A 140,460-nucleotide genomic window follows, 5' to 3' on the forward strand; every position below is an offset into this window, starting at 1 on the left:
CCTGATGCCTTGGGGAAACATGCAGTTGGAACAGGTCGGTGTTTGCCTCCTCTCTGCCGGGTACTGGGGGCACAGGTGGAATCCAGCAGACAGGGCCTCTGTCTTCTTGGCTCACACCCTGTCTAATGCTGAGTCTAAAAAGTCATTCCATGACTTCTGCCCACCACGTCCTGGGAAGGTTGAGGAGGCCAGGAACTTGTGCTAGAGGCAGCACTGAGGCTCTAGCGGGGAAATGGGTGGGTGACACGATCAGGGCAGTGTCAGGAAACTCGGGTGGCCAGCGTGGAGGCTGGGCTGGAGTGGGGGTGAGCCGAGGCGGCGCTAAGGTTGTGCCCAGGCAAGAGGCGTGGGACCCGGGAGGTGGAGGCAGGGGCGGGGCACAAGGGGCAGGTGCATAGGGGACAGCGCGCTCTCGGGGTGACCGCACGCGAGGAGGCTGAACCCGTTCCAGCTTCCGACCCGGGTCACAGGGCTCAGGAGTCTGACTTGCCGGTGCGGGCGCTGGCCCACGTCCCCACCCCGGTCCTGCAGTCCCGGGGGATCATTCCGACAGCCCCAGTCAGAGGAGGTGTGTCTGGAGGGAACCTTCCCGGAGGCCGCCCGCCGTCTGGAGACTCCTGCAGCCAGTTGCGATATTGAGTTGCTTCTGTCCTTTGCAGCAAAAGAAAAACCTGGCATCGCCGCAGCCGGTCCAGCTACCTCCGCAGCCTCCCGGAGCATCGGCCCAGCCCACGCATGCGCGGCGCCCACAGACGCCAGGGACTACAACTCTCGCGGTGCCCCGCGCGCGCCTGCACCCCCGCTCCCACCGCGCCGCTCGCCTCCCGGAAGTGGGGCTCCGGGGGGGCGTCTCCGACCTTTGCGCTGGGGCGGGCCGGCAGGTTTGGGGGAGGCTGCGTGAGCTGGGAAGCCGATGCGGGCGAGCGGCGCTGGAGATGGCTTCGGCTGGAGGCGGCGACTGCGAGGGCGCCGCGCACGAGGCCGACCGTCCTCACCAGCGGCCCTTCTTGATCGGGGTGAGCGGCGGTACCGCGAGCGGCAAGGTAAGGGGCTGGGCGGCGCGGCGGGGCCTGAGTGTCACGCTGGCCCCCTGGGACTCCGGCCTCCGTCCAGAGACAGACCCCAGCCCCTGGCTGCCGAGGTGCCCCCTCCCGGGCGTGGGCTGCGGCCACGGCTGGCCAAGCTTAGGCCGGGGTGCAGGCGGGGAGCGGGGAGCGGGGCGCTGGACCTCGGGCCCCCCCCCCCCCCGCAAGCCTCCCGCTGGCCTGGCCTCTCGTGGCCAGTGCCCCGAGGCCTTCCCGCCAAGCGCAGCCCCACCCGTCGCTGGCTGGGCTGTCACTGGCCTGCCCGTTGGAGCGCGTGGGTCAGGGTGATCGTCTCCAGGCGGGGATCCTGTCTGTGTGTTCCCAGTCAACCGTGTGCGAGAAGATCATGGAGCTGCTGGGACAGAATGAAGTAGACCACCGGCAGCGGAAGTTGGTCATTCTGAGTCAAGACAGGTTCTATAAGGTCCTGACCACGGAACAGAAGGCCAAGGCCTTGAAGGGACAGTACAATTTCGACCATCCAGGTAGAGACCCTGAGGGTGGGGAGGGAGTGGGGAAGGAGGGCAGACCACGGAGACTGGGTCCAGGGCTGGACCTGGACAGCAGGAGACCTAAGTGGTTCCATGAAATCACGCAGATAACCCGCGGTGGAGCGTCCTTCCCGCGCTCTCTGGGCCCTGGGTGGCCCTGCCGGAGCTCCAGGCTCCCCTGGAGCCAGTCAGGGAGTCTGCCTTCAGAACCACTTCTCTGCCACAACTATGGTCACGGAGAACGCCATGCGTCTTCCCACGTTAAGGGTCCTCTGCACAGATCGCGTCCACTGTGGCCTTTCATTCCGCCACCTGCCCTGGGGCAGAGTCCTCGAGAGGCCAGCAGTGGAAGCAGTGGGTAAACAAGAACCAGAGGCCTTGAAGCTCTGTTTCCTGGTCTGGTCGGGGGCCGGGGGAACAGGTGGAGATGGGGTGGATGAGGAGGAACAGCCAGGCTGCCCCTCCCTGCTGCTACTAGAAGATTCCACCCAGTGGCTGGCTCCCATGTTCATTCCTTTCCAGGGGACACATGGGAAGAAGGTCTGAGAAGCGTCAGTCTGTGTTACTTCCCAGAAATGGAAAGAAGCAGACGCCTAGCCCACCTACCTCCCAGGGCTGGCCGATCCCTGGGTGGTGGCACTGCCCAAGGGCAGCGAGGACAGGTCCACCCTGTGGTTTGCAGAGGGCCCTGCGAATGTAAACTGTAGGGGGCAGCTCCCAGTCCAGCTGTTCCTTAGGGTCACTGGTCGCAGCAGCACCCAGCTGTGCTGACCCCAAGGCAGAGCGAGTCCCCTGCGGTCCCCAGCACCAGGACACAGGCTTGTCTTGCCTTTTGTTCCATCCCTGCAGATGCTTTTGATAACGATTTGATGCACAGGACTCTGAAAAACATTGTGGAGGGCAAAACAGTCGAGGTCCCAATCTATGATTTTGTGACCCACTCAAGGTGAGCGGGTGGTTCTTGGGAGGAGAGGGCTGTGCGCTGGGGGCTGGTGAGGACACCCCCCCGCCACCGCGATCTGTCCCCAGCACGGAGTCCACACCCGCGGGCTGAAGCTGACGGCAGGGCCCCTTCCTGGTCTCACCCTGCAGGTTAGCGGAGACCACGGTGGTCTACCCCGCAGATGTGGTCCTGTTCGAGGGCATCCTGGTCTTCTACAGCCAGGAGATCCGGGACATGTTCCACCTGCGACTCTTTGTGGACACTGACCCTGATGTCAGGCTGTCGCGAAGAGGTAAGGCGGACGCGGGCCTCTCTGCCCCTGGCCGGCCCGGCCACGGGTCCCGGGGGTCTGAAGGTCCCCACCCTGCTCCTGTCGCCACAGTTCTCCGGGACGTGCACCGTGGCCGGGAGCTGGAGCAGATCCTGACGCAGTACACCACCTTCGTCAAGCCAGCCTTCGAGGAGTTCTGCCTGCCGGTACCGCCTTCCGCTTGCTTGGGGACCTCCTTTTCTCCCTTTTCAGAAGGACCCCCGGTGCCCCGTTCTGTGAGAGCCAAGCCATGGATGGACGTGGTCTGCTGTATAAATGGAGAAGTTAGCTTCTTGTACCCACGTTCCCGAGGAGCCGTTCTCAGCTGTGAATGTGTCCTCTGTTCTCCGCATCACCCCTTCCCCACTGCCTCCTCCTCGCCGCCTGGCCCCTCCCCGCAGGCTTCACCCCTGGCACCGGCACCACCTCCCTCCTGGCCTGTCTGCATTTCTCCAGGGCGCTGCTTCTCCCCTGACCCACACTGTGCATTTCCTCCCCCCCCTTAGAACGGTGGCCTCCACAGGGGCAGGGATTTTTGTCTGTTGGCTGCCAAAGTGGTGTCTGGCACACAGTAGGTGCTCAGAAACTTCATCTGTGCCGTGTGTTTCTCTGGGCTGCCTTTGGCTGGCACTGGAAGGCTGGCCGGCCTATAGAGGAGGAATTCACTGCTTGTGGCCATCTGTCTTCCTCCATCTCACAGTCTTCACTGTCACTAGATAGGACTTGCGTAAGGATTTAAAGGGGAATTGAACAATATTTTGCTTCTTAAAGGGAAAAATGAAGCACAAAAGAATTAGAACCAGGATTCCTGCTTTAGATAAACAGGACGAAGGAGTTCTGTTTCTGCTATTTCAAGAAAACATTTTTTATTTTACACTCATGTTCTCTGAAGTTTCTGGAAAGTGATCAGAAAAGTAAATTGACTGTTTTGCAGTCTCTCTTATTTACAGAAAGACATTTGGCAAAGTAGGTCGTTTACGGTAAAAATCCAGACTCCAGATGTGACCGGGGGCCCCTGGGTGGAAGCAGGACCACTCTGGGCCGGACCCTCCATCTCTCCCTCCCCTTTACCTGTAGCCACACAGCGAGTTGACGAGCTAGCCGTGCACCCTGCGTCCCCGAAGGGAAGACCTTTCTCAGCTCTTTGCTGGGCTCCACCCCTCCTGCCCCCCACAGCCCACTGTCCACAGCCCCATGGGAGGCAGCCCTGGCCCTCTTGCGCTCACGTCTCCCGTGGGTCTCCATCGCCTGCAGACACAGCTGCCCCAGGACTTGGTCCCACCCGCCCCCGTGGCTAATCTGTGTGACAGGCCTCCTTGGCCCACATCCACACGCTGGCGACACTCAGCGGTCTGCAGGTCTGTCTCTGGGCCCAGACCGTTTCCTCCCTTGCCTCCCTCCGCTGCTTCGGATTCGGCGCCCTCAGCAGCATCTGGTTGGGGTCCCTCCTCGGTGGTGCCACAGGGTGCCCAACAGGGAGTGAGTTCCTCGGCGTGTGAGCAGATGCGGGGCGGGGAAGGAAGGGGAGCAGGTCCTCGTGTGCAGCCCTGCTGTCACAGGGTCAAGAACCCTGTGTGTAGTGGGAGGGTGCCCCACTTCACTCGGCCCAGAGAACCAGGTGGTCAGCACAGAGAACTGGCCCCTATAGCAGTGCTCATGAGAGACAAGCATCTCAGAGACGCTGGGAGACAAGTGCTGTTAGAGCTTGTCTCAGCTCACCTTCCCTCACTTCTGGGGTCACCGTCTCTCACCTGGTTGACAAATACCCTGAATCCCGGCCCCCCCCCCCCCCAATCTGCCATGACGGGCCCGGGCTTGCTTCCCTGCATCTAGCCCCAAGCAAGCTGAAACCATCTGGGGGACAGATCCTTACGAGACTTTCCTTTTCTTGCCTTGCAGACGAAGAAGTACGCTGATGTGATAATCCCTCGAGGGGTTGACAATATGGGTAAGGACCAGGCCTGCTGGCTGCCCCCACTCCTCCCAGGACCATGAAGCAGGCACTGCCCATCCTGTCGTGGTTACTGAGACACCCCCAGCGCGTGAGGCCTGTCTGTGTACATCTGTGGCACAGGTTTCAAATGTACTTGGAAAAACAGTTAACACGTTGTACACGTTAAACTGACAAAATGCATTATGTCAATTATATCTCCAGGAAGCTGGTGGGGAAAAAAATATATGTATGGAAAACTGACAGGGAGTCACTCATTAGCAGAAGGTATCTTAACCAGAGTTAGTTAACAGAAACCCTCGCCAACCGAGCCAGGGAGGTTTTATTGTGCTCAGGCCCCAGCGTGCACTTGTCTGTCTGCTGAGACTCAGCGCCACACAGATGCTTCAGGGAGGAAGGCTGTGTGCTTCACCAGTAACGCCAGGTTGGCGCTGGGCGGGCATCCCTCCCGGCGTGTCGCGATGGGGAGCGGGGCAGCTGACCCAGCTCTGTCTGTCTGTCTCTGCTGCAGTGGCGTGTCGCGATGGGGAGCGGGGCAGCTGACCCTGCTCTGTCTGTCTCTGCTGCAGTGGCGTGTCGCGATGGGGAGCGGGGCAGCTGACCCTGCTCTGTCTGTCTGTCTGTCTCTGCTGCAGTGGCGTGTCGCGATGGGGAGCGGGGCAGCTGACCCTGCTCTGTCTGTCTGTCTGTCTGTCTCTGCTGCAGTGGCGTGTCGCGATGGGGAGCGGGGCAGCTGACCCTGCTCTGTCTGTCTGTCTGTCTCTGCTGCAGTGGCGTGTCGCGATGGGGAGCGGGGCAGCTGACCCTGCTCTGTCTGTCTGTCTGTCTGTCTCTGCTGCAGTGGCGTGTCGCGATGGGGAGCGGGGCAGCTGACCCTGCTCTGTCTGTCTGTCTGTCTCTGCTGCAGTGGCGTGTCGCGATGGGGAGCGGGGCAGCTGACCCTGCTCTGTCTGTCTGTCTGTCTCTGCTGCAGTGGCCATCAGCCTTATTGTGCAGCACATCCAAGACATCCTCAGCGGCGACATCTGCAAGTGGCATCGCGGAGGGTCCAACGGGCGCAGCTACAAGAGGACGTTTCCTGAGCCGGGAGACCACCCCGCAGTGCTGACCTCTGGCAAACGGTCGCACCTGGAGTCCAGCAGCAGGCCCCACTGAGGAGTGGGGTGCTCCGCTCCCGCAGGTCCAGAGATGCCCCCCTGCCCCTAAACACGCAACCGTGGCCGGGGTGGTGCTGGAGTCCAGGCGTCCCTCGCTAATTCAGCAAACCTGGACGAGTTATTCAGACTGGGTCTGACAGGACGTCTGCAGGCAGCCCTGACCTTTCCACCCGCTTCTTCGCATCACAGAGGCTTAAAGGTCTCTCTAGTTACTGAGAAGCGCCACAGAACGTGTGGTGAGCGAGTCACATATTTGGGGAACGTTGAAGAAATAGCCCGGACACCGTGATTTTGACGGTGAACCCACAGCAAGAGAGACTAGTATTATCTGGTTCACACACGTGTAACTGAAAAGTGTGAAGACGTAACTCTTCCTTTTTATGTGTTATACAACCACATGTTTTCTGTTTTAGTCCGTCTCCTGACACCATGCTCGCTGTGACCTAGTAACCCAATATCATGACCCACCAGCAGGGTTGTGCTCCTGGTACACGAGGGGCCGCAGACAGGCTTCCTTCCGGCCTGTGCTCGGAAGGCAGAGCCAGGAGGGAGCCCTGGGGAGCAAGCTTTTCCTTAACCAGCACCAAGCACAGGCGAGGCCCCCGCTTGCCCAGCCCGAGTCCGCCTGCTTGGGGGTCTGCCTTCTGGCGGGCACAGCATCCTCACGCAGGCCTACTCAGGGCCCCTGAGCCCAGGCTGCTGTCTGGACAGGTCTTTCCTGGTGTCGCCCTCGGCCAGGTCAAGGGCACATCACCTCCAGTCAAGGCGTGTGTGGACCAGAGAGGCATGAGCAGATGCCGCGGCCCAAAGGTGGCCGGTCTCCTGTGCTCACAGTGTCCGCGCCTCACAAGCAGTCATGGTCTGGTCCTCGTTTGTCCTCCCTCCCACGTGGCTGTTTCTGTAAAAGCCACCAGCTGTTGAGTTCTAACTGTGGTTACACGGAGACATCAGTTGAGCTCAGCTGAGCACGGTGGCTGGTTTCTGACGACTGTGAAAGTTTTGTCAAACTTACTGTGCCCTTTCGGAGAGAGATCCAATAAATAATACCAAATATGAATGTCACTTTGTCCCTTTTTAATTACATTAAGAAAAGGCAAATTCAGGACGAGGAAATGTATGGATGACACAAACCCTGACGGTTAAGAGGCTAGTCGCTCACGCACCTCTCGGCAGGCTCTCCGGGCAGCGGTTAAAGAGTCAGCGAGGAGGAACGGCCAGCCTTGCACAACCTCCTCAGGCTGGCGTTGCAATAGCTCGTGTGCCCCTGAACCATGAGGGTGACTCCCCGCGGCCTCACGGGGTCAGCAGGTCAGCGGGCCAGTCAGCCAAAGCCCACCACCAGCCTCTGACAGCAAGACCGGGGCCTCATCCGGCTCGCCCCGAGCCGGCCCCTCCCTGCCTCCATCTAGGCCGACAGGAGCCCCACGCCGGCCGCTCCACACTCAGCTAGTTCACGGGGCTCCTAGGAGTCAGCAGACATGGAGGGCGTTGATCTTTACGGTCCGGGGGAAAACAGACTTTGCTCAAAACGAGGTGCTCGTCAGAGGACTGTTTCAACAGCGAAACCAGAAGAGAATCCCTGCCGAGCCTGAGTCTCCACCAAGCTCAGAGCTGCTCTGCGTTGTCAGAAGTAAACATGCTCATAAAAGACGGTTCCACTTTGTCCTGGCCCGGCCCTGCCGTCTGTCACTGTGTCCGCATGCTACTAGTACTTCCGGATCAGGATATCCCAGCTGTCTTTCCAGCGAAGGGCCTTGAGTTCGCTGGGTGAGAGTGACCTGTCCCCGTAGGTCAGCGGGCGCAGCGTGTTGGACACATGACAGGCAGAGGCAAACCATGCCACGACCAGCGCGCCAAATAGGCTCCTCTGGAGCTGGGACCTGCCGGCCCAGGAGAGCACGGGCGTGGGGAGGCCGGCCCCTCCCCACCACGATGTCCTCTGGGCATCCGTCGCCCACGTGGTCACCTACCCCGGCCTTTCCTTCCTCCGGCCACCCCCTGCCTGACCATCAGCCCTCACCACGTCCTGCCCGATGCGCTGAGCCCCACCCTCCTCACTCGCCCTGCTTCCAGAATTCCACAGCTTCTGCTCCATCTAAGGCTGGATGCCGGGGTATTGCCCCCGAACCCCCCGTGAGCACAGTGCAGCCCTCCTGACGTACTACGAGGCTCGTGGGGACCAGAGAGAGGGGGCTCCCCCTCTGCCCTGGCCTCCCGAGCTCGCTCCGGTTTACAAAGCTTCCTGGTTTATCTCTGCCATGCACCACGCAGTCCGGCCACGAGCCACCGGCTGCTCCGGGTCACGCCCCACGTTCCCCTCTCCTTCTCTTTGCTCCTGGCGCTCTCCAGGCCCAAAGGGCCTTCCCCATCTCCCGTGCACATCAGCCACCTTCCTCTCCCGGCAGCCTTCGTTAGCTTCATCCTCTGAACCCCTGCAGAGCCTTGCTTGTGATCCTAACCCCATCTGCATCACACTGGAATCGCCATTCAAGACGCCCCTGGACCCGTACCCCCAGGGGGGCGTGGCTGCCAAGGCCCCGTACCTGCACAGGTGGTCGCTGATGTGCTCCAAAACCACAGGAAGCAGCAGGATCTGGAAGGTGAGTGCGGGCAGGTAGTGGTAGAGGAACAGCGTCTTCTCCATCATGAAGAAGGGCACGTAGTTCACGGCCCAGCCCCCGGCGCACAGAGCCCCGGCCAGCGCCCAGCGCAGCCAGCAATCTGAGGGAAAAGGTCATCTCGAGCCGGCGCTGCTGACGGTCCAGCTGGGAAGCTCCCAGCGGTCCAGCAGGCTGGCCTCCTCATCCGCAAGGTACACCCGAGCTCCAGCTGATTTCTCTGTGTCCCCTCCCAGCCTTCCCACATTTCTGGAGGAAGGACAGACTGTGTCCTAAGAACCTCCTGTAACTTCCTGCTGGTACTACCGTCCCCTTCCTGAGAAATGCCAGCTTCCTGGGGGCCAGGCCCAGCTTATTCCCGACTGCCCGCTGGCCTTGGCTCACCCGGAGATTCCGAGCTGGGACTCACTACTCAGGGAGCAGTGGAGGGGCTGGACCCGTGCACCCGCCCAGGAGAGCCGGGAGTCGGTGGAGAGAATGACCAGCTCGGAGCTGAGCCCAGAGAAGGCGCCTCCCTGCCCCTGACGGCCTTCGGGGCCCGGCCCTGCCCTGGGTGTTTGCTCCTTTCCTGTTTCAGGATGGTCTGAATGGGGTCTCTGTCCTTGCAAACCACCACCCTTGACTAAGTGTCCGCTGGCGCCTCTGTCCCATCAGCCACTTCCAGGGTGTCAGGCAATTCCTGCCCGACACCTGCACGTCCCCGGAGAAGCCTTGAAGGCGATGCGGGGACTGGACTGCAACATTTTGTCTCTGGGGAAGAGACAGAAGTTCCCTCGAGGCAGAAACAAAGAGGTGGCCTCAAGGCCCTGCTTGCTGGTGCGGCCGGGCTGACACCCGAAGCACAAGGAGCTCCCGTCAGAACCAGAAGGACGGGGCGCGAGACACGTGTGGGCGGCTGCACGGACCCTCAGGGAGGTCGCAGACTCTTCTTCGGCGTCTGAACAGGTACCAGATGAAGAGCAGGGCATACACCAGGGTGGCGAGGCTGGCCGAGGCCCAGATCACGATGTTTCCGAGCAGGTGGATCTGTGCCTGCGGGCGCACAGAGAGACCCTGTCACCTCAGCCAACACGCCACAGCCCAGAGCAGACACGGGCACCCACCACACCCTCCGCCCTCGCTGCCGGGACGGACGTGCGAAGGTTCTCAGCTCCGTAAGCTGAAACTGAGAACCGGGAGTAGACGGGATTCTGTTCTGACGACAGAGCTGCTCCCAGGGGGCTGATGCAGAGCTGCAGGGCGCTAAGGACCCGCTCATCTCAGACCCCGCTTCTCAGCGAGCCGTGGCCCCCCGCTTCCGGGGGGGAGGAAAAGGGCGAGCATCTTGAGCACATACCCCCCCCCCCCCCCAGCGGGTAATTACTGGGCACCCGCCACGTGCTGCGTTTGCTCTCCCAGGTGAAGAGAGGCGATGTACAGGGAAACAGGGCACTGACCGGCCCAGACGCCATGTGCCACGCGGGAAATCAAGCAGGGCTGTTTTGAAAACCACGTCTGCCAGAGAAGGGGAGCCATGCGCTCCCAGCACAGCCACCAAGCCTGGTTTCCCTCGGCCTGTGGACAAGCTAGGACCCGACCCCTTGGCACCTCAGGGGAGCTCTGGCCTCGAGCTGCCACAGCACTAAAAACAAGTCCCAGGCTTTTGTTAGGGAAGCACAGGAAGGCTGGGACTTGGTCGGATGCAACAGCTGCTCTTAACATCACAGAACTCTCAGGCGCAAGACAGCTCTGCCGCACAGACGCTCTGCTTACGCTGGTCCTGGGGTGCAGCCAGTAGGCGATGTTGGTGTCTAGCATGACCCAGTCCAGCGGCGTGGAGCTGTATTTATGTTCGGAATCGTCGCTTCTCACTGTCAGCATCCGCCACTGCGGAAAGCAGAGGCCGCTGGGAGTCACACGGACAGCCAGCCGCCTTCATCGCTCAGGGATCTGCCAGGGGGCAGAGTAAACCGCTGTCCCTCTCACGTGGGCGTCCGACCTCAAGTTCCTCTAGATCATGCCACAGAGGCAGCGCAACGGGCTGATGAGCCCAGGAGGCGCCTACCCCTGGGCTCCAGTCGCCTCGTCTGTTTAAGGGATGGGACTGGGCACTAAGGGTACTTTCTCTGGTGGCCCGTCCTGCCCTGACCTGCGTGCAGTGTCACTCTGCTGCACAGTCCCCTTGGCTCCTGACTGTTCCTGCCGGCAAAGCCACAAGGCAGGACAGCCAGGAGGCAGGGGACCGACAGTGCCAGGCATGTACTTAGAGTGGACAGAGGGAGATGCTCCCTCCCTGCCGAGTCAGGTCCCAGTTTAAAGGCTGACACTGGGCAGGCGGGAGTTCTACAGACTGCAGTGCCTTCCCTGGCGAGGAGCCAGCACCCAGTGGGCAAGGTCGCCCACCCCCCCGCCCGCCTGTCACCTGCAGCTCCGAGAATCTGGCCATGAAGCTGAGGTTTCTGCTGACGTCCGTCTGCGTAGGGGAGTGGAGCTCCAGTTCCCTCTCCTTCTGCTCCTGGCCTGGCAGACACACCGGAACCCACAAGATACAAGCACAACCAGGTCAGGGAGCTCCCAGTGGCAGCTGCGGCTGCTTTTCAAACAACCCGCCAGGACCCAGTCAGAGCGCGCCACTCCACGCGGCTTCCCCACAGCACACGGCCCACCCACCCGCTCAGCATCCTTCGAGTCAGAAAGCTCGGCTCGCCCTGCCTTCCAGGGACACCCGCCCCCACCCCGCGTCCTATCACTGCTCCAGCTACAGGGGGAGGGCGAGGGTCTGCAGCGGACACGGCCCCTCCCACGCGGCCGGGGCTCACTCCTGCCATAGCGGTGTTCCTCCACGCTCCACACGGTGCTCCCGTGGTAGCCCCGGGACAGCTGCTCCCCGACCACCTCCAGCTGCCGAAAGCCCCAGTCCGGGAGGGGCGCCCCGCTCAGCTGGCGAAGAGAAGTGGGGAGGGTGTGAGGGAGGGCCCGGCTCAGCCTGGCCCCGGGGCACCCCACCCCGGTCACTTGGCCAGCAGCTGACGAGGGCGGCCGGCTCTCCTCTGGGGAGCGTCACAGTAGGGTTTGGTTCTGAGCAGTCACAGAGGGCCCTCACCACTCCCGCAACACGTCATTCTGTCCCACCTGGCAGGACCGTGGGAGGCGGCATCAACCGACCTTGAGGATGGCTGAGGTGTTCACATGCACAAACCGGACCTCTGACAAGATGGTCTTCCAGACGTCCGTGTCCGACTCCCTGTTCACGATGTCCTGTAAAAGCAGGTCTGGTCCGTCATTTCACTCTTTTTCCAATTTCCTTAAGTGCAAAACCGAAGACCAGTCACCACAGTGAGACTGACGTGGTCTGATACGAGGGGACAGTCCCCCAAGGGGAGCTGACGGCTGATCCCAGACGGTGCCATCAACCTTATTTCTGACGCCTGTGCAAGGTGCTGGAGGGGGGTGGTCGGGGGAAGGGGACACTGCCCTCCTCCAGAGACTGCACAGGGCAGCCTTTTCAGTGGGGACTTAAAGACGGATGCTCACCCTTGAGCTTCTGCAACGCCTGACGGTGCGCAAAGATGGCGCAAAGGAAGGTCAGAGACTGTCCCTGAAAAGATGCCCTTACAGGGCACTCCTGACGCTGGGTAATAGAAAACTAACGTCTGAAGAGCTTGGCGCTGCCATATTTAACTTACTGGAGCCTGGCGATGACCCCGGGAAGTCATGTAGCTACTGACAAGAAAGAACCCGAGGGGCTAAGTGAGGACAGGACGAGGAGGCCAGGCCGGGCCTCACCCTCCGGTCAGCTGTCCTCTCTGCCTGTTCCCAGAGCTTCAGTTCCTGGAAACAGGGGCGTGTGGGGCTCGAAGTGCCACCAGAGGGGCTGAGGAGCAGGAAAGGATCGGCAATGGGCCTTAGCATCAAGGGGAGTGGGCGGGGCCTCCAGGAGAATCCTGGTGGCGAGGGGCTGGTACGACTCACATCAGAGGAGCACTGCGGGAGGGGACAGAGGCAGCTGCACAGACATCCGCGTGCGGCTCAGAGCGCCAGTACAGAGACAGAGGCGGCCTCCCCGGCCCCTGGTTTCGTTTCGCAGAGGGCCAGCAGCGCCTGGCCTCACACCATCGAGAGCCCGGCGGGGGGCGGTGCTACAGGCGTGCAGCCCGTGGGGGCTGAAGGGGAGCCCGTGGGGGCTGAAGGGGAGCCCGGCTCCCCCGGAGGTTAGCCCAGTGTGGCCACCGCACCGCCACTGCGCTTCTCACGCGTGTCCCTGACTTCAGACGGTCCGACGGCCCAGTGACAGAACCTTCCTCCTGCCACTCTGCCCAGGGCACTGCCTGACCACAGGCCCAGGGCCTAGGAGGGCAGTGCCAGGAATCAACCCCCAGATGGCCCTGCCTGTCCCCAGGGAAACCCTTCTTAATCCCTGGTGAGGGTTGACAAAAGAGGCACTGGCTTGGAGGCCAAAGAGTGGGAGGGACCTTCTGCCAGCAGTGCCACGTGAGCCCCATACGGAGTGCCCACCCGTCCATCGTACCATAAGCTCCTTCTTCTGATAGAAGAAAACTACCCAGTTCCCCCTTTCCGTAGAACAGTCACTTGTCCTAAGGGGCAGCTTGGAATGGGCTGCTGCCAGCACGCACGGTCGCTGGGGTTAGACTCACCAGCCTCCAGAGGTTCTGGGCGGGCATGGAGACATTGTAGTCGATGTAGCAGGACACCTCCTGGGAGTGAGGGCTCAGGGGGGCCGCGACGTCGTGCCTGGAAAACCAAACAGCGCTGCCGAGGGGCTTCCCGAGCTCCTCTGAAAGGCGCTCACTGTGCTTTTACAGGAAAATAAACGCTTTTCAGGAAACAAAGCCAGCTCAGCCTTCAAGCACCACGGTTGCCACTCCAAGGATGCAGCACGTAGGAGCTGGGCGATAAATCAAACACGAGAGGGCAGAGATTCTGCAATCATGACATCTCTGGGGGAATCTGGCAGACGTCCATCCAAACCGTGGGGCCTGTCATCCCCCTTTCAGAGGACGGGCGGAGCCCGGGAGCTCACCCGGCCAGCCGGCAGCACCCTGAGGTCAGTTCTCGGAAATGGCTGGGGCGCCAAGACTACTATTGGAGGACAACACGCCCAGAAACCCCGGCTCTCCTCGCCCACGCACTAGGAAACCGCGCTTCACCAGACTCTGCGAGAGGTCCCGCAGAGGAGCTGGGGACCTTGAAGCGAGCAGGAAGTCAGTCACGAGCGCAGGCCCTGTGAGTGCCACGAATGACACCCAACCAGGGCAGGCACAGCACACAGCAACGCTTTTGCTGCGGGGACATCTCAGCTGATACCTGAATGAAGTGAGCGAGTGGGCCACGGGGTGACGTGTGTGTGGGGGGATCTGAGCTGAAGAACATTCCAGGCAGACAGAGCAAATGAAGGCCCCAGGGGGCCAGCAACTTTGTCCCAGCATCGCAGGACAAAGGGAACGGGGCCTGCGCGGGGCTGGGCGTGCAGAGAGAAGGAAGCAACCTTCGTGGATTTCCTGACACAGCGACTACAGGGGTGGGAGAAGAGGATGAGGACTGAGCAACTGGCTCCTTCCCCGGGAAGCAGAAGGGGAGGCAGAGAGCCCAGGCATCCAGCGGGGAGGCCGGGGCTGGGGCGCGAGTGTGGGGTCACTGAGACCCACGAGATGGCCCGAGAGGCCTGGTGGAAGGAGAGCAGAGGCGGCCCGGGCCCGTCCATATGCGGAGGCTGCCCAGAAGTCAAGCCAGGGAGGGTTCCTGACTCCATCCCCCAGCTGAGATCCTTCCTGAACTCACTTCTTCCCGCGGGTCCCCCATCTGCAAGGACGCCCACACTTCATTCCAGGCAGGACTCTCCTCGTCACCCCGGCCCCCCCTGCAGGACGGGTGAGAGGCTGCTGTCCCACTCAGGTCACTAAGGCTCTCCCCCTACCCTGCGACCACCACTAGGGGTCCCCTGCCCCCCGACATCGAGGGCAGAGCCAGGCCAGAGGCAGTGGCGCACAGCAGCGGTCACGCTTTGCTCTGAACAGAGGAGGGGACTCACGTGTTGAGGAGGCGGGTGGTCATGCCGTGCACCAGCTGCACGACGTCGCCGTGCCGCACGGGCCTCGGGGGGTTGTTCACCACCAGCTGGTGCCTGGAAGAAAGTGTAGCTGCGCTCACGGGGCGGCAGGGGCCCCAGTCCTCGCTCGCGCAACGCGGAATCGCACAGCCGCCCGGTCACCGTGTTCCTTGTATGAGATGAACGCGTGTGAAAACACAGCGCGTACGTTTTATTTAACTCTCTTCAGAGACCTCAGGTCACTTTCCAAGCTTCCTGGCGTGGCCCCACTAGTAGCCACCTTCCACTGACCGCAACTGCGCCATACCTGCTACGAATGCCCACACCTGCCCCGAAATCCTTCTAACAGACTGTGGCTCCACGTTCGCTTGGTGAAAGTGGCAAGGGCCTATCAGACCCTGCCCCACGGCTGGGAGCTGAGCATCTGGCGGAGCCAGACGGACGTGGCCACCACCCTCAAGTTACTGCACTGAGTGGGAACCAGGGAGCAAACATGTGGGCAGCCGGACAGCGGACACGCGGAAGCCAACGGGATGCTGACAGCGGGGAAGGTGGGGGAGCCTGGGAGGCGGCCAGGCAGCGCCCCAGAGGAGCTGACTTTCAGGTGCTGAGTAAAAGGCCCTGGTGGGACCCTTCCAGGCTGCGGGGACAGCGGTGCAGAGCCTGTGGCAGGAGCCTGCCTCCCTGCAGAAATGAGGGGCAGGGTGAGCGCTGCGAGGGGAGTGGGGCTGGAGCCGGAGGGCGCGGCCCTGCAGACCAGTTGGGGACTGGATCCGTTCTCAGGGCCATGGAGCTCGGAGCTCAGGGAGGGGTTTGAGCAGGAGCCTGACCTGACACCTGGGGGGCTGTGGGTATCGGGGAGGCAGGCGCGGAAACAGACCAATGGGGGAGACGGACACCCTGACGGCAGAACCAACAGGACGGGCTGGGACTGGAGGTGGGGATGACGGCAGGAAGGCGGGCGTCTGCAGGGCGGCGGGGAGTGGGGGCAGACCACGGGGTGGGGAGAGTCGGGACACCCCTGGCAACACCCGGAGGAGATGCTGGGCCCCTAAGTCCTGGACCGCGGGCTGCCCGGCACAGAGCCGGTCCCGAGGCTTCGCGGACGGAGCATGGACAGAGAGGAGGCCGGGACCAAGGCGAGGTGTCCCCGGACCTGTACTCACCTCCCGGGGTCCTTTACAATCCACCAGTTGTTGACATCCTTGAAGGGGTAGCAGGTCACCTGCTGCTGGTGGGAGCTGCCGCGGCCATTCTCGTATCTGCGAGAAGAGGGTACATCTGCGGGTGGGGCACCAAGGGGCCCGCGGCCTCCCCCTACCCCCCACCAAGGTCCCTACAGACACCACCCAGCGAGCTGTCCAGATCCACTCACGTCCCAGCGGGGCTGAAGACGTGAGCCCAGGCAGTGCCAGTCCCTCTAGTGGTTTTACACGCAGAAATAACTAGTCTCGTCGATAACCGGGACCTGAGAGCTCAGTTTCTTTTTTGTCTCGCAAACTTACTCACAGAAAGTGAGGGTTGGTAATAGCAAAAATGTGAAAAAACAAAACACGTTATAACCTTCGAATTAAAAACGTCACTTTCCTTACATCACGGGGTAGGTGCTCTGGTGGGAATGAAGCCAGCAGGGCACGGGTTGGCCAAAGGCGTTCTTCAGAGTGACCTGGGAACCGTAGGCCACCTCCAGGGGCTGGCCTTGTGTGATCCGCGCCAGTCCCCCCTGAGACAGGAGCAAAGGGGTGGCCGGTGAGAGGGAGAGAGAAAGCGAGAGCGTGACACCTCCGCCAGCCCCTATGACGGCCGGGGTGTATTCCGGGTGGGGGCAGTTATCACTGTATCTCACAATTTGCTACGGCTGCATGTGATATAATCCTGACATGTTACGCTGTATGACCGCCGACCGGAGGCTGCCCTGGGCCAGGCGCTCACCGAGCCCCTCCCCGCTCGTCCTTGTGGCCTGCAGGATCTCTGCTCTCCCACTACGGGTTGAACCCGGGCCCCAGCAGTGAAAGCGCAGAGTCCTAACCACTGGACTACCAGGGAATCCCCCCCATTAGTCCGTATTTACTTCTTACAGGCATCCCGTGATAAGAGCAATTATGTCCGTCTGACTCTGGGATTTGGGTGAGTGAAGAAGTTTCCCCAGACACACAGAGCTGGCTGTCAGCAGAGCCGGCCCTTAAGAGCAGGTCTGTCCGACTTCAGAGTCTGCCTTGCTGACACCACGACTGGAGCATTTTATTATTTTTGCAAAGTTACTTGAGTGAATGCCAGAGTCGCGTTTGTCCTGTGCAGCCTGGCACCTGCCCAGCAGGTCACACTGCAGAGAGCGGACCCCTCGTCCCCTCCTATACCTTCAGCATGTTCAGAATTCGTGTAGTAGTGAAGCGATGCCTCACTTCTCGTTCTGGTTTTTCCTCTAAGGCCCACTTGCGGTGTTTCTGAGTCTAGTGTGGCCTTCTTTCTAGGATGGCTGGGGTGTCCCTTTTACCTCCAAGCTGGCCTGGAAAGCACTGGACATGATTTGGTCGTGGGGCCCGGAGCGGCAGAGCACCAGCAGGTGGACATAGAAGAACAGCAGGTACACGAGGACGGGGATGACCAACAGGGCCACCGCTCGGGCGAGCAGGTGACAGAGCACACGGACCTGCCAGAGAGGGAGGGGACGTCACCCCTGCTTTGGGGAAGGCGGGCCCAGGTCTGTCCCCCTCCGAGGCCTGTCATCAGGCGCTCCCTGCCCCCCCGACCCCCCAGGGCCAGCCTCGCCCTGCCCAGGACGTCAGCACCTACGTTTGACAGCGTCTGGTCTCCTATCAGGTGCCAGGCGTGGACAGCGGCAACCCCAAGCACCAGTAAGTATGTGAACACACCCACATATTTGATGCTGAAGGGACACAACAGAGAGAAAGTTAAGACGAGACAAGCACGGAGGACATGGCTGCTGCCCCAGCCCCGTGGAGCAAACTCACCCGACTGCACAGGCGCAGGCCACACCCGTCAGTACCAACCAAAACCACCAGCTCGGAGAGAAGGGCCTGGAGCAAAGCACAGAAGCCGAGCTGGGAGATCAGAATGTCCCCCAAAAGCCAGAGAAGGTACCCTCCTCAGAGATCTCGGGGTCAGCTGGCTGCACCAAGCTCCGGGTACAAGGAAATGACTCCTCGTCTCCCCAGAGAGCAGCCAGTCCTGACAGAATTTTCCTTTTTGGCCAGAACATCTTTCCAGTTAGTTTGAGTTATAGAAAGATGAGGATTATTTGTAAAGTCAGCCAAGAGCCAGTCGAGGTGCCTGGGGCGGCTCCCGTGCGTGGAAAGGCAACAGACCTGCTCAGGTCGACCAACCCCCCCGGACTCCTCTTTCTTAGTAACTAGAAGAGCACGTCCCATTTTCCATACCCGTGTTTCTGGGAGTTGGAGAACTTCAGGTAAGACAGCACGGCCAACAGGTTGAAAAATATCAAGGCTGATTCCAAAAGCATCAGCCTCGACTGAGTGATCAGAGCGTTCTCTGTCGGGGAAATGACACGGGCGTCAGGTACTGGGCAGTGAGGGCAAATGTCCACAAGAAAGGGCCCTTGTCAAACGTCCCAGAGCGTGAGGGTGGCAAGTTCGGGCTCGGGGTGGCTGGAAGGGGACACGCCCCGGAACCACGAAGGCCACTTCTGAGGTGTGAATCAAGCCTCCCGAGACCTGGGGGACTCTGGGGAAGTCACCGCCCTCCCCGAGCCTTCGTTTTCCTCTTCTGAGAAAAGAAATACAGATTCTGCAGGCCGCCTGGACGTTCTAACACTCTGTGGGCACAGGGGCCCAGTTAGGGTCATCACTCAGCAGACATGAATTCCTTTTATTTTCATCTGACTTAATGTCATTTGTTCATAGACCTGGGCCAAGAGATCCCTTCTGAGGAATACCCACAAATTCCTGAGTCCATCTCCACTGGTCAAGGCCTGGGAGGTGGGAGTACGGGGTAGCTTCTCATTCAAGGACAGACTTGGTTGCAGGGGGAGGTGCTCATGGCAGGCGCGCGTAGGAGTATCGTTTGGGGCAGCCCCGCTACACACGACTGCACCTCCATGATGTCACAGTCTGCGCACACAGCTCCACAATCCCCCGGCCTGGGAGTGGGGTGACTCCCAGAGTCCAATCTGGACACACTGGATGTGCGTCCTTCCGTCCTGCGAGCAGACACTGCAGGGGGCACGTCTACTAAACCCTGAGCCCTCCGGGGCCGCACAGACATAAACAAGGGCTGGCGCTGGGATCTTCCCTGCGCCCCACCAGGCCTTACCGATCAGAATCAGAAGAGCGGCCCCCACGGCAGCACAGTGAGAGAAGCCGAGCTCCCACACGATCTGGTAGGCCATGGGCACCGACAGGGCCCCTGCAAGGGCCGGCAGCAGGCGCAGGGACCACACGGGCACGTTGGTGCTGTATTCTGGAAGAGCAACCACAGCGGGGCTGAGAGCACTGCGCACACACCACCTCCCTACACTGCAGTGTCTTTTCACACAGACTACCAGGCTCACAGACTACAACGCAAGTCTGCAAGGCTGGGGGCCCCATCAGGGATGGAGCGTGCAGGCCACGGGCAGGGGCCTTGAAAGAACCTCCGAGTGGCCAAGGGCCAGTTCTCAGTAAGTACGGGAGTGATGCCGAGGACTCTGAAATGAGTTAATCCTTATTTATAAGTTTACCCCATCTATTTCCAAAAACATTGTGGCAACACATAACATTTATATGTACAAAAGATAACGGCAATCAGATGCCACATACGGCGAGCATGCTATGCGTACCAAAAACCAGGGATGAAATACTTACTGTAACTAAACACTAAGGAATTTACCGGACTTTTTGAAAATCTTTCACTTGTACCCAAACATTTATCATACCTTGGATTCAGATGAATAAACCATAGTTGTTAATCCCTATGAAAGCTACGACCTCTCCAATCTAATATATGCAAGTTAATAAGGGAAACGAAAATATTTTACCTGCTCCAATTCTGTTCCACAAAAAGTTACCATCAAATCCTCCTAAATAACCTAGAACAGAAGATTAATCAGTAACTATCCTGTTCACTAAATATTTCTGAAGCACCAAACTGGGCAGTCAATAAGGGAACAATGATAAAGAAGACACCGCTTCTGCCCTGAAGAAATTTCACCTGTAAGTGTTAAAGGGCCACCTCTCTTACTAATGAATCCTACCTCCCAAGGCCAGCAGCATGTGGCCAAACGGTGGTCCACTGCCATCGAAAAAGAAGATCCGCTTCATGTAAAAAGAGATGTACTGCCCATAATATACTTCATCAAAACTGCAAGGCAAACCCATGTTATAGTCAACTGGAAACCTTAACCGTACACAAAAGGCATGAGGATAAATGCACACCTGTGTCTCCAAAGGACTTTGGAGGGTGACCAGCAAAGGTCAGACTTTTGCCCCAACTATGAAGACACCTGTGCAGCATCACACGTCCATAAGGACAGGAAGGGAAACGCCCCACGAAAGTTGGGCATTCAGGAGGCTTTCCTGACACAGGTTCTATTCCTCTCCCTACGTTTGGGTTTAGGGTGTACTGTGAGCCAGTCTCCAAAAGGCCTCCTGAACGCAAAGCTAGTCTGCCTGTCCACCAGCGTGCCTGCAGCTAAGAGTCGGAATCAGACCTGGTGACCCGAAAAAACAGGTGTGAACGGGAGGCACGCAGGCGCCAGCCGCAGCAAACCTCCTTCAATCAGGGACTTTCACCGACATTAAGCAACTGCTGGCAACTTGTCAGGTGTGATGATGACACTGCGGTCATATGATTCTTAAGAATCCTGATCTTTTAGAGATAGATACTGAATTGTCTACAAATGAAACACAGTGCTTATGATGTGCTTCAAAAAAATCCACTGCAGGGAAGGGGTTGGCTATGAGCTGGTAACTGTTGAAGCTGGGTGATGAATATACCAGTCTCTGTATGTTTGTATCTGTTTGACATTTGCCACAATAAAAAGTTAAGTGAAAAGGAACACATGTATTCGACAAAACACACTCTAGTATCAGTGAGGACTCACTTCCAAATTCCTCAATCTTCAGCCCTCCACTCTCCAGACTGTCAAAGGTCACCCAAGGCTACTGCACCCACTACTGACCTACGGGGCAAGACCAAACAGGTGGCCTCTGCAGGGGCTGTCCTGGGGACAAGCTGGTCTCTCCTCTAACTGCCAAAGACACCCATCACCAGGAAGCCCGGAATTTCACTCTCCCATTTACGCTGTTCAAAAAGGCACTTCCCGTCACCAAGGCACTGAACAAATTACAGTTCCTTCCGATGCACCCAAAATGGAGTTGCTTGGCTTACACCACGGCCCTTGGATAGGCAAGCTGCCATAGTCGGCTCAGCAACCCCACCGCGGTCAGAGCTACGACATTCAAGTTGATGTCAGCTGTCACCACCACAGGGCGCTGCAAAAATCCCAACATCTTGTAGAAAAGCGGGCCGGGGAGGATGCCCTGTAAAAGCAGAGAAGAGTTGTCATCAGAACACAGGTGGCCCCCTGAAGGCTCGAAAGACGCTGTGACAAGACCCTGCTTTCACGAGCGGTCAACCGAGGTGGGAATCTGAGGACTCAATATTCACTCACTCCACCGACACCTGCTGGGCACTTCCGGTCAATGAGACGGCCTCCTGGCCCCTCCCCACCTAGGCAGTGTGGCCAGCTTACAGCGCGGTGACCTCCACCCCCTGAGGCTCAGAGCCTCCACCTCTGCGCCAAGATCCTCCCTCCCCTCCCCTCCCCTCCCCTCCCGTCGCGGGCCAGCACCGTCCCCTGGGTGCCCCCTTTCTCACCCCGAGGGCACATCTGCACTGGGCAACCCCTTTTCCTCCCCCGAGGCTCCACTTTTCTTAAAGCTGCATCTGCCTTGGGTACCGCCTTTCCCGCATCAAAGCTGCATCTGGCCTTCGGCGGTCCCCTTCTATCCTCAAGGCTACATCTACCCTGGAGGCCCGCTTCTCTCCCTGCAGCTACATCTGCCCTGAGCGCCCCCTTCTCTCCAGAGACCCTGTCTGCCCTGGGAGGCCCCCACTCCTCTTCCCGGCACTCCCCTTTCTCTCCCGCAGGCCGCTATCTTTCCCGAAGGTTTCACCTGCGCCTCGGACGCCCCCTTCCCCCGGCACACCTGCCCCGGCCCCACCCCCGGGCCAGGCAAGACCTGCCGCCCCCCGCCACAGTTCCCCACAGACCGCGCACGCGCGTCCCGCACTGACTCTCCCGCTTCCGCCTGCGCTCTGGTCCACAGCGCCCCAAACGTACTCGCGTTTCTTCCAGTCCCCTCAGAGCCGCTCCCCGCGCCGGGCCACGCCTCGGACGCCTGAGGGCCGCGGGCTGGGGCGCGGACCGCTGGGGACGAGGCCGCTCGGCACTCTTCGCCGCCCACTAGCCCGCTCGACGCTCGATTCGCCGCGCCTGCGGGGCCCGCCGGGGGTGAAGCGCGCGTGCGCACTGGGCGAGAGCGGCGCGCTTGCGCACTGGGCGAGCCCAGACCCGGGCTCGAAAGGTGTGCAGCGGACCAACTGCAGCCTGTGATTCACGGCTGGGCAACCCAGGGTTCCTGGGCACACTAGACACACGTCTGCCTTTTTAAGACGACACAGTGGGACCGTATGGGCATTTTGCTCAGTGTGGCGCGGACGCGCGCGCAGGTGGAGGCGGGCAGGGTCCACCCCTTGCCCCGGCGGTGCCCCCCACCCTCCGGCCCGCGCGGCCCAGCCGAGCCTGCTCTGCAGCGGGACATGGCCCCAGGTCAAGGGAGTGACCCGGACCGTTAACGGGCACGAAGGCAACTCTGCTGCCCCGCCCCGCCCCTTCTTCCTCCCCTCGTCTATATGGGCGTTAATACTCCTGGACAGAAGGGTACTGCAGGTTTAATAACTGGAATTATGGTTCTTTCCTGTTTTCCCATGTCCGTCACCCAGCATTAGCGCAGTGCAGGTGACTCTGACTTACCCGGGTTGTGGGGAGAGAGGGAGCGCGGGCTCACCTGCGCCTGCGGCCGGAGGGCGTCCTGGGCCCGGGCTCTCAGCCTGTGGTCTTTGATACGAAAGCAGGGGCCGTCTGGTCTCGAGGATCCAGAGCTTCCATCCTGCGGGCCCTCGGGCTCCTTCGCGGTCAGGCCCCTGGAGGTCTGTGGACCGCCGGTCCCCAGGAGCAGGGAATCCAGGGGGTGGGTGCGGCCCTGAGAGCTGCAGGCCACGCCCTACCCGGGTCCCCTGCTTCCACAGTGGAGAGGCTCAGAAGGAATCAGCCGGCGGGGTTTCCTTTTGGAAAGGGTTAAATTTACTCGGGCATAATTTCTAAGTTTCCTACATTCTTACCTGGGACCAGGCACCGGGCTGGATGCTGCCCATGACCTCTGTGCATCCACACTACCCCACGACGTAGCTACTGTTTACAACCCACGTTTTACAATTATGGAAATTGTGACTCTGAATGAAGTGTCCTTCCCAAGGTCACACAGCACACAGTGGATTGCAGAACCGAGAACTACCACTTGAACCCAAATCCAAGCTCTCCATCCTTCACTGCCCACGCCTGGCTTGCTCTTCTTTCCAAGCCAAGCCCAAGTGCAGCAAAAGAAAAGGGACATGAGAAGTGGCAACAAAACACGACAAATCAAATGCTTAACCTCTGACCCACCCACTTCTCATGGGGAGTTGGAGCGCGTGGGGTGAGGAAGGGCAGGGGGCAGGTAGTGCTAACGCCCACCCACTGGGACGATGCACCTTAACCTCGGGTTTCACCCCCTCCTCGCCCTCACATTGCAGTAGGGCACTTCAGCCCAGTCACTCTTATCTTCCACGTAAAAGGAAAACTCTTCCATCTCTAAGTCTCCAGTCAAATGACAGAGTCGAGGGACACACAACCTGACAAAGCATGTTCAGTTTCGGTGGGTTTTTTTTTTTTTACTTTTTTTTTTTATTTAAATACGGAGAATTCTTTCGTATGGAAAGAGCTAGTACAATCACATATTTGAAAGGAGAAACCATAGGTACTGAACCGGAGGGAAGGGTGAAGGGCGAGTGTGCCACCATGGCCTGCTGAGTCCACGGTTCCATTTCCCATCCAAGGTAAAAGCTCCCCCAAACAACGCAGAAACAAGCTGCACGTTACATCTTTAGCCATCGTCTGCCCTTGCAAATATCTGGTCTACGTGAAAAGACACAGAGAGGAAAGGCCAAAATAAGAACAAAAGGAAACAAAACACAACCCTCTCAGGAACAACAACAAAAAAACCCCAAACCCTTATTACTATGCAAGGCATGAGGTCAAAAGCTTGGGAGTACAGTAACCCCTTTATACAATGGAAGAAAGTCATCCACGGAGAGCCTTAACAGAAAGTTCCACTCCGAGGCTTTGTAGCATGCTGAAGACGGGGCCCCGGGGACACTGTACCATCTTGGAGACCACCTAACTGGGATGGAGAAATGGTGAACAGCAGGTTGTAATATCACTAGTCAGATATGCGCTGGTGGTCCCGGTGGAGGGCACGGCTGGGGGACAGAGTGTCTGACCCCAACACTGAGCCATTCCTGTCCGGGTGATCTGCTCGTCTTAGGTCCAGTTCACTTTTCCAACAGGAAGAGCCGGCCTTCTGGAAGTCTGCATTTCCCAGTCATCACAGAACAGTACAAAGTACAAACAAGTACCCTAGTGTCCTTGGTTGCCGAAGGCCATTTCCAACAGACCTTCTAACCCAGGCTAGCTCTGCAGGAAGGGAAATGGGACAAATGCAGATTTGAGAGGCAACATGCAGCTACTTGGTGGAGGGGAACCACACGGCAGGGAGCCCCGGGGCTTCAGCAGTTGGCCACACACTGCCTCGGCAGGCCAGTTCTGGGCGTGGCCGTGCCCTCGTGTGCACCCTTGGCCTCCTCGGCCCTTGACCATCAGTCACCAACCTCATCAACCATCCAGAAAGCAGGTCCAGAAGACAGGAGGGCGAGGGCAGAGCCAGAGAGAACTGATGCCCGTTATTTAATGACAAGATGCCCCAATATCCCCTGGCAGTGGCTGGAATGACCGTGGCTTTGGAAATGGACCAACCAGTTTTTCTGAATGTTCAACAGTCGTACTTTAGTTTTCCCCCTGAAGGAACCCAGAGCCAAAAGCGTATGAATCCCATGTTTGAAAACAACGATGATGATTAAAAAGGGGAAGCAAAGAGAACCAGACCAAATACACATGCCAAAGAAGTCTTCAGTGGGTGGACAAGGCCACAAGGACACATGAACCCATACTCTCGGATTTTACCCCACTGAGTAATTGACGTTGGACATACTGCAGGATCACTGGCTGCTGAGCAACGGGCTGCACCATCAGTGGGCCAGGGCAAAGCAGCCAGCATGGGAAGGGAGGGTAATTTTAGCAGGCAGAGGCTCAGCGAGAAGACTCTGACACCCCACCCCCACCCCCACCCCCAGCAGCAGAAAAGGTTAAGTGCTAGTCTCCACCTGTTCCCGCCAACGGCCCAAGGCATTCTGCCAGAGGCCTTGGCATGGACACGCACTCTGAGGATGGGGATTTGAAGGCAAAATATGACCCTAAGTCCTATTACCTTGAGCTTGGCTCTAAAACCACATGAAAAGAGGAGAAAGTTTGCACCTTAAGACATCTCTGCACTGAAAACTGCATTTCATCAGACCAAGGAAGGGACGGGGTGTTGGTTGGGCCCAAGGCCTGCCCTCTGCCTCAAGAGTTCAATTTAAAATCTGTATCTCAGCGGGGAAGAGGCTGCAGCTTGGGCACACGAAGGTGGTAAACGCACTGAACTTCACATGCAATTTCCTGGCCTTTCCTGCACAGAATAATTCAGACATTATATATAAATAGAGCAGTGAAACATTTACTTTTTTTCACCTAGACCTACAACATCAATACATATAAATAAATTCTAGTGTTTTCTGTTTTTATTGGGGGGTGGGGGTGGGGAAATACAGGGGTGGGGAAATACAGGGGTAGAGAAAAGGGCTGTAGAACAGGTGACCCTTTCGTTTTTATTTTTTCTCAAACAGGAAGTACCGTCCCTCCGATGGCAGGTTCACCTGAAGCATACAGCTTGAGAGTTTGGAACAGCATCCAGGACTGTCCTGTTCAATTTCAAAATGAGAAGGCCGTTTCTCCTTTTGACAAACAATGTGCACTGGAATTAGGTGCGAGGGTCTGGCCGTGTTTCTAGGTGTGAGTGTGTGGCCTCTGCAGGGGCGGCTGGAGCAGAGAGCTCAGTCAGGGCGGCTGGGTGCGGGGACGGCAGCCAGGCACTCGTGGGGGAAGGGAGACAAGAGCAGGTGAGCCAGTGGGCAGCCCTTCAAGAAGGGCCTTCCGAGTAAAGAGTCAGGGGATGAAGGAGAGAAAAAAAAAAAAGCTAGTGAGAAGTAAGGCCTGAGGGTGGAGGCAAGGAGGGGAGTGCTGAACACGATCCATCAAGCAGCGAAGCATCCTTCAAGAAAACCGGCCTCCCCGGATGATGCCGGAGGAGCCCCGCACCCTCTGCCAGGAGGCCGTTGCTCCCCCACTTCCTTAAAGCGGTGAAGAGCAACAAGTGACTTCAGCGGTTCCTAAGGCGCTTCTTTCCCCGTGTTCCACACTGGACAGAGCTTAGAGCCACTGCCCGAGTGACTGCCACACACCTGTGGCGACACTGCGGGTGGACTCTGTGGGGCACGCCCCCGATCGCCTACTGCCCATTCTCCGAGGCAGGTCTTCTCTGGACCCGCCAGCAACGGCAGGTAGATGGCGGGTTAGTTACTCCCAAGAGCGTGAGCAAAACTTCAAATTTCCCCTCGCCTTTCCTTGGAATGACAGAATTTGGGATGATTTCCTTCTAATTCTTATCTTAAAAACAAAAGCCTAGCATAAAATGCCTCACACAGACTCTGACAAAGGCAGCTCTGCAGACTTACGAGGCTACCCAGGCTGTTCTGGGAGTCACCGTCAGCCCTGCAACCCATCCTCCCCTTGGACACTGCTCTGTCCTTGAAGAGACCCACTGCCCAGCTCAGGCCTCTCTGTCCCCTCAGCCTGGGTCTGCTGCTGGGAGCGGAGAAAAGGAAGCCCTCCCAGCAGCCTCCCAGAGCTCACGCCTCTGTCGCAGACCCAACCAAACCCCCGTCCACGCGCTCACGGCCACGCAGAGGAAGTGTACGGTCTCTAGTGACAACCGTCCACGCGTCCGTCACCACAGAGGAAGTGCGTGGCTTCCAGTGACGAGCTGTGAGAGGTGGAGGGACAGGAGGACCCAGAGACACGGAGGCAGCTCAGGAAGGACAGGACGAGGGAAGCTCGGAGGGAAGGGAGCGCGTGGGAAAACATCAGGCCCCGCGGGTGCTGGAGTCCCAGAAGCAGACACTGACGGGGCTGGTGCTGTCAGTTCGCACCGTCCAGGCCAAACTGGAAAATGCCAGGGCCTTCTATCTCCATGATTCACCTCAGGTGCCCAGCGGTCAGTGTCCCCACCAGTTTTGAAGAGTTCAAGACAGAAATTCTGTGTAATTCTGATGCTAAAAACGGCGTCAACTTCACCGGGTCGGGCCGCCCATTAAGTCGCTGTGGTCACCAGGCCAGCGGCTTCCCGACTAAAACGCCATCCCACCTCCCCTCCCTCCCACCACCGCTTCCCAAGCTCAGGAGCGGTGTCTTAAGTCACCACTTCTTTTTGCAAGTAACCTCAAAGGTGAACCAACCGAGACACAGAGAGCAGGAGAGGAGAGGGCACGTTCCTACACATCACCTCTTAAGGTATCACAGCAGTGATGTATCAAACGAACAGGAGAGAGGTTAAAAGGAAACTACCGCAACAGAAGAGGGGTCAGGGAGAGGACGGCAAAGAACATACAAAAGTCCAGCTCTTACAGACGAAGCTTGTGCTTCTGTTTTCCTTTCTCTTTTGTAAAAACCTTTAGCTGCTTTTTAGAACGAAAAGCCTCAACTAAAACGGCCCTGCTGCCAGACCACTGTGCCCGGGGACGGAAAGCGGGGAGGGAAGGAAGCTCGGTGGAGGGCGCCGTGGCCGCCAGAAGCAGGATGAGGGGGGGAGGGCGGCGTTAATCTGCACGGCACGACGGCTCGGTCACTCCACGGTCGTGGCGCAAAGGAGGCGGGAATGGAGTCATTTGCTTTTTTGTTTTTTTCGTGTTAAAGCCAAGCAGGTCAATGCCACAGATCCACGGGTGCAAGCTGGTTGGACAACGGAGCTTTCAGGAGTGGAGGAGAGCAGGGAGATCTCGCAGTCCGGGCCAGGTCAGTGGACGGTGGATCCACCTGGGAGACTCCCCAGCGTCCGGTGGCAGCGAGGTGGAGGGGCGGCAGTCCTTCCGGGCAGGCCAGGCCCAGCATCTTCAGGCCTTGCTCTCCTCCACCTTTACCGCCCGGGGCTTGATCGCTCCAGTTCGCTTCAGCTGGGAAGCGGCTGAGGGGGCCTCCTGCAGCTTCACGGCTCCCAGGCTGGGCTTTTCATCCACTCGTTGTTTTGCCTTTGGACAGACGGATGGGGACAAAGAAAGTTACCCTTACGCAGACACACCTGCCAGGATCCGCGGTCCCACCACCCGCTTCCTGCTCCTGAGTCAGAGGAAAGCCACCCTAAGAAGCCCATCCTTCGGTCGAAGGACCAAACTCAGAAGTGACTGGCCTGGGAAGGACGCTGGCATGAGGCTGCTCTGGTCCCTCCCATGGGCGCTGAGCGCAGTGATTCGGAGCCGCGGGAGGACCTCTGCAGGCGGCACACCCAAGGCCGCTTGGAGGGACCTTTTTCAAATCAGTGCACCCCACGCCCCTCAGAGCTCCCGACTGTGCTGAGGGGGCGCAGGGCCTCTCGCCCAACTTGGTCTCCCAGATCTTCCACCCTCCCCGACTCCCACAGTGTGGAAACCTTTCCCCAAGCCCCTAGTTTGACCTCCAGAGTCGCGGTCAGGGTCCCGTCACTCTGCAGCTCTGCACAGTGAGGTGTGTCGCAGAGTGAGCAGCCTGCCTTCGGCCCCTCATACAGTGGGGGGAGCTCTGAAGAAAGCTCTAGAAGCTCAGTCCAAGCAACTCAAAGAGCGACCCTCGGGGAACCAAATCAGGAGCCGTGAAATGAACAATCAAGCTTCCAGCTCCACCATCCAGGAGCGCTGTTTTACTAACACCCCGCCTGACGAGCCTGAGCTCTGGAGCCTGGTCACATTTGAGAGGAGTGAAGAGAACCACGCTGAAGGCCAAGACGCCGAGAGACCCGTCTCGTTATAAAACGGGGAAACGTCATTCCGTCTGGATCCCACCCGGCCAAGACGAGGACGAGACACAGCACTTACGAGGCCAGCACGCGCAGGCACACACGCCAGGCACGCACGCGCACGCACACCCCCGGCTTCTAGAGCTGACCCACGGGCCTAAGCGGGTCCCAGCGCCTTCACAGCCCAATGGCTGCGGAAGGAGAGTCCACCTTCCGGCACCACCTCCTCAGAGGAACCCGCACCCTCCCTTCTCTGTGGACAAGGAAGGACCCAGACGCCCGTCAAGAGGAGAAGTGCCTTCTCCAGGGGGACTCGGGCTCCCCGGCTCCCACGCCACGCTCTAAGCGCCAGGGCTCGTCTCTCTAAGAGGAGCACGCAAACGGCTGGACAGTCCCTCCTCTTTTGGCACTTGGAGACGGGCCTAAGCGTCCGGGGCTGGAGGGTCTGGAAAGCCATCTTCTACCTGTTGAACGTAGTGTCCCTGCACAGAGCCCATGTTAACTGCTGATCCAGAGGGCTTCCCACTGGGGCTAGCAGAGCTAGGCCTGAAAAAACCAAAGGAGGGGATGAGAACACACGCGTCACCACAGAAACGGAGTCAAGCCTCCAACAGAGGAAACAGACCCAGATAGCCAGAGCGCAGGGGGCGAGGGTGTCGCCACTGGGCCCTGGCACCTCCAACCCAGCTCATGGGGACACACCTGAGGGGCAGAGGCCAGGTCCCCACCACAGGCAGACACTGACCGGTCAAGACGACAGATGGACACCAACCGTCTCTCAGGTTTGGAGGGTCTAGACCAACACGATGCTCCAGACAAAAGGTCTATTAACCTGACACTGAGGGAATTCCCTGGCGGTCCAGTGGTTACGACTTGGTGCTTTTACTGCCGTGGACCCAGGTTCAATCTCTGGTAGGGAAACTAAGATCCCACAAGCCGTGGGGCACAGCAAAAAAAAAAAAAAAAAAAATTAAAAAAGAAACAAAAATGAACTTAAACTCCAACAGGAGTTTAGACTTCAAAAAGAAAAGGGAATTTCCTAGCGGTCCAGAGGTTAGGTCTTGGCACTTCCACTGCGGGGGCCGTGGGTTCGATCCCTGGTCGGGGAACTAAGATCCTGCAAGCCGCGCAGCGCAGCCAAAAAAACCCGAACGAACAAACAAACAAACCTGACACGTGAGTTATGCTGAGTATCTTTCCAGTCTTCTCTTGTGGGGTGGAGGGTAGGGGTGGTAAAGAGAGATACCAAAAGTAACAAAAATGTAGAACATCTTTCTAAATGTGTTCCACCGACCAGACAACTAGCTCCCAGGGATGTTAATCAGGCGCTACGTGGAAAAAAGATCCTGGGGTCAAAATCGTTAGGTAGTTACGTGTGCGAAGTTCTACAGGACTTTCCCCCGGGGGCCACAGGCTGCTCAAGCCCTATGCCGAGGTGCACCCCGACTCCCCAACAAGCCCTCTCGGGCATGCACGCCCCCCCCCCCCCCACCCAGGTATCTGACCAGGGAACGCCTTTCTGACAGGGCATGCCTCAGAAGCCCTGTTTCCAGAAAAGTTAGGCAACACTGCACTGTAAAAGTATCCCGATTTCCCCAACCCCACCGAGGCACCAAGAACACAAAGGCTACTAATTGAGGCTTATATTTTGTAAAGAGTCTCCAAAAAATAAAGCTGCTGCTGCTGCCATTCCTACAGTGAATGGACACAGGCGACTCTTGTTATGTGAGCGGCCCTTTCCGGATTTGCCTCTGAGGAAGGCTCTGCAACCAGAGGAGGCTAAAACCTGCCTGGGGCAGCAGGGGATCGACAGCCTCTCTCTATGCTTGAAGCTTCCTCTTTCCTTCCAAATCACACTCATGGTTTGGCGCTGCTGTCCGTGTATATTTTTCTTACAGGTCTGTTATTTTGGCCTATGTGAAAAATATGGTTGGAAAGCAAAACAAAAGTCAAGTCAAGCCGAGAGAGTGAAAGTAAGAACAGGAAAGATAACGGCACGGGGGAAAATTCACAAAAAGCCCTCTCTCGGGAAATGCAGCTGGAGTACGGACTGACGTGACCATGGAGCAGGACTCGGCCTCAACACTCTGAGCACGATGGGGCGGGGCGGGGCAGGGCGGGCGGCCGTGTGGGCAACCTTGCCCTCAGCCACGCCGGCAGCCTCGCGCAGGGCACTGCGGGTCACGCACACCTGTTTTACTCGTGTGCAGACAGGAGGAATCTCCCACACGTAACAAGAGTCGACTGTGCCAACCCTCGGGCCAAGCGCCGTGTGCTGCCTCCCCGGCCGCACGCTTCTCCGCGGGTGAGAGAGCCATCAGAAGCAGACGCTCCCTGACTTTCTAACACGCTAAGTCCTGCTGACCCTTGAGCATCCCAGGTTTGAGCTGCATGGGTCCACTTACACGTGGATTGTTTTCAGTAAGCACGTACTACACGATCTGCAGTTGGTTGAATCCTCGGATGCGGAACTGCGGACACGAAGGGCTAAACGTAAAGTTATACTTGAATTTTCAACTGCATGGAGGGTCAGCGCCCCTAACCCCTGTGTTGTTCAAGGGTCAACTGTAACTCAACATCGTGACTGATACAAAGCCCCCCTCTGAATCCAGCCAAGGGACCCGGGACAGTTACTGGAGGCGGAGACAGATCCCGAGAAGGCAAAGAAGGTACAGCTCTCGCCCTACGAGCCCAGCAGCAGCAAGCCCTGGTGGAGTCACAAGGCCATTCAAGGGACATGTGGCCCCAGGAGAGGACCCCCCCCCCCCCACCTCCAGGGTATCTGCCCTCTCTGCCAGTGAATCTTTAAAAAAACATCTGGTGAGAAAGCTGTTAGTAGCCAGGGTCTGTCCTGACGCTATTATAACATGAGCCTTTCCTTTCCCTGCCTTTCCAGAAAGTTCTCCCATACCAGAACATTTTATGATGATGATTAAAAGCAAAGCCATGCCCCAGAGTTCCTGAGTCTCCTGTGTCCCAGCACTGGAACTTCACGGTGACACACAGGCTGACAAAGGCGACCCAGCCTCAGTGCCCTCGCGCTGCTCTCCCTGGGCCCGCGATTCCACAGCGAGGGCTCAGCTGTGAGCATCCGACCCCCAGGACGTCTCTTTACCTGTAGGTCTGCGGTGATGGCATGGAGCCTCCTGAAGAAACATTCTGTTTACTGTCGGCAAAGTGGAAGCCCTTCATCTCCATCTGAGAGGACTAAAGACACCGGGAAGTGATGGGCTGTCAGTGGAACGCCCTGGAGACAGCTGTCCCCGCCACCAACCACCCTGGGCAGAGCCAGTGGGGGCCACGAGGGCTTCAGGGCAGAGAGGCATCTCGTCAAGGAGCGTGCACGCCTGGCCTTCCAGTGCAGGCTGGAGGCAGGAGCGACGACGTGTGTTTGTTCCCTTGGCACAGGTGGGGAGGGCAGACTGTGCGCCACCCCTGAGCACTGGCCGCAGTGAACGGGCCCTCTCTGCCCCCGGGAGCTGGCAAGGACGTCGGCCCCCAAACCTCAGCCGCAGGCACCTTCCTCCCTGCCCTGCTCACCCAGGCCTCTTCACGTTGCTAGTAACACGTGACCAGGGCTTCCTGCCACGGGACTGAGAGGACTCGGCAACGAGTGGGCCACCGGCGGTCTGGAGAGGCCCGGAGCCTGCGTCCCAGACCGCCGGCACTCACCCCCGCAATAGTGGTTCCTGATTGGCCAGAAAGGGTCTCCGAGACGGGAGCCCCACCCACCCCACCCCAGGGCCACAGCAAGACGGAGTCATCCTCACCTCTCTGCTGGTGTTAAGGACCGAAGGCTGGGAGCCGGGTGGGAGCATTCTTCGGGGGGCCCCGACAGAGAGGCTCTGCCCCTGTGACAGCTGGATGGACTGCGGCAGGAGCAGGGGCTGCTGCCCAGAGCCGTACCGAGGCAGGGGCAGCTGGGAGCCAGGCAGCGGCATCGTCAGCTGCCGGACAACAGGGACAGTCAGGGGGAGGACGCCACAAACCACCACTTACACACGCATCCAAGAGCAACCGCGCATCACACTTCACGTTCTCATTGCAGATGAAAGGAAGCAAGGCCTTCCCACAGCAGGACAGATCCTGGATAGAACACAGCGGAGATCACCCTAGACTGCATACTCTCAGTGGTAGGAGGCAAGCCTTAGGTGGTGAGAAAAGAACTCGGACGGCTAGAAAATAAGCAGGACAGCTACGGGTGTCAAGTGCGGAAGGCGGGCGGCAAACCCTGTGTGCGTGTTGGGGGGCGGGGGGCGGGGAGAAAGGTCAGGAAGGTCTAGAAGCCTTCTCAGGAAGCAGTGTCCAAGCGAGTCCCAAAAGATGGGAGCTACACAGGAGGGGTATCCTTGTGCCCCTTTTTGCAGCACAAAAAGGCAAGACTACTTCATGCTCTGCCTCCGAAGGTGACAGAAAACAACTGGGGTCTGGGGTTTAGGGTTCCTGCAGTCTTGGAGCCTTCTGAAGCCTGTTCTCCTGAAGTCCAGAACGAGGTGCGAGAAGGGAAGGAGGTGGGCCAGGAGACCCTCGGGACGGGGCGGGCGGGCCAAGTGTGGTCTCTCGGTCACCTTCCTCTTCATCTCCCTGCTACTGAGTCCACAGTGGAGGGTCGGAAGGACCTATTGGAATGGCATCACTGAGACGTGGGGCAGCCGGACCTCAAGGCCCGGGCCCCTCTTTGCGCACAGCTGGGTGCGGGAAGAAGGTAGGGGTGGCTCAGCGTTTCTGGAGCGCTGGCTCGGGGCGCGGTGTGTGAGCCGACGTGAGTCTTAAAGAGGCGCCCTGGCTTCTGTGCTGAGAACAAACTGGCAGCCGAAAGCAGGAGCTGGGCCCGGGGGTGGGGGGTGGGGGGTGGGGTGGAGGGGAAGAGAAAGGGCCAGACTCTGAATACTTTTCAAAGGTAGGGCTGACGGGATGTGACGAATCAGCGGGGGCGTGGCAGAAGCAGGGATCCAGGGATGCCCCATGCCGGACCTGAGCAGAGATGACGGGCAGCCCACTGGGTCTGAGTTCAGGTCCAGGAGACAGAAATTCGGGAGAACCGGGAAGCGTTGGATTTGGGTCAGGCTTAGAGCCACAGGTCTAGAAAGAGGCCCGAGGATGGTGCCCAGAAGGCACAGCGAGTTACTGCCTGGGGAGGCAACGGGGAAACAGCAAAGGAGACCAGGAAGAGGCCTCAGGGAGGTGGAAGGAAAGCCAGGAACAGTGTCCTCGGAACCCGGACAGCGTGGTTCGGGGGAAGGAGTGACCACTGGGTCAAATGCTACTGATGGGTCAGTAGGAGGAGGGTGAAGAACCGTCAGGTTCAGTAACGTGGAATCTACTGGTGTCCCTAAAGAAGCGTTCTGTTTCTTAAAAAACGAGGAAAGGCCAGGCTGCCTGGGGATGTGGCGGAAGGGACCCTCACAGCCGGACGGCAGCACCTCTACGTGCTGATGGAGGGAAGAGGACGCTAGCTGGAGCAGCTCCCAGGCGGGTGGAGAGGATGGGCTGCCCGCTCTCACCCCAGGGCCCCTTGCAGGCTCGGAGACGTGGCGCTGGGAGCTTGCAGATGTTCTCTTTTCCTCGTTACGACTCATTTCTTTGGCGACACAGGATGCAAAATCACGGTGGGGGAGAAGGCATTGAGGAGGGTGGGGAGGTGCCCAAACGTTGGCTTTCCAGAGGGCGGCTGTATTTAACCTGAATCCAGTCTGACGGGGGTCGGTTTCCCTCCAGCCTCAGGAAGCGGGGCAGAGGCGGGCCAGGGTTTAACCCAGGTGAGCACAGGGAGGGAAGGGTGGGGCGGAGCTGAGTGCAAATGACAAGGAGCTGAGGACTCCCCTGGCGGCCCAGTGGTTAGGACTCCACGCTTCCACTGCGGGGGGCACGGGTTCGATCCCTGGTTGGGGAACTAAGATCCTGCGTGCCACGGCGCGGTCAAAAAACCAAAAAAGACTAGGAAGGTGTCTGCAGCTCTGCTGAAGGGGGCGGGGGGCAGGGATGGGGGAGGGAGAATTAAAAGGTGGCTGGACGTGGGTCACTAGAGGGAGGGAGGGAGAAAAGTCAGAGGTGGTGAGCAGGTAGGAACCCTTTGGCCCGAGACCACGGGAGAGGTACAGCGACCGGCAGTGACCAGTCCAGACTGGAGGCAAGCAGGCACTGGTGGTAAGGCCGTGGAACTGGGGGTTAGAGACCTGGGGGTGAGGGGTCACCTACAGAGACACCAAAACCCCTGAGAACTACAACGGGAGACGTGCTGGAGACTGAGCCACGGGCCAAAGGAGGGGAGTGACCCTCAGAACCGTCTAATGCACCCACGGGTCGGGGGGAGGAGGATGTGGGACCGGACACAGACTCAGCAGCGTGGTGCCCGTGGCACACGGGGGCCAGCGGGGGTACAGTCTACGGGGTGGGCTCCGAAGCCAGGGTGTGAGGGGCAGGCAGGGAGAGTGGCCTCGAAGCACGCGTGTGCACGCAGAGGAGACACGCAGCCACCCCCACGGCCACAGCAGGAGGGCGGAGAGGCTGCAGGAGAAGCGGCGCCCTCGCTCTCGGGGAAAGCCCAGTCTCGGGACTGCTCACAGGAGGCGGAGCAGCTGGCCCTGGTCTGGCAGCCCAAGGACTGGTGGCAGTGGCTACAAGCAGCATGTAAGTCAGTGGGCATCATGAGGCAGATACAAGGGGAAACGATCGTGAAGAAAAGAGACCTAGGGCTTCCCTGGTGGCGCAGTGCTTAAGAATCCGCCTGCCAGTGCAGGGGACACGGGTTCAAGCCCTGGTCTGGGAAGATCCCACATGCCGCGGAGCAACTAAGCCCGTGTGCCACGACTACTGAGCCTGTGCTCTAGAGCCCGCGTGCCCCAACTACTGAAGCCCGTGTGCCTAGAGCCTGTGCTCCGCAGCAAGAGAAGCCACCACAATGAGAAGCCCGCGCACCGCAACCAAGAGTAGCCCCCGCTCGCCACAACTAGAGAAAGCCCACGCGCGGCAATTAGGACCCAACACAACCAAAAATAAATAAATTAAATTAAGAAAAAAAGAAAAGAGACCTAGTGCTCTGAGGTGGGAGTGAGTGAATTCCTGACCTGCGGGAGCTGGGAGTCCAACATCTGGGAGGCGCCGAGCCCGGCGGCCGGGCCGAGCTGGCCCTCGTAGACCAGGGCTTGGTTTCCACTCATGGGCTGGTAGGGCGAGCCGGACTGGGGCTTCACCATCTCTAAGGGCTGCATGCCTGGGAACGCCGAGTAGGGGGGCTTCAAGGCTGTGCCTCCGGAGAGGATCATGGTGCTGGGCGGTGACAGGCTGGGGTGCATGTACACCTGAGATCTGCAAAAGCCAGAGAGACGGTCGGGGCAGGCGCACGACCGCACCAGCTGATCTCACGTGTGGGCACGCCTCGGAATCCCCGCAGGGCTCGTCGCTCCAACACAGGCTGTCGGCTCACCCCCAGGGATTCTGACTCAGAAGGTCTGGGATGGGCCCTGAGAACTTGCACTTAAACAAACTCCTAGACAGTGCTGCTGGTCTCGGGCCCACGGTTTGAGCATCACTGGATTAAACAGACAGCACAGAACAGGAGACACTGAAAGAGTGGGCCAGAGGCGGCAAGGTGCTGCGAGGCGGGAGAGCAGGGAGGGGGCCGGAGGACACAGAGAGCAAGGGCAAGGCCGGGCCACACCCCGCCCACACCCGCCCCCGAGCGGGGCAGCGCAGAGCAGCAGCCGGCAAAGGGAAAAGGCCCACAGGCCGGGAAGGCGGAAAGCCCTGTTGCGAGCTGCCAGCCCCCCAAGTCCTGGCGTCTCACCTGAAGGGCTGTAAGGAGCTGAAGATCTCCTGAGACTGGGAGACGGGGAGCCCGCCCCTCAGCCCGAGCTGGGCTTGAGCTTGCAGAGACGTGTGAAGGGAAATCGGGATCTGCTGGGCAGCGGCAGCCTGTGGACGGCGGGCCAGGCCATCACCATGCTGCCCTCCAGGCTGACGCTCGCCCCCGCCTCCAACCCCCGCCCGCCCTTCTCCACGGGCAGCCAACACCGCCCACGATGCAAACTCATGTCCTGCCTGTGCTTCCTTCACTCTTGGGAGAAAGCAGAAAACTGGCAGCAATCCCAAACCAGGGCACATCCCTATACTGGATTCTGTACAGTGGTGGGAACACTGGCTACACGTATCAACAGAGGTGGGTTTCAGAAACTCAACAGTGGATGGAAAACGTGTGTGAAGAAGAAGAACACGTGCAGTATGATCCAGTTACGCGAAGAGCAAGGTCTTGCAAAACCAAACAACGTAATACTTAAGAATATGTTATGAACAGAGATCAGGACAGGCCAAGTCCTCTGTCCCAAAAACAGCACTTCATCCTGGTCTGTGCGGGCACACGGGTCGGTGGGGCTGCAGGACGAGCAGGAAGGCCCAGCACCAGCTTCAGGAGGAAGACTTCCAAAAAGCACCCCCTCGCGGCACAGAAAGTATGCCAATTCTGCATAAAAACAAACACCTGCTCGCTTCTACAACTACCTCTTTCTAACGCATCCATGCCTGGGAGTCTAGGCCTTTCTTCTCTTCATCAGAAGGATACCTGATCACCAAAGAGAATTCCGTTTCAGTGAATTCCCCAGCTAGGGCAGAGGAGCGCTTCGAGAAGGGAAAGCTAAGCAGAGTCTGGAGCACTCAGCTCCATCCTCCTCCTCGTCTCTCGTGTACTCATCCAGTAAATACTGACTGGCTGCCATACGTGCCGGGTACTGAGCGGTAACGCGAGGGGCACAAAAAGTGAGACACACCACGGACAAATAAATGAAGAAGGCAGGTAACTACGCCGTGCGCTGCACCCCTCCCCCACCCCCCCGCGGGGCCACCTGGCTCGCCGTCATCACCTGTTGGTAACTCTGCTGCTGAGGTATCGTCTGAGGAACCAGCCGGGGCTGACTTGCAAACACATGGCCATCCAGGTAGAGAGGTGGCAGGTGGTTGCCTGGAAACAGAATCCGAGGGGGTGAAACAGGATCAAGTCTCACTGTTCCAGAAGGTGCTGGGAATCAGTGGGAGGAGGGAGTGTGTGCACTGCTGACCCTGTGCTCCTGCGTGGCCCAGGGCCCAGGAAGAGGGGCTGGCTGCAGCCTGCCTTTCCCACCTCACCCATTTACCCACGGCCCCGCACACAGGGGCCAGGGGGTTCGTTATAAAGGAAGGCTGCCTGGGTCTCTCAGTCACCTTCCTCTTCATCTCCCTGCTATCGAGTCCACAGTGGAGGGTCAGAAGGATCTATTGGAATTACATCACTGAGACTTTGGCAGCCAGGCCCTCAAAACCCCCACAGGCTCCCTTGGGGCACCAACACAGTGATGAGGATGGTGACAGGATAAAACTGGGCTCAGCTGATACAAAGCACTTCCCAGACGCAAGCTCGTCTCACTGGCGTGGCGACCCCACCCACGGCTGCCATCACCCTGTGTGATGTCGCGGAGGAGGGGGCACAGCTCAGAGAGCTGCTCATGAGGCACGGTCGGACCCAAAGCCAAGTCTCTGATCAGAACCCTCGGCAGGAGGTGGAAGAGCCTCACCAAAGTCGCACGGTCCTGCTTCCCAGCCCAGGAGGCAGGTGACCTGAGCACGTGGGAAGCTACGACCACCAGCCTAGAACGCGCCCCCCTCTACACACTCCTTAAGTCAAGGTGGGGGTGGTACTCAGGGCTGAGAATCCAGCCTTTCTCTCGAGTGAATGGAGAAGGCTCCCTGAGCTGGCACGCGGGGGAGATACCTGGAAGAGACGCAGAAGGTGCGACCGAGGCCACGGGCATGGGGGGCATGGAGACCCCACCGAAGGAGCTGTAGCTGACCCCGCTGGAGGCTCCCCCGGAGGACGGGGGCTGCAGGCCCGAGCCAGTGCCTCCTGGAGAGCTCTGCTCCGGCAAACTGGGCGAGTTTTCCCAAGCCTTGCGCGCAGACTCCATCTTCAGAAGCAAGGAGGTGGGGGAGATGAAAATTACCGTCTGGGAGGCAGCGGATAGCACAAGTTAAGCCCGGGGAGGTGGGCGGGGCCGCCCGCTCCTGCCCCTTCACAAGCCAAGGCACCGGTGGCCCCGCCTTGCTCGGGGCCAGTGTTACCTTCAGAGTGAGGTCGGCGGTGGGGAAGGACATCTGGGAGAGGCCGATGGCCCTCTGGATGTGATGATCGCGCCGGAGGATGGGAATACTCTGTGCCAACCCAGCCTGAAGGGGAAGGAGACCACGGGACACTGACAGGCCCAGAGAAAGCGAGACGCCGTGTCCAAACACGCCTTCCGTTTTGGTCGTGTGCACTCGAGACCCCTCCAAACGGCTGCCTCCACCGACTCTCTCGAAAGAAGGCCGTGGAGAGCCACCCTCATCCCCGCACCCCGAGCCCTCCAGCAGGGCCGCCGTGTTTTGGCAACAGAAACACGGCTGGCTGCCAGTACGCAGGCACCACTACATGGCATGGAGATACCAGGTCCTGTCTCAGCCCCCTCCCCCAAAACTGTGAAAAAGAGGTCCTGGTAACACATGTTCGGAAATGCAACTGCTAGGCCCTCCTCCTGCAGTGCCCAGCGCCCACCAGCACGACACAGGGATTCTGAGAAACCTCAGAGTAAAGAAACCTGTTTAGTGCAGCATTCTCAAACATGTGCGACCACAGAACCTGAGAGGTTTTAAATCACAAAGTGCCAAATAAACCAGACCTTAGGAGTTACACTCTCCCATTTTAAGTTCACAAAACCAGAGCGTGGAACAACTTGCTCAAGGACTACACTGTAACTAACTAGCTAGAGACAGCATCAGGACTCAAACCACGTCCGCCCAACCCCAGAGCCATGGCTGGTTCGCCCCCTCTGGTTTCAGAACACCTCACGAGGCTCTTTTTGCCCAGGGCCTGCTGGCACGGGGACGACAGAGCTGGAGGTGGAAGCACAGACTTACGTTACTGGCCAACGCATCCTGAAGTTTGACAACTGGATTCCCCGCGGGACCAGAGGCAGAACCGGGCTGCAAGCTGAAATCAGAGTCCTGGAAAAAAAAGGGAACAAAGCCCACAGGCATCACTGTGGCTCACCTTCTGTCAGAGACCCACGTTAATGTGATCCACAGTCTCAGCAACTCAAAAACCCACTAAGCAGCATTCACCACATGAGCAGGATGGCCAGATGTTTCCCGAAGGCCCCGAGAAAGGAGGCCACCCCCTGCTCTCTGTCCGGCTCCCTGCTCGGCCTGAGAACCTGCCTGGTGTCAGCAGGGAGACGGAGAACGTAGCTCACAGCACCTCTTCACCTGCAAAGCCACCCACCACGCTCCCCTGGAGCACTGCCAGCGCCCATGTCCCCGCTCCTTCTAGGAGCCCACCCCAAGCTCCCCCCTTCCTCTCCAAGCACCAAAGATGCGGGGCGGGGGCACAGGTAGAAGAAAACAAATCAAAGCCTCACCTTTGGATTGACTCCAAATTCAATGGGGGGCACTGGCAGCACAGAGTCCACGTGAATCTCCACCCCATTGACAGGGGGGACCACAGCCCCTTGCAGCCGCTCAGCCCCCTCGGAGCCCTTTCTGTTTTTCAGAGACCGCTCATTGCCGATGGGGCCTGGTCTGTGCTCCTTGCTCTGTCCCGAGCCTTGTTCGGAATCCTTGATGGAAAAGCAGAGAAGCTGAGACGCACAGCCTGGAAATGACCCTGATCTCCAGCTTCCAAGGGACCAGGAGTTGGGGAAGAAGACAAAAGATACCACCAGCCCTTCCGCCCAGCCTGGCCCCTGAGAGCCAGACTCCCAGGTTACCTTCGGCTCCGACTGCTTCTGAGTCTGCTCCTTGTGGCCATCGGCCTTGGGCTCCAGGCCGGGCCCGCTCGCCTCTTCGGGTTTCAGAGTGCCGTACGGGGAGCTGCGCTGCGAGGAGGTCGCTGAGGACTCCCGAGACTCGGCGCTCAAGTCAACGCCACTGTCTCCCTGGCTGCTCTTAAAGCCCTGCTGTGCAGGACACAGGAGGGTCAGACAGAGCCCAGGCTGCTGGACACGTCTCCCAGCCCGAGCCCACGATCACAGGTACACGTGGGCCCTGGACGGAGACCACAAACCCGCTGCGCGTGTGACCACCGCCAGATGCCGAGGAGAGGCCCTCACGCCGCCTACCCAGGGTGGGTGCCGCTCCCTGGCCATCCCCGCTCCCTGGCCATCCCCGCTCTTCCTCCCTCCCACACAGGCCCCTCCCGCAGATCCGAAAGCAAGACTGCAGACCAGTGACGAGCCAGGCTCACTGCTCGGCCAGGGAGAGCACGGGCGGGCCTCTGGGACGGCAGCGGTTGCGAGCACACGCCTGGCGCCCGGCGGCCACTCACCTCGGCAGAGCCAGGCTCAGTGCCGGCAAAGGCAGTGGCGGCTTTGGCCCAGGAGTCGCCGGTCGAGGCCTGAATGGGGAGGGCTGCTAGGGAGGAAGACAGAGAGTCAGGACGTCGAAGAGGAACAACCAAGCCGGAAATACAAGCACAGGCGCAGCTCACACAAACCCAAGTCTCTGAGCCGCCCCCGCTCCCACTGCAACCGACCCATTAGTGAAAGAGGAGCTGGTCTGGTACCTTCGCCTGACTTCCCAACACCCTCAGGCGGATCTCCGTGAACGTGCTTCCTGTGATTTCACTGACAATGTGCCCTACTAAACACACCAGCAACTTTTCACTCACACCAGTTAGAATGCTCTATCACTACCTCTGCTGCGGTGAAGCTTTCTGCACATAAACCACTTATTTCTACACGTTAGCGCCTCTACAAGTCTCTGAAAAATTGAAGCTGATGTTACTCAACTTCTGTTAGCTCACAGACCACCCTGAGAACCCAACAAAAGCCATGGACCCTGGGTGTGCATACGAAATCTCACATGCTCTTTTTAAGATCCAGGGGCCCTCTGAAGTCACCCACAGACCCCTGGTCTGAGCAACCAATGAGATGCTGCAGAATCCTGGAGGGAGAGCGTGACTCCGGAGTTAGCCCACTCTGCTTGACCAACACGGCGGGTAAGTACTTTTGGACATTTATACCATGACAGCCACCACGCTCACAACCAAACTGACCGATCAAAATTTTATTAAAAGTTACCGTACTTTCAGTCAGAGTTGACTATTTCCCTATGTTATTTTACACTGTGCTAGAACCAAGCTTTTAACCAGGAACATGAAGATAGGCCATGAGGCAAAACTGAAAGAATCAGGTCCAGAACCTAGGCTCTTGGGTGTTTGTCACATGGCTCTGGGGTTGTCACTTCACTCTGGAAGCCTCAGCTGCTTGGAATAAAAGAGCTGGAAATGGATGATTTCTCCGAGCTCCCCCCTGCATACCCTGCAGGGCCCTGCCGAAAGCAGGCGTTCAAGAAGGATCTGCTCAATTAAAATGGCTTTGTATTTTAAAATGAAAAATTACCAGAAAAATAGCACTGGGTAAGAAATTTTTTCAGGGAAACAAATTTTCTAAAAGGTAAAGGCCACCCTAGTCTGGTTTCAAACCTAAGACAGCATTTGGGGAGGAGCTGACAGAAACTTCCTTCTGCTGAGGAAAGAGCACACAGCACAGACAGGAAAGCTTCTGGACTCCTGTTCTGAGCAGTCGTCTGCTGCTCTTCCTCAAGGGAGGCAGGAAGGATAACCGGTGTGGGCGGAGTCAAGCCAACTCCCCGAGTGACCTCAGCTGGGCGGGGCGGGGGCCATCCCTTCCCATCGCTGGATGCGGAATGCTCTCCTCTCCACCACGTCTCAGGTTCAGAGGCTGCAGCAGCATGTGGTGCTAGGATGGCCCCCGACGCCCTGACCCAGCAGACGAAGCCAGGAAACGGGTAATGCCCCGTCTGTGTTCACGGCCCCAAAGCAGGACGCTCCCTAACGAGAGGCCCCGAGCCTGTGATGCGGCCGTGGGCCGAGCGGCTGGGCCCAGACCCCGAGCTCTTACCCTGGCCGCTGCTCTCCCAGATCTCGGTGCCCAGGCTACTGCCAGGCACAGCTCCATCACCTTGCTCCAGGCACAGGTGGTTCTGCTTTTTCGCAAACCGAGGAGGAATACGAGAGGAAAGACTTCGGCCTTTGACAGGTACCTAAGGAGAAGAAAGGTGATGCGGTCCGGCCTCGACCTCAGACATGAAGGATAACGAGCTCTCCCCAGGAAGACTACCCCAGGCACCAGAACCACACCCCCGGAAACTGCTCCAGTGACGCTACAGCCAGCGGCGCTACAGCCAGACCTCAGCGTCAGCCAAGACTCAACCACGTGGGAACTGCAGTGCCGACCAAACCGCCCCCGGAAGTGACCGGTGGGCTATGACCTGGGACTGCGGGGCAAGTGAGCAGTGCTCGGCCCCGACTCCGTTTCGAGTATAGAGTCGCCAACCCTCGCGACTCCCAGGGTGATGAGTCTCGTCCCACTCAGGCCAGAGCACAGTGGAAGGAGGATGCACTTTGGGGCTGATGGAGGCCTGCGTCCTGCTCGGCCCTGTTTCGGCGGGTGTCACCCCGGACCAGTCCCCCTCTCGGACAGCAGGGATAACACCATCTGCCGCCGTGGAGCCACGGGGATAGCGGGCCCTGGGAGGCAGTGCGTGTTTAATAAACATGCCTTCTTCCTCTCCTGTCTTGGGCCTGATTCAGAAGCCCCGTCCGCCCCGGCCCCGCCCACGCCTCGCGCCCCGACCTGCACGGCTGGCTCCTTCCTTCTCCTCTCTTCCTCCAGCACACGGCGCTGCTTCTTGGTCAGGACTTCGATGAAGCCTTCCCCCACCACAGAGCCCACCTCACCCTCCTCTCCGGGGCTGGATCCGCAGTTTTCAACGCCGGCATCTGAACCAAGATTCACAAGAAAAGACAGTGAGTGGTTCCATTTACTGGGAGCCAAGAATAACCCAACCCTACAGACATCTGATATCTAAGGACCGGCTCAGCTCAGAGGCCAGGCTCTTAGCTGGCTTGGGCCTCAGCATATTCACCAGGGTCTAGGAAACCCAGCTATGATTTCTACACCCTTCTCATGGCCCCTCTAACACAGTGTTACCTCAAATCAAAGAGGCTACGGTTAAGAAAACAGTCTTCGGAGACAGACATACTTAAGTCCCGGCTCCGCTCCTAACCAGCTGTGTGACCTTGCACAAACCACTCAACTTCTCTGGGCCTCAGCTTCCCCATCTTTAAAACTGGGGCACTGCAGGGCTGTTATGGGGGTTCAGCAAGGTTGTGAGCGACATGAAGGCAGGAATCCTTTCTGTTTTGCTCTTAACCCAGTACGTGCCCAGAAGCTAAGATATTCAGTGAAAGGGCAAACCCGGCAACCCACAGAGGTGGCCACGGCTCCCCATTTGGCCCGGATTCTTCTTCCCCTGAAGATGTGAGGTGACACTCACTTCCATAGTTCAGGTCAAACGGTTTCATGGTCTCTCCCTGCTCGCCTGCCCTCTGGGCAGCCAGCTGGGCCTCCTTGTCTGCCTTCTCACAGGAGGCCTCAGGGATGTCAGAGGTGGCATGGGCTGCCCGCTCCAGCGTGTAGTGGCCGCTCCCACTGCTGCAGCCAAGACCTCCAGGCAAGGTGTCATCCGGGGACCTACAAAGGAAGGAGGATCTCGTTAGCTCAGAAGTGACCAGAGGCTGGGGAAGGAGCGAGAAGGAGAAACCGCACAGGCACGCACGGCACGCACACAGCACAGCGCCTGATCTTTGTCACTGCCTCTCAGCGTCCCCTCCGCGCAGCAGAAGCCGCTTGCTGGCGGCAGCGCACTCTGCAAGTCCGTGTGGAGGCTGCCCCAGCACCACTGCTACGGCAGAGCCCACGGGAAAACTGCTCTCTCCCCAGCCCCTTCCCAGGGCTGATACTTCTGTCCTTTCCCGCTGTGTGCCAAACCCAGTAGGGCTACAGAAAGGAGAGGGAGAAGGGGGAATGCTTAGAAAGGAGCTGCAGAACCTTCTGCTCCTCTCCTAAGACCGACCAGAGAGGAGCCCCGGCCTCGCCCTACCGCCAGCCCAGCTACTGGGGTAGAAATCAGAAGCAAAGCCAGGTCTTGGCATCTGGGGCCGAGAAAGCTAGTCTAGATGGACACCTAAAAGAACCCGCATTCTTCTGTGCTTCCTTCTTTGGGGGTATAGATTAATTACAGGCCAGGCTTCGGTGCCCTGAATTCTAAGGAGGCTGGGAGGTGGGAAGCAGTCTTCCTCAGCATGCTGGGGCGTGGCCTGTGCACGATGAGGAATGCAGGCTGCACAGCGTCTGCCCTTGCCCTGATTCCGGGCCAGGCTTGAGCACTGAGCCGACACCGAGCACCGATCACCGATCATCACCGCCCACCAAAGCCTCTAATTCTAAACGAGACGTGCTCACCAGGCCTCGGGCAGCTCACTCCCTTTGCTTACCGCCTGGCTCTCACCAGGCCGAGGTGGCAATCCCCAAAGCTGCGCTGCTTCTCTTCACTGTCGAGAAGCAAAGCCACTCAGGGAAGAGCGATCCCTGCGGGGGCCAGGAGGCCAGCACTGCCCCACGTGTTCCTGGAGGACGCCGCCTGGCAGCAGCCTGGAGCCAAGGAGTCTGGCGGACTGACCGGTACTCACGAGGCGCCGTGAACAGGGAGCGCCCCTCTGTGGCGGTGGCCCCTCGGCTGGACTCCGAGGAGACACACGGGGACTGAACTCGTGAGACAGGGACTGGGATGGGCACCACAACCACAGGGGGACCGGTGGGGCAGGGGCTCTAGGCTTAGTTCTGAAGCCACAGCAACAGCAGCACGCCACAAGAGAAGCAGACAGCAGTGCGAGAGCCAGTGATGGAGACGCTCACGGACAATGGCCTCGGCGGGCAGGCGCCCTCCTGGAGCACAACGAGGGGGAAGGAGTCGGGGCCCTGACACACGGCGGGACACGCATGCATGAAGTACCGCTGGGACAACCGGCTAACAGAACGACAGCAACAAAAAAGAACCCGGGACTCTGTTTCCGGTTTACCTTTTGGCTTTCAAAGGCGTCCCACTCTGATGGCTCTCATAACGGGGAGAAGTCTCACCGCCACCTGGCCTAACAGGCTTCTCCCCGAACCCTCCCGGCTCCAGCTTCCGGCTCTGTCTGTCAGCGAGGGGTCTCTGGCCGGAGAAGCTCCGCTTGGCCAGCTCCTTCTTCTCGCCCGTGCTCGCCCCGGGCAGGCCGTCGGCCTGGGGGTCGGGCTCGGGCCCGGGCCCGTCCCGCCTCTCCCGCCTCTCGCTGAAGTCGCTGCTCTCGGAGGCCGTCTCCCACTCCTCGTTGGCATGGTCCGAGGAGTTCTGGTAGGCGAGCTCGGGGGACCTGCGGCCCGTGGTGCCGCTCCTGTCCCCGGGACAGGGTCTGGGCCGGCCCGGCCACTGGCCCGCCGGCAGGGGCTGCTCATCCTCCGGCCCCCACAGGCCCAGGGCCTCCCGCTCCTGCCGAAGGCGCCGGAAGCGGGGGGGCTTGTCCTGGCGCGGGGGCCGTCTTCTCCTGAAGGGCCGGTTCTCGGCATTTTCGGAATCTGCCCCGTGGTCATCTTGGAAGAAGGCCCTCTTGTCCTCCACACGGCCATCCTCGAAGCCCCGGGTGCCCAAGGCGTCGGGGTGTCTGTAGGCGTCCGGGATGTAGTCTCTGTCTGAGGGCCGCCGGGCCCCGCACGTGTCGGGGGGGCCGGACTCCTGCCAGGAGGCGCCCAGACCCCGGCTCGGCCAGGGGGCCGCCTCCTTGGCCGCGAAGGTTCTCCGGCCATACGCGCAGTTGCTCAGCCGCGGGGGGAGGGCGCGCCCGAAGGCCCGCGGGCCTCGGTTCTTGGCCTCCGGCCCGCCGTGGTCCTCGGGGCACATCCTGCCGGACCTCCAGGACTCCCTGAAGTCACCCTTCCTCCCAGCGGCCTCCTCCCTCTCCGGGAGCGCGCTCTCGTCCCCGGTCTCGGCGCCCCGCTGCCGTCGCCGCTTGGGAAGCTCCTCGTACTCAGAGCCCTCGCTGTGGGTCTCACTGGCGATCCTCCGCCGGGGCTTGGCCCGGGGGAAGTCGTCTGCCAGCCCGAACTCTCGCGGTCCCCGGCCGCGGCCGCTCCTCTGGCTGCCGCCGTAGAGGCCCCGCGCCCCAAGGACGCCCCCGCCACAGAGGCCGCCGCCCGCGGGCCGCCCACGGAAAGTGAACTCTCGGAACCCGCGGCCACGGCCCCGGGCCTGCCCCCGGCCCCCAAAGGCCTGCTCCTCATCAATGAAGATCCAGTTATTCCTCCTGGTAGGGGGGGTGTGGCTGGCCGCCCGGGCCCCATCAGGCTGGCCGTCCTCCTCCGGCCGGCTGGCCTCGCGGCCCAAGGCAGCACGGGCCGAGCCCCGGTCCTCCGAGGCGGCCGGGGCCACGCTGGCCAGCGCGGGGGTGTTCTCTTGGGCCTGGTCCTCGGCCGCCTCGCAAACGGGCCCCGTCTCCCGAGCCAGGCGGGCGCTCCCCTCTCCCAGCTCCGGCTTCACCTTGTCGAGCTCCTTCTCCTTGTCTTCCACCTTGAGGGCCTTCAGGACGGGCTTCTTGATGGGGCCGGACCTCCGGGTCCTGCTGGTCTGCTCCGGGTGCTGGCTGCCGGCGCCCCGGGCTTCTGGTGTCCACCCGGGCTCCAGGGCCGGCTGTTTGCTGGGGCTCCCTTCCTTCTCCCAGGAGGAGACACTGAAGGACAGCTCCTCCTGGGGCGCCTCTTTCTCGACCCTGGTGTCTGGGTCGGCGGCCTTCGGCTGGCGGCTCACGTCCCAATCGCTATACTCTGGTTTTTTCTCAGCCGGGGCAAAGTCGGGCTCCAGTGTGGAACACCTGAGGTTTGGGGTGTGACTTCCAGGCGCGCCTGCTTCCTGAACATTTTCTTGGGGTGGAAACAAAATCTCCTGGCCTATTCTTTGAGAAGAGACACAGCTGTCAAAGTCTGCTGGGGCCTTCTTGTCAAAAGCACTCAAGTACTCCTCCCCTCTCTCCTCAAGGAGATCGCGCCGGGCACTTACGCCCCCTGACCTTCCAGGTGAGGCAGAGTAAGAGCTTTCATTCCTGAAAAGGAACCAGAAAAATCAGTCAATGTGATTGGAGCCTGGTTCCTGGGTTCCATGCTGAACACAGTTTAGTTTTAAAAAGAAAAAAATTTAAAAAAAAAAGAAAAAGAAAAAAACATAGGCACCAACATTCGCTCTATCTTTAAACAGGTCTCAGAGATGCTGGGCCATGGGCTGGTGGCGGCCCCTGGAGTCCAGAGAGTGAAGAAGTCAGTGGCCGGTGGACTCAGCGAGCAGCTGGGGATCCTCTGGTTCACACAAGCTGGAGCCGGGGCGTCCGCGGAGAGGCTGGGGCGCTGGGCCAGCACAGCCAGCTCGCCTTTACTTTCACAGGAAGGAGCCACGACACACGCACTCAACCCCACATGCCCTGTGAGGCCCCCACCCCTCGGCCCTGCCCAAGGTTCCACGGGATTTGCCTCTGACGCCAGGATTTCTCCCAGGCCCTCAGTTGCCATCAGTGCCTCTCACACAAAAGCATCCAGCCATCCTTAACTCACTCTCCTTCCCCAGGGGGCACCATCACCTGGGACAGGGCCTCCTCCCAGAGCCCTATCTCAGTGAGGACCTGGAGACCCCTCCTTTAGTTGCAGGTCAGCAGGACCAAGTTTCGCCTCACCTGACATGCATGTCCATGGCCAAAGTGTCACTGGATTTCGGGTGGGGGAGCGAGTAGCCCTTGCTCTGCAACGCCATGTAACCCTCGGGGCTCCACACAGGGGCTGCATCGATGGTGGTCACTTTCCTTTCTGGCAGTGGGGGCACACAGCTCTGATCCTCAGAGCGACAGCCAGTTCCACTGAGAGAATCCTGGGCCATCATGGGTTTCATCAATCCTGAAGAAGGCAAAGAACCAATCAGTCACCTCGTTTAGCAAGCCATGGGTCAACCACAGGCCCAAAGGAGACAGGCTGCCCCAACTCTCACATGGACCCCACCTGTTTAACATCACTGAGGTCCCATCTTTCTGATCACAGAACCTCTGAAGGTACACACACATGCTATCTGAAAGGCCTGTTCAAACACCTGTAAGGTCCAATGCTAGTTCCTGGATGAAGAGCCCCCGTGTTGAAGGCTATAAAAAACTGGCAAATGGGGCTTCCCTGGTGGCGCAGTGGTTGAGAGTCCGCCTGCCGATGCAGGGGACACGGGTTCGTGCCCTGGTCCAGGAAGATCCCACATGCCGCGGAGCGGCTGGGCCCGTGAGCCATGGCCGCTGAGCCTGCGCTCCGCAACGGGAGAGACCACGACACAGTGAGAGGCCCACGTACAGCAAAAAACAAACAAAAAAAACAAACAGGCAAATGGAAACTGGAACCATCAAACGGGAGAGCTCATGGGTGTCAGCGGAACACTAGGGGGGCCAGTCAGTCAGCAACGCAAGATGCCTGAAGGTCTTCTGCACAGACACAAGGAAGATGAGCTACGCTCCAGGGAGCCTACATGTGACAAGGAGCCAGCGTCTACCTGCTTCCAATTCCCTGCAAGAAGATTCAGAAAAGGATTGGGGCTTTAGCTCCTTTTACTTCTACCCCTAAGCTCGACAGTCACACTCCACATTTTGTACATGGAAGGGCAGTGGGGGATACACAAATGACACTAAACTGTTAGCTGGCCCGAGGAGACTGGGACATGCTGATGTCTCGGTCCTACCAGATATAAACCAGTCAGGGAAATGGCACCCCCGCCCTCCCCGGGCCCCTCTGTCCACGTCTACCAAACAAGGGGGCTGGGCTGCTGCAGACGACATTAAAGGTCTCTCACTGGGCCAGATTCTGTGGAGAAAAGAAGATCTGATTTTTCAAATACTTCACAAAGCTAATTATTGGCCCCCAGTGTTCTTCTGCCCATCTTTTGAGATAATCTGACCAGGAAAATGGTTCTGCGTTAGACCAACGGCTTTTGCCTTTCTTTTGGCTGTGGAGTGCTCTGTCCCAATGCTATCAACATATGACTCCAGCACAAAGTTAGGCTGAGTCAGGTGACGGTGGGGACCCTCTCTGGAATCCTAGAGTCACACACCATTTATTAAGCACTGATTACAAGGTGTGCGGAACTGCTCCACACTGTACATGGACCTATTTTTGACAATATGGCAGCTCATATTACCTGAAAAAACCTCCTGTCACAAAAATGCTGGACAAAACACATGAAACATTTCACTCACAGAGCTCTGTTCCCCCAAAACCAGGAAACCCCCAGGGAGCTGAAACCACAGCCACGGCCAAAGCCACAAGCTGGTGCTCCCTAGAGGGCAGCCAGGGACACATCCATCAGATTTAGTAACCTACGGGCATGCTCCTAAATGCCCCCCAGGACAGGAGACGGGGCTTTTCCGCACAAGGCAGAGAGCTGCAGCTGAGATGCTGCTTAAACAAACGCCCTCAAAGGGCTATGCCCTCAATTAAAAGGTGCATCAGAAAAATATATGCTCTTTAGTACAGGGAGATGACTGAATTTGTGTCTTGGCCTGGGCTAGGGTAGGGAAAACAGTCCTCCGTGAAGACTGTTTCATAGCCACATGCCAGCTTTCATGCAGTTCTGGGGGCAGGAGGGTGAAGTTCAGATTTATACCCCTAGAATGTTCCAGAAACTTCCTGAGTTAAAATAAAGGGTAGTTCTAGGCTGGCAGAAGAAAACATAAAACCACACTGGAGGGATATACCCTCAAACCAAGCTATACTAGATCCCCACGATAAATAAAGCTCTGCTGAAAATGAACTCACAATCCAAAATTACCAGAACACTGTGTGGAAAACAATCCACTATGAGTCCATCGTAAGCCCACGGGATTATATACCATCCTCAAGAACTTCAGGTAACAAATTAAAATGTGAAGCACTAGAAAATTATGTTTTAAATGATTACAAGCATAAAGGAAGGAATTAAAAACTTACGAAAAATATAAGACAAGAAAAAATGACAGATTTGAGGAAAAAATTCTGGTAGTAAAAATACAGAGTCACTGAAATTAAAAACTCACTGGACAGTAAAAAAAAAAAGAAGAGCAGATCAGACACAGTTGGAGAGAAAAGAGAATTGGAAAATAGTTGAAGGATTTTCCCAGAAGGCACCACAGAGGTTAGCTCTCTTATATATTTAAGAGACTTGGAAGGCAGAATGAGAAGGCACAAAATAATCTAAGTGGGCAACCTAGGAAGAAAGGATATAAAGAATGAGGAAAAAGCAACATTTGACATGATAATTAGAAGAGAATTTTCCAGAAGTGATGAAAGACATACATCCTCAGATTCGAGCACTGTGAGTTCTAAGCAGAATAAGGTTAAGGATAGATATAGATATAGACCTAGACACAGCATACTGAGAAGGAACTACAGGAGACCAAAGACAAAGAGAAGATCTTAAAAGCAGCCCGAAAGAAAAGAGTAGATTACCCAGACACGAATCAGACACATGAGCCAGAAAACAAGGAATACTATCTTCACAGTACTAAAAGAAAGTAACTGCCAACCTCGAGTTCTATACCCAGCTACACTATCATTCAAGAGAAAAGAGTGACATCAAGACTTTCTCAGGCGAACATTACCTACTGCCAAAACAACTTTCCTGAAGACCTGGACAGAATGTACTTCATGAAGAAATAAATGGAACCCAGAGGGAAGGATAAGCAGCAAAGAAACTAGTAAACATCCAGGCAAATCTGAACAAGAACAGGTCAAATAAAACAACAAATAATAGCTGATTTGGTGGGCATAAAAAAAAAGTGGAACTAAAATTCCAGGCAAAAATAACAAGACTGATGAGGAGGTAGTTAGAGCTCAGGTTCAGGGTAAAGATACTGATTAGCTTTTGCTAAGTCAAGGGTGCATGTTAGAATTTAATGCAACCATTCACACAGTAGAAATAGAATGTAGAAGGAAAACAAACAAAAAGAATAGGAAAACTTATCACCATTAAAAGAAAAAGCATAGAAAAGAGGGATAAACAGAAAGCATAAAATAGGAGAGTAGGAAATCTGAATATAATAATCCCAATAAATCTAAAGGGAACTGAAGTCACAGAGCTTCAAAGTGGGTAAAACCATACACATCTTACATGTACAAAGATATTCTCCTCCGAAAAGGGCTCAGAGAGGCCTGACGGTAAAAAGCTGGGGGAAAGATACCACATAAATACTAATCGAAAGAAAACTGGAATAAAATGATTACCAGGTAGAGTAGACATTAAAAGTAGAAAGCACAACTAATGATAACAAAGGTGCTATAAGAAGATAAAAGGAACAGATGAAGTACAGCTTCCAGACAGATAAAGCAAAAACTGACAGGTTTACAAGATTTGACAAAATCCACATCATGGTGGGAAATGTTCACACACCTCTTAGTAATGGATCAAGGGGATAAAACATTGTGATGATACAGACATTTGTACAGCACAATTAGCAAGCACAATGTAATGGACCACGTCCAATTGGAGAATACATTCTTCTCAAGCCCTTGAGTGAAATTCGACCTGCCACTTCTTTTAAAAATAAAGTTCTACTGGAAAGCAAACACACCCATTCACTCACTATTGTCTACAGCTGCTTTTGCTCTACAACAGCAAAACTGAGTAGCAGTTCAAAGCCTAAAATATTTATTATCTGGCATTAATAGAAAAAGTTTGTGACCGCTGGTCTATATCATACAGACCATGTTATCCGACCACGAGGCAGCCACATTAGAAATTAACACCATAAAGATGGTATTAAAACTTTACATTTGGAAATTTTACAACATGCCATAAAAAATCACTCAAAAAAAGATAAAATCAGACTAACATTTAGAACTGTACGATAATAAAAATGTATCTTAAAACTCATAGAGGCTCATAGCTCAGGTGAGACTTAAATACATGAGAAAAGTCAGAAACTAATGAGCTCATCAACGTAATCAGTTAGAAAAAGAACAAAATACTTTCAATGGAAATAACGAGGGGGAAAAGAAAGCAGAAGTTAATGAAATAAAAACCAAATAAAATACAGGAATTAAGAAATCCAAAAGATGCTTTTTAAAAGTAGCTTTAGGGGTTTCCCTGGTGGCGCAGCAGTTGAGAGTCCTCCTGCCGATGCAGGGGACGCGGGTTTGTGTCCCGGTCCGGGAAGATCCCACATGCCGCGGAGTGGCTGGGCCCGTGAGCCATGGCCGCTGAGCCTGCGCTCCGCAACAGGAGAGGCCACAACAGTGAGAGGGCTGCGTACCGCAAAAAATAAAATAAAAAATAAATTCAGTTTATTAAAAAAAAAAAACAAAAAAAAACGGCATTAGGACTTCCCTGGTGGCACAGTGGTTAAGAATCCGCCTGCCAATTCAGGGGACACGGGTTCGAGCCCTGGTCCGGGAAGATCCCACATGCCACGGAGCAACTAAGCCCATGAGCTACAACTACTGAGCCCACACACAACTACTGAAGCCCGTGTGCCACAACTACTGAGCCTGCACTCTAGAGCCCGCAAACCACAACTACTTGAAGCCTGCGCACCTAGAGCCCGCAACAAGAGAAGCCACGGCAGTGAGAAGCCTGCACACCACAACAAAGAGTACCCCTGCTCGCCGCCAACTAGAGAAAGCCCGCACGCAGCAACGAACACACTATGCAGCCAAAAATAAATAAATAAATTTTAAAAAAGGGCATTAGACAAACCTTGGGAAAGACTAATCAAGGAAAATAAGAGCGAAAACACAAAGAACAGTAAAGAATGGAAAGACGGACAAAACAACACGGCAGAGATATAAAAATTAAAGCAATTTACAATGCATAATCTTAAAGCCTCTTCCTGACGATTCTTTGTGTGAGGTACTACCTACCGTATCCTCATTTTGGGAAGTAAAACTCAAGACTGGATATGTGACTTGCAAAGAGGTCAGACTGGAATCCAGGTGGGTCTGTCTACCTCCCAAGGCAATACCCTTCAACACCACACTGTCCTGAGTTCCACAGGGATGGCCCACTGGACCACGGTGCTTACCCGAGGGATGTAGGGCTGAGGGATAGAAATCCACTGGGGTCCGAGTGGGTGGGATTCGTGGGTCCATGTAGGAAGGCATCATCATCCACCTGGGGTCGAAGCCCAGCATCTGAGGATGGTGCGGGTAGAAGGTGCGCTGCGGGTGGGGCGGCGGAGGGCACACCGGCTGCCAGGGCTGCATCCTGTACAGCTGCTCCTGACCAGGGAGAGACACCCAGTTGGGCAGGTGCTGCGGGGCAGAGAGGCAGTGCGTGTGCACGCACACACACTCTTCCAGCTTTCCGTCAGGTGGCAGAGACAACCCACGCAGAACAGAAGCCCGCAGAGGGGAGGCCCCAGGGGCATTACAGCATTCAGGCTCTGGCTCTCTCCCAGGACTGACGGACAGTCATGCCATCATCGCAACTGGGCCCTTAGGCTCCTCTGCAGGCTGGGCTTTCATTTAGATTAAACACTCTCCTGGAGCCGACATGTGACCGGCACAGCTCCCAGGGCATATCTCCCTGTCGGCACCACCACCAGACGACACTCCTCCACCTCCCCTCCTTCTGCCCCTTCAATCCACCCTCCTCACTCCGACGCCCGGACGACGTCAGGAACCTTCAAGGGTCCTCCACAGCTCTGCCTCTAACAGCCCGAGTCCGACAGGGCTGCACATGACCTACAGGGCCCTGCGGGTCCTGCCCCACCCGCCTCTCCAGCATCGCCTCCCACGACTGCCCCGGCCCTCCACTCCACACGCCTGCCCGCCCGCCCGCCCGCTTCCGGTCTTGGAAACACGCCGGGCCCTCTGTTCCCTCCGGCCCCAAACCCGCTCACCCCTACCCATCCTTCAGGTTTTGGCTTAAAGAGCACTGCCTCTGACAACCCGCCACAGTTCCTGAGGCCAGACCAGGTCCCCCGTCCTTGGCTCCCACAGCACTGGCGCTTCTCCTGGGTCACTGTTGTTGCTTGTTTCCCTCCCTAAACCAAGAGACTACATGCCCAGTTCACTGCAGTATCCTCACCTCTACCACCAGACTTGGTAGGAAGAAAATTCACTGCGCAAAAGGACACACGTAAAGCATCAATAGAGTATTAAAATCAAGAACCTGGACCCAGTGAGGATTCATCTCAGACCCTGCTCCACAGCACCAGTGACTCCAGGGCTGCCCTCACAACTGCATCCCGAACCAGGATTCTGGCAGCATGCAGGTGCAGAGTCAGACAAGGAGGACACACCCTTTCCTGCCAGCCGGCTGGCACAATCCCAGCCTGGGCTGGATTCCCTGGAAGGCTCGCCAGGGCTCAGGGCACTTTTTAGGAGCACTCGGAACTCAGTAAGCAGAACTCCGCTGGTCTCTGCCCACAGCTCCTCCTCCTGTCTAGACCCCAGCTCCCCAGGGAAGCTGACCAGACAGTCTGCTTTCCAGACTCCTTCAGGCTGCTCTGACACGTCAGACTTCTTTCTAACCTTAAGGACGGATTTACCTGTCACTGCCCCACAGAAGAGTTACCTAGAGCAACTGTTACTACTGTGTCTGGCTCAAGTTACTCCAGAGATCTCTCCAGTCAGCAGTAACTCTTCGCCAAGCCCGGGAGTAACTGCACGGTGCCTGCTCACAGCACCATGCTACAAGAGCACAGTGAATGTAACTTACTGCCTAGAGCACAGGACACGGTGAGCTTCTGGAATGCTTCCCAGGAGCCCAAGGAAAGTAGGGTCTGGGGGTGAACGTTTTAAAGGCAACTAAAAGAGATTCTGGGGAAAGGCGGAGACTTTGATCTGTGTCTCCAGGGCACCCACGCTCTGAAACTTTTTCGATTATTAACGATAATTTACTGCACACCTAGCTGCTGAACTAAGTAACGTCCACGCGTGATCTGTTTCCCACCAGAACGCATTGTTCATCAGTAATAAGCGTCACTGATTATGCCTGTAAGACAAACAACTGCCGGTGAGTGGTTCCGGCTCAGCAATATCACCAGGCCTGTAAGAGACTGCTGGAATTACAACCATTACCCATATGATCTTCCTCAGAGCAAAGAGTGATATTGATCACACCGGTAAACCAGTTTACAGGCATCACAGAACCCTCACCGCCATGCCGAGAGGCAGGGACTCATTCCTTCCGCTTTACACTGACCTGCCCAAAGCCACACACAGCTGAGTAAGCGGCACCAGCAGGACCAGAACCCAAAGCTGTCTTGATTCAAAACCTACAAACCTACATTCTTAACAGAACGCTAACACGCCTCTCTCGGAGGCTCTCCAAGCAGCTCGCAGGCCTTCCTTACTCCTTGAGAGGCACCCAGGGTGCGGCCGCTGTCAGTGTAGGGAGTGGCCACCGTGTGCAACTCTGGATGAAAACCACTCAGACACCACTAACCAGTCCTTACCGGCGTTAGACAACAGGGTCCATAAACTGCCACCAGGGGTTTTCATCCACAGGGTAAATTACCTGGAGGAACTGAAGGCGGGGCTGACGCCCGAGGCCCTCACTCCCCGCACCCCTGCTGCTGACTGGCGGATACGAGGGTGGGTTTCTATTGTCTGTTCTACTGGAAGGGGGCGTGGGGAAAGGAGAGGGGACAGCCACTCCACGGACAGGTCTGTTCACGACACCTACTGAGCACCTACTGAGCGACTCCTGTTTACCTGCTGCTGCTGGCGCTGGAACCTGGGCGGAAGCGACTTCTGGTACTTGAATTCCTGCGCGGGGGACCCAGGCTCCCTGGCCCGCTCGTCACTGCCACCGCTCTGAGCCACAGCTGGAGGAGCTGTAGGGGCTTCTTCCGAAAACGTGCTGGGGGCTTCCTGGGCAGAGAACTCGGGGGAGCCTACGGAGCAAATAAGCAGGGAAATGGCCGGGTGAGCTCACCAAAGCTCAGCCGAGCGATGTCTAGGGCAGACGCTTTTTCTTGTTGGCAGTCCTCAAACCCCGGCACTGTGCTATAAATGCTCCCCACGCACAAGCTCATGGACTCCCCCACATCCTCATCGCTCCAGAGGGGAGAAAACTAAGGGTCGAGAGATCAGAGGAACCGCCTGAGGTCACATAGTCAGCAGGAGAGCTGGGATGTGGTTCCGGGTGGGAGGGGCTCTGTTAAAACAGACCCCAGTAAATCAGAGCAATCGGGGCTCAACAAGAGCCCCACATCCACCCTCCAGCCAAGGCTGTGTGAGCCGGCCGGCCAGGCAGCCCCGCTGGCCCGTGTCCTCATCTGTTCAATGAGGGCAACAACTGCACCTACCCCACCGGGCCTCTGGAGAATTAATTCCCTGAGACGATCCACGTAATGCACTTAAAATAGCGCCTGACAAGAAGTAAATACTTACCACAGCCTCCCATATCACTATTCTCCCTGAAATTCCCTTCTTTCTCGCCCCATCCCAGCTTTGCATTCTTTTTTTGGTCCAGCTTTATTGAGATATAATTGACATTTTGTGCTCTTAAATCTACCGCAGGAGGCAAACAAAAGCCAGTGCAAAGCCTTGGGGACCCAGCGTCCCAGAGGAACACTGACAGGCAGGGCAGGTGCAGAGGGGCTCGGGGCACACCCCACACCCAGGCCCAAGCTCGCTCCCCGCCATCTACTTCCTGAACTCTCCACTGCCCCCGCTCAGTGAGTCCCTGACACTGGGCCCAGGCTTCACTCAGACTTCAGTGACAGGACATTTATTTACAGGAAGACAAGGGTCGATTTCTCTGAGTTCCTCGTCCAGAAGGGCTCTGATGGCCATCATATCACCAATAAGACCTCCCTCGGAGAAGCTCTCAGCGACTGAAACTAACATCAGGCCCCTCTCTACTTGAGAGTTGGTTTTAGTTGATTCAAGAAAGTCACAAAAAACACAGCTGATCCCATTCTTTAAAACTGCAGCAAGAGACACCCTCCACCACCTAACGCTATTCAACGTCTCTTGCGCAGCCACGTGACCCACTCCTTTTAGAATAATTGTCAGGGAAAATGTATGCTAACAAGTAGGCAGGCTTCTTTCAATGTCCCGAGAGAGATCCCGTGCTCCTACTGAAGTCCTCCAGCACCCGCGTCTTCAGTTGAGCCGGGTGGTAACACCGGCAATGACAAAACCGGCGGTGTTGCCGTTGAGTATGTGAGTGCTTTCTGCATCTAGAAATCGCCAAGTGCTTCGTGCACACGCTCCCCCGTGGCCCCTCAGCATGCGGGGAGGTACAAGCTCTCATCAACCCACTTCACAGACTCGGGAATGCACGCCAGAGAGGTGAGGCGCCTGGATAGCTGGTTTAAGCGGTAGAAATGGGATGTGAACCCAGGCACCTGGCCCAGGCCGAGACTCTTAACAACCGGGACTCCCACACATCAGCTGTGAGCCACGGTGGTGCTAAAAAGCCAGGGAGACGCAGACAACCAACCAGCGACACAGCGTAGGGTTTCCAGGTCATGGGACGGGGCCCTACAGCTCACCTCTGCGGACAGCTGGGCCATTCTCCTGTGGGGCACCTGGAGAGCGGGGCGCCTCCTTCCCCGCCGGCTCCTGGGCCCCGCCCGCCTTCTGAGCCCGCCTGCACTTCTGATCCAGCTGCTTGAGTTTGGCGGCACAGGCAGCCAACCTCTCCTCCCGGGCCCGGCGCTCCTCCTCTTCCCGGCGCTTTCGGGCCCGCTCCACGGCCTCGGACATCTCCGACTGGACGAACTTCTGCCTCGGGGGTGGCTTGTCCTCTTTGTCCTCAACAGACTGCTGCCGGAACACACTGCCCACGGAGGACTTCTGCCGAGAGGAGACGGTCCAGATGAAATGCACATCACAACCCGGGCACAGGCGCCCCCAGGATGGGATGGGCTCTCCTTCCCAGGACCCTCACGCACCTTAGGGAGGCAGCGCAGCCCCGCGGCAGGCGGACCTGGGTTTCAATCCTGCTCTACCCTTTACTATATTTGGAATGAGGCTTGGGTGAGCGCCAACATTCTACACCTTAGTTTCTCGTTTTGAATGATAATAAAGGAAGCCCTCGGGATTGTAAGGTACATCGAGTCGTTTGCAAAGCACTCAACGCCGTGACAGACACGCAGGAAACACTGAGAAAACGGACGCTCTCACCACCACGACCGAGCACACAAGATTAGGGCCTCGGGCTTCCCTGGCGCCGCAGCGGTTGAGAGTCCGCCTGCCGATGCAGGGGAAACGGGTTTGTGACCCGGTCCAGGAGGATCCCACATGCCGCGGAGCGGCTAGGCCCGTGAGCCATGGCCACTGAACCTGCGCGTCCGGAGCCTGTGCTCCGCAACGGGAGAGGCCACAACAGTGAGAGTCCCGTGTACCAAGAAAAAAAAAAAAAGATTAGGGCCCCCACAGCTAAATACCAAGAGCAGGAAAGCACACACTCATCATTTCTTAGCCACAAAACTGCTCTACTGCTTCTCCCACGGCAATACATACACCTCTGGATATGAAGAGCCACAAGAAATTGAAATTCACACTCAGACATAAGGTTTCAAAGTGATTCTTTACATATAAAAATAAATAAGCATCTCTAAAAACATCTCTTTTGGATATTTCATCCACTTTTGAATCTCTCGCTCATTGTCAGTTACTGGACAAACAACCAGGGTGCCACCAATGCAGCGTGAAAAACTACCAACACTGGGAAGATTTCTCACTGACTGGCAGGAAGTGAAGCTGCAGGCAGAACATGCAATAACAGATGGCGGGCGTGTTTAACGGGACCCCAGCCACTGGAATTCCAATGAGGTATGACTAGCAAAAAAAATATACAACTTCCTGTTTTGAGTGGTAGTTACACAGATGTATGTAATTGTCAAAAAGTAATCAACATAAAAAACAAGATCTATGCCTTTTTGTGTATGTTAATTACACCTCCATAAAAGCAATATGTCACACAGTGACTGTAGCCAAGGAGTTTTCTCCTAAAAAGTAACTTCTCATAATCCAGAGACAATTGCTACAATCACAAGATTATAAACTTCTAATTTAGAAGCACAAAGGTACTTTTTACCAAAGTGTGCACTCTTCTCCTTTGCCCTTGACCACTGCCATCTGTCCGTGCTCCATAAAGGCTGTGCCCTGTCTCACCCCACGGCTTATCTATCCCGTGACCTACCTTATCCCCTGGTGTTCAATACATCCTTGCAGATGATCCTTAAGGCCTATCCCTGACTATTATTCCCTCATAATTTCCCAGAAATGAAACAGCAGAATCAAAGGCTATAGACTTGAGGCACATCATCAAGACTACAGATGTGCCTTTCAGAGCTGCCCGAAGATGAGCTATCATTTTATAAACTAAATGTTCTGCAAAATATTTAAAGTGTGAAAATCTTTTCAGAAATTTGGATCCATAAAAGTTATAGAGATTTTATCTTTGTTGACTCTATTCAGATAATTCAGTGCTGTTATAAGCAGATAAAAGTGAAACCTTCTTTTGAACACTGAGCAACCCCAGTATGTGAATGAAATCTGGATTAACTGCAAGGTAATTTACAAGAGTCATATTGTGTCTATCTTCACTTGTGTCCCCTGTACCGAGCACTGTTACTTTATACCGAGATGCGGAACAGGAGCCCTTTAAATAGCAAAGTGCATCGAAAACGGCAATTTTGCCAAAGCGTATTTAAATTAACGCCTTCCCATCCCCAGCTCTGCCCTTCCCGCTCAATTTAGTCCGAAAGTCACACGAGGCGGCAGAACAAGGCAGGCACCTGGTGCCCGGGAGTCAGAGAGCTCAGGGCAGGTGGTCAGAGCCCAGGGCAGGTGACGAGAGTGTGCACATGGAGATGCGGCTGGTGTGGGAGCTGGGGCCCAACCAAGCAGGGTGAAGAAGAAACCCCTAGAAGAGATGGCCCAGCAGGGAAATTCAGGGCCACGTGGAGGCGGGGTGCACTGACATCTGAGTGGCTGAGGAGGGCACCTGTGCAAGGGAGAGAGGGTGGGGGCAGAAACAGGGAGCCTGACCAAACAGGTACAAATACTAGGGACAATGGCAAACAGCTAGAATGACCTCTGTGGAACTTGAGATATCCTTGTGATTCGTGTGTGTGTCACATGCCTACACTTCCTGACTCTGTCCACGGAGAAGGTCCAGGAGCTGTGGCACTCTAACAGCAGTAGTACTCCTGATGCCCACATATTAGTTTCTAAATATCATTAAAGGCTGACTCCAGGGCCAAGGTAGCATAAGGACAAAAGGAGCTTAAAAAAAAAAACTTGTTCTATCAGAAAGCAAGGAATTCCTCAAAAAAAGAATGGAGATGTAAAAAGCACACAGCTGCCAGCTTGAAGAAGCTCCCAAATCAAAGACAATCTGAACATCAAAAGAAACAATGAGAGCAACAGACTATAACCCACTGATATTAATTAATTAAAAATTTGATGAGAAACAGGATATTCGTAGTCTCAGAGTAATTCCCCACAAAATTGCCATCAATTACAAATCTGGAAGAGTGTGTGAAAGTTCCATGGTGTGAAACTTGGTAGCCACCACCTTAATCAAGAGATCAAAGTGAAGGTTGTCAGAGCGGGCAGAGTGGAATCACGGTCACCCAGTAGGATGCAATGAGAAGAGTCAGTGACAGTTTTGAGAGATTCTAGCCAAAAAAATGGAAACCTTGAACCCAATCATGAGGAAGCACCAGACAAACCCGATTTGAAGTGCATTCCACAAAACAGCTGGCTTGTCATCTTCCCAGGTATCAATGTCATTTTAGCAAAGGCTGAAAAGCTGCTTCAGACTGAAGGGAACTCAAGAGCAGGATACCTGAGGCAGCGTGTGACTCTGAACTGGATCCTTCTGTATGAAGAACATGAATGGGACAATGGGTAAAAGTGGGATGGAGTCTGAGGATTAGATGGCAGTGATGTATCAATGCTAATTTCCTGGATTTGACTGGTTACCTAGAGTGAATGTCATTTTTTGGTAGGAAATAGATACCAAAGTGTTCTGTGGTGACGGGCTGATCAGGCTGGCGACTTACTCTTCAAATGGTTCAGAAAAAATGTTCTTTGTATTACACCAACTTTTCTGTAAGTTTGTGACTGTTTTCAAAATTTTAAATCACAAAAAAAAAAAAAAAAAAAAAAAAAAAAGAATGTCCACCTAGGCTTTTTCAGAAGCCTGACCACTGAACTCAGTGAGACATAAACACACAGGATAGCCAACTAGATGACCTGCTGGAGTCTTGCCTTGGACCTCCGGTCAAATGAACTTGAAAGGGCGCATGCGTGTGTGTGTGTGTGTGTGTGTGTGTGTGTGTGTATCTCCGGTCAAATGAACTTGAAAGGGCGTGTGTGTGTGTATCTCCGGTCAAATGAACTTGAAAGGGCGTGTGTGTGTGTGTGTGTGTGTGTGTGTGTGTCTATCTCGGTCAACGAACTTGAAAGGGCTCGTGTGTATTTGTGTGTGTGTGTGCGCGCGCACGTGTGTGTGTGTGTCCCAGCTAATCACAGGCACAGAACCCCTGCAGTGCCCACGGTACCTGGTAGTCAGGGCCTGACACCCAGCTGTGAAGCTTCCTAGAAGGCGGCTGAGGTTCTGGCACCTTCCGGACGACACGGGTTCTGCCTCCTGTTTCGCCCCAGTCCTTTCCTTCCTCTTGGGTGCGCTTGGCGTCAGCACTGTCTGCAGAGCTCACTGACAATTGCCGCTGCCTCCTGGGGTCCCAACTGTTCCTGGGACAAACCACACAGAGCGTTAGTTCTCCCAGTCGGCCCAAGCATGGTCTGGCCTCACTGGTCAGTTGGCTGTCTACATACCAATTTCCTTCATGAGAGCAGACCTACCCCGCACCCCCTCTATAGGTGAGAGGATATGCCCAGAGCACCAAAATCAGCACCAATGTTTACCAAGTCAGCCTTACACACACAGCTCCTGGCAGGATGCCTCACACCCATTACTTTATTTACTCCAAAAAAAAAAAGTCTCTACTTCCCCCATGTTAAAGAGTTGGTAATTGAGTCTCCGACAGGTGGGGAGCTGTTTTCACAAGGAAGAGCTAAGAGATTTGAGCCTAGGACTCCCACTGAAGGCCCTTCCCTTTACGCCACAGCTCCCGCCCCGTGCTTTGCATAAAGGAGTTGCTTAATAAATGCTCCTCGCAACAGCAAAAGAAGGCTCACTGGCTGATTCATGATAAAGAGCAGGAGGAACAAAGCAAAGCACACACAGCGTGGAAAAGGAGGAGAGAGATGCCCAGCGGAGGCTACGGGAAGGCTCGAACCGAAGGGAGGCTTGTGCAGTGCTCACCTTCACATGCCCCAGTGTAAACAAAGGCCCTGGGGCAAAACACACATGTGCATCTACTCAGCACCTCTTCTTTAGTGGTGCCCACTAAACCCAGCAGGAGTGCAGAGGAAGGCAGGGAGTCAGACCTGGCTAATGTACATGTCTGCACAGGTGCGCACGCACGCACACACACGCACACAAGCACGCACGCACGCACGCACGGGAGGTGGAAGGGAGATGGAAGGGAGGTGGGGCGGGTGAGGATCGGGACACCACAGACTGGGCAACAACTGCTAGCGGCTCCGGACTGCAGTCAGAGGCAGGCGCCCACACGAAGCCTCCTGAGCCACCAGGAGAGATCAAGTCTGCAGAAGACAACTAAGGAACAGTGTGAGGGTGAGATGGAAGGAAGGACATGAGCTGGCCAGCCTCTCGATGGTGCAGCAAAGAAAGGATGTGGGTCCCAGTGGCCCCCAGAGACAATGAACAGGAAGGGATGGAACAGGAAAGTTTCGGGAACCCATCGTGGATGGGAAATAAAATGTCAAAGAAGACTGGGGAGCTTGTAGTAGGAGTCTCAACCAGCTCAGGGAACACACTGAGGTCGTGGCTGGTGGACTCAATTTGATGTGTCCTTGGTCGCAGCCAGTGGTGAACTGGGTCCAAAACCCAGGTCTAACTCTTTCAGATGAACATTCAATTCACATCAACTCCAAGAGACAAGAAGAGAGTGGCCTGCTGCTCCAATACATGTGCAAAACTTTGCTTGCCATTGATTTAAATTCTTGATCACGCCTCCTTCTGAGCTTAGTGTTCCAAAAACTGACCCACAGATATTTATTTCCGTTGAAATCAAGCAACATTAAAATAAATTACAGAAGCCTCAATTCATTAATTAATTGTGTATCATCTGAGAGAGTGGCAGATCATTACCAGCTCCCTGCGCAAGAGGAGCTCTGAAGCGAAAGATGAAATAACAAAGACTTGCAGACCCAACTACATAAACATTCAATTACTGACAATAAAAGAGACAAAGGGAAAAATATTAAAGCACTAATATCTAAGCAATATAAAACAGTAATCACATTTTAACGGAAAGCAGAGTAAGTCTAACAGATAAATATACAAAGGAAACAGGCAATTTCACGCAAAAAGAAGCATTCTTGCCAGTACTGGGGCGGGGGGGAGCAAATTAAAGCAACCATAGGTGCTCTTTTAAAAGTACTAGCCAATACTACTGGTATCATGCTAAAAACTAGAGGGACTAGATTACAATGAAGTATTTTCCAAAAGGTGCTGCGAGTAAAAATCAGTCCAATGGAATGATCCAAAAAAAAAAAAAAAAGATAGAAGAGATTAAAGTGGTCAAATAAGTTTAGGAAATATGGCATACCCGCCTCCCCCCAGATTCCCAGCACACGGCAGTATGCACACTCTAGGCTCTGGACAACCTTGGAACTATTTATTAATAAACAGTTAAGTGGAAAACAAAGTTTCCCAAATTTGCTTGGCCGGAGAAGCTTCCTGGGGCACTACACCCAAAGCAATCTATGGAACAAGCAGTCTATAAGACACCCTTGGGAAAATACTGGCACAGTGGTTAAATCACTAGGACTCAGCCAGCCAGGCACGCCTGGGTGCAAATCCTGGCTCCATCTCTGAACAGCTGTCCTCAAAAGCTATGGCCCTCTCATCTGCAAATGGAAAGAGTATTTGCCCTTGTGAGGTTGCTGGGGTAACCAGGAAATGCACTTGGCATGGTGACAGGCACACGGCAGCACCACGAGCACGGGTGCATTTACATCCCGCTAAGGTCACGCTCCTTGGGAGCGGAGCGATCAGCAGCACGGGGACACTTACCGCTTTGGCCTGCCGTCCTTCACAACTTCCTCCTCCTCATCATCATCGCTGAACTTCAACTTCTCCGAGTAGTCCACTTCTTCATGGAGGCCTGCAACAGGAGCACGGCCAGGGAAAGTGAGACAAAATGCGAGTCTCAGCAGTGCTGAGGTCGCCACTGGGGAGCTTCCTCCAGTCAGGAACTGCACCAACCCAGCTGGGTAAGGCACACCACCCAGCTGCCACCACCAGAACAAACACTGCGGATAAAAATGCAAGACAGGGCTTCCCTGGTGGCGCGGTGGTCGGGAATCTGCCTGCCAAGGCAGGGGACACGGTTTCGAGCCCTGGTCCGGGAAGATCCCACAGGCCACGGAGCAACTAAGCCCGTGCGCCATAACTACTGAGCCTGTGCTCTAGAGCCCGCGAGCCACAACTACTGAAGCCTGCGCGCCCGGAGCCCGTGCTCCGCAACAAGAGAAGCCACTGCAGTGAGAAGCCCGCGCACCGCAACAAAGAGCAGCCCCCGCTCGATGCAACTAGAGAAAGCCCGCGCGCAGTAACGAAGACCCGATGCAGCCAAAAATAAGTAAATAAATAATTTATTTAAAAAAAAAAAAAATGAAGGACAGTGCTGGCTCTGGTAACAGCAAAGTAGCCTGGTTAGACTAACACCCCCTGGTTAGACTTAAGACAACAGCTCTTAAATCTAGACAAAATACTCTGCAAGTGTATTAGGAGGTGAGGAGAGTGGGCAAAAGCAGGCAGAAACCAGCCAGGAGGCTACCCTAGCAATACAGACACCTGAACAGTGAGCTTCGTGGGTGGCCGTTTTGCCCCAGGGCCCTCCCCTACCCAAGTGGCTCAGGTGGCAGAAAGTCACCATCAACTTATGAGTGGGTACACAAAAATGCGGTAGAGCCATACAATGGAAGAGTACTTGGCCACTAAAGAAAGATGTTACAGGAGTTCAGACACACGCTGCAACACGATGATCCTTGAAAACATCATGCTAAGTGACAGAGCCAGGTGTGAAAAGCCACGTATTCTACTGTGTGATTCCATGGATATGAAACGTCTAGAACAAGCAAATCCACAGAGACAGAAAGTAGATCCACAGAGACAGAAGGTAGATGGGCGTTTGCCGAAGGGTGTGCGTGGAGGGCAGGTGGTAACTGGGAGTGACTCTGCTGATGGGTATATGGGTGTCTTCCGTGGGAGACAGAAATGCTCTGGAATCAGACAGGGAGGATGACTGCACAGACCTGTTAAAATACGAAAAATATCTTAACTTTAGACTTTATAAGGGTAAATTTTACGTAATATGATAATCTGTCAAGTGAATTATATCGTTAAAAAAAGGAGACGACGACAAAAAGCCCAATCCAATCAAAAGGCGAGTTAGATTTGATGATAAAGCAAGTGCAATTACATGCTGTTTCCCAGAGCATCACTTTATATACAAACACAAGTGGGTTAAAGGGAATGGATGGAAAATATACACCATGACAACAATAAATAATTTAAGTCAGAGCAATGATACTACTAACATAGGACAAAACAGACTCCAAGACGAGACGTGTTACGAGAGATAAAAAAGGATATTTGAAAATGATATAAAGGGACAATACGTCAGAATCATAATAAAAATGATAAATGTGCATAACAGCTTCAAAATAAATGAAGCAAAACTGACAGAATTAAAGGGAGAAATAGATAAATCCACAATTATAGTAGAGAGTTTAACACCTCACTTTCAGTAACTGGTAGAACTAGACAAAAATATAAGTATATAAGATCTGAACAACACTACCAACCACCTTGACTACACTGATATTTACAGAATGTGATATCCAACTTACAGAACACACATTCTTTTCCAATGCACTTGGAATATTCACCAAGATAGGCCATATATCTTGGTCATAAAACAAGTCTTAATAAGTTGGAAAGAACTGAAGTCATAAAGAATATGGTCTCTTGACTACAATGGAATTAAATGAGAACTCTAGAAAGCTCCAATTAAAACGATTGGTGAACTAGAAAACAATCAAACAATGGAGAAAACTAAAGCCAAAAGCCGTCTCTTTGTAAAGATTAAACTACTAAGCCTTTGGCAGAAGTGAACAAGAAAAAGAGAAAAAATACAAATTAGGTAATTATCAGGAATGAAAAAGGGTGATACCTGTGTCACTACAGACCCTACAGACATCAGAAAAAACAAAAAAGGAATATTATCAACAACTTTACACCACCAAGTTCAACTCAAAAGAAAGGAACAAATCCCTTGAAAATCACAACTTATGAAATACTGACACAGAAACATCGGAAATCTGAGCAGCCCTATAACTAATCAAAGAAGTTAAATTTATTATCACAAATGTCTTTAGAAAGAAAATTCCAGGGCCAATCGGTCTCACTGGCGAATTTTATCAAGCATTTATGAAAAAACTAATACCAATCTAACAGAAACTCTTTCAGAAAGTAGAGAAGGAAGGAACATTTTCCAACACATCTTATGAGCCCAGCAAAACCTGATACCAAAACCCAAGGGCGATATTAAAAGAAAATTACAGACCAATATCCGCCATGAACACAGGCACCAAGAATCCTAAGAAAATATCAGTAAATTGAATCTAGACGTAGGTGGAATTTATTCTAGGGATGCAAGGTTGGTTAGCATTAAAAAAATAAATCAGGGGGACTTCCCCGGTAGTCCAGTGGTTAAGAATCCACCTTCTAATACAGGGGACGCAGGTCTGATCCCTGGTTGGGGAACTGAGATCCCACGTGCCACGGGGCAACTAAGCCCGTGTGCCACGACTGAGCCTGTGCTCTACAGCCCGCAAGCCACAACTACTGAGCCCGCGTGCCACAACTACTGAAGCCCACGATCCTAGAGTCCATGCTCTGCAACAAGAGAAGCCACCACAATGAGAAGCCCGCCCACCACGATAAAGAGTAGCCCCCACTCGCCGCCACTAGAGAAAGCCTGCGCAGCCATAAATAAATAAATGTATCAAAAAAAATCAGCAAACTAGAAATAGAAAGGAGTCTCCACAATCTGATAAAGAACATCTCCAAGAACCTTACAACTATCATCATATTTAATGGTGAAACACTAAACACTTTCTCCCTAAGATCAGGAATACAGAACTTGAATACAGCGTTGTACTGGAAGTACTACACTACAACAAGGCAAGAAAAAGAAAAGGCATTTAATCTGTCCCTATTTATAGGCAACATGATGGTTTATGCAGAAAATTCTAAGAAATCAACAAGAGCTAGTAAAACTAATGAATGCATTCAGCAAACTGTCTGGTACAAGGTCCACACACAAAAATCAGCTCTATGTATGTCTATATAATAGCATCAAACACTAAAAACAAAACTTTTCTTTTTTTTTAAAACCAGTACCATTTACGATAGCGTCAAGAAACATAAAATACTCAGGAATAAACATAACAAAGATGTTCAAGACCTCTATACTGAAAACTATAAAACACTGTTGACAGACATGAAAGCCCTAATAGAGAAAGTTTCACCAAGTTACTGGACAAGAGATTCAAAATTAAGATTTCATTTATCCAGAAATAAATTCAACACAGTCTTAATCACAATGCCTGCAGGCTTTTAAAATACTGACCGGTTGATTCTAAATTTACATGAGAATGAAAAGAACTTAGAATAGTCAAATAATCTTTTTTTTTGCGATACGCGGGCCTCTCACTGTTGTGGCCTCTCCCATTGCGGAGCCCAGGCTCCGACGTGCAGGCTCAGTGGCCATGGCTCACGGGCCCAGCCACTCCGCGGCATGTGGGATCTTCCCGGACCGGGACACGAACCCGTGTCCCCTGCATCGGCAGGCGGACTCTCAACCACTGCGCCACCAGGGAAGCCCTCAAATAATCTTAAACATGAACAAAGCTGGAGAACTTACACCACTGAATTTAGAACTTACTATAAAGCTACAGCGTGCTATTGGCATAAGGATGAATAAACAGATCAACAACAGGGTCCAGAATAGACCCACACTTATATACGATCAACTGATTGTTGGCAAAGGTGTCAAAGCAACTCAATAGGGAAAGAAAAGTCTTATCACCAAACGGTTGCAGAAACAATCAGAACAACCCAATTTATTAAAATGAACCCCGACCCCATCCTACACCATATACAAATTAATACAACACGGATCACAGATCCAAAAATAAGTGTTAAAACTATAAAACATAAGGGAGTACCTTTGCCACCAAGGAGAGACAGATTTTTTTATAAAGGACACAAAAGTAAAAACCATAAATTTGTAAGTTAAACTTCATCAAAACTGAAAACTTCTGCTCATCAAAACGCAGTGCTAAAAAATGAACAGACAAGGCAGGCAGCCTGGAAAAGATATCTGTGAAATGTTAAGTCTCCAAGGACTTGTATCCGAACACACACCACACACAGACACACAAAGACACCAGTAGGCAAATCGACATGAAACGTGTTTATCATCATTAGTCATCAGCAAGATTAAAGTTAAAAGCACAACGAGATACCGCTACACACCCACTAGAATGGCTAAAAATAAAAAGACTCACGTCAAAGTGTTGTGAGGACGCAGAGCAACTAAATCTCAAAATCGAGGCTGGGAATGGCATCACCAACCACCATGGAAAAAGCTTGGGTGCTTCTTATAAAACTAACCACACACCTACCCTTTAATTCAACAATTCACACTCCTAGATATTTACCCAAGAGAAATGAACATATTATTCATAATGGAACTTTTTTTTTTTTTTGGTATGCAGGCCTCCTCACCGCTGTGGCCTCTCCCGTTGCGGAGCAACAGGCTCCGGTATGCGCAGGCTCAGTGGCCATGGCTCACGGGCCCAGCCGCTCCACGGCATGTGGGATCTTCCTGGACCAGGGCACGAACCCGTGTCCCGTGCATCGGCAGGCGGACTCCCGACCACTGCGCCACCAGGGAAGCCCCATAATGGAACTTTTGAATGGGTAAACAAATTATAGTATTTGAACAAATTATAGTATTTGATACAATGAAATATACCTCAGTAATTAAAAGCAACTATCGATATACATAACATGAATGAATCTCACAAACGTCACAGGAGAAGGAAAGCTGTAGGACTCCATTCGTTTGCAGTTAAGATTCATCGTAAGACAGGGAGGCCTTGGCGAGTTCTTGGACACAGGCCGGGAGGGAGACTGGCTAGGGAGGGCTGGGTGGTGAGGAAAGTGCTCTGTATCGTGACTCGGCTGTGCTACTCAAGCATATACATACATCTGTCAAAACTGTAAAATTAAATGTGTGCCTTTTCAATGCCGTTAAAGTTTACTTGAAAACAAACAATCCAAAAGAATTTTAAAAGAAAATAATTCAGGTTGGGGGGTGGGGTCGGAGTGAAGATGAGAATGCAGAATGTCGGCATTTGCTGAAATGCTGAAACTCGGTTGACAGGGAGCTACCTGGGGTTCATTACACTCGTTTGTTTTAACTTTTCCATTATACAAAGTCTTTTTTCCCCCTCTAAGAACAAGACCAAAGACAAAAGAAGACATGGCTCTGTCAGGAGCAACTGCTCGTCTGAGTGCCAACCAACAAGGATCTCTTCACCGGCACCGAGGCTGTTCCCTGCCCCATGTTTTCATTCCAACTTGCGAGGAAAACAGTGGACTTGGTGTCAGAGGACTTCCAACCTTGGTAAGCAGACACAGACCGCAGTCCTCCCCTCCTAAAACCCTCAGCTGTGAGCCCACCAGCAAACACCCCCACCCACCTGCCCAGCCGTCATCAGCATCGGTGTCCAGGTCGTTCAAGGCCCCCGCAGGTTTCTCCGCGTTGATGATGGTGGGCCTCGGCGCCCGTTCCACCAGCTGCCTCAGTGGACGGATCTGGGCGAGTCATTCCCAGCCTGTGTTCTTTTCTGATGAGAGAGAGAAGGGTAAAGATGCTGGACCTCGTGTCAAGTATACACACGGAAGCAAACCCAAATACTTTTCCAAACTAAATCCTACACTGCAAAGGTTCACGTGTGCCCTTAATATTAAAACCGTCTCCTTTTTAAAGAACACACAGTGAACAAATACATCCTCGAAAGAAGTTCTGCTTCATTCTGCAGTTTTATATGCTCAGGCTAATGTCTAGGGTAGCAGCAATAAACACATGCCAAATCTTCACCTGCCAGGAACCTGAAATCTCTTGTCCTGCCCCAGCCTTCTCACACACCCTGGGTCTTGAGCTGGTTTCTCTGAGGTCTCCGGAAAGACAAAGCACTTTCATATGTAAGCCCACTCTCTTTTCAATATCACCAAGCAGGCTTAATTTTCCACATCCGTGATTATAATGCAATAGCCTTCCCGTCTTGGTCATCATCTGGAACTGTCTAAAAAGGAACACGGGGGTTCAAGACGGAGCTGGGAAGGGGAAAAGATCCTCGTTCCACTGTACCCTGTTCTCTGATGACTGTGGCGAACACATCGAAACATAACATCAACGAACAGGGTTTTCTGGTAATGACCCAGATTCTAAGTTCCACTTGCATTAAAATTTGTTTTGGAAAATGGAAAATGGGAAAAAGAAACAGGAAAGTCTTGGGGCTTCCCAATTAATCCTACCAATCACCATCTCCCCCATTTCTTTCCTGCTGTCAGTATGCAAATCTGGGGACCTGTGTCTTGGGGAATATACCTGCCTCTCCTTCTTCTAAAGAGCTAAGGCTAAGATAACATCCACATCACCAGGGCAAGAAGCCAGAGCCCCTTAAGATTTGAAAAGGAGGAGAGAAAATGCAAAAGTAATGGAAGCCTCCAAAGTAGGGTATCAGGGCAAAGAAACTGGGAGGGAGAACCCAAGGTGGACATTCAACCACGTGAAGTAGGTTCTGCTGGACGTGAACAATCGGACCTCATGGGGAAAAAAATGCACACTCCGAAGACTTACAAAAGCAGGAAGCATGTCATGGTATGTAGGTGGGTGGTATACATTCCCCATGAACTGTGAAGCCCCTTTTCGGACAGGCTGAGCCGGGCGGAGAGAGGGGTCCTTAGAATCGCTGGTACATGACGAGGAGGGGGCTCCGTCTCCCGCACTCGAGTTCCTGCTGCCCAGCTCAGTTGGGGAGGCGCTCAGAGACGTGGCAGAAATTATGTTTCGCCCACCGCCCTCCCTCCAGCTTGTCACATCTGGAAATTGAAAGGGGGCAAAAGGGGAGAGGAAAGAGGAGGGGGAGGAGGGATTGTATGAGGTTCTGAAGGTCAAGGGACCCCCCTCACTCACCAAAAAATTTAAAAAAAATAAAAAAAACAAAAGTGAAGAGTCGAGTCGATTGGTCAAGTCTGTCAGGGAAGGTGGGGGGCAGACACCTGGCCAATGAATATGAACTTGCTGAGGGAGTCTGACTGTCAGAGAAACACAAAATAAGGTCCACTCAGAGAGAATGCAAGTGTCAACGAGACGTGGTCTTCATCGACTCTCAGAAACTACACAACCTCAGACCTGACACTCCAAAGAAACCAAGACAGCCCCAATGAAAGCAGCCTTGGGTCATTTCTTCCACAATCATGCGGACCCCAACAGGACCAGCACTGTGCCCAGCGCTGGACTGGACTTTAGAACCAGAGAGAGTTCCGGACGCGTGTTCAAGCTCCACTCACCAGTGGCACCTCTAGTCAGAGACTCCCCAGCTGTGAAGTAAAGCAGAGCTGCTCTCCCCTCTCCGAGAGGGGGCTGGAAGGGTCTGGGGCCCTACCCACCGGGCCTCGCCCCACCTGCTCTGGCAGCGGCCTGTGGGGCCCTCCCACAGGTCACAGATTGAAACCTGCCAACCCCCTCTGACCATCTTTTTAAGACGAGGCTTTCCACTGCCAATGTAGCAAAGCCTGGTGGAATTCAGAGGCCAACGAGGAATCAGATGAGCCAAAAAGACTCCTCTCTCCAGTCAACTTGTAGTTAGGAGTTGAAACAGGTCCCTGAGTACCTGACCCCTAAGAGAATGGAACCCAGGACCAGAGCCACAAAGGCACAGACTGCTCCCAGCTCTTCAGGTACCTCGTGCGTGATCTTGGCCAAGCCTGGTCACCCCTCAGGCCATCTGCTTCTTCATCTTCTCAAACGAGGAGATGGGAGTGATCCCAGAAGCTGCTTCTAGTTCTAAACGGTTATCATCCTATAGCAGCTCATCTTAATTAATCCCAGAAAGTTAAGGTTCCTGGCCTAAGGAATTTGATTATGTATTTGGAGCAGCCAAAATACCCCAGCATAGGCCGCTGAAAAGGCCGTATGTTTTATGAGAGCTGCACAGTGACTGTTTCATTTATAGGGTATCTGTTCTCACTGTGGGATACCTTGGGGATTAATGAAAACAAGCAGATAAAAGTCCCTCATATTTCAAAACCTGATCAACTCCCCGCCCCAAGGGCTACTTCAGAATCCGTGATTAGAACAGATGGAAAATCCCTTTCCTAAATAACACCTTGAATACTAACCACCCAAGACCATGAAGAAAAAAATAGTACCAGTAAGAATTGCTACACAATCCTGCTGACCCCTTGGCCAGACCCCAGATGAGGGGTCGCGGAGGCTAGTGCTGGGCCGGCTACTCAACCAGGGGAACGTGTTAAAAAAAAAAAAAAAAAACAGATTCTAATTTGGCTGGGGATGGGCGAGGGATGGAAATCAAGACTTTTTAACAAACGCCTGAAGTGATTCTGGCAGGATTCAGCCAAGCCTGGGAGCCACTGATTAGAAAACAAGCTCCTGAATCGGGAATCAAGTTAATTGACCCTTGGTCTGTCTGTCCTTGCCGTGACCACCCAGGTACAGCAGAACTAACATCTGATGACTGCTGGGAAGGCGGACAGGCCTGGCCTGACCCAAAGGACAAGAAAGAAGGAGTGACCTCCAGCCCAGCCCAGGGAATAAGTCCAGCAGACGCATGGATCAGGTACAGGATCAACGGTCGTGCTTTCCGGGCAGGGAACCTGGCTCCTCGAGAAACAGCATGCTTCTAAGAGGGCAGAAAGACAAGGGGAAATTCTGCTGTTCCCGTGGGTGCCCAGACAGGGGCTGCAGTTCACTTACTCTGAGGGCGGAGGCTTGGTCCTGGCCCATACGACAGATCTAAGACGCCCTTTTCTTTGCCAGCCTTGTCCTGCCCTCCAGCTGCTTTCAGCGTCGGAAATTCCTCGGGAGAGAAGGATAATAGTCGGCTTGAGGCCCTTAAACCTGTCAAGAGAGTTGGGAAGACGTATGGAGCAAGTGAGATGGGCATCAACACTTCTCTGCTTTAACAACGGCACACGCTGGCAGCCACGCTGCCCTGAAGGGAGCTCCTTCCTGGGGTGCTGTCTGCGCTGGCCTTCTGTGCCCGCAGAGTGGCACTAGGGTTCCCTGACAAAGGGAGGCTGCCCGCAGACCGCACCAGGTCCCTTGCCAGCCACCCTGCAGGAGCTGGTCACAAAGGGCAGGGGGTAAGGTATGGCAGCGGTTCCAGCCCAGATCCTTCCCTCCCACTCCTGGAAGAAGGCAGTAAGGTCCTTCCAGTGGCCCTGGGGGGCGGATAAGCACGGGCTTCGGTGAAATCAGCCCAGTGAAGCCAACTGCTTCTGGGCGGAGGTAATGCCCTGGCCCCCAACGCCTCCACCCTAGATTTACACCCTCACCCTAGATTTACGCCTCTTCGTTTGTCCACTCCAGTTTACTATTTTCTGCAGAGATCCTCAAGCCCTAGAAGACCAAACATTTCACGCTTGCAATCTGGGAACAACGCCTTTGTTCTCTCATTCGTTCCCCTACACTATGAACTCTGCAGAGAAGAAGCCTTTTCTTAACTTCGTTCTCATAACTCACAGCACTGAGCACCGCGAACCTGCAATCGTCTTTTCAATGAATAGATAATAAACGATGCATTTTAGGGTCTAGAGTGGGATTTGGTCCCTCTCCTGGAATACACAGCACATGTCCAGCACCACACAAACTTAATAACAGCAATATCACACAGTAAAATGTCCAACTGTGACACGCTTTGATCCCTAGACAATACAGCCAAATCTGTCCCTAGGTACCGCTGACCTGAGGACCTGCTCACTCAGGCAGACTTTGCCGGAAAGAGGCAGCAGGGATTAGTGCAGATGCACGAGGCGGCGATTCATCCACCATCCCACTTAGTAAAAAGGTCCAGGGTCAAATGAACGTGCCGGGGGGATAACTGGACACATTATTAACCAATGATTAACCTGAGAGATAATCGCCAAGTGTCGCAAAGGAGCACTACTGCTCACATAGTTGCTTCATTATGTTAAAAGGTCATTGGCAAGAATGAAATACGAAAGTCTTGCTTTTAAAATATGGTAGAGGGACTCCCCTGGCGGTCCAGTGGTTAGGACTCCACGCTTCCACTGTAGGGGGAGCGGGTTCCATCCCTGGTCGGGGAGCTAAGATCCTGCATGCCGTGCATCGCGGCCAAAAGAAAAGAAAAAACGTAGATAATCTGAAGTTAAAAACAACAACAACAACAACAGCAGCAAATGCCTAGTACTTTTTTTCTGCCTCAACAGTCATGAAGGTATTATTCTAATCATGAATTAAACTTACCCTCTACAGATAAAAAAGATAAAGTGAAGAACTCAAAATCTCAAACCAAAGTAGTAGTATTCCTAAGGTCTGAACACCCTGTAATGTTCACCCACCAATCCCTCCTACCATCTGTTCTCTGCCATGAGAAACTGAGGCAGTGAAATCAGGGGCTTCTTCTGAGGCCCCAGATGGAGCCGCCGGTGGCGCTCTGGCAGCAGAGCCCACGAGCCGTGTGCCTCTGGCCTCTGCCTGAACCACACAAGCAGGCCTCCTGGGCCTGATCCAAGTGAAACAGACCAAACGACCACCTTCTACATGGAGAGAGTCTGTCAACTCAGGAAGAACCCTTCTGAGTTCCAAAGAGTCATGAAGATGTTTGCGGGCCACACCCCCAAATCCCCACAGCCCTGGTGGCATCCCGGGCTTGTGACCCCGGCATAGGAGGGGAACCAGAAGCCGGGTTCCCGCCCCGGCCCCACCTGGTCGGCACGTGTCTATTCTCTCCTCTTGGGCTGCTGGGCTCTGCCGTCTCCCAGACGAGCTATCACATGTTTACAGAGTATTTTACTGTGTTTTAGGATTATTTTCTAAATCAAGTTTTCTTTTGATAGGTAATACAATCAAAAGGTTCAAAGGTAAAAAGCCTTAAAAGAGCGTAAACAGAAGCCTACCTCCTACCCTCGTGCCCCATCTGCCTACTTCAAACACCCTCACAAAACAGGTAGTCTTCTGTTTTGTTCCTTCTCTCCCTTCCTCTTATGTTTCCTTCCAGAGATTTTTTTTTAATGCGCATACAACATTTTTAGAAGCGTACTTTCCCTCTCCCCAGTTGTTTGCACAAATGGTAATATACTCTGCGTACTATTCCACACTTTTTTTCACTTAAGAATATGTCCTGGAGATCTTGCCAGATCGGTAGAAAACTGCTTTTTTTCCTTACAGCCAAGCAGTATTTCATTAAAGTACCATCCTTTGACGTACATTTCAAGGGACTGTGTCCAATCTTTTGCTATTACAACGTTGCAATGAATAATCTCGTGCATGTCATTTCACACAGCTGTAAGTATCATCTACAGGGTGATTTCCTCCAAGTGGAACCTCCAGGTCAAAGGGTATTCGTGCTGGTGTGTGACAGGCAGTGCCAATTTACACTAGTTTTTTTTAGTCTCTGTAAGTTCTTGTTAAATTAAAATGAATATTCCATTTACTTAAGGAAATTCCAGCCTTATGGAAATGAAGACTATAGAAAGCAAAGAACCACTGTTAACAGGCCAGTGAATCATCTCCGTCATGCCTCTGTGACGACCTTGCTTCCGGTCTGCAGTGCCTTGTTGCATCCCCGCCCCACCTGGCCCCGCTCACCCTCCAGGCTGGGGCAGCCAGCTGAGCTCCCCCTGCCCTTTCTCCTCTAGGCGAGCTGCGGCTCCAAAGCCCCCGGCACACCTTCGGGCTGAGGAAGGGGTGGGCCTTCAACCGCACAGCGACCGGAGGCCAGAGGGGCCCGTCCTTGGGGCATCGGAGTGGCAGGGGTGTGTGGGGAAGGTGGCACACGGAGCTGGTTTTCTACTCTAAGCCATAAAACGTAAAGTCTGGCCAGGCCTTGGCCGGCAGGGATACGCAGAAGACAGAGGGCAGTGCCGGGACAGGAGCCAAGGGTAAAAAAGGCAGCCCGTGCTGGTTTACAGAAAAAAAAACTGCGGTGTAGCCACTCACACCACCGTCCCTCTCCATCCAGCTCGGGGCGCCGCCCAGCGTGCTAGAAATACGCACGCCTACACTGGGAAACCAGGAGAGTTCATGTAGAAGAATCTGGGTTTTTGGCTCCTCTCAAGAACACCCGTGGACCCTGGGCCCACATTCTCAAAGGGCTCCAGATGCTGGAGGGGAGCCAGATTTCCCTCCGCCCCGGCGCCCCTCAGCCATGCCACTCGGGGGCCGCACTGCTCTGGGCCTGCCTTGGAGCCATTTCAGTCTGTTGCTCGGCATTCACTTAAAACTCGCGATGCTTTCCCCTTCCACTCACCCCACATCGTCCCTGTGCTGAACCATTGCAGCCGTCTGAGTCCCTGTGTCAGGCAGGACACCAATGGTAACAAATACCACGCAACCTCCGCACGCTCTGGTGTCACTGCCCAAAAGCAAGCAGTTCCCGAGGCTGCTGATGTACAAACCCAGGTACAAAGCCAGCGCCCCGTAGGCAACACCTCCTCCCCGGGGTCCGGGGACTCGCTCCAATAGCAGCTCAGCCGACAACGGAGCCCAGGGCCAGCGCCCGGTCTCCTCCGCACACCTTGGGAGGGCTGTCCTTAGCAATAATGTTCAGCGAAAGCAAAGAGCTGACGTGCTCTGCCGATTCAGCACTTCCGCCGCCGGGGCAAAGGCAGTAACTCGCTCAGGGAGGAGAGTCCACAAAGCTGCAAGCCGAAGACTGCCTGGACAGAACTGGAGCAGCCCAGAAAAGGCACACCTCCCTCCCACCCGCCCACCGCAACGCCACACACACACTTACCACCTTCGTGTCCTGCTGGCTTTCCATTCAGCTGTGCCCATGACTTTGGTCCACCTGGCGCTGAATTTGTATTCTGAAAGAAGGAAGACAATGAGAACAGGGTCTGCGGTCCACTCCCTGAGCGAGTCAGAACAAGGTGCCCTCGGATCCTCACCTTAGGTCCAGACCCTACACTGATGTACCCACCACCACCAGCGGGGTAAGGTCCAACCATGCGGGCTTTCCACGCAGCCTCCCACTCGGGCAACAGCCCAGGGTCAGGACCCACGGCCACATGACAGACGAGAGGCAGGCCGGAGGGCAAGCGGCCAGCTCAGGGTCCCACGGCAGAGCCAGCGGTGCGCTCGGAACATGCTGCCAGGCTGCCTCTCATGCCCACACAGAGCTACTCTGTCTTGCTCCAGGGACAAGACCAAACCCAATTCTAGTGTGTCTGAAAAACTGGGTGGCGCCGCTAACAGGACAGGCGCGCGGGAAAGCTCACATGCCTGATGAGTCGCTGGCCAGGCGGCGGCACCACTTTCCACAATTACTGCCGTGCCACGAGGCACCGCTCCCCAGGTGCGAGGCCTTCCGCCTCCACTCATGTGGGCCTGCCCGGCTCGGCTCACCTCTGCTGAAAGCTCACCGCACGCCAGGCATGGTGCTAGGCACACCTGGGTCACTTGGGTTAGACACCCAGCTAGTGAGGCAGGACCAGGACTTGTCCCCACCCTGCCCGCGCCCAAAGCCCCTTCAGGTCCCCAACCACTGAACTCGGCTGTCTTCCCAACAACGTGCTACTTAACAGCCGAGGGCGAAGATACACAGACCCAAGCTGACGCAGCATGACGTCCCATCACTTACTGGACTAGATCCCGGATGAACCGTTACCCCTTCCCATCCTCCCCCTGCCGCTGCCACCACACACACTCAGGGCAGACGGCTGTCTCTCTTGCCTTCGATGCAGAGCTGAGTAGGTGCAATAACGCATGTATTTATCACAGACTTGCCCTGAGTGCTTGACCTGAGTGGCCTGGAACGCCCAGGGTCCCCGTGCAGACCACACAAGGGAAATGCCAGCACCGTGACAGGGGCAGGGCAGCCCCTGCTGGGGTTCAACAGCCCCTGAGGGAAGAGCGAGGCTCCAGACCAGCAGGAAGCAGAGGGGCCCCAGGGCACTGCCTTCCCACAGCCTCCGGCTTGGGGTCTGCAGCCAAGCCTGAAGCCACAGGGACGGCCCCCGCCCTCACCCACCGAAGGCACTAAACCGGAAGAGAAGGCCTAGGGGCCACGAAGGGGTTACTAACACTGTGGCAAATCTCACCCCAAAGCTGGGAACCACCGGGGGTCTCCTCCCAACACCGTCCCCGCACGAGAGGAGAGCTGGTAAGCGCCAGGCGGAGGGCCCGCGTGCCAGCTCCAGGACAGGGCCCGACCCGACCGCAGTCCCCGCGGCACCCGTGCTCCACAGGTGCCCAAGCCGCACGCAGGCCCGGCCCAGGCCTGTTCGTCTCTAAGCTTGGAAGGTGAGTCTGACGCAGAGCCAGGGCTGTAGAAACAACCAGGGCTCCTTAATCGCACTCAGCTTCGAATCCTGGGAAACAGATACGAACTCCACACTACATGCTCTGACGGCTCAGCAGGTCCCAGTGGATTTAGGCCAATGAACATGCAGTCTCGCATGAATGTGGATTTCTTCTTGCTTCTCCTTTAATTTCAAAGCACAGTTCAGTGTTGGGTAGGGAGGGTGTCCCTCTGGTAAAGCCATAAGCTTTCCCCGCAGATGGGGATGGCACCTCGGTCCTTCTACTGCCCAGGCAGCAATGCAAACTGAGTCATTCTTTCAAGGGAGCCAGTGAATGCCTGGTATCTGTCTAGATTTTTTCCGGTCTTCTAAAAGATTCAGACACCTCGCCTAGATTTCCAGCTACCAGATACCGGCCTCTGTACCCACAGACAGACACCAGTGGGCCAAGTAGGATATGAGCTCTTGATTAAATCGTGACTCTGTTTAGAGGCGTATGAAGTGCAGCGACAAGTAAAGGATCACAGCTCGGTATTTCCCACAGCATGCTCTGAGAGACACTAGTCTCTAGAGACATTCGACGAAAAGGTTTCCAAAGACAAATACATTTCGGGACCGCTGTCCATGATGTCCTTTTCTTGGAGACTCACAGGACACATGAGCATACTGAAGACACCGAGAGAAAGTACGACATTAAGAAAACCAAGTGAAGGAGCTCGCTTCATTTTGTTTTCCAAACTCACCAGACCACTGAACCTTCTGTAGCCTAACATTTGCTGTCTCCTTATGACACCTGCTTCTGGGGAGACACTGCGGGGGGCCCGATCTAGCCTGTAGCTGCCCGAGTGACTCACCTCAAGCTAAGGCAACTGGAATCAAATTAGGCGTCTATATTCTATTCTGCATCTGGGGTCTTTCCCAAGAGTCACTCATCAGGTTTGCCTCTGGAATGAGCAGGTCACGCAGAGCCACGCTTCTCAGCGATAGCTCCCATTGGTCCCCAGCGCCAGGGAGCTCAGAGGCGCCGACGCCTAGGCAAGCATCGGGACCGGGTCCCCAGCACCTACCTCCTGACTGATCGACTGTGTCGGTTTCTGCAAATTGGAGACAGATTTCTGCAAACCCGGCTGCGGCAGCAACTCCGGCGGCTGAGAGGCCGTCGCACTGGAACTAGACAGAGGCGGGACACACACAGGAATTAGACAGGCACCGCCATGCCCACAAGGTCCCTCCACATTCCCGAGAGACACGGCTGCTCGCTGGCTGGGAGCAAGACCGCCTCTGGCCAATAAAAATACCTTCCCCGGCAGACTCCTAGGCTGGCCAAGGCAACGAGAAACTGGACCACGTGTGAGGTCTGCTCACCGACACCTGATAGGACAGGCCAGCCCTCTGCCTTTCCGCAGAGCCTTCTGTCTGTGAAGACTGAAAGCTCACGGCCAACAAAGAAGTGATGGAGGATCTGTCACGAGGGAGACTGCGTCGGGGCAGGGAATGGGCTCTGAGCTCCCGCCCCTCACTCCTGACCAAGAGCTCACAGCTCCTCAGGGGCTGATCTCTTTGAAGCATGAGCAGATTTTTTTTTTTAAACCTTCTCTTGGCTTATAAAAGAAATATATGCTCATGATAAAAATAAATAAATACATATAACACAGAATTTGTCACAATCTCATCCTCCAGAGAGAAACTCAAGCAGATTTTTCTACGTATATTAGCATAGCATTTTGTAACACAAGTAGGGTAACACCATACATACAGTCCAGCAACTCGTGTTTTACTCAATGCCCTTGACATCTTTTCGTGACAACACACATGGATCTACTGCTTTCTTTTAATGACACAGTACAGGTGGATGGGCCTCAATGTGCCAACCTCCAATTTTTCTTCTATTACAGATAAAACTGCAACGAGCATTTCTGTGTACACATCTTGGCACACTTGTGTGAACGCAGTTCAGGAGTCTAAGTTCTTAGAAGTGGGACAGCTGGATCAAAAGACGTTTTAAAGTTTAAAAGATACCGTGGAGCTACCCTCCAGCAAAGGTGCGTCTGTCGATCTATACCCCACAAGTCATATTCTGAGAGCAATAAGAAAGGGTTCTGAAGGAAGATTTCTGCCAACTTGCAGCCTTCCAGCCACTCGTTCTGTTCAACCTTCCACGCGACGAGCTTCAAGGAGGACAGCAATCCCCTGGCCAGAATCCACCCAATGCCGGTGGCTCAGCTGAAGCCAAATTCTACACACATCCAAGGCTTACGCAACCGAGTAACTCACCACCTGTGATTATTACACAATGAAGGCCACTGACCCTCCTCTCTCACATCACCTTCTACCTGAAATAGATGCTTCCAGGTGGTGTCACTTCTGTGGTCTCCAAACACTGAGTCCCAGCAGGTGTGGCCCCCCTACTCGGCCACCTCCCCGACAGCCTCGTGAGGATGTGGCCCAGGGGAGGCAGAGAAGCAGCGCCGGGGTCTGCTGCCCCCGCCAACACTCACTCTTCACCTCTGGCTGGCAAACATGCTTCAGCACACTGGCCTCGTTGAAGATGCCCGACGCTTTCAATGCCACTGGTGCATAAGACCGGATAAAAGGAGGCAGCAAGGCTTTGTCCTCTCTCTCTAGAACTTTCAGTAGCAGAGGCATTTCAACGCTTACGCTGAGCTGTTTGCAGCGTCTACACCTGAACAGAATGAGGACATCCGCCACGTACCGCCTCTGTGCCAGGCCCTGTGCTAAATACGTGACTTGGGCAAATCTCATCCATTTCCTGTAGCCACCCCCGGAACCAGGTGTTATTTGTACTTCACAGGAGGACGATGATGCTCAGAAGTCAAATAAACCAGGTCCCATAAACGGCCTGGCTGGAAATCACACACATCTGTCCAGTTCTAAAAGTCACACTATACCGTCAATCAGGATGATCCCTAAGCCAACGGTTAGGAAATGTCTTAAAATTTCAGTTATTACTGATCATGTGACCGAATTATTGGCTCACTCTCTACATACTGTCTGAAGTAACTACAGAAGTTTTACAAAAGCTATTGGCCACTTCCAATTAGAGAAAAGGACCCTGGTTGGCAGGCTGTGCTCTGGGCCACTTTTACTTTCTGGGTCCTGAGTATCAGTCAGCAGCCAGACCACAAGGGAGACACAGGGCAAGAGAGGGTATGAGGCTGGACTGCTCTGTTTTCACGGCCAACCCCAGCAGCAGGGCTCTGCCTGCCAGCCTCAGAGAGGCCCCGTCCTTCCCCAAACCCCTCCCAGCGCAAACCCCAGTCCTCTTCCCTGGACACCCTACCGCTGGCTGGAACGCAGCCGGGCCACAGGCCACGGGCCACGGAAGGAGGAACGAAGGCTCAGGCGGCACACTCGTACTGTCAGCGCCACCACACAACATCCCTCTAATGATCTCTGTGCCAGATCCCGGGCCTCCTAAGGCTCCCGTAAGTGCTGTGCCGGCAGAGGGTGGGCCTGCAGGGAGGCTGCGCGCTGACCCCGAGTGCCTGGACTGGGGTGGCTGTCCTCGTAACTGAGTCCTACAGAGCATGTGCAGGCACCTGTGCGGGGCCCTGCTGCCCCAACAGCTGGGACGGCTCCACCTTCTCCACCTGGGGCCCAGCACCCAGGGACCCCAACCAGGTGAAGCGCTCAGCTCTCCCCACAGTGGCTCCTCTGGGAAAGGTGAGCCCTTCTTAACAAGGCACAGGGGACACTGGTCACCAGGGAAAGGCAGCTCACAGAAACACTGTTGCATCGGCTCCCAGAGCCAGGAAAAAATGAAGGCAGGGAGCAAGAAACTGCTAAATAGCAGGAGTCGGGGGTGAAAGAAGCTTCCTTTGGAACCTGCCCAGTTCTCTAGAGCTGCCCCCTGCAGGAGGAGAGGGGGCCGGCCATGGACGCAGCTCCAGCTCCCGGCCCTCCGCCCGCCCCTCTGCTCTCACCTCTTTGGGTCTTGCTGATCCTGCTTGTTTGCCCATCCCGTCCCGTCCTTGGGTACTATAACGATGTTGGGGTCGTTTCCTTTGTTTTCAGACTTCAAGCTTGGCAGGTTTGCAGGCGGTGGCATACGCCGGGCTGTGGCAACTTTCCCAAGACTCTGTAAGCCATGTCTAGGAATAACTGCGTGGAGGGAGAGGTGGAAAGAGATGTTGCACAGAAAGTCATGGAAGGAAAGATGCCGGGTTCATTCAGCTGCTCTTCCAAACTCTAGAGGATAATGACAGAGGCAACCAAACAAAAAACAAGGGACAGACCCGCCACGCAAACACACGAAAAGTGCTTGGTGGTCACTTGTAGTCAGTCCTTTTACAAGCCCTTCACCGAGGACTTCAGAGACACAGGAGCTGCTGAAGTCTGTGCGGAGGCTTCCAGTTTGCTCGTGGGCAGAAGGCTCAGGGCGTTTAGGACACGGGGGAGGGGCCAGGCCTAGAAACCTCCATCCCACAGAATGACTAGCCCTGTGCAGAGGGGAGACTGCTCTGGCCTCGTTACAGCAGGACTGAAGGGACAGCCTCGCCTAGACCCAAGCCAAGCCTGAGCAGGGCCCCCAGCATTCATAAAATCCTCAAGGGGTGTGGACAGAATCAACAGGAACGTTCCCCGCCAGGCTCCGGAATATCAGAACCATAAAACCTAAAGGGGTAGCTAGTGCAAATTAAATTCCATTCTGCCCATCGGGCTCAAAATATCCATGGCTTCAATAAGATAAGACAGATGAGGAAATAATCCTAGTACAGCAGTCAGGATGTTCCAGGCTCTGCAATCATACATCAACCAGGAGCAGAGGGTGACGTGTTTCCCCTGAACTACAGGATGACCATCACGTGCCCAGAAGACGGGTCTGCGTGGACCATTCCTGTCTGACCAGACAGGGGACTCTAGGTTTTCCTGATCCTTGACCTGGAGCTTCTCGCTTAAGGGAAAGCATAAGGAACTGGCCTCCAACCCCCTCTTACCTGAGGATCTGATCGAGTCTACTGATTTTCCTTTATACTTATCAAACAGGCTGAGAGTCGAATACTTGCTTTTCCCATCCTTGCCCTTGGTTATTTGCCCCAAACGATCGGACATTGCGATGAAATGTCATCTAGTAAGGAAATTTTTCTCGGCACCGCTCCCGATCTGCCTTTGAAGTGGAGGGGAAAAAAAACAAAACGAGTGTTAATCCACCAGAACCTCTGATCCAGTGGACGGAATCCTTTAGGGATCACGGACCTCCTTGAAGATCTGAAGAACGCTTTGGACGGACTCTGTCCCTAGAAAGATGCCCTTAGCGCGCACGGGCAGCCTTGCTCACATTTAAAGAGCAACGCTAAGAACTCTCCCTGCCTGAAAAGCAGCTGACTCTATCACTCACCAACCACACTGAGATGTAAACTTCTACACACTGAGTCCGCTCCCTGAGTCAAGGACAGCTCCGCAAGGTGGAAAAACAAATGCTCGCCCCTTGTAGCACATCCACGTCACATCGAAAATAAGGTCGTCCTTATGAAAGGCTACTGTCCATTTCAAGGCTGAGCAAACCCAAACCAAAGGGAAGCACAGTCAGGAAATCACCCAGGAACAGCCGGGTGCAGGTACCTTTCAAACTAAAGGACCAGCACCCAGAGGGAAACACCTGCTCAGGCCACAAGAGCAGGGCTCTCTGAGGTGTAGACGGGGCAAACAGAGAACAGGCCTCCTGGTGCAGAGCCCCCGCAGCTTCACTGTCCACTCCTGCCTTCCACTCAGAGAACATCTTGAAAAACCGACCAAGGAAGAAGCTTCTCCCCTCTGCCACCTTCTAACTTTCTACAGGCTCCTCTAGGAGCACTTTCCTCATTCACTTCCTCGCTCATCCATTTCACTACTCAGTAAGGCCACGTGCCAGCTCCAGTGCCTTTTATTCCACCCTCACCCTTGGCCTCACTGGCTCTAAACTTGACCGTGGAAAACTAAAACTTGTACAAGTGACCATTACCTCCCATTAGAATTAATGTATGGAAAAGAAAGCTAAAGCATCAGTTTGGGCATGTCGGTAAAATGACAAGACGGAGGTAACTGTGAAAACATCCATGACTCATAACAGGCACTTGGTGTAGCTGCAGCAGGAAGGTCTGCCATTTCATCCTATTCTGAAGCCACGCCGGCCAGAAGAGCACATCCAGTGAGCTGGGTACATCCATCCTTCCATTCATTTCACATGAAACCTGATACTCAAGACCCGCTGGTCACTGTCTCAGGTACAGGAATAGATAAGCACGCAATCTGTATCCAGAAACACTCAGGCACCTCAATGGATGCCTAGGGGTGAGCACCGTGAGCTGCATAGGATGGGCAGGGGTCACCTACCAGGTGCAGCTACAGCCAGCCAAGGGAGAGGCTCACGTGCAGCACCCAATCCCCAGGAAGCGAACCACACTGCAGTGTCCAGGAGACAGGGCTCCATGAACAAACAAACCAGCAGAAACGCTCAGGTGCTCGCCAAGTTTACACGTCAGAGCACTCGATGCCAGCCACCCTCCCCAGTGCCGGCCTCACGTACCAGGAGCAAGGAACGGCGATGACAGGGAGGGAAACCAGCCCAAAGTGTCCAAATTCGAGTTCTGATGCCAAGGGTTCCAGGACACACCCCTTTATCTTTAAATCTCCCTCCCCGAAGTTGGATCCAGTGAGTTTCTGCCGAAGTCAGAACTAGTAATAACCTCCCCCGGCTGCTTCCCCCAGACTAGGCTGAGAGCCCCTCCTCCAGGAAAGGGACTGTATCGTGTTTGTGTCAGACCAGTAATGAATAGGCTTTCAAATGGAAAACAACCTGAAATTCTCCATTAAGACTAGATGAGATCTTAATTTTAGACACTTGTCATATCAAACCAACAGAAAAGATCACTGGGGTAGGAACATGAATCCCTCCCAATACACATGGGCACACACACATTCCACTGTGAACAAAAGCCCTTGAGACTGCCACCAAGGTGACGGCCACACGTGGCCCCATCCTGCACAGCTCAGTCTAAAACAGGGGTTGGCAAACACCAGTCAGGGTCCCAGCCAATGGCCTGTTTTGTAAGGCCCTCAAGCTAAAAATTTTTTTACATTTTTCACACTTGTTTTAAAGAAACAAAAAATATGCAACAGGACAAGTGGCCTGCAAACTTGCTGACTCTGGGTCTAAAAGGAAAAGGCTTAAATAAGCACTTTTGAAGGTCTCCAGGTGGGAAATGTATGGCGCAGCCTGAGAGGGCAGCCCTGAAGAGGCCCTACAGCTCCAGCGGGGGTCCAAGGAGGGGCCCCAGCAGAGGGATGGAGTCTTTTATTCATCCATAGGAGACCATTCCACGGGCTATAAATGGGATACTGAGGGACTCCTGGCACTCTTTACAAACTAGTGTGACCTGCTGAATAACAAAAACGTTGATGTCCTAATTCCCAGAACCCGTGAATATGTCCCCTTCTCAGGCAAAGGTGTGATGAAATTAAGGATATTGAGCTGGGGAGATTATCCTGGATTATCTGGGTGGGCTCAAGGTAATCACAAGGGTCCTTACAGGAGGGAGGCAGGAGGGTCAGACCCTAAGCGGTTGACAGCAGTAGCACAGGCTGGAGGGGTGCTCTTTAAAGTTGGAAGAGGGCCACGAGCAGAGGGATGCAGGCCGCCTCTTAGAAGCTGGAAAAGGCCAGGGAACGGATTCTCCCCCAGAGCGTCCCCTAGAAGGAGCACAGCCCAGCCGACACCTCGATTTCAGCCCAGCAAGATTCATTTCAGACTTCTGACCTCCACAACTCGGAGAGAACACATCTGTGCTGTTTTCAGCCACGAGATTTGTGGTAATTTGTCACAGCGACCACAGGAAACTATTACAATCGCTTATTCAACACGTTTTTACTAGGCAGGCACTGTCATGTGCCCAAGCCCTGAGCTGGGACTGGGATACAGCAGAGGATAAAATGGACACAAGCTCCACCCAAAGTCCAGCCTACAGAGATGACAGGACTCACCCACGGTCACACAGCCGATTAATAAGAAGCACGTTCCAGAATCTCTCACTTCAGCACAATGATGGAAAATGCTAACTTACAGCTACATCTCTGCTGTCTCTGACCACAACTTTCACCTGACCACTGAACCTACAAACACTTCTGAACAAAGCCAGTGATGCCTTCTTCCCAGCCACACATCTTGCAGGACTACAGATGCCGCATCATTCATTTAAATCCAGATAACTAGTTCTTTACTAAATTAAAAACCAAACCAACAAAGAGAAATAAAAATTATTCACCAGACATCCTGGGCCATCAAATTGCTACATTAAATCTTAACATGCTTGATTTTTTTTTAATTTATTTATTGTATTTATTTATTTTTGGCTGCGTTGGGTGTCTGCTGCTGCGTGCAGGCTTTCTCTAGCTGCAGCGAGCAGGGGCTACTCTTCGCTGCGGTGCGCGGGCTTCTCACTGCAGTGGCTTCTTTTGTTGCAGAACGCAGGCTCTAAGCACGTAGGCTTCAGTAGTTGTGGCACGTGGGCTCAGTAGTTGTGGCTCACGGGCTCCAGAGTGCAAGCTCAGTAGTTGTGGCACACGGTCTTAGTTGCTCTGCGGCATGTGGGATCTTCCCGGACCAGGGCTTGAACCCGTGTCCCCTGCACTGGCAGGCGGATTCTTAACCACTGAGCCACCAGGGAAGCCCAACATGCTTGATTTTAAAAAACCAAATGTCTTATAATTCTGAAACTTGACCAGAAAAAGTCTTGTTTCTATAGATACTACTAGAAAGTCTTCTTAAAATCTGTTAATCCGGGCTTCCCTTGTGGCGCAGTGGTTGAGAGTCCGCCTGCCGATGCAGGGGACACGGGTTCGTGCCCCGGTCCAGGAAGATCCCACATGCCGCAGAGCGGCTTGGCCCGTGAGCCATGGCCGCTGGGCCTGCACGTCCAGAGCCTGTGCTCCACAACGGGAGAGGCCACAGCAGGAGAGGCCCGCGTACTGCAAAAAAAAAAAAAAAAATCTGTTAATCCACAGGAATGTAAATTGGTGTAGCCACTATGGAAGACTGTATCGAGATTCCTCAAAAATTAAGAACAGAACTACCATATGAGCTGGCAATCCCACTTCTGGAAATTTATGCAAAGAATATGAAATACTAATTTGAAGAGCTACATGCACCCCTATGTTCATCGCAGTATTATTTACAATAGCCTAATGGATGAATGAAGAAGATGTGGTATATACACACAATGGAATACTATTCAGCCATAAAAAAAGATGAAACTTTGCCATTTGTGACATGGATGAACCTTGAGGGTATTATGCTAAGTGAAATAAGTCAGACATAGAAAGACAAATACTGTATGATTTCAACTCATATGTGGAATATAAAAAACCAAACCAACAAACAAAAAAAATAAATGAACAGACCAAAGCAAACAAAGACACAGAGAAAAGAGCAATGGTTAGCAGAAAGGAAGGGGTGGGGAGAGGGCGAAATGGGCAAAGGGGATCAACGTATGGTGACAGACAGAGACTAAATGGTGGTGAGCACGCACTGGGGCATACGGAAGTAGGAATATAAGGTTGCACACATGAAACATATAATGTTATAAACCAATGTTACCTCAATAAAAAATAAATCTTAAAAAAAAAGCCTGTCAGTCCAAACTTCTGCCAGTTCACTGATACAAACCGATCTTTCTCTGATTCTGTACTTCCTGGGCCCATGGGCAGAGGTTAGAGTAGACAAAGAGAGCTCTCAGTGGGTCTTCCTGGTGACACCACGCTTCTCCGAACTGACCAGTCCCCACACTCACCCTCAGGGAGCACTAGGATACCGGAGCCTGACTGTACCCCCGCTTCCCACATCCCAGAAAACAATAAAGAAAACCCTGGCTAAGGGGCACTAAGAGGTATTAGCTGGTCAACAACTGTTGCTTGAACTATGTCCTCTAAATAAATTCAGCCATTCAGCAAACACTTATTGAGCACCTACTATGTTTAGGGAATATGCTTTCTATTCCTTTTGACAAGAGCCCCTCCGTGAAGCCAAAACAGGGAACACACTGGACTAACGTCTGCAACTAAACCCATACGTGCACTTTTTGGAGGGACCCTTCTCCCAGTTTTTAACCAAGTTTTGCACCTGCTGGGCACACTACTGGCCTCTCTAGACCTCAGTTTCCCCACCTACAGAACTGAGGGGCCAAGACAAGATTTCACAAATGCCAGCGGGTTCTAAAATCAAACATGTCAATGTAAACAAAAAAAGATAAAAAAAAAAAAAAACCCATGTCAATGTTAATAACCCACAGCCATGGAATTACACGATTTATTGTCAAAGCAGCCATGTCTTACCACACATCGGGACTGGATTCTGTATTTCTATAGAAATCTGGGGTGCTAACAGGCAACGCTACTGAGCCACCATTGCTACGGAGACAACACCTGTGGGGAGGGGGTCTGATAGTTGTCCACTGCAACGCTCCACAGTCAGACTGCACAGATGAACATCCTTCAGCCCCAATTCTCTCTTAGAGCAGGGTGGGCAAATTACAGTCAGCCTAAAGAATGTGCAAGAGGCCACGCATGTTCCACAAAGCAACAACTATTTACTACCTGGCCCTTTACAAAGCAAGACACCAGCCTCAGGGCATGCAAGGGTTCATTTATTAAGCCAGATTTCACTGGATACAAATCCAAAATACAAATAAGAACACTCTGGTTTCCCCAAAGGTATTGCAGGTATGTATCTCCTCCAGCGAATCGGTGTCAAGTTTGGGGCCCAGCTCTGCCCCACACCCATCTGGCTAGTCTGCTTGCCCCTCGGTTTTCACAAACATCAGCAGTCTCTCTCTCTCTCTCTCTCTCTCTCTCTCTCTCTCTCTCTCTCTCTCTCTCTCTCTCTCACACACACACACACACACACACACACACACACACACACACACACACACGCTGCGCACGCGCTCCACTAGCCCGTCAGATAACAGAGAGACTTGCAGGCAAACATGTGGGTGTGACTCATGAAGCGGGGGAGGCGAGGGAACACACTTCTGGGTGGGTCAGAGGCGTGTCCGTCCCATCCTGTCTCGCGGTGCCTGGGTCCGGACGAGCCGGCTGAGACGCGGGCTCTGCAGGCAGCACAGACCAAGCCTGGAGCACAGCCACGGCTTCCACGCCACTTGCTCTTCCTTTTCTAGGCAACAGAATTCATTTCTGTATTTTTTTTTTCCCTAAACAAGATCTAATTTGGAAGCTCGGTATTACATGTAAAGCAGCTACAAGCCAAGGGAGCGCCGTCCCCAGTCCTGCCCCCGCTGCTGGAAGCCTGCCTTCCCACACAGCCACCTGAGGCCCCGCCTGGGCCCCGAGGCTGTGAAAATGGCTCGCCTAAAAGAAACAGGAAAGAAGGACCCAAAATCCGTGTGAAGACAGCTTTGGGGAACGAAGCAAAGGACATTTTAACACAATTGCAAGCCTGCCCGTTTTGGCAAGTCACTTAAAGAAGTGCTGAGAGGCCCAGCCTCTGCCGGAGCAATACAACCAGGAAGATTCACCAGCAAGGGCAACTTAGTCACCAGGCTCCGAGCCCCCAGACGGCAGGCCCAGCCGTCCAGCAGGTCACCAGACGCCTGCCCTCGGTCCGCCAGAGGGAGGACCTCCCGCCCTCCAGCTTATCAAAAGCCATTTCCGAGTAACAGGATTCATTTCACTCCCACTTGGGTACCGGCCAGCGGCAGACGCCCGCCCAGCCAGGGACTCCCGGGGGAAGCGCTCCAGCTCCGCGCTCAAGGCAGGCCGGCATCCTGCTGACACTCGCTGCCCTCCATCCTCTCGGGAAGACACTACTGTCATCAGCCTGCTTTACAGAGGACACTAAGTCCCTGCCCAGGGTCACAGGCTGGAGCCCGGGCAGGAACACCAGGCCACAGAGGGGCCCTGACGTCAGGCTGCTGAGGCTGTCTATGGGAGGGCGAGTGCACTGGTTCTGACACAGGGCAGCGCCAGCTCAAGGCTGCCTTCTGGGCGACTGCACAGATGACCGGACCGGACAAGCCGTTCAAAGATGAACCTTTTATACGTGCAGGTGCTGCCCACAGCCAGATTTACACCGGGGCAAACCCCGGCTTTTCACAGGTCTCCCTGAACCCGGTAACATTTGGTCACATCACCTGCTTTCCTAAGCAGTCCTCAATCCTCAGGACACGTGGAGCCATCACCACCGACAATGAAGGACCCAATGCGAGCTCCAGCCCGGACCCCACCTCTCAGAGCGGAGATGGTCAGTCACCGGGGAAGACCCACGAGCCATAGAAACAGCACGTTCAGACTAAGTGCCACCGGCTCAAGACACAAGCAGAAGCCCCCAACCCGGGTGGAGAAAAAGGAAAGCGTAATCCAACAGGAAGGGAAGCTGAGAGCAGCCCGGATAAACAGGTCAGGAAACAAGCACGTGGGTCAGTAAAGGACCTGGGCATCAGACAGTATGCATGTCCAGTCTCAGTCAGAACATAAAGAACCATCCCCCACAAAATCTGGGTACAAGATGAATAAACAATTCCATCCTTCTCCAACACGTCAATGTCTGCCAAAAAAAAAAAAAAAAAAAAACAAAAAAAAACAAACTTCAACAGTGGGGAGGCGCCACATCACCTAGTTCAAGTTATAAGATGTGTGCTGCCCGCTCTGTGTAGCAGACACGGGGCTACTAGCTGCTGGGGGTGCGGAAGCGACGAGACCCCAGCCCGCCCTCCAGAGCAGGCTCCAGACAGCAGCATCTCCATCACCGCCACTCAACCACCCAGCGCTGCTGCAACCACAGACAACATAAACAAAGCAGCAGAGCTGAGTTCCAATAAAACTTTATTTACAACAACAGGAGTGGGTGCTGGATTTGGGGCTGCAGTTGGCTGACTCCTAGTCTAAAGGGAGAATCAGATGTGGAAAAGAGTACATCACAGTAAAATGGATTCAACAAAAAGGGGTTCATGTATCCCCCTGGACTATGCCCCAGGACGAGGCAGAAGTGGGGGGTGGGGATGGGGACTCCCACCTGGGTTTGCAGGGAAGCTTCTGCACCCTCACTCAGCAACAGCATGACCAACTCCACACCTCCAGCTTCCAGGGGCTCCCTACAGGGCCCCAGTCAGAAAACCAGGGCGGCCCACCAGCAGCACAGGGCCCCACACCTCTCCAGCCCCTAGGAGGCAGGAGCTGGCCCACCTGCACAGCTGGAGCCTGGGCCCAGGCAACCCACCCGCAGGAGCCCAGGCAGGTGAGGTTTCTGCGGGGCAGGCCAGCACAAACCTCTCCAAGAACAAGCTGCGTGCAAATAAAGGCCTGAGGACCAACAAAGGGCTGGGGTTAAAGGAGACTCGAGCCACCACCCGAAGAGGTCCACACCTCTGAGGGAACAGCAACACCTTAGGAACCTACAGCAATTAAAAATAAGGACGAAGGCCTGAGCTGCAGGGACCAAAGCACTTCCCTGTCCCCAGCTCTCCTGCACACTTCAGGGGCTGCAAGCCCCACCCCTGCCTCCCTGAGCCTCAGAGTCAGCGCTCCCCGTCCTGCCCTAAACCCTTCCACCAGAGCCAAACCAGGTCACAAGCACCTGCTCAGACCTGCTCCAACCTCACCCCACTGCTCCGGGGTCAAATCCAAACCCTCTAGGCCAGGGGTCCCCAACCCCTGGGCCGTGGACTGGTACCAGACCGCACAGCAGGAGGCGAGCGAAGCTTCATCTGCCACTCCCCCAGTGCTGGCACTACTGCCTGAGCCATCGCCCCCCCACCCCACCCCCCAGACCCCGTCCATGGGAAAACTGTCTTCCGTGAAACCGGTCCCTGGTGCCAGAAAGGGTGGGGACCGCTGCTCTAAGCCAACACACGGCCCCAAACCACCACCCAGTCTCATCCTGCCCCATCCCCCGCCACTTTCATTTCTCCAAAACAGGGGTTTGCATCTTGCCTCCACGCTCGCCTGTTTCTCTGTTGACTTAACGGATATGAACATACTGTTACCCACCTCACAGGTCTGACATCAGGAATAAATGAAAGAACGAACACAACATGTGACCCAGTTCTCGCTCGCCCTTAGAAGGCTCTCGACCGCAGGCAGCTACTGCCCTGGCTCTGCCCGACCACCAGCCCTGCAACACTACTCCACCTTTCCAGACTCCTATGCCACCAGCGAAGCCTCCAGCTTCCCACCTACCTCTGGGCTCCTGGGGCTCCAGGGACCTGACCCCACTTTGCCGTCTCACAGCTTAAGGGCCCTGATGCAGAGAGCAGACCTTCAAAACCACAACTGAAAATTCACGGGTGTTTAGGATCTGCTTGCGGACGCCTTTAATGAATTCTCAGGAGACAGAGACGCACTCTAACGCTCAGAAGACCCTCGGGACCAACACTCCACTGTGACCCCAGTTTACACAGCGCTGAACTGCCCCAGTCTCAAGGGTTCCCACTGGGGGCGATAAGCGGCGATGTGCAACGCAAGCACACGCTGGCGTTAGGCCTGACCGCCTCATGGAGGTGGATGATCGCGGTCCTGCTCATTTGTTCACCCGTAACATTTTTACAACAAAAGGAACATACGCTTGATAGAGAAAAACTGCAAAGCCTTAAAAAAATAAAAAGTGGTCACCCATCGGCCAGCTCCCAGTCACACTGCTGGATGTCTCTTCACCAGCACAAGTCACTTAAATTCAGGGGCCACCATGCTGCAATGCTCGTTATCCTGCCTCCTGCTACTCTATTCTACTGTGGTTTTGTTTCCTATTTCAAGAGTTCAGCAATGAAGGTCATAAGACACTATATAAATTCTAAACAGATTTGCTCTTTGTTTAAAAACATTTTGAAAATGATTTTAAGGAAAGCTTAGGGAGTACCGCAGACAGGCCAAGCAGAAGCACATGCAGGATGCTGTCTCAGCCAGCGGGGACTTTGTTTACACCCAAAACCTTTCCCGTAGAGGAATGACGTCACCTGTAGCAGCTAGAATCTGGGCTCTAGAAGAGGGAGGACTACTTGGCAGGAAGTGCTTTTCTTTAGCCCAGGAGAAAGCATTCCTTCCACCTTCCCAAACCCCAGGTCCTCACAGATTCATTCACTGCTGAAAGAACACAGGGGGGTAGAGAGAGAGAGAGAGAGAGAGAGACTGATTCCATCATCCACCAAGTAACAGCCACTGCTGTCTACATGAACTCCCTGACACAAGCCCTCCCCACAAGGATGAATTCCCTCCTCCAGGCAGCAGCTCTCTCTCCACACACACTGCCAGGATGGAAAGAGCCTGTGAGTCCAAATGCCACAGTGGGGACAGAAGCTCTACTTTGGAAGGCTGTTGCGGGAACTGGAGATAACAGCCCCAAGGTGTGAAGAGAAGTCAGACAAGGGACCGCTCAAACAGGCCCTGTCACTCCCCCCCAACCCCGCTGCACTCTCTGCACCTTGAGGCTCCCTCCCTTCTCCAGAAAGCAGGGACTGAGAGCTCACTTTCTGCAAGGCGGTAGTGACCAATGGTCAGACATCCCCACCCCGCTTTCTGCAGGGCCTCACAGCGCTCCGCAGCCTCTACGGTAAATGGCGGCTCTGGACATTCTGACACAAGAAGACAGCCACCGCTGATCACGTGGCAGCCGAGCGGTATAACTGACAAACACACACACAATTATGCAAACACATACGTACATAAATGTGACTGTGCAGTACCTACACGTGCACACACACACCAGAAGTGACCCTAATTCAGTTGCACTTCATTCACAGAAACTATCTAACAGGGATGTTCTGTTTAAACATGGCAGAAGGACCACAGGCATTTATAGCTCACCTTTCCAAAACCCTCTACAATGACAACAAAGAGACCCCCAAAGACAGGGACGATTTTGGCAGAGAACAGACATAAGTAGTAATAGATTTAGGAGATTACAGATCCTAGGAACTGAGGACCCCAGAGAGCTGGGAAGGTCCTAAGAGTAGTGGGTGCCCTGTAAGACTGTGGGGGGGACGGGGGGGGCGGGTAAAGCTGGGAGCTCTTGCAGAGAGGCTGCATGTGCAAGAGCCTGCCTCCACATCGCCTCCCTGCCCGCCCCTCCCCCCCAGATAAGTTAAACAAGAGAAGTCTAGACTTGAGAACACCAGGGTCAAAGGGGGTGGGGGTGAGGAAAGGAGCTAAAAAAAGAAGCTAACTACAAACCTGAGGAGCAAACCAGAGGCGCCTGAGGCTCCCTCTGCTCTTGGCCTCCCAGAAGAGTTGGCAGACAAACCAATTACCTCCCTCCCTCCACACCCTTGGCAAAGAGGGAGTCTTCTCTCGAAAACCTACAGAGCGGACCTTGGGGCTGGAGAATAAAAGGGTGGCTTCTCACCCACCCACTCCACTCCCAAGAGCCCCCTCTGACCCACCCACCCAGTTTCCAATCAGCTGTGTCTGAGACCTCAAATAAAAGACAGAAACCAAATAAACTAAAGAACCTGGAGGGGGGCTTCCCTGGCGGCGCAGTGGTTAAGAATCTGCCTGCCAAGGCAGGGGACACGGGTTCGAGCCCTGGTCCGGGAAGATCCCACATGCCGTGGAGCAACTAAGCCCGTGAGCCACAACTACTGAGCACACGCGCCTAGAGCCCGTGCTCCGCAACAAGAGAAGCCACCTCAATGAGAAGCCCGCACACCGCAACGAAGAGTAGCCCCTGCTCACCACAACTAGAGAAAGCCCACGCGCAGCAGTGCAGCAACAAAGACCCAACGCAGCCAAAAATAAATAAATTAAAAAAAAAAAATTTAACTTCAACTTCAATAGAAGAAATGCAAGATATAGTCAAGGATCTCTCAGAAAACATAACAAGGAGATGAATCAGATTAATCCAGGAATCCAAATCTAACTAGGATTTCTAGAAACACAGAGGCAAAAGGAGGGAAATTATCAAATAAAAATTACAAGAGAAATTCCCAGAGCTGAAGTACCCAAGGCTGCAAGGGCCCGCTCAGTGCTCAGAGTAAGGCGTGTAAAAGGAACACAAGGTACAACACGAAACTTCAGTACACTAGGGATGAAGACAAGAACCCAAAAGCTGCTGAAAGCCGACCTTCCCTCCACCCCCAAAAAAAAGGTCCCAGGGAGGAACAAGGGGAACGGCAGTGAGTCCTCAAGAGCCACTGTGATTCTCATCAGCATCATCCCCGCCTCCCCCCGCCCCAGAAAACAATTTTCACTCGGAAATCCAACACCCAGCTGACCAAGTCAAGTGCAGGGATAGAAAAAGACTTCTTCAGATGCACACAAGGACTCAAAACATTTATCTACTTTCTTAGAAAGTTGCAGAGAAAGATACTCTAATGAACAAGAGAGAAAACCAAGACAGAGGTAAATGCTGCAGTAGCCATTCCTGCCTGCCTTTCTGGAAGCTAGTTCTCCGTTCTTCCTTTCCAGAGGAAGTGACCTAGTCCTCTCCCAGGCAGACAGCAGCTGGAAGGCTGACCCACACCCAGCTTGGGGGAGGGGCATGCCTGTCTAAGGGAGAAACCCACCCCCCTTGCCAGTGACCCACCCAGACAAATAAGATACCTGGTTCCTTAGGGACAACACCTCACACAGGACCAACCAATCTGGAACCTGCCCACCTCTAGAGTTCTACTTACCTGAACCAATAAATTTCCTTATTGTTGAAAGCAGCTTAAGACAGTTGTTGTTATTTGACGCTCACATTCCCCAGCTGATACACATACACATAGGATCAAAGAAACAAGAGATCCAACACAGAAGGACAAGACCAGAGTGACAACCACAGAAAGCCCAAGATGGCAGCTGCACTACAGCAAGAGAGGAACGGTCCTGATGAGAGCAGGACAGAGGGTTCCAAGGGGTAAACGGAACAGGTTATCTAATGTATCTGGGCAATTATAAAACAGTATTTCTTGCATTTTATGGAAGCATTTGTAAAAAGTAGAAGATAGAAGGTTTAAGAGAGTTCAATTTGTCAATCTTCTCTATTTTGGTAGTGCCTTCTGTATCCTATTTAAAGAATTTTGTCCTCTCCAAGATCGTACTCTCCTGTTTTCTTCTAGAAGCTCTGTTTTCTCTTTCATGTTTAGCTCTATAATCTACCTAAAACTGATTCTGGATACGATTTGAGGTAGAAAATTCTCTCCCCGCCCCCCATACAGAGAATCCAATTTTCCCAGCACCTTTTTTTTTGAAAAGGCCACCTTTTCCATCTGTCTAGTGGCACCTTTGTCATAAATTAAGTGACTACTTATGTGCGGTCTGTTTCAAGATCTCTGTTCTGTTCTATCAGTCTATTTGTCTATCCTTTTGCCAACACTGGGCTGCCTTGCTTACGGCAGCTTTTACAAAGTCCTGACATCTAGTCCTTTCAGCTTTGTTCTTCAAGGATGCTTTGATTATTCTTGGCCCTTTGCATTTTCATATACATTTCAGAATCCGTTTGTCAATTTCTAAACAACCGACGAGGAAAGAAAAGCCTGCTGGGATTTTGGTTGGAATTACATGGAATCTAGAGACCAGTGCAGGGAGAACTGACATCTTTACAACGCCAAGTGCAGGTGAGTGTGTGGAGGGAGGACACGGCTCCTGCACTGCTGGTGGGCGTGCCAATTGGTACCATCTCTGGAAAACAGGCAGCCATCCACTGAAGCTGAACATATGCCTCCCCTGTGACCTGGCAATTCCATTACTAGGTATGAACCCAACAGAACACATACACACACGCACCGAAAGACATGTGTGAGAATGTTAATGGCAGCAGTATTCAGGATAACTCAAAATGGTTGGTAACAAGCTAAAAGTCTATCACGGCTAGAAGGAATAAACATTATATTCACATAACAAAATACTATTTAACAATGAGAAGGAACAGACAGATGGTAACTAGGCTTATCGTGGCCATCATTTTGAAACGCACAGAAATAGTGAATCACTATACTGTGTACCAAGAACTAATACAGAGTTGTAGGTCAATTATACTCCAAAAACAAAGTAATTATGTAACTCAGTAACTAACTAACTCATAGAAAAAGAGATCAGATGTGTGGTTACCAGAGGTGGAGGGAGGGGGAAGGGGAATTGGATGAAGGTGGTCAAAAGGTACAAACTTCCAGTCATAAGATAAGTAAGTACCAGGGATGTGATGTGCAACATGGAAATATAATTAACACACTGTACATTATATGTGAAAGCTGTTAGAGAAGAAATCTGAAGAGTTCTCATCACTAGGAAAACATTTTTTTTCTACTCCTTTAATTTTGTATCCATATATTCAATAAAACGATGTCCACTAAACTTACTGTGGTAATCATTTCATAGTGTATGTAAGTCACATCATTATCCTGTACAGCTTATCAACTGTATCTCAATAAAACTGGAAAAAAAAATAAATGAGAAGGAATAAACGCCACACAACTACATGGGTGAAACTCACAAATATATATCATTGAATGAAAGAAGCCAGACACAAAAAAAGTAAGAAGCAGAACAAAGTCATGGGTCGGGAGACAATCCATAATGAAAATATAACTAGCACGAACCTATATTGGCAGAGCAATTTTAAAATGAAAAAAAAAAATTTTTTTAATGGAAAACACAGCAATCGCTACACGTTGATAGATCAAAGCCCACTCAAAACAGTAACAGAGACAGTAATAGATGATCTGATCAAGGTAGATCAGCAAACATGTTCAAAAAGTGACTACAAATGAGACTTTAAGGAAAACCCCAAATTCTGAAAAGCAAAAATCTCTGACCACAGTGCAACAGAATAAGATATAATGAAGGCAGAAGAAAAAATAACCCTATCAGTTGGAAAACTCAAACCTCCATCTTAAAAAACTTTTGACTCAAAGGGGAATTCAAAACCACAGCTGCAGAATATCTAGAAAATAGCACAGATGGAGAAAAGAACACTACACACCAAACTTTTGAAACAGAGACAAATTTGTTCTCAGAGGAAATTTAATCATCTAAAAACTTAAAATTCCTAACAGAAAAGAATGAAATTAAGCGTCTGATACGAGGAGTCATTAAAAAAGACACAACTGAACACGAAGGAAAGCAGAAATAATTCACAAGGAAAAAAGCCAAAAGTAATTTAATGAATACATCTGAATAAAGCTGAATTTTAAAACAGCAGTTCTCTGAAACAAGAAAAAAATAGATAAACCACAATGAGAAAGGTATTTGTACCCTCAATTTACAGACAAGACACCAAGGCTCAGTGAGGTTAAATGACTGGCCCAAGGTCACTATCTTCAAGTTAGGGCATAGCAAAGCCTGAACTTGAACCCAGGTCAGTCTGACATCTAGGCACTGGTCCAGAAGTGTTGGCACTCAGAGAAACACCTGCTACTGCGATTATGAGGTCCACGATAGCCACCAAGGGGCCCTGAGGCCCAGAATAAAATATCCACAGTAGGCCCAGGCTCTGTGTGTACCTCTGGGGCTGTGGTGAACGTGCAGGGCAAGTCTGGCCCGGGGTGCACTGCATCAGGTAGGAACTCTACTCTTAACACAGGGCCCGGTGGGCCCAGGGTGTGCGCGGGCTCCGGGCTCCTCACCCACAGGGGTCTGTCTTGAGTCTCCCTAAGCACAGCACTTGCCCGATGGTTCCAGTGACCAACGTCATCACTAGTGACCAACTTAAACTGCTACGGCTCCTTGCTTCATGAGCAGTGGGGTCAGTCCCTACCCACCTAGCTCACAGGCACACAGGCTTGAGCTGAAGCCTGAGAGGACTCCAGCTAGAAATCTATTTGCAGTCTGCAAAGAGCTACTGGACTATCTCACCTTTTGAATACGCAGTTAACTTATTAGCAAGTAGAAAAAAATTTTAAATAAAAAACTCAAAAAGGCAATTTCAATATACAGCCAGGGATGGACAGCTGGACAGATGTGCCACACATAGGCCTCCCTGCCCAGGGGTAAAATTTACCAAGGACATGGCAAATAAAAGAAACACATGACACACAGCTCTATTTCCGTTTTTCCTTCCTTTTCCACCTCCAAATAATGGTGAATTAGCAAGTGAGAAGCACTCTGCAAATGCCATCAGAATCTATGCTCTATGTGGGATCTTGGCTCCCCGACTAGGGATTGAGCCCATGCCTGCTGCGTTGGAAGCGCGGAGTCTTGACCGCTGGACTACCAGGGAAGTCCCAGGAATATAACTTTTAAAGGAGAAGTTGTAAACCCCTTGGTTATATGAACTGGAGATTTTTAGTAAGAAGTCATGTATTTTAAATGACTGGAAGGAAGGAAGGAAGGAAGGAAGGAAGGAAGGAAAGAAGGAAGAAAGAAAAAGGGACTTCCTTGGTGGTGCAGTGGATGGGACTCCACACTCCCAATGTAGGGGGCCCCGGGTTCGATCCCTGGTCGGGGAGCTAGATCCCACATGCATGCCGCAACTAAGAGTTTGCACGCCACAACTAAGGAGCACACCAGCTGCAACTAAGACCCGGCGCAACCAAATAAATAAATGAAAATAAAATAAAACAAATATTAAAAAAAAATCTATGCTCTATATTATAAAATCTGATTCAGGAGAGAACAGAAATTGGAGACAGGATTTGTATTGGATTGTTCCTTCTAACCAGATCAACAAAGCAGTTTCCGAGGACCACTGACACAGAAACAGACATGATTGAACTGGTTGGATTCCTGTGAACCATCAGGGTCCCAGCACCAGAAGCCAAGGCACTCGGGGTGGGTCTGAGTAAAACAAGGAGCCGGGAGGAAGCTCTTGCCAGGAAAAAGCCAATAATGCACCAGCCCCTGGGCCTGGTCCATAGGCATGTCTCTTTCTTTACATTTATGAGTTACCTCTGTAATTAGTTATCTCTGTAAGTAATAAGTGTTTCTAATACACATTCACTAGAACAAATTCAAATGATATTAAAATATGCAAAACTAGTCAATCCAACTCAAAAGGTAACCAATGTTAACTTGGTGGATATCTTCCACGCCTTTCTTCTCAGCCCACATATAACTATCAGCAATTTGTGCGTGGTCTTCAATTTTTATTCTACAAATGTGGGTTGCTGCTACATTATGCTGCAACTTGCTTTCTTTTATTAATACACTGTGGTCATCTTTTCAAGAAAATACATACCAATCTGAGACTCTTTAGTGCCTTCCTAGTATTTCACAGCATAGCTGTGCCACATTTTGTTTACCCACCTTCTACAGACAGACATGTAAATCATCTCCAACCGCGTGCTGTGACAGACAATGCTACAAGTCCCGGTACGTGTAACTTTACGCTTGGGCCAATACTCGTGTACCACCTGACATTTCTACGAAGCATATTTTTAGTTCGTGCCCAGAGAACTGAAGGGCAGACAGAAAGGTAAGGAAGGAGATGAGAACTGCGACCCTGCCCTGAGAAACCAGCAGTGCTCAGACCCCGACCTCTAATCAGGCACCCACCACAGGAGGCAGATGCCCTCCAGGAGCGAAAGCCCACAGGGGTGCAGGACCCAGTTCACTCAAAACAACAGACCCTGGTGCCTTCCAGGAGCCCTCCTCCACCTGCAGCCTCCCACCTTCAGCCTGCACGAGGCAGAAGAGGTGTCCCAAAGGAGACCTCTTATCAACAAACCATTCCGCCTGGACGGTAATGCCTCCCACTAATCGGAGTGAGGAAGTACTCCATCAGGCTGGAGGAATAGCGATTACAGCTGTGCAGAGGATCATGCCAACAACTGCCGGGGTGGCTGTCCTCACTGTCGGCCCCACTTAGATGGGGAAACGGAGGCTGAGGGGTGAAGTACCAGGCCGAGGTGTCGCCCTGTGCTCTTTCTCACTCTATCACGCCATCTCAGAGCTAAGCCACATGCAAGAGGTTGTCTGCTGACACAGAGATGGTTCTTCAACAACTAACCACCCCCCCCCCCCCGCCCCGCAAACCACCTTTTTTTTTTTTTTTTTTTTTTTGCGGTACGCGGGCCTCTCACTGTTGTGGCCTCTCCCGTTGCGGAGCACAGGCTCCGGACACGCAGGCCCAGCGGTCATGGCTCACGGTCCCAGCTGCTCCGCGGTATGTGGGATCTTCCCGGACCGGGGCACGAACCCGTGTCCCCTGCATCGGCAGGCGGACTCTCAACCACTGCGCCACCAGGGAAGCCCCCACCTTCTCTTTTAAGAAAATAAAACCAAATATTTATTTTCTTCAGAAAATATACTGAAGGTGGGGGAGCTAAAAGGGCTGGGTTGGTTTAAATGATCTCCAACAAGCCCAAAGGACTACAGCCCCAGAACCCATATGCTATTTATTCTCCAAGCCTCAGACTCGAGGAAACCCAGGATGGTGACAGTCCCTGGGCCACCAATCAGGCAAGAGCAGGTCTGAAGTTATGAGAAGGAAGAACCCAAAATTCAGGGCCAAGTGTTGCCCAGGGGCTTTCAGAGGGATGCCAGCCCATCATTTCAGTGAAAGAAAAGAGGAACATGTGCCTTCACCTAAGCACACCAACTTTACTCATTGGTTATTTACAATAAACGGGCATTACAAGACCTTCCCCATCCTGAGAGAACTCTGTTCTCACAGCCCCCAGTCCCGTCCCACTCCATCATCTCTCCCCAGTTCCTGAACTATCACAGACTCTGCTGCCCCTTTTCCTACCAAGTCCACATCACAGACCACACGGCCCACCCTGCCCCCATACCCCAAACTCCCACATCAAAAGCTCATCACATTGCCTTAAGATCTCTGGAGGGCAGCACTTGGGTAAAGCTGCTCTCTGCTGCCGCTAGTAGGACCAGCACAGCGTTAGGACTCATACAGGTGGACAAAGGATTACCACCGCCCTTACTTTTTTCCTTGAGAAGACAGGAAAGGACTGAAGCGACAATGCTGGGGAACCACATATGAAATGTCTTAAGTACACCTATAAACATTCGTATCTCCTGTTTTCCAGTGGTCACTTCAGGGATGAAACTCACACATTCAATTAAAACATTCCCGTTACTGGAAAACGAAACTTTTCAAGACAGCACTCATCATCTCTCAATCTGAAGGAGAGCGGCAAGAAGGAATGACTTTTTCTTTCTACTTTGTGTACTTCTGGCGTGTTTGGGTTTTTTGTAACAAGCCTGTACGTTACTGTTACATTGTTGTAAGATCTAGGTAAACTGAGCGATAAAGTAGCAACACATCATCCTGTTTCCGCGCTGACTAGGCGCCATCATCACAGCAACACTGAGAGGCAGGTTCCATACCCACCCGCAGATACAGAAACAGGCTCAAAGGGGTAAAGGAGGCCTGTTCAAGGTCCAGGAAGGTGTAAACAGCAGAAATGAACCCTCCTGTCTGCCTGATGCCATGAACTTTAACAAACCTCATCTTCATTCCTCTCAAGACATTTACCTAAAACTCTCCAAGAACAGAACCAACTCAGGGAAGGGCAGCAGCCAGTGATCAAATGCTCCTGCTGGGGGTATTTACCTTAGAGAGAGATGGACAGCAGAAAGAGCCCCGATGCCCCCACCCCAAGGGGAGGCCCTTGGTAAGGTGTCTGAGCTCCTGGAGGTGAGGGCAGGGGCTGTTTGACTCGGGTCTAAATCTTCAGCATGTAGCACAGGGCTTAGCACACAATTAGAAACGCCAGCATCTAGTAAACAAAAGAGACCCAAGTGTATAAGCCTGCCTACTCCAACCCCCCAGGCCCTCAGGCTGGTGCTGAATCCAGGAACCATTAATAGCTACTGTTTACTGAGAGCCTGCTCGCCTTGTGCCAGGCACCTCAGAAACACTTCAGCGTACGACCCACTGAATCCTCCCCCAATTCTAGGAGGCAGGCGTTACTATGGTACTTTGCAGAGAAAGAGAACAGAGACTCCAAAAGATTAAATAATCTTAATCACCCAGCTTGCAAGTGGAAGAACCTGGATCTGAAGGCAGCTGACCATCAAAGGCAAGGGCTACTCTCCCTCAGGAAAGGAGCAGAGGAGGGGGGCGAGGCATCCCCAACTCTCCCCGCGATTTCTCTCTAGGTTCCCGCTAACAATAACAGCCCGCAAGGGCCAGTGGGCACCTCCCCGGGGCACTCACCTCACCAGAGGCCCCAGCCTGATGAAATACCACCCAGGCGTTTCCAGGGGCTTCACTTCCACAGTCACTTCGCCCACTAGGTGTGATCTCCTAGAATAACCAGGCCGGGAAAGTCGGGGCCGGCGGCCAAGTGGCTGAGTTGAGAACTGAACACAACAGAGCACAGGCCTCCGGATAAATTCCACAGTAAGATGCATTAACAACAAGACTACCAAGGGCTGTAATGCGAGCCTCAGAAATCTCCAGAAGGGCTATGTGAGAACTCCAAACGGAGGAGGCCTCTGAATTCTCTCTGCCAGGCTCTCTGTGCCAAGTACCATCATTTTAGTCGATAAGGAAAATCAAACTAAGATCTGGCTACCTGTGCCCCTCCCCACAACCCCCCCGCCGGTTCCCCCACTGGCCTTACCTAATGAGATGCCCAGGGCCACTTCTGCACTGGGAGTCCACAGCAAACGCCATTTCTGATACACGTGTCCACACCAATCACAGCCTGAGATCCTACACCGACTACAGGAAGCCTGAAACAGTCACTGCTTTTGATTTGGGAAATGCGCATGCCCAAAATGACCCCCAAAAGCTGTCCATTTAGGAAAGCCCACAGTTCAGAAACACCCGCTCTCATATACTATTGTATATAAACTGGCACAAAGTTTTTTGAAAAAGAGCTTAACAGAATCCTTACCAAAACGCTATTCAACAGGGAAGAGTCCACACTACAGGAACACGCTCTCACATGCTATTATATACAAATTACATGTTTTTGAAGAGAAATTTGACTGAATGCTACCAAAATTGTGTAATATCCCAAAATTAGAAACAGCCCAACTGTCCACCAATAGGAAACGGGATAAATCAAGTAGTTGCTAAAATAAATGATGTGATACATCTAAAAAGGCCCTCGTGGAGCACACCAAGACATTAATTGAAAAGGGCAACCTGCTTCAAGAAGAATATATATATATATATATATATATATATATATATATATATATATATATGGATGGATGATATGCATAATTTTTTTTTCTATTAGGAATCACAAGAAACTTCAAATAATGGTTTCCTTTCAGAGAGACTGGAGGGGAACCCTTATGCATTTCAATACAGATTGAATTTTTCTAACTACTTTTTTAAAAAAGTCAACTGGGAATATCTGGGCCAAGGGATTAAGAACTATTTTTGTTTCCTTCTTCCATACACTTGCATATTTTTTAAAAACCTCCTAAGTATTATTTTTAAAGCATTAACAGTATGATAGATCTGTATATGTTAGTACAGAAAAATGCTCATGATAAGTTTAAAAATGAAGAAAGACTAGTATGATCCCATTTTTGCTCTTTAAAAAACCTGCCTACAGTGCTTCCCTGGTGGCGCAGTGGTTGAGAGTCCACCTGCCGATGCAGGGGACAGGGGTTCGTGCCCCGGTCCGGGAAGATCCCACATGCCGCGGGGCAGCTGGGCCCGTGAGCCATGGCCGCTGAGCCTGCGCGTCCGGAGCCTGTGCTCCGCAGCGGGAGAGGCTACAGCAGTGAGAGGCCCACGTACCGCAACAACAACAACAAAAACCTGCCTACAAAGGGCCATATTCACATGAAGGATAAACACACCAAACCATAAATAGTGGCTACCACCTGGGAAGACAGAAGGAAGAGCTTTCATTTTTCTATGTACCCTTGCTTTTTCCTTTCTTTTTTTTTCCAGTAAGTATACTTTTGTAATTAATTTTGTATCAGAAAGAATCCCACTTTATGCTTCAGGGCAACGTCCCACTCTCCCCAACTATTTCTGAACACTCAGCCCATTCAGTCCCATTGACAGGTCGGCCCTCCCATACTGGCCTGCATGTTCTGCGCGGCCTGGAACAGAGCAGTGCTCTAAGCTCTGAACTGGATGTAAACAACACCTGCCGAAAAAAGCTCTAAAGACACAAAGGAACTGTGGAAAGAGTGCAGGAGATGACCTCCTTTTTCCAGTTGGTCCTGCAGTGAGATTCACCCCCCATTCCACACGGAGATGAGCTCAAAGCACGCTGGGAGAATCAACTCAATGACTGGAGGTGAAGTCCTACCTGCCTCCTGGGTGGCCCCGGCCCCCGCCCCACCAGAGCACTCCCACCACGTCCACAGTCGAAGGGCCTGAGACTCTGGAAAGCAAGCTGACCCACCAGCGTTCTTCTGTGGCCCATGCATTTCTGATTTCAACTTAGAAACACATTTTTAATACTCCAGGGCTCGCTGACTATTTGCGAGAGGTGCTTGCTTCAAGTCTGCTACATTCTCCAGAAGGCCTTCCCTGACCACTGGAACCCAGGCTGAGCTGGGCTCGACTTCTCGGTGGGCTCCCACCAGACCCCCTTAAGTAGCCCCATCGCTCATCCTACACGTGCTGACGGAGTGCCCTCTGTGTGAGACACAGAGCACAGGGAGGGACAGAAGCAAAAGAATCTGCTTCGTGTGACACTCACTCACTCCACCGGGGCAGAGGGACAATCCAGTAAATTAAAAAAAATCTACTTCCAAGTTGTCGCCCATCGATAGATGAATGGATAAAGAAAATGTGGAGTATGTGTGTAACGAAATATTATTCAGCCTTAAAAAGGAATGGAATCCAGACACACGTCACAACAACACAGATAGATGAACTTGAAAAATTATGCTAGGTAAAAGAAGCCATTCACCAAAAGGACAAAGATTGGATGATTCCACTTATCTGAGGGACCCAGACTAATCGAACTCATAGAGACAGAAAGTGAAATGACTCTTGCCAGGGCCTAGGGGAGGGGGAATGGGGGGCAGGGGGGGAGGGGGGGGCGGGTGTTTAATAGGTGCAGAGTTTCAATCTACTGAGATGATAAAGTCCTGGAGATGGACAGCGGTTGCACAACACTGTGAATGTACACTTAAAAATGGTGAAAATGATAAATGTTATGTGTATTTTACCACAATAAAATAATTGTTTAAAAAAACCGTTAAGTTGTGAAAAGAGTTGTAAAGAAAAGCAAGAGGGGGGACTTCCCTGGTAGTCCAGTGGTTAAGACTCCACGCTCCCAATACAGGGGACCCAGGTTCGATCCCTGGTCAGGGAACTAGATCCCACACGCCACAAGTAAGAGTTCGCATGCAGCAACTAAAGATCCCGCATGCTCGCAACTAAAGATCCTGCATGCCCGCAACTAAGATCCCGCGTGCCGCAACTAAGACCCAATGCAGACAAATAAATAAATAAATATTTTAAAAAAGAAAAAAATAGAAAAGCAACAGGGTTAAGAAAGATGATGCAACAGGCGGGTGATGATGGAGTTGGGCTGAGGAGCTCCCGAAGGCCTCTGTAAGGAGGTGCTTGCCTCCCCGCACTGGACCATGAGCTCCTGAGGAACACAAGTGGGGCATCCACATCTGCGTCCCCAGAACAATAAACGTTTAAGTCAAGACACTCGTCCAGACTCATACCAGGAAATGGAGTAAGACCCCAAGCCCCACTCATCAAAAGGCTTGGCCAGGACTGAGACACCCAGAACTCAGTGGTCCACGAAGGAGGCTGCCTTGTGCCCAAGGCTGAAGATGGAGTGACCAAGGAGGAAACTGGTGCTGCCCCAGAGAGAGCCAAAGCAGGGTCCTGCATACCCTCCGACCGGGAAATTCCACTTGCGGGAAATAATCAGCAATGTGAACCCAAGGTTTACGTGCAAGGATGCTCCCTAAAGTTATGTTTATAATAACAAAAAAATGGGTAACAACCACCTAAATGTCTAATAAGAGAGAATTAAGCGAATCATGGCATATCCATATAACAGCAATTATTAAAAAATCATCTTTTCAGTAACTTAGAGAAACATACTATAACGTTAAGAGGAACTATGATCCGTCAATAGTGGATATAGTATATTTTTCTGATTTTGAAAAAAAACCCATAAAATCAAAGGAAAGAAATACACCAGTCTTAATGCAGGTATCTCTGGATGGTGAAGTTACAGGTGATTTTTGTTTTTATTTTTGTCTTTATACTTTTCAGAATTTTGCAAATTTTTTTTCAGTGAAAATGTTCCTTTTATGAATGGGGAAAAACGCACCGTGCCTGGCCGATGTTCAGCAGTGACTTCTAAAAGCAATACATACTGCTTCTGCACCACCACAAGGAGAAAAAGGCTGGTAGTTTTCTTGAAAGGAGGAAGAAAGGATACAGAGCAGAGCTACAAAACCAGCTGTAGAGGTGAGAGCCGAGAGAAGTCATCTGAAAAAGAATGCGAAGGACCAGGACAGCCAGCAACTTTAGACTGCACTTTGCCCACAGACACCTCCTGCTGCATGCACAAGCTTTACAAGCCAACCACGCTGCTGGCACCTTACAGAGCAACCCAGCCCTCAGCTCAGGCCACACGGAAAAAAATAAAACAAAAAAATCAACAAGTACAGTTAAGAACAAACTCGACCAAGACTTTTGGCTCAAGTCACGAGGGCAGGCCTCCCTCCCCGAGCAGACTCCGACGTGCCACCCACAGAGACTCGGTGATATCACCGACAGCACAGCCCAGGTCTTCCAAGCTCCCAGGGGAGGAGGCCGGTCCAAATGGCACTTTGTACACCCAAAAGCTTGTCATAAACAGTTTTATTTCACCAGAAGGCTTACCATCTCTCACCTCACTCCCATCTCCAGCACCACAGGCCACGCCTTTTTTTCTTTGAAATATAGTTGATTTAAAGTATGTTGTTAGTTTAAGGGGTACGGCAAAGTGATGTAGTTATACATATTTTTCTTTTTCAGATTATTTTCCATTATACACTATTAAAAGATATTGAATGTAGCTCCCTTTGATATACAGTAAATCCTCGCTGTTTATCTATTTTTTTAATTGAAGTATAGCTGCTTTACAGTATTGTGTTAGTTTTAGGTATACAGGAAAATGACTCAGTTATACATACATATATTTTTCAGATTACGCCTTTATTTATTTGTTCAAATGACAGACCCAAGGTTCCCAAGTCTGTACAAGCCCCAGAAAAGGATCTTCAGAAAGAAATCAAGTTATGATTGGAAAAGAAGATAGTCTAGTTTGCCCTGACTAAAATATGAGATTTCAGGACACAAACCCCGACAGATCTCTGCTGGAAATTTTATTCTTCAGAGGGAAACGCATCGCTTTAAAATCTAGTGTAGATGGGCCCTATTTAACACCTGCCCACCCATAACAAGATACGCACATTTGAAAGTAGAGAAGCCTCATTATCAAATTTAGAAATACGTGTACTGGCCCAACTGGCCTGTTCTGGTTTGAAACAGAAACAAACATAGAAATGAACAGTCCTAAACCAGCAGAATAATAAGACATACAACCAGCATACAGCCATTAGCAACATGAGTCAGTACTTTGTGCAAGGCAAAAAAAAAAAAAAAAAATCTTGAAAGCACAATAAAATAATCCTTCAGGAAAAAAAGAAGTTAAATTTAAAAGGGGGTGGGGGGATGGACCAACCAAAAGGCGTAACAAACATCCCGCCGGGCTCCAGGCAACCACACTGCGCAGGAACTGGTTCTGACTTGCCATTCCTGAAATTCCTCTCTCCCAAGGTCTTCCGGCTCTTCCTTCCTCAGGCTCTCCTTTTACCCGTTTGCACTAGAAGGAGCCCGGAGAGGACCCAAAATGTTGCAGGGCATGACAGGCCCCTCCACCATGCAAGCAGCATTAGGGAGCCAGTGGTAACTGAAGTTCACAGGTAATCAAAAAGGCTTGTGGGAGACGGAGCTAATTCATCACCTCCCCTAACCACCCAGCTAACCCAACAGTGCAGAGCCAGACTGAAATCACATATAAAGAATGGGCCAAGAGGCAGGAAGCAGGAAAAGGATGACCTGACCCGCTAGAATGTCGCAGTCACACAGCCAGGAGGAGGTTCTAAGGAGGTTTAAAAAACACAACACAACACAATACAACACAACCAAGATGTCTGTGGGAATGCCAAAATGAACCAAAACAAATTCCCCACTAAACTGCAAAACCACCGTATGTCCAAGCAGAGTTGTCTCCAAGGCCCTTTACAAACAAGCTACAGGTTTGGCCCAGAGGTAACCTGGGCCTCAGCCCTCACCCGTGACCAAGGCTGGGGTCAGTCTCCCTGAGTATTAGCCTCAGTCCTTCCTATGGTCTCCCATAAACAGCACACACCCCAGATTTGGCTGAGCAGCCTAGCTCTTCTAGGCCATTCTGGTGCTTCCAGGCAAAATCAAAACGTTAGCTGTGGACAGAATTTGAGGTGGTTCCACCAACCAAGGTAACAGGAGAAAAAGATCAGGAACTAGGAGAAAGAAACCAGAAAACTAGGTAACCGAAAACATATTTTCATCATCCTCTGGTGGACGGAAGTGCTTTGCTGCAAATAGTATGTGAGGCTCCCAAGGGACCCAACAGATACCCAAGGCAAGACTTAATTATTCCCATTTTACAGATGCAGGACCTGAGACTGAAACTTGTGTACGGTAACCCAATGAGGACCAGAATCCAGGCTCCACGAGACACACTTGCCCAAACAAGCAAATGATTTTCTGCCATTCCCAAAGGAAAACAGTTATCCTCAAGAGGCAGAGACTCCCTGGGCCTCTGCCTGTTGTCCTTAGCATCTAGTATCTTGTACTTTTCTGCTGTGCCTTAACCCGAGCTGCAGGAACAGACTCGGAAGAGGCAGGCACCTCGGATCCAAGGACAGAGACCTACCACCACACAGCCCGGGTCTATGTAGTCCTTGAGGGCTCCAAATACTGCTCTTTCCCATCCTTGTCTCCCCACAGAGGCCCAGCACGGAATAAGCAAGAACCCAGTTATGTTTTGTGCCCTGAAGTCTTCCCCTGGCCATGCCTTAGCCCAGCACCTGTGGCATCCACCTGACGGCTCAGCACAACGGGTGGCACCACAAGTGGCTAACTTCCACCCTAGGACTTGATGGCAGGCATACAAACAGCCTCAGGAGAAGCAACTATTAAGCACCAACTGTGTGGCAGGCCCTCTTCTAGGTCCTTCAACCATCTTCAGGTGGAGGATGCAATGTCCCTACGTATGCCGATGAAGGCTCTGAGAATTCCAGAGTTCTCCGACAGAAGCAGGATTTGCACCCCAAAGCCTGGGCCTCCCCACTCCCACCTTCCACCACAGCACTGCGCACGCTGGGCTAGATAGCTGCAATTGTATTCGGAGAAACCACGCTAAGACTTCAAACGGATGATTACAAAAACCAAAGTAGATTATAATATACAAAGCACTTAAAATGCATACAAAACCTTAAAGGGAAAAAAAAAATCTCAGGGGCAATTTAACAATCCCGTAAACCAAAGCCTTCTAAAGGTTTCTCCCGGGCAGCCATTTAGCAAATGACACACTCCGGAGGGCCTCCCCCAGCCCTTCTCCCACTTCCTTCAAGCGAACCATTCCCCTGAAAAACACCTCCTCGGCTTGCCTAAGGTGGGCTCGGACCTCCCACGATATTTAGAAAGAGGGAGAAAAGAAAAGGAAAAAAACGCCTTCCAATTTTATGTAGGCAAATACACTCTTCAGAGACCCGCGATTTCAACAGTGCTAGGTTTTACTTAGAAGGCAGAGGGAGGGGAGAAAAAGAAAGAAAAAGGAAAGGAGAAAAAAAAACCCATCTGGCAGGCCCTGAGCAGCGACATCCTGTTTATTATTAAACATTTTCAGCAACAGAGCATTAAGTGTTTTGAAAATAATCCTCTTCTTCCCGCACTCAAACCGCGGCCGTCTGGGCGGCTGTTAACCCCCTGTCCCTGGCACACAGGCCAGCCACCCCTGACCATCAACTTCGGGGACACCCGGGGGGACCCGAAAAGGCTAGGCGACTCCACCCCCGACCGCCGGCCCCGAGGGTCGCCGCGACCCCGGCTCTGCAACCCGGAGCCGCTCTCGCTAGGAAGCAAGATGGGGCCGGGCGGCAGGAAACCAGCCCCGACGCCCCCGACCGCCGAGGCATTCGCGGCCGCCGGAATGAGGGGCGGCTCCGGGGGCTCCGGGGACCCGTCCGCCCCGACGGCCCCTCCCCCGGAGGCCCCCAGCCGCGCTGCGCCCAGGCCCGGCCCCGGGGTGCGGGGGCTGCGGGCCCGGCGAGGGGAGCGGCCCGACCCCGCAGTCAGCCGAGCCCAAGCCGCGCGGCGCCGCCACAACAATGGCGAGCTGGCCGCCCGCCGCCCCCCGGCCGCCCCCGGCCCGGCCCCGCGGGCCAACGGCGGCGGCGCGGGGCGGGCCGAGGCCGGTGCTCGCGGACAAAGGTCGGCCGGGCCCGGGCGCCGCTGTCAGTCAGCCGCCGCCGAGACAAAGCCGGCCGGGCCGCGCCGCCTCCATCTTAGCGCCGCGCCCGCCGCCGCCGCCGCCGCCCCGGCCCCGCGCCGCCCCGCGCCCCAGGCCCACCTGGTCTGATTCCGCGGGCGCGACTGGGCCGGGCGATGGCGGTCGGGCGGCGGTCGGGCGCGGAGGCGGCGGGATGGCGGCGGATTGCGAGGCGGCGGCGCGGCTGCTAGCTCGCTCCCTCCCTCCCGGGCTCGCTCGTCGCTCGCTCGCTGGAGCCTCGGAGCCTATGTCTAGCCGCTCGTCTCCCTCTCGCGCTCAGCTCCCCGCCCCCCGCCTGCCACCGCCCCCGCGTCCTCCCGCCTCCTCCTGGTGCCGCCGCCGCCGCCCGCAGCCGCGCCTCGGCCAGCGCAGCGCCCCCTGCCGCGCCTCCCGGGATCCGCGACGCCCGCCCCGCCCCCAGGCCCGTGAGGAGGCTGGGGTCCCGGGAGGGGGAGGGGTATGAGAGATGGGGGACCTGGGAGGGGGAGGGGCTCGCGGGAGGGGCCCGGAGGAGGGGCTGGAGGGCCCAGGGGACGGAGCCGGGAGAAGGGGCCTGGGAAGAGGACCCGGAGTGGGGGCCCTAGAAGGGGCCCGCGGAGAGAAGGGGGAGGGATCCGTGGGATGGGGGGGGGGGCCGGGAAGGGGAGGAGGCCCAGTGAAGGGGGTTGGGGCGAGAGGCGGGGAGAGAGGTCCGGAAGAAGGGGGGCTAGGCTGGAGGGGGCCGGGCCGGGTGAGGCCCTGACGCAGGGAGGGTTGGGAAGGGAGGGGTGAGAGCCCGGATCTCCGCCCCCTCCCCTTGCAGAACCGCAGCGCCTGCTGCCAGACCGTGAGCCCGGATCTTGTTAAAATACGTATTTGATGTAAGCACGGAAAGGAAACTGAAGTAATAATACATTGTTACTTCAAAAGCAAGGTTGTTGCACAGTCTAGATACTTTATTCCATTTTCGTAAGATGAAACGTAATAAACCAATTCCCTTGAGTGTTTGTGTATTTGTGTGAATGCCAGACAAAAGGTCAGGGAGAATGCGCTCTGCTCTTGGTTACCTCTGCGGTGTGAGGTCGCGAGGGCTGAGGGGGATACTCACTTTTTAATTCTAGATGCTTTGGCAATTAGGAAAACAAACGATTTGAAAAAGCAAAGACAAAAAGAAACGTATCTGGAGCCTGGAATCCAAATCATTTCTGGCAATTGTCCATATACACCGTAAACACCAACGGTGAACGCCAGCCGCAGGGGAGTGGTTGGTCTCATTTAATCCGAACTCAGTGGCAGATATTATTGTTCCAGTTCACAGGTGAGGAATGGAGACTCTGAGAGGTTAAGTAACTTGCCTGAGGCCACACAGTCAGACCTGGGAGGAAAGTTAACCCATTTCAGCCTGAGTAGGACTACGGTTAAGGTTATGGTTAGCACTGAGCAAGGTGCCTGGCACACAGTAGGCGCTCAATAAATGTTTGAATGTAGTTGGGGACTTCCCTGGTGGATCAGTGGTTAAGAATCTACCTTCTAATGCAGGGGACGCGGATTCCATCCCTGGTCTGGGAGCTAAGAGCCCACATGCAGTGGGGCAACTAGAGAAGATCCCGCATGCCGCAACTAAGACCCTACGCAGCCCAATAAATAAATAAATATGAATAAATAATTTTTTAAATATTTGAATATTGTTGAATGGAGGAATGAGTGTCTGGCCCTTGACCTTGTTGGCTGGGAGGTAAGGGACTCTGGAACTCTTTAAGAACCAGGAGGTTACCTCTTTTTATTATCTGGTGAGAGAGAACCAAAAAAAAGATGAAAAGTTTGGAGGGCTTTGAGTGCTCTGAAAGACAGGTGAGGAAATATTACAGATGGCAAGCAGAGAGAAAGTCAAGTGGACAAGTGTTCTGCTCTGGTGGCAGATCGAGAAGGGGAGTGACGCCCTCTGGGGACAGCAAAGGCTGCTAAGTCCGTGGGATTTAAATGGCAGCGGGTGCTTCACTTGTACCACAGACCCCAGGTTTTGTCACGGATTCAGGAAATCATTCTCATTCTGCACTTCTCTGGGGTGACAACAGCCACGGTGATGGGTACTGTTTATTGAGCACTTTTCCCAGCTGGGCAGGCTGCTAGGCACTTTACAAGAGATAATTCAATGCTTGGGAGACAGTTATTATTGTTCCCACTTTAGGGTTAAGGAAATCAAGGTCACTAATGGCATGGGTGGTGGAGCAAGGATTTGAACCCAGCAGTGCTACTCTGACGTTTGAGCCTTTCCTGGGGAAAACAAGGCTAAGATGCTGGGGCAGGTAGGGGGGCTGTTGTCTGTGATCTGATGCCGTCACCCAGGGCTGGCACCTGGGATTTCTCTAGGACTGTGAAGGTGCCCGTCTAAGCTCTCCCAGAACTCAGGACCCAGAGAGGACAGAGATAGGAAAGAGGAGGAAGAGAGCAGAGCATGAAGGCTGGACCAAGGCTGGACCTTGGGGTCATTTAGCTCCAAGAGACTGCCTGCGATGTAGAGAGGGACATTCAAGGAGACGGTTTCATTTCATTAAAGTTATTAAAAAGTAAACAGCACTACCCAGGGTTGGAACACTGAAAGGAGGTATGGAATGAGTGCACCGAACAGGGCAAAGCTGGGGAGAGCTGGCATGAACCAATGGGCAAGAGTTTGTTCAGTTTAGGCTCTTTTTTTCTTCTGCTACTTTTACATATCAGGAAACTTGCAGCTCTGCCCGTGAGTGGAGAAATCTCTTTGGACCCCCAAACTGAGCCCAAGGGAGAATTTCATCTACCTCTCACAGCAAATTACAGATTTCTTGAATACATAATTTTATTTGTCCCAAAATGTGATCGCTGTTTTTTGTTACATTGAAATTTAATATTTTTGCATAATACTTATAAATATATTTCTTGGGACTTTCCTGTTTGTGGCACAGTGGTTAAGAATCCTCCTGCCAATGCAGGGGACAAGGGTTTGAGCCCTGGTCCAGGAAGATTCCCACATGCCGTGGAACAACTAAGCCCGTGCGCCACAACTACTGAGCCTGCGCTCTAGAGCCCGCGAGGTGCAACTACTGAGCCCGCGAGCCGCAACTACTGAAGCCCGTGCGCCTAGAGCCCGTGCTCCGCAACAAGAGAAGCCACCGCAATGAGAAGCCCACACACCGCAACGAGGAGTAGCCCCCGCTCGCCACAACTAGAGAAAGCCCGCGTGCAGCAACGAAGACCCAATGCAGCCAAAAATAAATTAATTTAAAAAAATACTTTTAAATATATTTCTTTATTCATGATTTTCTTTTTTAAAACCATGTTATGGCTAGATATGGATCTCCTTTGCATTAATTTCACGTGGAATATGGGAAGCCCTGTCATTGGTCAGATTCAGGTGTTATTTTTCCTTTCACTCCTTTGGAAATTTGCCTCCGTTTATGCTCCCTCCCTTCTCTCTCTCTTTCTTTCTCTTTCTCTGCTTTTTTCTTCTCTAGCCCCCACTGGACACTCCGACATTCCCTCGATCACAGCCCCAGTCTTGACGATGGTCGTCATTTTTATACATATCTGTGTCCCCTACAAGACTAGGAGCTCATCCAAATAGACTCACTGAATTATTCATTTTTTAATTCCCCAGCACCTGGACCACAATCTGTGACACTTCGTAGGTGCTTAATGAAAGATGATTGAATGAAACAAGAAAAAAAATGAAGGGAGAGAGAATCTTGAGACTCTCAGAGAAAGAATTTGGCCTCTGCTAGTGCTCTGTCCAGTCCTGGCCTCAAAAGAAAGCCAGAAAAGCTTTCCCTCATCAATCCACTGCCTGGAGAGTCTAAGATTTTGCTGGGTTTCTTTCATCCCTCCATCAAGAATACTCCCCTTTTATTGAGCACTTTCAGGTAAGGAAATGAAAACACAGATTCAGTGTTTTGCCTGAGTTCCCACAGGGAGCTGGTGACAGAGCTGAGTAGGAAGGAGAACGCACATTTGTTAAGGGTTTGTTGTGGCTGCACCCACTTTCTGTATATCCCAGGCTCTTCACCATGATTTTGTGAGTTAGGGTCTATCATCAACCCCATTTTACAGATCAATCGGTTGAGGCTACCGGATCTTCACCCACCACCGCCTGGCTGTCAGATGGATAGGAGAGCCTCTCTGGCCATCCAGACCTCAGAAAGCTCTGGCAAATCAGGGTCCAACTGAAGGGAAGGGAAGCGGAGGACCACTAGACACTGACCACAAATAGGGAGCCAGCCTTAAAAGCGCTGGTCCAGCCTAGAGCCTGGGGGCAGCCCCCGCAGCCTCTCTTGGGGGCCCCATCTAGCTTCAAGGCCAAGCCTCCCTTCAGCCACTCAGAGCCTGCATCTTGTCCACAGCATGGCCATGCACACCACCCACAGGCTCCAGAAAGCACAGAGGCCCAGCCAGCTCACCTCAGCTCACCTCCTCAGTGGGTGTCCAAGCTAAAGCCAGAATCAGGCACTGGGCCTATGCCTTTCCCCTGGACTTGCCCCCAGCATGGAACCGTGGTTTAAAAAAAGTGCAGGAGTTGGAGTCAGACGGACCTGAGTTAGATTCTGTCTCTATCCTCATTTACTGTGTGTCTTTAGACAAGTGCCTCTGATTTGTTGAGCCTCTGAAAATTGGGGAAGAGGTCTGTCGTGAGAAGTTGAATGAGATGACGTATATTGGCTGTTAGCACAAGCTGGCATCTAGTGGGCATTCAGCACATGTTGGTTCTTACTGTTATTCCTTTTTCATCTCAGACACATTGGAGCTTCCCTTGTCAGTGATCACTTGCTGTGTAACAAACAGCCCCAAAGCTTAGTGGCTTGAAACAACAAATTGTAATTTCTCACCACTTGGTGGTGTTTTGGAAGGGTCTTCTCTTCCACCTTGTATTGACAGGGGTCACTCATGCTGCTGCATTGTCTCTTCCACCATGAGGTGTCTCATGCTCCAGGATTCTCCTTGTGGCCTCTCTCTCCAGCAGAACAGTCTGGGTTTCCTTATAGCATAGCAACTGGCTTCCAAAGGAATGTACGTGGAAGCTGACAGGCCTCTTAGGAGTGCATTCTGTCAGTCAAAGTGAGTCACAGGGCTACCTCGGAACTCCCCCACCCCCACTGCCAATGGAGGGAGCAGCATATGTGTACAGAGAGGGGAAGACAGATGGCAGATTATTTGTAGATAATCCTTCTGGTTCTCAGGACCTTCTGTGCTTCCTCACCCCATGTCTTATCCAAACCTCCACTCATTCTGTCTAACAAAGACATTCCATCTGACTGCAAAAAATATTTACTGAGATCTAGTATGGCAAGACCAGTCACAGTGCTGAGAAATGGCAAGATGAGAAATAAATCATCTGGGACATCCCTAGTGGTCCAGTGGTTAAAAATCCGCCTTCCAATGCAGGGGATGCAGGTTTGATCTCTGGTCAGGGAACTAAAATCACACATGCCGCAGGGCAACTAAGCCCACGCACTCTAGAGCCCGCATGCCACAACTAGAGAGCCCACACGCTGCAACGAAGACCTCAGTGCCACAACTAAGACCCCATGCAGCCTAATTAATTAAAAATAAATAAATCATTCCTCTGTTCAAGAAACTCTCAAGTTAAGGGGTTTTCAAAAAAAAAAAACCCAACAATAATAAAAACTGATTCATCAAGCTCTCACTACCTCCAGGTGTTACCAAGTCCAAGCTCCTACTGCTTGTGGCAAGACAGGCCAATAAATCAAGACATGAATTGTTGGGCCAAGAAATAGCAACTTTATCAAGAAAGCCAGCAGACCGAGAAGATGGTGGACTCGTGTCCCAAAGAACCATCTTGCCTGACTTAGAATTCAGGCTTCTTTTATACCGAAAGGGGAAGGAGTAAAGTCAACATTTCCTGGTTCAAGTCAGCCTCCAGGAGGGTTGTGTTAATTTCTTCCTCCCTGCAGTCATTCACAGGTGGGCCTGGTCAGGATATTTCTTGTGAGCTAAACAAAGGTATTTTAGCTTAATGCTCATTACCTGGGAGGCAGGGTTCCCAGAGATGGGTCATGATGTATAATTTAAGCTTACAGGAAACATCCCTTTAGTGATCAACCTGTAATAGAAGACAAAGTTTCTTTCCTATTACATAGGCATGGGCCCGAGCTGGGTCTGAATCGTTGGAGCCTGGCTCTGAGCTGGTCTAGTGCATCCTCCCGGCCCAGAACTGCAGTAACTTGCAGTACAATCCAGGAATGTGAGGCCTACAATTTGTGCAGTGATCGAATGTGCCAGGATTCCTGGATGGGCCTGCTTTCATACTCTCTGCACCTGTTCTCCAAAAGGCAATTGTACTAATGACAGAGAGTGTGAGTCCCAATTACAGTTCAGAAAATGTAGTCACCTTAACTGGAGGGAAAAAAGAATCCTATTCGGGGGAGAAATCGGTTCCAGCTGGGGAGGCTGGGGGAGCCTTCTTGGGGCAGGTGCTTTTGACACCAGGCTTTGAAGGAAGACTGGAGTTTCATCAGAGGAGACTGGGGAAGGACATTCCAGATGGAGGGACCAGCTTGAACAAAGGCCTGGAGATGGGAGCATCTGGGCACTGGGAGGGGACCACGGGCTGGCTGCTGGCCATCAGAAAAGTGGCCACACCCCAGGGAATGTGCATTCCAGTAGGAATGGGAGCCTTGAGGTAAAAATACGACACTTGGATCTGAACAGGCAGCAGGGGGGCCCAGCACAGACCTTGGCACGCAGATCAAGGTGGACAGCATCTGGGTCTCAGCACCTGACACAGGTGGGCTTAAAAGCAAGGTCTCCTCTGAGGGGCTCATGCCAAAGGGAGTTCAGGACAGGGAATGCCGGCAATTTCTCTTCACATCACACCTGAGTCTTAGGAATGTGCCCTCCATTTTCCTCTAAGGAGAAAGACCCAGGAAAAGGAGAGAGCCAAGACTGGGGAATAAAAGAAGTGTGAGGATAAGACTTAAAACTTGGCAACTTCGGGCAAGTAAAAGAAATCACCAACTTACACAGCGGAAGATGTTGGGCACCTCATTCCATCCCTTCTGCTCAGCACTCGGTGTGATTGTTTTCCTGTATTATTTTATTTTGTATTGAAAATTTCAAATGTATATAAAAGTAGAAGGAATATTATTATGTCAGTGTATATCTCTAGAAAGGTAAAGATCTTTTAAATCAGGGGCTTTCCTGGTGGCGCAGTGGTTGAGAGTCCGCCTGTCGATGCAGGGGACGCGGGTTCGTGCCCCGGTCCGGGAAGATCCCACATGCTGCGGAGCAGCTGGGCCCGTGAGCCATGGCCGCTGAGCCTGCGCGTCCGGAGCCTGTGCTCCGCAACGGGAGAGGCCACAACAGTGAGAGGCCCGCGTACTGGAAAAAAAAAAAAAAAAAATTCACAAGACCATGATATCATAATCACACCTAAAACCCCCAGCATTTCTTTAACATTGTCAAATATCTCATGAGAGTTCAAAGTTACCTGATTATATTGTTTCATGAAAACAAAACTTGGCAACTTTGGCTGAGAAAATGCAGTGAAAAATTATTGAGGGATATGGCTTGGGAAGCAAAAGGAAAGAAAAAACTCACTAAGGAGGCTCCTAAATAAAGGATGGGATGGCGAGTACCAGAAAGGCATCCCACCTGCTCCCCTTCTGTACCAATGGCAGAGTTCCCAAATTGTGGACCTCCTTCCCAAGGAACCATGTCAGAATCTTCCTCAACATGGAGCCCCCCGGGAAGCCATACCAACTGAGGGATATGACACGTGATGGGGAGGTGAGGATAAAGGTAGCATAAAGGAAGGTCACTGGCAGGAGAGTTTAGGAATCAGGTCTTGCCCTCTGTGTCAGGATCCCAGAAATGTAGGTACTGGAGAAATAATAGATTTCAAAATATAACTTTCTATCATGAAAGGGAGAAGAAAACCCAAAATGGGAAAAAAATATTTGCAAACTATATATCTGAAAAGGGTCTAACATCCAGAATATCTAAAGAACACAACTCAATAACAAAAAGACAAACAACCCCATGAAAAAGTGGATAAAGGACTTGAATAGACATTTCTCCAAAGATAAGCAAATGGCCAATAAGCAGATGAAAAGATGCCCAACATCATTAGCCATCAGGGAAACGCAAGTCAAAACCACAGTGAGATACAACTTCACACGCACTAGGATGGCTATATGGAAAATCACAAGTGTTGGTGAGGATGGAGAGATACTGGAACCCTCATACATTGCTGGTGGGAATGTAAACTGGTGTGCCTGCTATGTGAAACAGTATGGTGGTTCCTCAAAAAGTTAAACATAGAATTATCACATGACCCAGCAATTCCACTCCTAGGTGTATACCTAAAGGAGTAGAAAACAGAGGTTGAAACAAAAACGTACACAGGAATGTTCATAGCGGCATTATTCACAATAGCCAAAAGATGGAAAGAACCCAAATGTCTGCCAACCGATGAGGGGATAAACAAAATGCGGTAGATTCATACTGAAATATTATTTAACCATTAAAAGGAAAGAAGTACTAGGACTTCCCTTGTGGCACAGTGGTTAAGAATCCACCTGCCAATGCAGGGGACACGGGTTCGAGCCCTGGTCCGGGAAGATCCCACATGCCGCAGAGCAACTAAGCCCATGAGCTACAACTACTGAGCCTGTGATCTACGGCCCACGAGTCGCAGCTACTGAGCCCGCGTGCCACAACTAATGAAGCCGTGCTCCTCGAGCCCATGCTCCGCAACAAGAGAAGCCACCTCAGTGACAAGCCTGCACACTGCAACGAAGAGTAGACCCCGCTCGCCGCAACTAGAGCAAGCCCGCGCGCAGCAACGAAGGCCCAACGCAGCCAAAGATAAATAAATAAATAAATTAATTAATTAAGAAAAAAACTTAAAAAAATAAAAAAATGGAAAGAAGTTCTGTTACATGCTATAACATGGGTGAACCCTGAAAACTTTATGCTAAGAGAAAGAAGCCACATACAAAAGGCCATATATTATATAATTCCATTTATACGAAATACCCCAAATAGGCAAAGCCATAGAGACAGGAAGCAGGTTAGTGTTTGCCAGGGGCTGGGGGGAGGGGGGATGGGGACTGACCGCTTAATGGCTGTGGGATTTCCTTCTGGGATGATGAAACAGCTCTGGAACTAGGGGTGATGGTTGTACAACATGGCAAGTGTACTACATGTCACGAAATTGCACACTTTAAAGTAGTTAAAATGGTCAATTTTATGTTATGTGTGTTTTACCACAATAAAAATAATCGAATTGAAATGGCATTTTTGCTGGTATCCTGGTCAGTTATGTTACCGTCATTTGTTCACGTGCGTTATCATTTAGATTTCCAACCTTCCTGGTGATATTTAGGTTTTAAGGGAGATACACATTTTCTGTTTTTTTTTGGCCGCGGAATTTTAGTTCCCCAACCAGGGACTGAACCCAGGCCCTCAGCAGTGAGAGCATGGCGTCCTAACCACTGGACCACCAGGGAGTTCCTTCTATTTCTAAAATGCTTACTTGTCTGGGTCCAAGGGGAAGTGGGGTTTGTGGAGCCAGCGACCCTTCATCCTGTGGCATCTGAGGAGGCTCCTGGGTCCCCATGTGGGTTTAGATGCCCCAATGATGACAAGGCTGCCAGGTTGAGGGGCAGTCTAGTGGATGGCAGATCTATTTTATACCTCAGTCCGAATAGCCATAGTTTGTCTTTCAGCTAAAAATGGTGGTCCCGGAGAAAAGCAGCTAGTTCAGCGGGCAACTGAGTCATACAAGTCCTTTACTTGGAGACAACCACTGTACCTTGGTACACCTCAGAAAAGTGCCTTTTGTGTACTTCCCATTTTGTTGGACAAGATACTAAAAAGGTATGTCCTCAAGGGTTAAGCTTTAATAAAATCATTTTTACTGCTTCATCAGGGACATTCTAAAGTAGAACCGGCCTTCCTTTTTTCCTGCAAGAGCATGGCAATGAAGAATGCAATGGCTGGGGCTTCCCTGGTGGTGCAGTGGTTGAGAGCCCGCCTGCTGATGCAGGGGACACGGGTTCGTGCCCCGGTCCGGGAAGATCCCACATGCCGCGGAGTGACTGGAGAGGCCACAACAGTGAGAGGCCCGCATACCGCAAAAAAAAACAACAAAGAATGCAATGGCTAATAGTACCATTTAGAGCCACTGCTTTGATTCATGCCAGCAGTTTTACCCACCAACTGTACAAGCGTCTACACAGTGAAAAAGGCAAATGATGTTTTAGTATTATTACGAAAATGGTTTTGACCCTTGCAGTTCCCTGAGAGGACTCCCCCAGGGGTCTGTAGACCACAATTTGGAAATTATCTCCCTAAGCATGTTTCTCTCCTGGTAATTTTTTTAAAAATATTTATTTATTTATTTGGCTGCGCCGGGTCTTAGCTGCCGCACTCGGGATCTTCAGTTGCAGCGTGTGGGACCTATTAGTTGCAGCATTCGGGATCTAGTTCCCTAAGGATCAAACCTGGGCCCCCTCCATGGGGAGCATGGAGTCTTAACCACTGAACCACCAGGGAAGTCCTTCTCCTGGTAATTTTAAAGCGGAACAGATAAATCTACCCAGAAGAAGCAGGCTCATGTAGAGTTACTTTTTGAGCACACGATTCTTACTAGGTGCTCAATAAACACTTTTTGAATCTTGAGTAGTGGCTGCCACCTACAGGGCTTACTACAGGCGAGGTGTTGTGCTAAACATTTTACAAACATTGTCTCATTGGGTCTAGCATCCCCATTTGACAGATGTGAAAAGCAAGGATCAGAGAGGGTAAGGAACTAGCCAACACAGCTGAAGATGACCAGATCAGGAGTCAAACCCAGTTTTGTCTGACTTCAAACCATTGTGCCATACTAAATCTGTCTGGCAGAAAAATCTTTGGTCAAGAGTTAGATTGAGAAGAAGAGAGGAAATTAATTAGAGGAAAATTTAAGAAAGTTTTGGAAATAAGTTTGAATAACTAGGCTGCCTACATAAATCTATTGGTTATTTCCTAGCCAACAAACTCAATGAAGACATATGTGTCCCATTCGCCTGGGCCAGTGGGTTGGCAGCTAATTGTAAGGCTGGTCTAAAGAGGGTATATTAAGAATGATGGGGTACTTCCCTGGTGGTCCAGTGGTAAAGAATCCGCCTTACAGTGCAGGGGACTTGGGTTCGATCCCTGGTCAGGGAACTAAGATCCCACTTGCCGCGGGGCAGCTAAGCCTGCGTGCCTCAACTAGAGAAGAGAAAACCCGAACGCCACAACTAGAGAGAAGCCCTCGCGCCGCAATGAAGAGCCCTCGCGCCGCAACGAAAAATCCCATGTGCCTCAAGGAAGATCCTGCGTGCCGCAACTAAGACCCAACGCAGCCCAAAATAAATTAAATAAATAAATCTTAAAAAAAAAAAAAAAAAAGAACGATGGGGAATTCCCTGGCGGCCCAGGGGTTAGGATTTGATGCTTTCACTGCCGTGGCCCGGGTTCAGTCCCTGGTTGGGGAACCAAGATCCCGCACAAGGGCTGGGTGTACAGGCCTTTTTCATGCCAGTGGAGGACAAGACACAAACAACAGCCAGAGGTAGAAAGACATGCCACTGGGGCCCAGGTGTGGAATCCAAAATGCAGCAAAAATAATGAGACAATTGGACTGCCCTGGGCTGGGTCCCCACAGGTCAGGGGCCACACCTGCCAAAGTTCTTCTAGAGCAGCTAGGCTGCTCTCGGGCGTTTCCCTGAGAAGCTAAGCTGGATCACTCCTGAGGTTATACCCATTCTTTTCACCAGTGAAACACCAGCTGCTAGTCTTCCCAGGTGTTCGTTAATGCCTCGGGCCGAACTCCTTGGCCTTCTGGAATATGATCTGACCCCTACTGACCTCTCCAGGCTCATCTCTCACCTCCTCACTTTCCAGAGTCATAGCCTGCAGAATTGGTACCAACAGTTCCCTCTTCCTGGAAGAAACTGTCCCCAGCCCCACACAACCTCCTTTGCTCGGGGGAATCCTACTCAAACCTCTGGACTCAGGTTGGACTTCACCTCTCTCTCTCTCTCTTTTTTTTTTTTTAATGTTCCCTGCTAATTATTTATCTATTTATTTATTTTTAAATTTATTTTGTTTCGGCTGTGCTACACAGCATGCAGGATCTTAGTTCCCTGACCAGGACTGAACCCGTGCCCCCTGCAGTAGAAGAGCAGAGTCCTAACCACCAGACCGCCAGGGAATTCCCATGGACACCACCTTCTTTAAGAGCCCTTTCCTGTTGATACCCACCTCCAAACACCATATCTCCATCGCTTGTTAGGCACCATTACCAGGGATGTCAAGGCTCACAAGAAAGATATGATGCTCACAGAGCTTATGGGCCAGTGTTTTACATTCAAAATCTGCTTGTTGTCTTACTTGCCCACTGGGCTGTAAGCTCCTCTGGAATGGGATGGCGTTTGCACGTTCACTGCTATATCCCTGAATCTCACACTGGCACAGAGTACGAAGGAGCTCAGTCAACATTTGCTAACTCAATGAGCAAATGAAAAAGGAATCCATAGAGGGTGTGGAGAAAAGGGAACCCTCCTACACTGATGGTGGGAATATAAATTGGTACAGCCACTATATAGAACAGTCTGGAGGTTCCTCAAGAAACTAAAAATAGAGTTGCCATATGATGCAGCAATCCCATTCCTGGGCATGTATCTGGAAAAAACAATTAATTTGAAAAGATATGTGTACCCCGATGGTCACTGTAGCACTATTTACAATAGCCAAGACATGGAAGCAACCTAAGGGTCCATCGACAGATGAATCGATAAAGAAGATGTGGTAATTACATACAATGGAATATTATGCAGCTGTAAACAAGAATGAAATAATGTTATTTACAGCAAGACAAATGGACCTAGAGATGATCATACTAAGTGAAGTAAGTCAAACAGCGAAAGACAAATATCATATGACATCACTTATATGTGGAATCTAAAAAAGTGATGCAAATGAACTTATTTACAAAACAGAAAGAGACCTACAGACTTCGAAAACAAATTTATGGTTACTAAAGGGGAAAGGTAGGGGGGAGGAGGGATAAATTCAGAGTTTGGGATTAGCACATACATATTACTATATATAAAATAGATAACCAACAAGGACCTACTGTATAGCACAGGTAACTCTACTCAATATTCTGTAATAACCTAGATGGAAAAAGAATTTGAAAAGGAATAGATATACGTGTATGTATAACTGAATCACTTTGCTGTACACCGGAAGCTAACACAACATTGTACATCAACTCTACTCCAATATAAAATAAAAATTAAAAAAGAAAAAGGAACCCATGAAAAGGAGAGGAGAGGAGAGGAGAAAAATAGGTGAAATAGGAATGTGATGAAGTAGGGAACAACCTTTGCACCCACCTATGGATACTTACACTCTCATCATTCCCCAGGCGGTGCTGGAGGAACTGGCTCTGTGGATATAGGGCTGGGGGGAGGGTGCATAAAAGAAACAGCTCAAAGAGGGGTTTACAAACCTGTTGAGGAGCAGCGTGCACACATTTAAAATGCCATCACCAAACAGCATCCCTTCAAAAGGTACAACGAATCTTGTGCCAAGTGAGGTCAGAAGTATTGAGAGATCCGAAAAAAAAAAAAAGTACAATAATAAGAGAAATGGCTATGCGTCAGGTTGGCTAATGGCTGTGACAAGCAACCCCCGCATTTTACCGGTGCATCTCAATTCAAGTTTATTTTTTATTTCTCCCACGTGGGTTTTCTTGATTGAGTCACTCTGTTCCAAGTAGTGCTGTGGGGATTTAGGAACCTTCCATCCGCTATCACTATCACTATTTCCGCTATTACTTGTTCCACTCTCACTCCAGAGAAAGGCAGACCGGGAAGCGTGCGCCATCAGTTCTACCCACATTCCATTGGCTAGAACTCCGTCTTGTGGCCCCACCTACCGGGAGGGGAGGTTGGGGATTGTAGTCTAGCGGAGTGCCCTGGAGGTAAAGGAAGTGAGGACTGCTGAACGCATTTAGTCTCTGCCACAGCTCTTTTTTTTTTTTTTTTTTTTTTTTTTTTACTGAGAATCTACTAAATGTCAGGCACCGTGATAAATAAGTTACATTCAGTTGTCATTTTATCGTTACATCACCTCTCATTTACAGAGAGGGAAACAGAGGCTCATAAAGTTTAAGTACATTTTATGAGGCGAAAGGCTCATGCTTGGAGAATCAATGTGGAACCAGATCATTCTAACTCCAAAGCCTGTAACTGAAAAGAAGTAAGGACAGCTTAACACTAGGGAGCTGCTCCGAGACTACACCTACTCATCCGACATCATCATCATTTAAGAGCTTGTGGGTGTGCTGGTTAGGCATCGTTCGAAGCACTTTAATATTATATTAACTCACTGGATCCTCCCCAAACGCCTATGAGATAAATACTGTTAATCCCCCTATTTTATTTATTTATTTATTTTTAATTTTTTTTTTTGGCTGCGTTGGGTCTTCGTTGCTGCGCTCCGGTTTGCTCTAGTTGCAGTGAGCGGGGACTACTCTTCGTTGCGGTGTGCGGGCTTCTCATTGCGGTGGCTTCTCTTGTGGCGGAGCATGGGCTCTAGGTGTCCGGGCTTCATTTGTTGTGGCACGAGGGCTCAGTAGTTGTGGCACACGGGCTTAGTTGCTCCGCAGCATGTGGGATCTTCCCCGCCCAGGGCTGGAACTCGTGTCACCTGCAGGCAGATTCTTAACCACTGTGCCACTAGGGAAGTCCCAACCCCCCCTATTTTAAGGATGATGAAATTGCACACAGAAGTTAAGTGATTCGCCTGAGGTCATTCTAGGCAGTCTTTCTCCAGAGCCTCCAGCTTTGCCCCGCTCCTGCCTCCGCAAACAAAAGGAATTGTTGTAGGGCACAGTCTCCAAAGTGAGGCACTAGTACCCTGGGGAGGAGTCCAGCTGGTCCAGTGGGGTGCGAGAGGGAACTATGATCCTTCTATTCATCTTTATTTTTAGTCTTAAAAAAAAAGAAATCACACAGGGAACTATATTCAACATCCTGTGATAAACCATAATGGAAAAGAATATGAAAAAGAATATATATGTATAACTGAATCAATTTGCTGTACAGCAGAAATTGAACACAACATTGTAAATCAACTATACTTCAATAAAAATTTTAAAAGAATCATTGATATTAAACTTTGCTAATATGTATTATACAGCTTGACCCTGTCGCCCTCTCTCAGCTGAGGATCAATCTGCATAATACATACTAGTAAAATTTAATAGCACTGATTTTATTTTATTTTATTTTTTTTACAATAAACAGAAACAAAGTGTCACCTACACACCTTGTGTTTGGATAAATGGATCAGTGTGGTATGTTTAGTTTTAGTTGAGCTAGCTCTCACAGTGTGGACCAATGGTTTTAAAAGATTCCTGTAAAGAATTAACGATGACTAGACGCCCACCTCAGGCACCGCCTCCACCCTACACAACCCAGGCTCCCTCGAGCATGCCCAGAACCCCTACGTCGCAGAGTGGGAGGCGGGGCCTTGTGGCCACACCCCTTCACTTTGCCCCGCCTTCCTTCCGGAGGCGTCATTGGGTGCTTCACGTTGCGATTGGGCGAGCCGCGGGTTGTCGGAGGTACACAATTGGACAGAGTCGCCGCCCCTCGACCGGTGGACAGCCTCGATTGGCCGAGGTACTGAGAGGGGTTGGCCGAACCTACTCGTCACCCAGGCTGAGACGCTAGAAGTGGGCTTGCGCCGCTCTGGGCGCTCAGTAACGGGTACCTCGATTTGGGAGCGCACGGCGAGCCCAGGGCCCAGGGTGTCAGGGGGTCGGTTAGGAGGTGCGGCACGAGGTTGGAGGGGCCGGGAGAACCCGCGGCTGCAGGCGAGGCGGGATGGCGGCCGTTGTCCCGGGAAGGACCTGCGTGGATGCCAGTGGGCACCTTGGTGGAGGAGATTGCGATTAAACTAGACGTCGTGGTCTGACACGAGACCCCTAGCAAGACCACCACCTTGCCACCCAGCCTGGGAAGCCCTAAATGGATTGGAACCCAGGATTGGAGGCTTCTGCTCAAGCAGATGGCCACCACCCGTCAGGAGCAGTTACAGGAAAATGAGTCTGACTGAGCTGGTGGAGCTTCTACGGCGGACGAATGACCTGCGTGCCAGAGGCTTATGAGCAAGGGAATTGGAAGAAACAAATCAAAAAGCTAATTGCTAACAGCGAGGCCTCAGCCTACAAACTCATCTCCAGAGCCAAGTCGGGGAATTGAAGACATTTGGCCAGGGGAGAAGGATCCAGGAGAAATATGACCAGAACTCTGTGCACAGCTTCTCCTATCTGAAGCTCTGTGACGTCGGGGCAAATAAACCCTGTCCTGGACATAATTCTTGCAGAAGAGCAAACATCTGGGGGGAATGAGCTTATCTGCAAAGGTCATAATAAAGTTGTTGAAGAAGTTAAATGGAAGACTCCATACATCAGTACAAAAAGCCAGATGTTTTTCTGGATCTAGCTTTTTATCTGTGAGATGTCTGAGGCTCGAGACAGATCCGATTCACTTTCTGAGAGAAGTGTTTTTGCAAACCTACTCCAAGTTCTCAGTGACTCACAGTGTACTTGCCTGTGTGATTAAAGTGGTAAGAGTGGCAACAGCAACGGCCTGAATATAGGGCAAAATTTCCGTGTTATCAGAGGTAACAGAAAACAGTAATGATAGATCTTGTGATACCACTTGATTACATTTAATAAGCTGAAGCTGACTTTCCCATGAAAGTGAAAATCCCTGCAAAGTGTGCTCCCTGGCCTTGAACCAGCATAACATACCATCAGAAGGACATAATGATATTAAAAGGTGAGGTCCACTGAGCCAGTCATCTTCATGATAGTTTCTCCAAGAGACTTGTGGAAACAGTGAGACTGATGCACATAATGGGGTGCCGTATAAGATAGAACTAAGACAACTTGAGCATTCTGCTTTACAGTTGTTTTGAAAATGCTCACAAATCAGGTTATTAAGAGCATTCCAGAGCATTAACGTTTTCTGGGAAGATTAAAAACACCTGAGGACTTCCCTGGTGGCACAGTGGTTAAGAATCCTCTTGCCAATGCAGGGGACGCGGGTTCAAGCCCTGGTCCGGAAAGATCCCACATGCCACAGAGCAACTAAGAGCCTGCACTCTAGAGCCCGCGAGCCACAACTGTTGAGCCCGAGTGCCACAACTACTGAAGCCCACGTGCCTAGAGCCCGTGCTCTGTAACAAGAGAAGCCACCACAATGAGAAGCCCATGCACCTCAACAAAGAGTAGCCTCTGTTCGCCACAAGTAGAGAAAGCCCCACGCACAGCAAAAGACCCAATGCAGCCATAAATAAATAAATTTAAATTAAAAAAATAAAAACACTTGAGATTATTCTGTGAGTACTGTGTAGGACTACTCATATTTTTACTTTTGTCAGATAACCAAAGTTGACAAATCTGTGTGTTCTTCAGAACCAGCAGGGGGCGTATATGCTGAAACATCAATAACAATAACTAATACTACACAAATAGCCAAGGCTCTCTGTTTGCGTCCAGGCACTGGGCAAGTGCTGTACATGCATTAGTCCATTAGCTCCGCACAACAACCCTATGAAGCAGGTACTATTATTACCTTCACTTTAGAAATGAGGAAACTGAGGGCTAGAGAATTTAGGCAGTTACTGTGCTACACCACCTCCCCAAGACGGCACACAGGGACATGCTCTGGCAAAGACTGGTGGCCAAATTTGGACCAAAGGTTGTAGTTTGCCCAATCCTGCTCTAGCATTTGATAATCTGAAATCTTTTGCAATCAGAAATTTGCAAATTACTTCACATAGTGTATGATAAATGCCTTCAAATGGGAAAGAACCAACTCTTGGGTAAACTACATGAATACACTGCCAGGGAAAAGAAAAAACTCTGTCCCACGTCAGACAACAATGGGGGCCCCATCCGCCCTGGGCTTGGTAAAAGGTCATTTCTGAAATCCACTCAGGAGGTAAAAAAAAGTTCAGCATTTAATTCCCTAGTGTTGTAGAATAGGCCAAAGCACAGGGATTGGTTCTTATACATTTCATTTTCTATGCAGAGGAATTCTTCCTTTTGTTAAAAATTTAAAGGGTGAAAAATGCACCCTTTGCATGAGTATAGCCGATGAGCGGCAAATTTCCACTGGGTATTAGTATGTTTATTTTTTTAGTTTACACATAAGTACTCTATGTTTTTGGTGCTATTGTACACCGTACTTTTTAATTTTTATTTATTTATTTATTTGGCCATGCCCTGTGGCTTGTGGGCTGTTAGTTCCCCAACCAGGGATCCAACCCAGGCCCTCGGCAGTGAGAGCACAGAGTCCTAACCACTGGACCACCAGGGAATTCCCCTACACAGTACTTTTTATTTTTATTTCCCTTAAAAATTTTTTTATTATAGTTGATATATAGTGTTGCATTAGTTTCTGTATCAGTTATACATACATACATATCCATACACACATATCCACTCTTTTTTAGATTCTTTTCCCATATAGGTTATTACATTAAAAACACTTTCTTTGTTGTGGTAAAAGTCATAATATAAAACATACTATTTTAACCCTGTTTAACTGTGCAGTTCAGGGGCACTAAGTACACATTGTTGTGCAACTCTCACCGTCATCCATCTCCCGACTTTTCCACCCTCCTAAACTGAAACTCTGTCCCCATTAAACACTAACTAACCATTCCTCCCCCACTACCCCTGACATCTACCAATGTTGGCCCCTGACATCTACCAATGTACTTTGACTCTATGAATTTGACTCTTCTAGGTCACAGTACTTTTTTAAATGTCGGTGTCCAGTTGCTCAGTTCTAGCATAGTAACAAGCCTCTATGATGGCCCTCAGTGATTCTCTCCCCCCGTGGCCATTCCCTTGTGCAATTCCCTTACATGCTAAGTAGGGCCGATCTATGCAACCAATAGGATAATATAGGAATGACAGATTGTGGTTTCGAGGTTAGATGGTAAAACAGAAACCGTTTCAGCTTCTGCCTTGCTGTCTCTTGGTTGTGAGGATGCTCAAGCAGCCTTAGGGAGTGGTCCATATGGCCGGGAACTGAGGCCTCCTGCCAACAGCCAGCACCAACTTGCCAGCTCCATGGAAGCATATCCTTCAGTCCCAGTCAAACTGTCAGATGTTTGCAGCCCAGCCAACATCCCGACAGCAGCCTCTTGAGAGCACCTGATCCCCATTTCAGCTACTTCCCAATTCCTGACCCATAGAAACTGTGTGAGATAATGAAAGTTTACTATTTTAGGAAGCGGAATTTTGGAGTAATTATGTAGCAAGAGATAACTGATAAGAGCAGTATACAGAAATACAATTGACTCTTATATACTGACCTTATATTTTTTAATTTTTTGGCTGCGTTGGGTCTTCATTGCCACACGCGGGCTTTCTCTAGTTATAGCAAGCGGGGGCTACTCTTCATTGCAGTGTGTGGGCTTCTCATTGTGGTGGCTTCTTTCGTTGAAGAGCATGGGCTCTAGGTGCACGGGCTTCAGTAGTTGTGGCTCGCGGGCTCTAGAGCGCGGGCTAAGTAGCTGTGGTGCACAGGCTCAGTTGCTCCGTGGCATGTGGGATCTTCCCAGACCAGGGATCGAACCCATGTCCCCTGCACTGGCAGGTGGATTCTAAACCAGTGTGCCACCAGGGAAGTCCCGGACCCTATATTTTGTGACCTTGCTAGGCACACTTATCAGTTCTAGTACCTTCCTCGTATATCTTTGGGATTTTCCTTTTCTTTTTTTTTATCTTTGGGATTTTCTATGTAGACAATCATGCAGTCTGCCAAGAGAGACAGTTTTATTTTTTCCTTTCCAATATGCAGGACTTTTATTTGTTTACATTATCGCATTGGTAAGAGCAGATATCCTTGCGTTGTTATTTATTTATTTTTGGCTGTATCGGGTCTTTGTTGCTGTGCATGGGCTTTTTCTAGTTGTGGCAAGCAAGGGCTATTCTTCGTCATGGTGTGTGGGCTTCTCATTGCGGTGGCTTCTCTTATTGTGGAGCATGGGCTCTAGGCGCGTGGGCTTCAGGAGCTGTGGCTCGTGGGCTTCAGTAGTTGTGGCTCGCAAGCTTCAGTCGTTGTGGCTCGCAGGCTCTAGAGCGCAGGCTCAGTAGTTGTGGTACACGGGCTTAGTTGCTCCACGGAATGTGGGATCTTCCCAAACCAGGACTCGAACCCGTGTCCCCTGCATTGACAGGCAGATTCTTAACCACTGTGCCACCAGGGAAGCCCCCCTTGCCTTGTTCTTGATTTTAGGGGAAAACGTTCAATGTTTCAACATTAAGTACGATGTTAGCTGAAAGGCATTTATAGATGCTCTTTATTCAGGTTGACGAAGTTCCCTTCTATTCCTAGTTTACTGAGAATTGTTTTTGTTTTTTTTAAATTATGTATAGATGTTGAATTTTTTCCAATGAAAAAGCACAGACTGGGAGAGAATATTTTCAAAACATATATCCAACAAAGACTATTCATAGATAAATGCAAGCATATGTTTACACAAATACTTGTACACAAATGTCCATAGCAGCTGGGACAGAATGGCCCCTAAAGATGTCTATGTCCCGATCCCCAGAACTTATGAATATGTTACCTTACATGATAAAGGAGACTTTGCAGATATGACTAAATTAAGAATCCTGAGATATAGAGATGATCCTGGATGATCAGGTGAGCTCAACTGTAATCACAAGGGTCCTTAGAGGAGGGAAGCAGGAGGGCCAGGGTTGGAGAGGTGTCACAACGGGAGCAGAGGTTGGAGGAAGGGGCCACAAGTCAAGGAACCATAGATACACTCAGCGTTTCTGAATCTCTAAGTAGCCTGAATGAAAGAAGTAAGACAAAGAGCCCATATGGTATAATTCAGTTTATATAAAATTCTAGAAAGTGCAAACTGATCTATAGTGACTAATGAGTGGTTGCCTGGGGGTGAGGTGGGGAGGAAGGAAGGATGGATTGCAAACGGACACAAGGAAACTTGGGAGGGAGGTGGAAATATTATATCAGTGTGGCAGCGGGTTCATGGGTGTCTACCTATGTCAAAACTCATCAAATTGTATTCTTTAAATATGTATAGTTTACTGTATGCCATCTAGGAAAAAGAAAGGAATAGGTGAGGATAGTACTGATGATACAAGCAGGAGATACAGGGGCTTCCATGGTGGCGCAGTGGTTAAGAATCCGCCTGCCAATGCAGGGGACATGGGTTCAAGCCCTGGTCCGGGAAGATCCCACATGCCGTGGAGCATCTAAGCCCGTGCTCCACAACTACTGAGCCTGCGTGCCTCAACTACTGAAGCCTGTGAACCTAGAGCCCATGCTCCGCAGCAAGAGAAACCACTGCAATGAGAAGCCCATGCACCGCAGTGAACAGTAGCCCCCACTCACCACAACTAGAGAAAGCCCATGTGCAGCAACGAAGACCCAATGCAGCCAAAAAAAAAAAAAAAAGCAGGAGATACAATAAAAATATGTCAGAGCAGACCCTTCTGCTAGTTCCAGGGTTGGAATTAATCCAGAAGACTATTTGAAATGTGGATCAATAGCCAGTCTCTTTGTTTTTTTTTTTTTTTTTTTGGCGATACTGCGTGGTTTGCAGGATCTTAGTTCCCCGACCAGGGATCAAACCCTGGCCCTGACAGTGAGAGCGCAGAGTCCTAACCACTGGACTGCCAGGGAATTCCTGATAGCAAGTCTCTTTAAATGAAGAACCTCACATGTAAAAGTCAAATGTTCAGACAGACCTCAAGTTTTTCCAGTGATGTTTAAAGTTGTGTCATACTCAATCCAGTAACTTCCAAATTTCTTTAAACTTAATAAGTGTTTTGAAGCCTTTGTTGAGGTTTCTTAATAGCCAAAGCAGACATTTCAGAACCATTGGAAATCATTTGTTCTTCCTGCTGTGGTAAAAATGTCTGCAGTAAAAACTGTAACAAAAATAAAAAACAATCTGGCAAAGAACTAAAATGTATTTCTCCAGCGAATATTATTGGAAGGAAGATGGCAGAAAGCATGGCTGAGGGAACCCATATCGGGGCGAAATATGCAGGGTACCATACAGTCAGATGGATGTTACAGATTTTTTAGGGTGTCTCTGAGGGTGACATTTGCTAGATTCTGCTTCTATAATGAAAGATCAAAGCAGTACTTAATTTTTGTGAGTCCCCAAAACAAAGATGAACTAGAGGAGATATAGCCTCAGCAGTAAGTGACTCATTTAATAAAAACTATGCTTCACAGGAAAAGTATAATTATTGATGGAGCAGCTGCTTTGGACTAGAGTAAAGCAAGGATCCTGGGGTGTGGTTACTGAGGTAGCAGCAACGTGCAAGTCACTCAATGTCTCATTCCTGGGAAAGAAATGAAGCCAGGAGGGCACAAAGTACACTTGAAATAGTAGACTCTTTCTTTTCTTTTTTTTTTTTTTTTTGTGGTACGCGGGCCTCTCACTGTTGTGGCCTTTCCCGCTGCGGAGCACAGGCTCCGGACACGCAGGCTCAGTGGCACGTGGGATCTTCCCAGACCAGGGCACGAACCCGCGTCCCCTGCATCGGCAGGCGGACTCTCAACCACTGCGCCACCAGGGAAGCCCTAGACTCTTTCAATACTTTTCAAAGAGGAGGGGAGTGACCATAGCAATTTTTGTACCACAGAAAAGCTCATTGGTCATCTCAAGGTAAAGACTCTACAAGGACTCTCTAACTTCAACATGAGTTTTGCTTTTTTCTTTTACAAAAAATTGTGTGTTTCAAGTTTACTGGTCTTTTCAATGATGACATGTAGATGTCAGGAGTGTGCTATTCAATAGAAACTTCACAATAAACGTATAGACAAACAAATATGCTGTCTGAAATTTAATGGCCCATTTTAGCACAGAATGGTACAAAAACTGCTTTCTGACAGAAATTTTTTTTTTTTTTTTTTTTTTTTGCGGTACGCGGGCCTCTCACTGCTGCGGCCTCTCCCGTTGCGGAGCACAGGCTCCGGACGCGCAGGCTCAGCGGCCATGGCTCACGGGCCCAGCCGCTCCGCGGTATGTGGGATCTTCCCGGACCGGGGCACGAACCCGCGTCCCCTGCATCGGCAGGCGGACTCTCAATCACTGCGCCACCAGGGAAGCCCTCTGACAGAAATTTTTGCTATTCAGAGGGCATGGTGGAAAATGGATGTTTGGGAATGTTTCTTTTATTATATGATTTGGTCACATATAAAAGCTCTTTTATCTGCAAGCTTAAAGAACTCGAAAATGGAATTTCCTAATTTGTTTAAAAATCTTCCAAACGATTTAAGGGGATTTTCAATCCATTTATTAATAACATAGGAATGTGACACCTTTTTAGTTTGTCAGGACAGCTAGTTGACATCACGGAAGATGAATCTTTACTAGTCAAAACTAGGTATTCAACATCAACATCTGCTAATCTCACAAAAAGAAAGACAAACCAGACAGCATGTGTCTCTTGATGTGATAAAACTACATCTCCCAGTAAATAGTTTCACAAGCAGAAAAACCAAACCTGAATCTCAGGACTTCCCTAGTGGTCCAGTTGTTAAGACTCCGTGCTTCCACAGCAGGGGGCATGGGTTCAAGCCCCTGTCAGGGAACTAAGATCCTTAACCTGAATCTTATCGACGCCTCTAGATGCAGCTCTCAAGTTATAGGAGTGGTAGAGGACAAAGGAACACACTAAAGTTTCAAGGGGATGATGTCAGCATAATCCAAAGTATGGGAAACTCTCCAGGACAAATGATCACATTTCTCTAACAAATTGCAAAGGCGGGCGGTGGGGGGGTGTTACGAACTGAATTTTGTCCCCCCGGCAATTCATATGTAGAAGCCCTAACCCCTAATGGGACTATATTTGGATACGGGGCCTTTTAAAAGAGGTGATTGAGGTTAAATGAAGTCATAGGTTAGGGCCGTAATCTGATAGCGAGGAGGGGCTGTCTGACAGCCAGGAAGAGAGGCCTCACCTGAAACCAACCGTGCCGGCCCTTGACCTTGGACTTCCAACTTCCAGAACGGTCAGAAAATACATTTCTGTGGTTTAAGCCATTCGATCTGTGGTATTCTGTTATGGCAGCCTGAGCCGACTAATACAGGAGGGGACAGAGGGGAAGAGGGAGAGAGGGAATATGAACAGGAAACCTATAGACTAAAAGTCCCCTAAAACTGTATCAATCAGTTACGTGTATTTTACCACACACAAAAAAGTAAAACAACCCCCATATCGATCAACCACATTGTGACCTTATTTGTATCCTTATTAATAATCATCTTATACAATTATGATATTTGTGAGACGACAAGGAGTTTGAACAGACTGGATATTGGATAATATTATATTAAGGAGTTATTATTTTAAGTGTGATATTGGTGGTGGTGTGTTTTCTTTTTTTTTTTTTTCCATACGCGGGCCTCTCACTGCTGTGGCCTCTCCCGTTGCAGAGCACAGGCTCAGCGGCCATGGCTCACGGGCCCAGCCGCTCCGCGGCACGTGGGATCTTCCCGGACCGGGGCACGAACCTGCGTCCCCTGCATCGGCAGGCGGACTCCCAACCACTGCGCCACCAGGGAAGCCCCTGGTGTGTTTTCTTAAAACATTTTTGAGAGCTACATATAGAATTATTTGTGGATGAAATGATACAATGTTTGGCTTTTAAACAAAATAACGTGGGAGCCAGGGAGTGGATGGGGCAGGCTCGGTTGAGGATGGATGTAGCTGGGCATTAGGTTAGATGGAGGTTTACTATACTACTGTGTCTACTCTTGAATATATTCACAATTCTGCATAATGCAGAGTTTAAAGAAAAGAAAGTTAACAAGCTGAGGTTAACAACCAAGAACTTTTGTGTAATTGGTAGATGGAACTGAAAAAAAAATAGTGGCATGATTTTCTGGGCATGGCAAGGAGGCTCTTCTTCCTTTCAGACCTAGTATGTGTCCTGTTGGTTTTTTTGTTTGTTTGTTTGTTTTGCAGTACGCGGGCCTCTCACTGTTGTGGTCCTCCCGTTGCGGAGCACAGGCTCCGGACTCACAGGCTCCCGGCCATGGCTCACGGGCCCAGCCACTCCGCGGCATGTGGGATCTTCGCGGACCGGGGCACGAACCCGTGTCCCCTGCATCGGCAGGCGGACTCTCAACCACTGCGCCACCGGGGAAGCCTCTGATGAGTGTCTTTTCCAGTTGTCATGGACGTTAGGGCCAAGTGTTGAACTGAACTTGGGGGTCTAGCTCTATGAAAGCATTAAACCAAGACTTAAGAAAATAAAGTATATTATTATAGCTATCTTATTAAATATTATAAGTCCTATTTAAATGTGAGAGCTGAAATGTTTTTGTATGTCAAAAAGAAAATAAAGTGCAAATCCTTTAAAAATACTATTTATTTTATTCCACCCTTTAAACTTCATTTTTTTGTGGGTTGTTCAATATATTACATTAATGTGGTCAAGGGTTTCCTCCAAGACACGCCCCCGGAAGAGCAGGGGCTCACAGTGTCACTGCACCGTCACAGCTCCCCTGGGCCCATCAGGCAGCCAGGCTGTCCTCCATCAGTGACTCAGCCTTCAAGAGCAAAGGCTTTGGGGCCCTTGTCCAAAATCCGACTTCATTCCACAGCTGAGACCAGCGCTGCCTCTCACCCCTCCATTAGGGCATTTGGATGGGACAAAAATACCACAAGCCTACACAGCTGGTTAATGGACTGGCTTCTCCCCTTTCCACCTGTTCCTTTAGCATTAGAAGCACACACTTTAATCTCCTGCCTGAACCAAGAATCAGGTTGAACTAGAAGAGAGAGTTTGGCATAGGTTTAAGGCTCAGGTTCTGCAGAAACGAGGCAAGGATGCCGCTTTTGCCATTTCTACTCGACGTTGTACTGGCAATTCTGCATGTACTGGAAATCTCTATTCGCAGATGACATGATCTTATACCTAGAAAATCCTAGAAGGGTCTACAATAAACCTATTAGAGCTATAAATGAACTCAGCAAAGTTGTAGTATATAAAATCATCATTCAGACATCAGTTGTATTTCTGTATGCTGAAATGATCAATCCGAAAATGAAATGAAGAGAACAGTTAAGAATTTATAATCACATAAAGAAAGAATAAAATACTTAGGAATAAATTCAGTGAAGGAAGTGTAAGGCTTGTACACTGAAAACTGCAAAATATTGCTGAAGGAAATGAAAGGAGATCTACGTAAATGGAAGGACATGTCGTGTGACTGGATTGGAAGACAATATCGTTAAGATGACACTACCCAAAGAAATGTACAGATTCAATGCAATCTCTACCAAAATGTCAATGGTGCTTCAGCAGAAATGGAAAAATCCATCCTAAAGTTCATATTTAATTTTAAGGGACCCAGAATGGCCGAAACAATCTTGAAAAAGAAGAACGAATTTGGAGGACTCATACTTTCTGATTTCAAAACTTACTACAAAGTGACAGTAATCAAATAGGTGGTACTGGTATAAGGCTAGACACACAGATCAAGGGAACAGAGAGAACCCAGAGCTAAACAGTCACATCTATGGTCAATTGATTTTCAGCAAGGATGCTAAGACCCTTTGTTGGGAAAGAAGTCTCTCCAATAAAAGGTGCTGGGAAAACTGAATATCCACATGTAAAAGGCTGAAGTTGGCCATTTATCTTACACTATCTACAAAAATTAACTCAAGATGGATCAAAGACCTAAATTTAAGAGGAAAAACTATAAAAATCTTAGAAGAAAACACAAGAGAAAATCTGCATGACTTGGATTTGGCAAAGATTTCTTGGATTTGGAAGTGACACCAAAAGCACAGGCAACAAAACAAAAAGTAGATAAATTGGGCTTCATTAAAATTAAAAACTTTTGTGCATCACATATGGTCACCTTATTTTTGATAAAGGAGGCAAGAATATACAATGGAGAAAAGACAGCCTCTTCAATAAGAGGTGCTGGGAAAACTGGACAGCTACATGTAAAAGAATGAAATGAGAACACTCCCTGACACCATACACAAAAATAAACTCAAAATGGATTAAAGACCTAAATGTAAGGCCAGACGCTATAAAACTCTTAGAAGAAAACATAGGCAGAACACTCTATGACATAAATCACAGCAAGATCCTTTTTGATCCACCTCCTAGAGGAATGGAAATAAAACCAAAAATAAACAAATGGGACCTAATGAAACTTCAAAGCTTTTGTACAGCCAAGGAAACCATAAACAAGATGAAAAGACAACCCTCAGAATGGGAGAAAATATGTGCAAATGAAGCAACTGACAAAGGATTAATCTCCAAAATATACAGGCAGCTCATGCAGCTCAATAACAAAAAAACAAACAACACAATCTAAAACTGGGCAGAAGACCTAAATAGACATTTCTCCAAAGAAGATACACAGACTGCCAACAAACACATGAAAGGATGCTCAACATCATTAATCATTAGAGAAACGCAAATCAAACCTACAGTGAGGTGTCACCTCACACCAGTCAGAATGGCCATCATCAAAAAATCTAGAAACAATAAATGCTGGAGAGGGTGTGGAGAAAAGGGAACCCTCTTGCACTG

General features: G+C 52.0%; 4 protein-coding genes, 2 non-coding genes and 1 pseudogene across 35 annotated transcripts; 2 read left to right on the top strand and 5 right to left on the bottom strand.

Moving 5' to 3' along the window:
* Window positions 1-428: 428 nt before the first annotated feature.
* UCK1 (uridine-cytidine kinase 1) lies at window positions 429-6,994 on the top strand. Of its 3 annotated transcripts, XM_032634285.1 has the most exons (8): window positions 429-568; window positions 660-1,043; window positions 1,411-1,570; window positions 2,426-2,522; window positions 2,669-2,811; window positions 2,902-2,996; window positions 4,729-4,777; window positions 5,754-6,994. In XM_032634285.1, exons 2-8 carry the CDS (start codon window positions 936-938, stop codon window positions 5,933-5,935), a joined length of 834 nt encoding a protein of 277 aa, XP_032490176.1. In that variant the 5' UTR covers window positions 429-568; window positions 660-935; the 3' UTR covers window positions 5,936-6,994. The 3 variants fall into 3 exon arrangements, with proteins under 3 accessions (XP_032490176.1, XP_032490178.1, XP_032490177.1); XM_032634287.1 differs by having other exon boundaries at window positions 441-1,043; window positions 5,116-6,994; XM_032634286.1 differs by having other exon boundaries at window positions 449-1,016.
* POMT1 (protein O-mannosyltransferase 1) lies at window positions 5,570-22,067 on the bottom strand. 7 transcript variants are annotated; one of them, XM_032634277.1, is made up of 20 exons: window positions 21,902-22,067; window positions 20,947-21,098; window positions 19,811-19,917; window positions 19,595-19,645; window positions 18,892-19,038; window positions 18,000-18,111; window positions 17,574-17,639; window positions 17,395-17,488; window positions 17,096-17,251; window positions 16,194-16,324; window positions 15,768-15,863; window positions 14,584-14,676; window positions 13,190-13,286; window positions 11,700-11,792; window positions 11,354-11,474; window positions 10,957-11,054; window positions 10,308-10,421; window positions 9,461-9,587; window positions 8,481-8,658; window positions 5,570-7,817 (listed from the first exon to the last, which is right to left on the bottom strand). In XM_032634277.1, the coding sequence occupies exons 2-20, from the start codon at window positions 21,066-21,068 to the stop codon at window positions 7,643-7,645; spliced, it is 2,178 nt and encodes a 725-aa protein (XP_032490168.1). In that variant the 5' UTR covers window positions 21,069-21,098; window positions 21,902-22,067; the 3' UTR covers window positions 5,570-7,642. The 7 variants fall into 7 exon arrangements, with proteins under 7 accessions (XP_032490168.1, XP_032490171.1, XP_032490172.1 ...); XM_032634280.1 differs by having other exon boundaries at window positions 21,856-22,067; XM_032634281.1 differs by lacking the exon at window positions 21,902-22,067 and adding an exon at window positions 21,832-21,852.
* A 1,463-nt stretch (window positions 22,068-23,530) lies between these two features.
* Window positions 23,531-27,398, top strand: LOC116755571 (annotated as a pseudogene).
* Window positions 25,475-70,784, bottom strand: PRRC2B (proline rich coiled-coil 2B). Of its 22 annotated transcripts, none has more exons than XR_004350394.1 (26): window positions 70,643-70,784; window positions 64,878-64,968; window positions 62,272-62,458; window positions 58,246-58,549; window positions 56,456-56,637; window positions 53,818-54,046; window positions 48,472-48,688; window positions 47,982-48,176; window positions 45,799-47,850; window positions 44,214-44,410; window positions 43,511-43,656; window positions 42,776-42,917; window positions 41,179-41,264; window positions 40,622-40,810; window positions 40,274-40,471; window positions 39,774-39,860; window positions 38,943-39,047; window positions 38,596-38,788; window positions 37,712-37,809; window positions 36,643-36,770; window positions 35,924-36,164; window positions 32,627-32,803; window positions 31,972-32,063; window positions 31,262-31,343; window positions 29,321-29,777; window positions 25,475-28,116 (listed from the first exon to the last, which is right to left on the bottom strand). XR_004350394.1 is itself a non-coding variant. In XM_032635195.1 (26 exons), exons 5-26 carry the CDS (start codon window positions 58,457-58,459, stop codon window positions 27,982-27,984), a joined length of 5,385 nt encoding a protein of 1,794 aa, XP_032491086.1. In that variant the 5' UTR covers window positions 58,460-58,549; window positions 61,554-61,586; window positions 62,272-62,458; window positions 64,878-64,968; window positions 70,643-70,784; the 3' UTR covers window positions 27,775-27,981. The 22 variants fall into 22 exon arrangements, 17 of the variants coding, with proteins under 17 accessions (XP_032491085.1, XP_032491096.1, XP_032491095.1 ...); XM_032635195.1 differs by lacking the exon at window positions 31,262-31,343 and adding an exon at window positions 61,554-61,586 and having other exon boundaries at window positions 27,775-28,116; window positions 29,321-29,402; XM_032635201.1 differs by lacking the exon at window positions 31,262-31,343 and adding an exon at window positions 61,554-61,586 and having other exon boundaries at window positions 27,775-28,116; window positions 29,321-29,402; window positions 62,272-62,464; window positions 70,643-70,763.
* LOC116756177 lies at window positions 33,413-33,498 on the bottom strand. Its single transcript, XR_004350554.1, has one exon. It is a non-coding gene; the product is annotated as a small nucleolar RNA SNORD62 (small nucleolar RNA).
* LOC116756176 lies at window positions 38,037-38,122 on the bottom strand. The gene has a single exon (XR_004350553.1). It is a non-coding gene; the product is annotated as a small nucleolar RNA SNORD62 (small nucleolar RNA).
* A 435-nt stretch (window positions 70,785-71,219) lies between the features above and the next one.
* On the bottom strand, window positions 71,220-113,118 carry LOC116755570 (protein PRRC2B-like). Its single transcript, XM_032635213.1, has 8 exons — window positions 112,898-113,118; window positions 84,413-84,582; window positions 83,399-83,576; window positions 80,522-80,624; window positions 77,948-78,020; window positions 73,945-74,088; window positions 71,806-72,047; window positions 71,220-71,343 (listed from the first exon to the last, which is right to left on the bottom strand). The coding sequence occupies exons 2-8, from the start codon at window positions 84,525-84,527 to the stop codon at window positions 71,269-71,271; spliced, it is 930 nt and encodes a 309-aa protein (XP_032491104.1). The 5' UTR covers window positions 84,528-84,582; window positions 112,898-113,118; the 3' UTR covers window positions 71,220-71,268.
* Between the last annotated feature and the right edge of the window lie 27,342 nt (window positions 113,119-140,460).

Source organism: Phocoena sinus, chromosome 6, assembly GCF_008692025.1.
Source record: "Phocoena sinus isolate mPhoSin1 chromosome 6, mPhoSin1.pri, whole genome shotgun sequence".
NCBI lineage: Eukaryota > Metazoa > Chordata > Mammalia > Artiodactyla > Phocoenidae > Phocoena > Phocoena sinus.

Bases quoted from the DNA above. Each gene is read 5' to 3' on its own strand.
- POMT1 (XM_032634277.1), bottom strand. From the start codon at position 21,068: ATGTTGGGATTTTTGCAGCGCCCTGTGGTGGTGACAGCTGACATCAAC. The intron at 17,252-17,394 runs GTAGGTGCTGAC...CCTCTCTGGCAG, and splicing joins GAGACCAGACGCTGTCAAAC to GTCCGTGTGCTCTGTCACCT. The intron at 8,659-9,460 runs GTCCGTGCAGCC...CTTTTCCCTCAG, and splicing joins AGTCTGCGACCTCCCTGAGG to ATTGCTGGCTGCGCTGGGCG.
- UCK1 (XM_032634285.1), top strand. From the start codon at position 936: ATGGCTTCGGCTGGAGGCGGCGACTGCGAGGGCGCCGCGCACGAGGCC. The intron at 2,812-2,901 runs GTAAGGCGGACG...CTGTCGCCACAG, and splicing joins TGTCAGGCTGTCGCGAAGAG to TTCTCCGGGACGTGCACCGT. The intron at 4,778-5,753 runs GTAAGGACCAGG...TCTCTGCTGCAG, and splicing joins TCGAGGGGTTGACAATATGG to TGGCCATCAGCCTTATTGTG.
- PRRC2B (XM_032635194.1), bottom strand. From the start codon at position 58,459: ATGTCCGAGGCCGTGGAGCGGGCCCGAAAGCGCCGGGAAGAGGAGGAG. The intron at 42,918-43,510 runs GTCGGGGCGCGA...TCTTCTCCTTAG, and splicing joins GGAAGGAGCCAGCCGTGCAG to GTACCTGTCAAAGGCCGAAG. The intron at 36,771-37,711 runs GTGATGACGGCG...CGCCGTCCACAG, and splicing joins AGCAGCAGAGTTACCAACAG to GCTGCCGCTGCCCAGCAGAT.
- LOC116755570 (XM_032635213.1), bottom strand. From the start codon at position 84,527: ATGTCCGATCGTTTGGGGCAAATAACCAAGGGCAAGGATGGGAAAAGC. The intron at 83,577-84,412 runs GTAAGAGGGGGT...CCCTCCACGCAG, and splicing joins AGACTCGATCAGATCCTCAG to TTATTCCTAGACATGGCTTA. The intron at 80,625-83,398 runs GTGAGAGCAGAG...GCCTCTGTCTAG, and splicing joins GATCAGCAAGACCCAAAGAG to TTCCAGTGCGACGGCCTCTC.